Source organism: Cydia fagiglandana, chromosome 1, assembly GCF_963556715.1.
Source record: "Cydia fagiglandana chromosome 1, ilCydFagi1.1, whole genome shotgun sequence".
NCBI classification, from domain to species: Eukaryota; Metazoa; Arthropoda; class Insecta; order Lepidoptera; family Tortricidae; genus Cydia; species Cydia fagiglandana.
Genome location: NC_085932.1, coordinates 8555884 through 8682717, shown reverse-complemented (window position 1 = coordinate 8682717; position 126834 = coordinate 8555884). Strand labels below are relative to the sequence as shown.

General features: G+C 36.2%; 1 protein-coding gene across 1 annotated transcript; it reads left to right on the top strand.

Moving 5' to 3' along the window:
* The first annotated feature begins 25353 nt into the window (after window positions 1-25353).
* Window positions 25354-100366, top strand: LOC134663301 (uncharacterized). The gene is made up of 8 exons (XM_063519703.1): window positions 25354-25608; window positions 53631-53771; window positions 74291-74502; window positions 88793-88928; window positions 90213-90346; window positions 91325-91555; window positions 95254-95425; window positions 95661-100366. The coding sequence occupies exons 2-8, from the start codon at window positions 53708-53710 to the stop codon at window positions 95822-95824; spliced, it is 1113 nt and encodes a 370-aa protein (XP_063375773.1). The 5' UTR covers window positions 25354-25608; window positions 53631-53707; the 3' UTR covers window positions 95825-100366.
* Window positions 100367-126834: the final 26468 nt, after the last annotated feature.

The window sequence follows — 126834 nt, the reverse complement described above, 5'->3', positions numbered from 1 at the left end:
TATTTTAATAAAGTAACCATACTCTTCCTAATGACAAGGAAAATTAATACCCAATCGACTAAATAATGAGTATATAAACATTAAGTGTTAGTTATAGAATTAGGTACCATGAAGATTGCGATTGGAATGACAACGCCGCCTCCAGTCTGCCGCGGTGAGCGTAGTATCTAATACAACTTGACGGCTCAATTCGGGAAATGAATTAGATCTCTACTAGACCTCAACAAGTTACGATATGGATAATTTAAAGATATCTGTAAGATAGATATGTAAAATATGACGTTTCCGCGATTCTGGAGGTCCTCTTGAACGATTTCGACAAGTTATGACTTAGATATCCAAGTCACATCTAGTCGATATCTAATGTAAATCTAGTTGATCTCTATATCGTCTCTAGATCTTGTGATTATCTCGTTTCCCGAATACGCGTGTTAAGCAGTCTGAAGTTTATGTTACTACTTAAGGTAACAAAAACAAACATTCTTAACAATTACGAATAGAGTACCTACTAACTTAACTTCCTTACTGGTTTGATTATTTAGGCATTTCTTTATGACAGAAAGTTTCTTCATCCATCATTTATTAGTAACGTAATAAGGATATTTCTGTATCCAGTATCTATTTGCTTAGCAACTAGACGAACCAATCCAGTCGAATATATACTCGTTAGATTGGGCAGATATGTGGAAATAAGAAGAAATCTCATCTAGGCCCCGCCCGTCCCAAAATTCCGAGCACCTTTACAGCTTTTGTCAGAGTTAAGGCATTTTTTATGTTACATCGGCCGTGTCCTGAATCTTTATGGGATATTGCAAAAAGTTTTAGAGGTTTTGCACTTTTATTAAGCCTCTCAGTAACGATAACCGATAATGTTCCCTTATCAAGAGGACATCCAAAACAATATCCGGAGAAAAAGGTCGCAGTGAGGTACTACGTAGGGATCGGGGCAAAATGTGATTTGAATGAAGGTTAATTTCTTTAGTGGGTGTTTTTACGTAGTGATAACCTTTTTTGATTTTTTCATTGGCACTTACAGCGGCCATATTAAGGCAAATGATTACATAACATAACTATAACGTAAATACATATCTAAATATGTATACCTATATGATGATGTTCTCTCATGTCTCCGTCGATAGCGACATCCTGAGATCTAGATAAATAAAAATTACCTACTTAAACCGACAGTCGAAATTTATTAGTATTGTAAATAGAGTTTCTTTTTACTAGAGAACCTGAATTTACACATTATTTGAGAAAAAAACATTATTATGTAGGTAAGTTGGAAAAGGTGCGTATAAACCTTTAACTGCAGAAATCTGAAAAGAAATTAACATCATCCGATCATCACACACAATAAAAGGCTTGTCATGCTTCGCCGACACACAAGTGTCAACCATTAAATGCCTAAACTCGTCCATGCATGGTCATGAGTCAGTTTAATATCCTAAAAGCGATTCACGACAGTGCCCTGTCCCGGCGGCGGTCCCCAAACCGCGCCGCCCATCAAATCTATTCGACGTGTCATCGTCACGCCGCCTACGCACCAAACTGATATAGCATTCAGAAATAGAAAGTACCTCGTAGTTCACTCAGACTTAGGTACACACACAGTGTAGATGTACCTACTCGTATACACACGCAATGTACCGACGACTAAATGGAATCACTATTTTCTAGGTAGCTTCGTTCATGGTCACTAAGCTAAGCCGCGGACAGATAGATGGACGCCGAAACTAAAAGGGTTCCTTGTTCCGCAGAACCCTGTAACCTTGTAATAGTAAATATATTCTACTCGATATTCAAGTTCCTGATTGCGATGAGGATTTTATCCAGAAAATGAGTCGACATCAAAGCTACCACAGGTGGTTTTTCCATCGTCTGTGTTTGACGTTCGTATTTTACCTTCGTTGATAAAAAGTTAAATATAGTAGTGGACCCAGTAATGGACGTGGAACCAGTAATGGGACAAAAAAACATAATTCCTCTAAAATAAGTATCTAAAAGTAGTTTATAAACACGGGCTGTATATTATCATAAATTAGAGTCCTAGAGCTGTTTCAGTTTGAAGTTTTATTAAATTTAGTTGTTTTTTAAGAAATTGGCGTCAGCCTAAATGTTATCGTGTCACTGAAAAAAAATACCACTACGAATTCTTAACAACTTCGCTAAGAGAGGTGAGTTAATTTATTAAATTTTAATTAATTAATACTTGATGAAAACTAGAATGTGTTTTGTTAATTGCATTTACCATGAGATAAGGTATACAACACACTATGTTGTGACTCCACAGATGTAAAATAATAGTGGTATTTGGCCCAATCCCATTATAGGAGCTGTAAAACTGCGTACCTCCTATGATGGGACAAATGTCAGAATGATGCTTGCTATGCCATAATTTCATGTTTAAACAATACAGAAATAAAATGTAGTTAAGAAATATGTCAATCAGGAGGTATTCTCGGACTTCGGATAAATTAATATCGTTTTTCCAAACTTTTATTTAACTTGCCCTGTTAGTTAGTGTGGGTCCAATCTTGGTAGCTGAATTTGAGCCACTTTTCGATTTCCGATTCAGTTGAAATTTTGTGTAAGTACGTAATTAAGTATGCAAATCGGATGATAATGCAATATTATTGATAACATGGACCTGATCTGATGATGGAGACAGGAGGTGGCCATGGGAACTTTATCGCATTAAACCCTAACTAATTGTGTTAGGGTATATTAGAATTGTCTCGATGGATCTAATACAATAATAATTGGCTGTGGAAAGAAAAATACATTCAGCGATAAAAGCTTATACGAAAAATTGTTTTATTTTGCCGTAATTTATTCCCCATTTCAATATTTTATACTCATAGAGCAATGTCCATTATAGGGGGCCCATTACTGGATCCACGTCCATTACCGGGGGCCCATTACTGGAACTTTGGTGTCCATGACTGGAGAAAAAAAGCATAGTTTTAATTTGTTAAATATGTGGAAACTAATTGCAGTATCTTTGATACAACACGCCTAAAACATGAAAGACGGATAGGACTTTCATCTTTAAACACGCTAAGCGGTAGACCATTTACATGTATAAGGGAAATATCATAAATACTCCAAATTTCCTCTTAAATGTCCCATGACTGGTGCTGTTACTATATAGAGTTTTACTTTGATACTACTCTAACCACTTTAGCGTTCTGTTTTGTATTTTGCTAGGCGACCTCTTACGTCATGGAACAGTAACTACTACGAGTAGGTAGTACGTACAAAACAATAAATTAAGAGATCAGTTTATAAACATGGAATTTGCATAGGTACTTGTTTTAACTTCCCACCGAAAGTCTGTGAAAATGTCGAGAATAGTCATCGTGTATTTAAACCAGCCACCGTACTTCAAATTAATTATTGTCATAACTTCAACAAACCACTCCAAACATCCGGCCACAGGTCCAAATATATCCTTAGCAGCCACTTCTGAATCGCTAGTCCCCAATTCGGCGATAAACTAAACCCATCTACGGCCTGGCCACGACATTGGTCTAAGGCGATCGGCGGGGCGGCGGGCGGGGCGGAAAACGCGAGCGATCGCCAGGCATGCCACGTACTTTCAGTAGCGGCGGCAGCGACTAGGAGCGGCTGGGACGTAGACGTAATTAAAAGCATGTTTTTTTTTCAAAAGTGCCTAGAATATATTTCATTGTTTGTCAATGGGTGCATGGGCTAAATACAGGACGACAAATTTATTTACATCTAGTTTAGTATTTTATATATCGTATACATAAAGCACCCAAAAAACGAGTACTTACACAAGAATAAGTGTGGAGACGTCACAACATACTTAAATACGCGAAAGTACATTTAAAATTTCAATAATAAACCCTTCCGTCTCCATGTCGCTCGAAAAAAAAACAAAATGTTTTGTTCCGCATCGCCCCGCTCGATCCGTCGCGCCGCCTAGGCCGGTCGCGCCGCTCTAAAGTCGTGGCATCGCCCGCGCTGCTCGATACAAATGTTCGAGTCGCGCCCCTCCCCGCTCGCCGCCGCCGCCGGTCGCCCGGTGCACGCCGCGCGCGTTGCCGCTCGGCGACAAGGCTCGTGGCATGCATTATGCGTCGCCGGGTTATTGTTTTTGCGACTTACCGCCGGTCGCCGCCGCCGATCGCCTTAGACCAATGTCGTGGCCAGGCCGTTAGACTTTAATAATGTACTTATGCTTAAAATGAAGAATAAATTAATATAAAACAGTAAGTAGTCATGAAAATGTTAAGGTTTTTAGCTAGAAAAATGCAAAATCAGAGCTAACTTTGTGATTTTGTTTATCGGGGCTAATTAATTAAAAGTACCTAAATTGTTTGAGAGTCTCATAAAGTCTTATGTCTTCAAATAACATAAAAAGAACAAACAATAGGTACCTTATTTTTTGTAGTTTCGTGAATTGAAGGTGATAATATATTCTGTATTTCGTAGCTACCCTTAACCTATTTCACCTTAACAACATCCGTGTCGATATTAACTTTACGTCAGTATGATCGCTAACATCATAAGTATAATATCTTTAATTCACTTTTTAAAATATAATAAATAACAAATTAATTAATTAATTTGCGGAATTTCATTTCTATGTCGCAATGAAAATGCTGAAGTTTCCATAAATGTTGCAGTCTGCCAGTCCCACAGTTCAGACTATCGGTGTCAGTGAACGTACACAGTTCATCTGTGCATGCCCTAACATTTATTTGGCGTTTCGATTGCTAGTGTCAATCATTCCCAAAGTTCGGGTCTACTCGAGCACAGTGCTAGTGTCTATTAACTACTTCAGGGTCCCGACGACTCGTAAATACAGCCATTTCCGAGTGATGTGGAGCTTGGGGAAAAACCGTATGTTTTACTTAGTTTTCCGCACGAAATCATTGCTCAAGGATTTACCTTTCCCATTTCGAGGTTTAGTACGTGTATTTACACGAGTTCGAAAATTAGGTACCTATTCGTAATTGGGATCTTTCGAAGATTTGTTAGGTATCAACAGATTGTTAGGTTAGGAATAGTTATTAGGTACTTACATCGACAAAAGTTTCTACCATTACGTAAATTATATTTAGGCATTCTGATATTATAATCCTTGCGTCATTTCAGTGTAAGCAAGTTTCTGGCATATTTAAAGCAGTTGGGTTTTAGGCAAGTCATAGAAACTAGCAAAGTCGGGTTTTAGAGGGAAATTGCTGGAACGAACGAACCTTTCTGTTGGAATGAACAGAGGCCCACGTTCTCCAAACAATACCTAGGGGCTCAATACATTTACCTATATCTTGCATTTTGCCCTTTCGTGATACCGTCAGCAGCACGTCAAGACCTTAATTATAATGAGTTTAGACAATGTCCCGGTGATTGATATGACACAAGTGACAGTGATTTAAACACACTAGGCGCATGATTCCATTACCCTCATGAGATAAAATCTCACCCACTCCATCGTAAATCATGTACGTTAAGGGAAAGAGCGCGTATGTAGGTAAAGTTGGGAGCAACGGAGTAATAAAATGTAGGTAGGTCGTTAAAAATATTTGCATTTTACTTGAAAATGGTAATTTGGTAAGTAAAATAATATAAATTTCTCTCTAATAGAATAGATTAGATATTCTATTTATTTTTTCTTTGCTTACTTTATATTTCAAGAGACTTGTCCTCATTAAACTCGATAAAAACTAGTGATGTAACGAATACGACTAATCGTATTCACAGAATATTTAAAAACGCTTTCGTTCTTTATCAGTGCTTGTTTCAACTCATACCTATTATTAGATTAGTAGTAGGTAATGTATAATAAAGTATTACACATCAAAAGCCGCTGAAGAATAGCGTTGCGAGTTTTCCAGGTTTAAAATTTAGCCTAAGGGTAATCTGTTGAGTTAATGTAGGTACGTTAGGTACCTAATGATTAAACGAAAATTATGTACACCCATCAGCTGCAGGGAGAGGTGACCCCCTCTATTAACACATTTCTGAAGTTATGTTTGCAGTTGGTATCCATGTTTGTGTATTAGGAAAATTGAGGAGGTTACGGCGCTTAGTACACTGGATCCGATTCGCACGTCGCTCCGAAGTTTGAGTAAAACAACGCTATGCGCGTAATTATAGCGACAGCGACATCCCGCCCGCACATCGGTGCGAAGTGCGAATCGGATTCGGTGTGCTAAGCGCCCAAGTTTGTATGAACCTGCCTACCTACCTACCTCATTCATAGCTGCTATTCGTATTCGTAAAATTCTGTAAATGTTATTCGTATAGTTCGTTGCATCACTAATAGAAATATAACCTTGTTTCTAAAATAAATTATATTGAATTGCAAATTATGTTTTCCTACCCAAATTATTTTATAATGAAAACTCAAAACGATTCTTTCGACATTCAATCTTACTCTCGAACAATTCCAATGTTTTCTGTTTCCGTTCAATTTCTTCGAAACGACAATTCCTAGTGGCCTTAATGGGTTGAGTTTCACTTTGCTAAGCAATACGACACAGGTTAGCGGCTATAGCCTAGCCCTTTTAAATGAGATTGCTTTTAAGAATTTATTGTCGATAGATATTTCTTGACGTAAGACAGAAACTTGTTAAAACGTTTTCAAAGCACCCCTCTTTGATGCTTAAAATTAGTGAGAAAAGTACCTTGGCATTTCAAAGTTGCGTAGTTTAACTAATACCAATTTGAGTATTCATGACCTTAATCCGATTGGGACTGGCATTGTGTTAGAACCCTTAAGTCATCTTTAGTATATAAGTAAACACGTTAATTACTTTAAATAAAATTAGACGTATTTTTTAATTTATTTTATTTACACTATACGTAACGTATGCTCCGCCGTTAGATGCACAGCACGTAGGTACACCTAATCCTAAATTACTAAGCCGAATTTGATTAATGTTAGTCGATTCATAACGGAATCGGTTCGAATGACTTGTGTCTCGAGTAATATGGCCTACAAAAATCTTAGTTCGGATAAAGTTCACTTTCTACTTTTGCTATTATTATTTTTTATCGCAACACTCATATGCTATAGTTCCCAGTGTTCATATCGATGGATACAATAGGCACATGCTCCTTTCCCTATACGTTTGACGTAGGTAAAATATCCGGCAAAATATACGGATACGCTCGCTTACCTGCAGTTCAAGAAAACGTTGGTCAATAAAAGTACGGCCGCTCCGCTCGAGCGTCTTGATGGCTTGACAGCTAAATGGTGAAAGCGAATATTACACCTAAGCAGTTTTCTGATATGTAATCGTAAATTTAACATCTTTTTTCGATTGATTACCTCACGCGGACTAAAAGCTTGCAATAGAGAATTACTCCTGGATTTAGTACCATGTATAAATTTAAAATCGATTTACTGTTATGAACTAAATGTCAGTTTTAGTTATCCAAAACCCTGCTGAACAACTGAGAATAATTTGTGGCAGTTATACACGTATTTAACAGTTTGTCATAGTAGTTATGTTGTATTTAATTGTTTATATGTTGTAATAAATAACATATTTTTTCTGTTTCTGTATCATCGCTTCAGATGCTTTTTAAGTAGCGTTATTTTGGAGACGATGTTTGTAGACGAACCCTTTTCACGTATAAAATCGCCTCAGGGAGCATGCGTCGAAGGTACGTGCTTAGCGAAATCTTTATGGCTCGTATCTCGAAGCTTTTTACGAGGTAGGTGCCTACTCATGCCTTCATTTGCCGGCGTTGCCTATGTTCGAAGACTTCGTGCAAGAGCTATATATATAAAAGTACTCATTAACTTTTTCAGATTCCTTATTATATAATAGGACTAAGGATGACATTTCTATTTAGAACACTCGTTACTTCATGAGATTGATAGTATAACTAGGTACTTATAGAAATAATATTTTAAGAAATAGAATGAATAAATGTTCTGTATTCAGAAGAAATTCGCTTTTATTATTTAATTTATGCACTAGGTATATAGAAATATCATCTAGGACTTCTAGGACGACATTATCGCTAAGGAGGTAATATTTTTCACAACGAAGTACTTCAGACCATCTCCGGAAAAAACCACCTTCTAAAGTGAAATCTTTTTATTTTTACCCTTCCAAGAATGATTACTTGAATCATTCAACCTTTACATTATTGCAGTCTAAGTAACTGACCGGATTTCTAATATACCTACAATATGTAAATACTAGCTTTTGCCCGCGACTTCGTCTGCGTGGAATTGTTACCAGCAGCACAGAATAAATAATAGTACTAGGTACAGAAGACTCACTCTCTAACAAAACGCGTCTGTCACGATCAGCACAGATATGACCGCTGGTAGGTGGCGACAGCGCCACGCGCGGCTTATGGCAAACCCCAAAATTGGGGTCGAACGGATGTAATTTTAGCTACCTGTAGCAAAACGACGAAATCGCGGAGTGAGCCACGCCTGCCAGCAGCTAGAGTACCTAAGTACAGCCCCTGGATAAAATCGAATAGCAATTCAAGCATAATATGCTTAATTGTTTGCACCAATTAACAGGTACTTCATTAATTTTCGCATTCCCCCCCCCCTTTTCATCCTCTTTAGGGATGGCTTCTGACATAAAAACTATCCTGTGTCCTTCCCGGGACTTAAACTAATCTCTATGGCAAATTTAAACTAAATCCGTTCAGCTGTTTAAGCGTGAAGAGGTAACAGACAGACAGACAGACAGACAGACACACTTTCGCATTTATAATAATTAATTAATTAATATATTAAAGTATTAAAGTATGGATTTTGTGCCTGCAAACATATTGTACATGTTAACCTGTGTGACGCCTATAATCCGTTAAAGGTATTACACGGGTCAAAATAAAGGTATTCGTAATAGCTGAATGTATTCCTCATCTTTGTCAGCTCATCACTCATTCATTCAACGCGCAACCATGCGAGGAAACTTCATCTCAGCGAACACAACTTGAAGCTTATGGTAGTTTCGTGAAATTTCCGACGCTACTGTATTCAGTCAGTGTACATACGAGTATTCCTGATATTGTTCAGTCATGAACATTAACATTAACTTGCCGACGTATATTTCGAAAACAGTAAATGTAGTATAGTAAATTTGCAAAATAATAAATTAAGTATTTGTAATAGGAGAGAAGTGGCAAGAATAACGCCAGTAGAATTATTCGGCAAGTTTATAAAATAATTCAGAAGGGGTTTGTACATTTTGCGGTCTATATCGATTTTGGGCGTAAAATTTCCAGAAAAATACAATAGAATATAACGGTTTCGCATGACCTGGTGTATTTATTAACTACTACCGTACTAGCTGAATTTAAAGCTGATTTTTAGGGTTCCGTACCCAAAGGGTAAAACGGGACCCTATTACTAAGACTTCGCTGTCCGTCCGTCCGTCCGTCTGTCACCAGGCTGTATCTCACGAACCGTGATAGCTAGACAGTTGAAATTTTCACAGATGATGTATTTCTGTTGCCGCTATAACAACAAATACTAAAAACAGAATAAAATAAAGATTTAAATGGGGCTCCCATACAACAAACGTGATTTTTGACCAAAGTTAAGCAACGTCGGGAGTGGTCAGTATTTGGATGGGTGACCGTTTTTTTTTTGCATTTTTTTTGTTTTTTTTTGCATTATGGTACGGAACCCTTCGTGCGCGAGTCCGACTCGCACTTGCCCGGTTTTTTATTTTTAACCCTATGACCGACACAGACACAGGCTTGCCGAGGGCACTAACGACGGCTACAGTCGTCAGCTTCATCAATGTAATTAGGACTTACACTGGACTGCTTAAAATTCCATTTCGCTTAAAATAATCGCGAATATCGCGATCGCCTGGCGTCCGGGGCGAGGCATATTCCTTCGCCGTCTGGCGTAACGGCGTTCAAAGTGTTAAATCATTTAAGTTAAAGAACTCTAAACCTATTCATTTTAAAATTATTTTATATACCAAGACGTGGGCAAACAAGAGCAACCCACATGATGCTAACCAACAATAACAACTTATGGACGCTTGAGAGTTAATTTAATAGGTTTACATGTCAGGCATAAGTTGGTAGTTTATACTTGAATACTTTAATAGGAAGATACTTATAAAAAATAAGATCCTTTTACGAAGGCAACTTCATAGGTATCAGACGTGTAATCAATAAAACGTTATATGACGCTCCCATAAAAACCAGATGCTGCTTACAATACCCATCTTGGCCGGTCGCAGAATGGAAAGTGTCATTACAAAGATCTGTCAACCTAAAGTCTATTCCAATAGAACTTGCAAACTATGTAAACAAACAACGCAATTTTGATTTATCACTATTTCTCTTTGAATTTTCACACCACCTCATCAAATACCATTGAAACCATACACATATACACTATTGAAACGATCCGTTCCGTAAAATACATAAATATGTAACTGTATCTTGGATATTTAATTAAAAGTTTAAAATGGTTTCATAAGTTAGGTTATTAGGACCTGATGGAATGGCGGTTTTGTTTCTTTTAAATTCTACAATTGTCTATGATGGGTAGTGTTGTGACTAAAGTAATATAAACCCGCTACACACTACCCAACCCACGCTCTGTACCTACCGCCACGGTTATAAAATACATCAATACATGATTCTTAAGTTCTAATTTGTCTCCTGATCGTGATTATACAAATTAAAAATAAGTAACTACTTGTTTTTTACTTTTGGTATTTTATTATTCGATATGGTTTGACATTAGTAAAGTAGTATGTAGGAGTCTTGCCCATCACTAGTAAATTGATCATTCAGAGACAATTTCAATATGGCGGTTTGTTTACATAGTTAGCAAGTTCTATTGAAATAGACTTTACGTTTCATTCGGCTGAATTTGTAAAGATTTTTTTGCGAACCTTCTGAACTTGATAGTGATTGATTACAGCTTTTATTGAAAGGCATCCTTCAATGCGTGACGTTTTCATACCTACTAAGGAATACTTGCGTAGATAGGCGGTCTTCACATTGGATCTGAATTCGCACGCCGCGCCGCTCCGGTGTAACAGCGGGACATTGATATATACTCGCATAGCGCTGTCACGCTCTTACATCAGAGCGACGTGCGAATTCGCATCAGTGTGACAACCACGATTCTTATTATATCTGCTTGGTTTTGTCAAGTTCCTAATTATATGTCCTCTTTAACAATTTGGATGGGTAGGTACTTACTTAAGAATTTAGTACGTACTTATAAAATTTTGGAGAAAGAAAACATTGCGTTATAGAAAAATGGAACAATATTCCTAGGAAATTACAGTAAAATTAACATATTTATGCAAAATTATTCTCTTGAAAGTAATTAAACATAGTTTTGCAACTTCAATGCACTGGCGCAGCTCACTTAGTAACGTAATTTAAAGTGGAAAAAGCGTATAAAAGTTGACGAAGCCGTAGAAATATTATTTAAATTACTCGCAGTTTAATAACAATTTAGGCCCGAGAAAGCACAGCTTGAATAGTTCATTGTGGAAAGTTTCCGCGAGTTGTCCGCGGAGATGCTTACATTTGAATTAATTTATGGTCTCTGTATTTTGATTTCACTTCTTTTTTTCTCGGATAAAGTTTCTTCATAGCAGTTGGTAAACATACCTACTCCGAATGCCAGCCTTACGTAAATAATATGGCAGGAAATTATACCAATATTTTCTATATATATTTGTCTTAAACGAGTTTCCCTCAGGCATAAAGCCCGTTACAGTCATTATTTGTGGCAAACAACTATCGGTTGCAAGGAAGCCATTGTATTTAAATCATTTAATCACCAGCAAAAACTTGGTCCTCAAAGTAACTGGCTCGCAGTCCATAAAACCGTTTTCTTATAGACATTAATTAAAATTATTACGTAGGTACCTATATTAAATTTCTTTCCAAGTACTTGTCAAGGAAAACGATTAACCTTTTAGAGAAACGCATCATTTGACTGATAATTTATAATGCGCATCCTATATTATACTATGCGATTTTTGTTTATTAAATTCATTTGTTTTTTATTAAATAAGTTATTGGCGTCGGGGCACATAAAACAGGAGACAGTAGTGCATCCGTCGCTTGTGCTGCGGAACGCGACCCGACTGCAATATACGCTGAAATTGGAAGTTGTCGCATGGCCAGCTGGTGTTATTAAACTGGGATACATAACAACTCATTAGTGAGTATAGCCTATAGTAATAATATAGCCTGCCACCTAGCGTAGGTAAGCGCATAGGTAGATACATTTTGCCTATGATTAACAGTCAGTGAATATAGGCAGACTGGCAAACAGGATTCTGTATTAGCCATGATAGAGATTGTTTTTAACTTTTTGATATCACCATTAAATATTCGCACAGAACACAGATTTATCATTGTACAAGAGGATTAGTTAACTAAATTATTCCTATTGACACGTACCTAACCTCGGTTATTTTTTTTTCTGTGTACGGAGGGTTCTTTGAAGTATATCTGAGGAAACTGCAAGCGCTTTTGTCGCATACCCATACCCGAATCACGGTACGCGTGGCAAATAAAAAGCAGGCTATAAAATTACCTATAATATGTTCCCATCAAATAATGTGAATATACAATACGGTCTTCTTATTTATGCTGGAAAAAGGTTGGAAATATGTCGTACCTACACAAAAGATCTGGGCATGGTATCGAATTCTTAAAATGATTTATTATCTCCGTGCGAACAGATAATAATGGCAGGTTTGACTGGTTTGGTTACCTAGGCGCCTCAATTTAAATGGAAACAAGTAACATTTAAATAAAAGTATGTTATGTACTACCTGATGTACCTAGTATCTATTTTTGGGGGTTTTTCATTTGGGTTTTTATTTATATAAATTCAGTAAAAACGCCTCCTATATAACTAATATGGGAAACGTGAACCTATTACGAAATTATTATATTTATTTTTGGCACTCATGTATCATGCTCGAATAGGTAGGTTTAAATAATTTCGGAGTGCGGATATAAATTAATGTTTAGATGTTGGCACTTTTACAAATAAAATTCTACAAGTCTTCCGCCTGGGCAAGTCTCCCGAGCTCCCCCCTAACCAGGATATATAATATAAGTACCTACTTAACATACTTGATTCCGATTGTAAAATATCGTGGTTTTGTAAAATATACCCACAATATACCTAAATACAATTTCGTCCGATTACGCCCGAACTACTCGTGCAGGGACACACGTAACATTTAGTTTTTGTCTTTTCTTTAACTTAATGAATCGATTTAAAAACATATTTGTAGCAATTGTAACCCTAACATCTAAATGCGTACTCGCATGTCTATACTTAATTAAGTATAGGTACTTCGTAAGTTATGCCTTTATACGTATTTGATGGACAAACATAATGGTAGGTACATTTCTTACCTTAAACAATGTAACTTACAACAATTTCGTAAACGTGTTAGTTAATATGGGATCCTTTAAACCGATCACAAACGTTTGAATGTATCTAAATCTTATTCAGTTGTTCTTGAATCTTATTCAAAGATCTTACATAGAACATCATAAAGGTAAGTCTTGTGAAGCGAGTCGGATTTAAGTTTATAAATGCATTACAAAAAAGTGCTCATAACTTACGTAATAATTCAGCTTATCTAAAATTACGTATGCAAATCGGCTTAGTGCCTTCATTAAATTATTCGTCCTAATGTCTCATTTACATATGAATTGTGGCTACGTAAACCTTTTAAATTCCTATGCTGGATATGTTTTTTTATATTTCATACCGTTTTTCCTATTCGACGAGGTTAGACAGCCGAGTGACTTTTGTATTCGGAATTATGCAAGTTAATTTAGGTTGAAAGATCAGTAGTAATGGATTTCAACGTCAAATGATAGCTTGAGCCCTTAATCCACCGCCGTCGGCGCTGGTTTTTGCTTTACTGAACTCGTTTAATGGAATTGGGTTCGAAGTAGATATTTTTGCATTGTGGCTAATAAATGAATGTTACTGAAAAAAAATATAATAAGCTAAATTTGTTTTGTAAACACTTTTGGGCATCATGCGTATAGTAACTATGTTGCCTGCAGTTATTTTATAACTGCAGGTTAAAATTAAAGTGCATAGTTACTTTTACGGATTTTTTTACATAAAAAATAGTTTATACCTAGTAAGTAATTTTTGAATTTCATACTTTAAGTACGTAGATGATCGTTGTTTAAATAAATATAATATGTAAATAATAGGTATTAAATACGAAATTCGTCTAACCTTCATGATTAATGTCAATTCTCGTTGTCTAGTGAACAGCGGGGAGTAAGGAATTAATTAACTAAGAAATTAAATACTAATCTTCGAATTCCTTATTAGTTAGCTCCTTTCGGTGTAACATGACATGACCCACTTTACACGTGGCTCCACTGTATTTATAGAACGCATGCACGTTTTGGAAAATATATGTACCTATAGCATAGTTTTTCTACATACATATATATTATTTTATGTATATATATTATATTGTAAACCTTCTATAACGCGTTCAGAAACCACAAATTACGTCCAGCGTACAGTAGTATTATAGGATCCAGTTAGCGACATCTTATTTATTAATTAAATCGCATTTATAGAAAGAGAACATGTGATACAAAAATTTTAACATTACGTTTTATATCAGAAAACGTATTAGGTAAGTACCTAAAAAAACAATAATATTTGAAGGAAAATTCAATAACTAACTGGGTCTTATGCAGACCATATGTAAATATTTATTTTGAGAGCAACATCTCGGCGCACCCAGTTCGTTTCCCTAATTTACCTTCGCGAGAATACGTGCACGGAGCTTATTTTTATGACTGTTTGAGGAGGTAAACTTTAACGAGTTTCTCCTTAATATTGTTACAGCTTTGCTCGCAAATTTTGGGATATAATTGCTCTCAATAATGTTGGCTTATTCTCGTGAACAATATGTAGTTAAATTTTCGGGTGTTCCAACCCGCTGTTGTGCATTTAATGCTAAATAAGATTATTGAAGTAACAGTTACAAAACCTAATAATTAAATAAAATAATGTTTTAACGGAGTGTATGGCATCAAATGAATTCAACATAAATCGCTACAATAAACTTTAAAATAGTTTTATTGCATGAGTAACTGACGCGGAAATCAAAGACAATATTAATTTATTATAGTGAATATTATTTAAGTAACCACAAATAAGCTGTCATCGTTAGGTATTCTGGATACTATCAGCCATATAACATTAGTTACCCTTGGTCTATAATCGCAAGATCTGGCGCAGAGCACCAGTTATGACAAAGAAAACTGCTGCTATCCGTCTGTCCCATATGTGCCTGTGATTATTTAAATTTTACCAAATTCGTTAAACTATTTATTATTTAGCTATAAAATGAAATTCATTGTTCAGTTCCAACTTCCAAGTAACTCATTTGTCCAAGTCATGGTTCAAACCCACAATCTCCTGTTTGGAAGCAGCACGCCTTTTCCTTCTTCTTCGCGTTGTCCCGGCAGTTTTGCCACGGCTCATGGGAGCAGCACGCCTTACCGCTCGGTAATGGGTGCTTCTAAATAACCCTTTGAGATACCCAACTCATCATAACGTCTGTGTCAGACATACAGATGTCAAAAAACTTAGCTAAACTAATTAACTGTGCCTTCAAAATGTACTGATCCAGTAATAGTTTAATTTAATCATTGACAGCATAATCGAAAACTTGGTGCCGTCTTTGATGGCTTAAGGCTTCAATTAACAGCTTACTTGTGAGAGAGGTTGCTTAATGGGGCTTATTAATTTTCGATGGTGTCAGCAATCGATCACAGCCTCCCCAGCAGCCGGCGTCTGTCACCCTGGCGGCATTATTTAAATTAAACTTCAAATCTCATTTAAGTATTTACATTCTTATCTCCCGGCTGGAATAAATCCAATGGAAAATTTTTGGTATTCTGCAAGATTTGCGATTTGATTTTGGTATTAGCTAGTATTTTGACTAGGATTCGGTTTGGATGGATTACTCAATATAATTATTAGTATTTAAGTCGGTAATTTGTATTATTTATGCTATAGTTCGTTTTTTTTTTGCATTAGTAAGAACTTGGAAGAAGGTAAGCGATCTTGACATGTTTTTAATTGATAAACGCTTTTTAAAAATCAATAACTATTACTTATGAAAGCAGAAGAATCTTAATGATCGTATTAGATTCATAATTGTTACATATTTGCCGTAACTTATTTTTAAAATGTGTTTTTCAATTAAAAGACACATCAAGATTGTTTACCTTATTTCTAATGCTAAAAAAAACGAACTATAGGTACATAGGTACAATACCAATGTAATATAACGGCCTCCTAGCCTACTTAGTCGGTAGTGACCCTGCCTATGAAGCAGAAGGTCCCAGGTTCGAATCCTGGTATGGGCATTTATTTGTGTGTTCATCACAAATATTTGTTTCTGAGTTATGGATGTTTTCTATGTATATAAGTATTATATATACCTATGTATTATATATATCGTCGTCTAGTGACCACAACACAAGCCTTATTGAGCTTACTGTAGTCGATCTGTGTAAAATTGTCCTATAAATTAAATTAAATTAAATAATTATTTATTTCAGAAATTAACTTTCCATAATTTAATTAGTAGCTTATTATTACTCTTAACCTATGTTAGTGACTGACTATTTATGTTATGTACTTTATTTAGCTTTTATAAACATATGTAGGCTACTCCAGTACTCTCAGAAAGCGCCATCAATCCTATAATATTTATTTATTTATTTATTTAATAGAAATTGCTCTACAAATAATTATCTAAATTGAATAACTACTCTGAACTGTTTGTACCTATTTACCTACCAATTATTCCTTGGTACCAAACTTATTAGTTAGGTACATAAGTAGATATTACTGTTGTGTTGAAACAGTCCTGTCTAGACTGTGTGTTTGAGAATTTAAACGTTTTAAATTGAATTAATATTTACCTTTCTTTGCTTTCCTATAATTGGAAATTATCTTTAATATGCCACGTAGAGCAAATTAAAGTTTAGGTCTTGTGTAGGTAGAATATTTGTTCAATTATCTGCCTGCCTTTTTTGATTGCTTTTCATTACGTAAATTGCTCTCTAACCGACCTTAGTAAAAATAATTGTTTTTTTTTCTGAAACTGGCAGTCTGCCTGAATATTTAAGACATAGGTACAGTTAAGATCTAAAATGTCGGTGCCCCTACTTTACACAAAAGTTGACAGTTACACCAAAGTACTTAAAAAATTATGTGGTATCATATATACTTAAATATTAAAAATAAAAATTAAAAAAAAAAACAGCAAACCAAATGTAAGCTGTAAGTACTTATTAGTCTAATTTTTGTATTATTTAAGTAAATAAAAGGTACTTTACAAAAAAGTCTATCAATTAAAAAAAATCGTGTTCCGTCCGCATTCCTGACAAAAAGCCAAAATTCCTGATATGTCTGGAAAATTCCTGTCATATGGTAGGTAACCCTATTCGTGGCATTCCCAATCCCGCGGTATGTCTATTGTCTACGCTATAAACAAACGAATTTTCGACTCTCAGTCTTATCAGTTTTCTAGGTTAACGCGTGCCCCTGTCTGAGGGGCCTGGAAAATGCGATAAATTAGAAAATTTATTAAAACCTCCCATTTCCTTTGTCCCCGAGTGAAATGACAAATCGCTCGGTTAATTTATATCCTTATACCTATATCACACCTGCACAAAGTGATACGTCTGAATGGTTCATTTAACTAAAAAAAATGGAAAAGTGCAAATCGGGTTACTCATCCCATTCAGCTCTAATCACGACACGTTGTCGTTTTGCCTCTTACGAAGCATTTTCGCTACATGCCGGGAAACCCAAGTTATCGGCTACGACGTAGCGCTACGACCGTACCTCAGCGGTGAATGTGTCATTAGAGAACTTTTTTACCGGTATTTTTGAGTCACCTGAAAATAACAAATACTTAAGTCACGATTTTTTCTTTTGCAGTGTTTTTGTACTTAATAAAATACATATTTTTCGGAAAAAATCTCCTGACTGCTTAAGTACGACGGCTCTTGCCGTTTTGTTTTAGAAGGTTCACGATGGTGAAATTTAATTAAAATTACGGAACACTGTAGATTACATTGTTTTTTACCCAGAGTAGGAAACCGAGAAAAGAGTGACTAATTACTTCTCATTATTAAACCCCAAAAAGATTTTATAATGGATACTCGAGATTGTAATTGTAAGTAATGCTCTGCTCCATTTTATTCTTAGTGTTTGTGAAGCAGTAATTTCAGGTACGTAAGGTAAGGTAGATAGTGTTATATCCGCAACGCAGGCTTCTTCAGGTGAACACAAATTTACAACCAGCTAGTCAGTTACATACAGGCATCGTCACAAAAAAACTACAGCGATAAAATTCGCAACAGGCTTCGTCAACTCACTTACTCTAAAAATTTACATTAACCCCACAATTATATAAATAGTTACTTATTTAAAAAAGGGGCAAAGTTGTTATGTAAGCCCTCGTGCTAATATCGATAGGTACCGCGAGCAAGCGAAAGATTCCAGAATGGAACCTCGTGGCGTAATTATTCGCGAGGTTCGAATTTTTGAATCTTGAGCGTTGCTAGGGTTTCAAGACAGGAGAGTTCAACAAACTTTGCTGCCCAAATTTTTCTGCACATCAACGCGAGGAAAATAACACTAAAAATGTAAAACGTTATAAATCAAATTCAAATGAATGTGGATTATTGCCTACCATGAAGGTGGTGTATTTATCAAACAAAATCATTATTTAAAAGTGAATGCTACCACCCAACTTGCGGAAATAACTTAAAATTTGCATAATATTACTTCGCAACTTTTGCAAGTATTATAGCTAAAATGCAACTTTCTCGTCAGTTTTCAAAGAATAAATAAAGCCTTCAAGAGCTGGTGTGATGATGTGTGAAATATTTTACTCGTGGTGCTTAATGACTTGTGGAGAAGTACGGCTGCAAAAGGGTGTTAGAATAAGGTAAAGAGATTAATGTATGTGATATCGCGGAGCCTCTTATGGCAAATTCCCGCCGTTTGGCCCGCTGCCCGTCGGCGGCCGGAAGCATCTTTCGCTTTAAGTTTCAGTATTGGTAAAAATGTATCAATTTCACTCTAGGGAAAGGCTTGGTGAGAATAGAATTGGTTGTATCGGGTAACGTAGGTTTCAGTTATATTATATTATTTATATTGCAGAAAATGTGTTGAATATAACATGAGGACTTGAAAAAAATTACGTACTTTAAGCCGGGTACTCATTAGCGAGCTGTAACTGTAACCGTTGCATGTACTGTAACCAAAAAACATAGTGTGTACGTGGTTCGCAAACCTGCTGCGAGCGGTACGCGAGCCGCTTGCAGCGAGCCGACATCTACAACGTACTCATTTCTGAACCCGTAACGTTGCACGTAACTGTAACAGTTACTGTTGCCAAAAACATAGTGTGTACGTAGCTCGCGAGCCTGCAACGAACGCTACACGAGCGGCTCGCAGCGAGCCGACGTTTACAACGTACTCATTTCTGAACCCGTAACGTTGCACGTAACTGTAACTGTTACTGTTGCCAAAAACATAGTGTGTACGTGGCTCACGAGCCTGCAACGAACGCTACACGAGCGGCTCGCAGCGAGCCGACGTTTACAACGTACTCATTTCTGAACCCGTAACGTTGCACGTAACTGTAACTGTTACTGTTGCCAAAAACATAGTGTGTACGTGCTCGCGAGCCTGCAACGAACGCTACACGAGCGGCTCGCAGCGATCCGACGGTTGTCGGTTTTTGCCGCGAACCAAAGGACGCTTGCACTGTGCTCGTGGACGTCAAGATTAGTTGTTGCTAGCCGCTGCGAACCAGCTATATATAGCCGGGTACTCACTAGCGAGCTGTAACCGAACATGCGTGATACAGTAACGAGGTTCTAGTGTGTACGCGTGTTACAGTTTCGGCTCGCGACGTCGCCGGAACGCTTTCACCGAGCGTACTCATTTTGCGAGCTGTAACTGTAACTGAACAGATACAGTACGAGGTTCTAGTGTGTACGCATGTTACAGTTTCGGCTCGCTACGTCGCCGGAACGCTTTCACCGAGCGTACTGATTTTGCCAGCTGTAACTGTAACCGAATAGATACAGTACGAGGTTCTAGTGTGTACGCATGTTACAGTTTCGGCTCGCTACGTCGGCGGAACGCTTTCACCGAGCGTACTCATTTTGCGAGCTGTAACTGTAACCGAACAGATACAGTAACGAGGTTCTAGTGTGTACGAGAAGGCCAAGCCGCTGGAAGCCGAATCTATCCTCAGTTTTGGTTTGTAACTCCACGATGTCGGACGAGTATTTTTCGCATGTGCAGAATACATACTAGATGCCTACTCGATGATCATAAACGGCCACGAAGATGTGGGATTCATAGAATTTATCGGGAAAGTAGTTCCATAGAATATACTACATAGTACACTATTTTCCCTGTAGGCGTCTATCAGCAATAGTAGTTTGTGTTACAAGGGATCAAAATGATATATTTCCGTCAAGGGCGTATATTGAATCCTGAATGAAGCGATGGATTCTACAATAGAATCCCGAACGTAGTGAGGGATTCTAAAGTAGAATCCTGAGCGTAATGAGGGATTCAAGTGTTAACGCCCAAGACGAAATAATTTTGATACCGTGTGACACATACTGCTTTTCACATCAACTATGAGGAAAATAAAAAAAATCTTAGTGTTGACACAATCCAATGCTTAATTTAAGCTAAAAAAATAATGTGCCAAAAAATTTAAAAATAGTGTGCTTGAACAGAAAAGTGCCACTTTGATCCCTCCTAGCAGGGAAGAAAAGTGCCACTTTGATCCCTCCTAGCAGGGAAGCAAAAGCCGTTTTCCGAATATGTGATGTGAAAAATACATTTATCCTCTGACCATTCACTCATGACGAATAAATACTCGATATATAGCTGGTTCGCAGCGGCTAGCAACAACTAATCTTGACGTCCACGAGCACAGTGCAAGCGTCCTTTGGTTCGCGGCAAAAACCGACAACCGTCGGATCGCTGCGAGCCGCTCGTGTAGCGTTCGTTGCAGGCTCGCGAGCACGTACACACTATGTTTTTGGCAACAGTAACAGTTACAGTTACGTGCAACGTTACGGGTTCAGAAATGAGTACGTTGTAAACGTCGGCTCGCTGCGAGCCGCTCGTGTAGCGTTCGTTGCAGGCTCGTGAGCCACGTACACACTATGTTTTTGGCAACAGGAACAGTTACAGTTACGTGCAACGTTACGGGTTCAGTAATGAGTACGTTGTAAACGTCGGCTCGCTGCGAGCCGCTCGTGTAGCGTTCGTTGCAGGCTCGCGAGCTACGTACACACTATGTTTTTGGCAACAGTAACTGTTACAGTTACGTGCAACGTTACGGGTTCAGAAATGAGTACGTTGTAGATGTCGGCTCGCTGCGAGCGGCTCGCGTACCGCTCGCAGCAGGTTTGCGAACCACGTACACACTATGTTTTTTGGTTACAGTACATGCAACGGTTACAGTTACAGCTCGCTAATGAGTACCCGGCTTATCGAGTATTTATTCGTCATGAGTGAATGGTCAGAAGATAAATGTATTTTTCACATCACATATTCGGAAAACGGCTTTTGCTTCCCTGCTAGGAGGGATCAAAGTGGCACTTTTCTTCCCTGCTAGGAGGGATCAAAGTGGCACTTTTCTGTTCAAGCACACTATTTTTAAATTTTTTGGCACATTATTTTTTTAGCTTAAATTAAGCATCGGATTGTGTCAACACTAAGATTTTTTTTATTTTCCTCATAGTTGATGTGAAAAGCAGTATGTGTCACACGGTATCAAAATTATTTCGTCTTGGGCGTTAACACTTGAATCCCTCATTACGCTCAGGATTCTACTTTAGAATCCCTCACTACGTTCGGGATTCTATTGTAGAATCCATCGCTTCATTCAGGATTCAATATACGCCCTTGACGGAAATATATCATTTTGATCCCTTGTAACACAAACTACTATTGCTGATAGACGCCTACAGGGAAAATAGTGTACTATGTAGTGTATTCTATGGAACTACTTTCCCGATAAATTCTATGAATCCCACATCTTCGTGGCCGTTTATGATCATCGAGTAGGCATCTAGTATGTATTCTGCACATGCGAAAAATACTCGTCCGACATCGTGGAGTTACAAACCAAAACTGAGGATAGATTCGGCTTCCAGCGGCTTGGCCTTCTCGTACACACTAGAACCTCGTTACTGTATCTGTTCGGTTACAGTTACAGCTCGCAAAATGAGTACGCTCGGTGAAAGCGTTCCGCCGACGTAGCGAGCCGAAACTGTAACATGCGTACACACTAGAACCTCGTACTGTATCTATTCGGTTACAGTTACAGCTGGCAAAATCAGTACGCTCGGTGAAAGCGTTCCGGCGACGTAGCGAGCCGAAACTGTAACATGCGTACACACTAGAACCTCGTACTGTATCTGTTCAGTTACAGTTACAGCTCGCAAAATGAGTACGCTCGGTGAAAGCGTTCCGGCGACGTCGCGAGCCGAAACTGTAACACGCGTACACACTAGAACCTCGTTACTGTATCACGCATGTTCGGTTACAGCTCGCTAGTGAGTACCCGGCTCTATGAATTAAACCTACGTACGTACGTTACGTACTTTTTAAATTAGGTACTTTATGTCGGTCTACGAGTAGGAGGAGGTGATCTAAAGTTATATACAGTAAATACCTACGCCTTAATAAAAAGTCTTAGAATCCTACTTTTGTTGTTATGATAATGACACAAAAAATAATATTTTTACGCATAACTAAACAAATATTATTTTATTACTAGACTAAAAGAACAGAGCGATAGTCAGACACATAATGTACTAAAATAATAAGGGCTTTCAGCAATTTATCCAGTTGTCATGGAATATGTAATTGTTTGTATTATATGTAATTAGAAAAATGATATAATGAAGATCTGAAATAATTCGAGTCTGTTTAGAAGTTCAGATGAACAGCTTACGGCGCGATTCGGGAAATGAATTAGAGATTCACTAGATATGAATTAGTAAAGATATGTGACGTTCCACGGTAAAAGGTACCTTATGGCGACTGGCGCTAACGCTATTATTAACGCCGCTCCAATATTCAGCCGGGGCAATGGTACCTTTTGCCATGGAATGTCACATATCTTTACTATTTCATATCTAGTGAATCTCTAATTCATTTCCCGAATCGCGCCGTTACGCAAGAATAGGTAAACGATACAATATGAGATATTCTATTATATGAAACGTGTAGTAAAAGGAATAGGGCGGTCCGTTGATATGGGAAAGGTACTTATTTGTTGCTGACACCTCAACCACGTGTAACAAAAGAAAGGCGAACAGATAGTTACGTAGGTACCTACAATAGGTATGTATTGATTATATTTTATAGTTTGGACGGTCTCTGATGATATATAATTGGTTCATATTTGTAGACATAGATTCAAGGCTTTAGAACGACTTAAACACTACCAAGCATAGTCTCTATTACCCAAAATATATGTGGATGTTATAATTTTTACGATTACATATTTTAACTTAAATTCCTTTGCTTGGTGTATTGATTGTTAATTCATACACAGTTATAACTATTAGGTACTTAGATAGTTACCTACTCTTTAAGGTAGTACTAAAGAGCATAACGAAGATTGCTTTATTTTTAGAGAGTATTTCTGACTATTTTTCGATTTAATAAAAGTACCAACTTAGTACCTATCGTATCGTATTGATAAAATTTCAACAAATACGGCACCTAAGTTAATACTAACAAGCGGTTAAAAACGGTAGACAAAGATTTGCAAGATAAATAAAAGCGTATGAAAATAAAATGTATGGAAGGAAAAAATCTCCAAGTATTCTGAAGTTGGCAGCAAATTACTCACTTACATCCTGCTAAAGCGTTTAGCGCAAGAATTTGCACCTGCGATTTGCCTCCAGCTAAATGAGAACATGCCAAACGGCGCCCTGTCGGAAATGACGTCTGCGTAGACGCGCAGTTTCGCCATATCTCATTCCAATTCCACCTATCTTACCAAGGGATTTTTACGTTCCTGCCAGGCGAGTCAGGTATTTTTGAGAGATGAATTGAGGTATAGTACCTACCTATACTATACCTACATATGTATGTTTAGTAAAGTCTGCTTAAACTTTCGTTCTTTGTCACTTTAATTTGTTCCATATTTTCAAATCGGTAAATACCTACGTAATTTCTAAGAAAAAATAATATGCAAATGCAGTTATACACTCTATAAGTATCCATATTAAGTACGTGTATAAAAACTCTATACTCGTAAGTTTTTTCGTAACAAAATATGTATAGGTATCAATTTTAACCTGGCCGGCACTGATCACTAGTACCCAATCAAAAGTAGGTACCTACTCAATACTGTGTCACCCAGGTTAAAGTGTTTTCAATTCCACCTTTGTTACACTATTTGAAAAGTTTTAAAGAGAAAATGGCAAAGTTTGTTTTATAAAATATTGCCTTAATACATCTGGCTTCGTAGTATTTAGGCGGATGGCACGGCGCACTTGCTCAAAAAGCAGATGCCTTTTCAAGGTAAAATATTCCCGGGAAAACCGAATTTAATTTCGCTTTGAGGTTGAGATTCGTATTTAATTGTTCGTGGTACCGTTTTTGTGATTATTAAACCAATTTGCCGTGGGCGGATTCAGTAAACTATTTGCTGAGGTCTCCCCTAGAGGTTGAGGTTATTAAACCTCAAACACCTGTTCGTAATCAAATTCATTTAGTCTTGATGCGATTATAAATGAGTAACTAAAGTAAAAAAAAAAACTATATACTTTAACTAAGTATATAATTTATTCAAGACCCATTCACCATGCTCGCACTAGTCTACACTAGTAGATATGTACCTACTTATTTAAATTTCTGGTAACTATACTAAAGTTTAGAAAAAAATGCAATATAACAATTAGCTCTCTCATAAAATAAGCACCTAATATTATTCAAGTTTGCGAATACATGCTTTCGCTTCACTTAATGTTTACAGTACATTACGAGTATACCTATTAATACTCTTATTCGTCTCATAACTCTCGTGTACTCCGTCTATTGTATGTTTTCCCTTTGAAATTAAGTAGATACCTACTTATTTAGTGAAATTTAACTTTACAAGAAGTTAGAAACGAACAATGTAAATAAACAAGTAGATACACAAAATTGAAGCTGTTTTCCTGCAACAAAGTCACTTAACCAAACTCGGCAAACAAAATTTCGTTGATCGTGTATTTTTTTGTACACAAAGTTCACCATGCAATTGGAAAAGGTTCGATGCTATTAATTGTCCCGCGAGTAACAAGGGGTTTTTGTGGAGTCGCACTTGTAGGACCGAGAGGCGGTCGATGCCGGGCGGGGTTGTGCCATACGGCCTCAGTGTGCCTCGCGTCCGCCCCCACGACGCTCGCCCGCGCCCGGTGCACTCGCCGCGACTCGCTGCGACTCCCCGCGACTCGCTCCGTCTCGCCCGACGCGCCCAGCATCGCTCAGCCCGCCCGTCGCGGCATGTAGGAAAAACGCTACAGGTGCCCGCTTTCCTTACTCGCCACATAAAAAATGAGTGTATTTTCATAAGTAAATGGACCCAAAAAAGTTTGTTCCGTTACGTAACGTGTGTATTATGTGGTCGTTAGTTGTTTAAGTTGGAAAATTCTGAAAAGTTTCGTAAAGAAGTTAGAAATATAATTATGTTTCACGTAACTTTAAAAAACCACCTAACTCAGCTATGAGCCAAATTTTCACAAGTTTTTCTTACAGTAGGTATCTCAAAACACTTAATTAAGATTCAGACATATAAATAAGTACATTAAAGTTATACGATGTTTTTGGACGAAGGATATAATGAGCTATAGATTTTCGGTTACGTTTAAGCTTATAAAAGTTATCAAGGTCGACTTTTGCTTAGCAGCCCAGTGCGCATGATCTGCGCAAGAGGAGTCAAAAGTTTGTACATAGGTACCCATACTACGGGGATGTACCTGTAATAGGGTTAGGGCAAATTTCCTGTGACCTGGATTTTATTCATCGAAGCCGGTGCGCTTCCGCGGGCAACTTGCCGTCTCGAAGGAAACTTAACGGGCCCGGATCTAACGAGATTATTATTTATTACAGTCTCGAGACACTTGTAAATACACTGAGGGCCCGATCCGGATTTTGAAATAGACATATCTATTAGATATCTTTTAGACATCACCAAGATACCTAGGATAACGATTTAAGTTCTAACCTGTCAAATTTGACATTTGCGCGATTCTGGAGATACTCTTAAACGATTTCATCAGGATATGACTTAGAGATCCAAGTCACATCTAATAGATATCTTACGCTATCTAACGTGAAAGTGACACTGATGGTTGCCCGAATTGCGCTGCAAAAGAGAACTAGTTGATATCTAAACTATAACGTATCTAGAATGGATCTAGTACGTGTCGTCTCGTGTGAATATCTTGAAGTTCGAATACGGCAGTTAGTTTTTCCTGAGATTTATTTCAAATCCGTCCTTCGATTTATGTCTTGAAGGTTTTATATTCACTTAACTTGAATTAATGTGTTCTTTTATATTGTAATATGCAATATCCGCATGCCGAACGACTTGTGGGCCAAGTTAACCACAGAGTGGGTGCCCCACGAGTCAAACCGGGGATCCGGCAGACCTCGTCGGCGATGGCGGGATAACTTGGACTCCTTTTTAAAAGACTGGCCAGATATAGCTCAAAACCGGGACGAGTGGAAGAAGAGGGGGGAGGCCTTTGCCCAGCAGTGGGACACAACAGGCTCATAATAATAATAATATGCGGGAAGATTTTACTGTAACTAAACGGACCTGAAAATTTTAGGATCTCATTGTCGCTTAATCGGTAAGTATCAGCACTTACCTACAGTTTTGTTTTCAAAGCGGAAATAAACGTATTTATTTATAGTACATACACACGTATATATACTATAGGTATATAGATACGTTGAGAGAAGGAAACTAAGTACCTACTAGATACAACTGACGTACGGCGCTATTCGGGAAATGAATTAGACATTCACTAGATATGAAATAGTAACGATATGTGGGCGTTTTCGGAAAAAAATATTTGGGTAAAATATCACTGTCCTACGACTTTGGTATACTTTTTTACCGTCAAATACTGTTTTAAAGTGTACTACATGTATACAAAAATTGTAACGTGATTTATTATCTGAGTATTTATGGTAAAAAAACTGATTAAATGGTACTTTAAAGTAAAGAAAATGTACAAAAACTGAAGAAAGGGAGATGATTTTTGAGTGTCCCATGCACACTTTGCATACTTTGGATCCAAATATTATATATCTGCCTCCTTCTAGGCCCGAACCTGGTTGTTGTGTGATAAGATCGTACCAGCCAAAATCTATTAAAAACCTTATTTTTTAGCACCTAAAGTAAAAATATGCATTAAAGTTTAATTTATTGTTGTCCTTCAATATCGACGTTGTGGAAATTTCCACCAACGTCACGGAGTTTTTACCAACTTAGTAGCAAAAATCTACTAATATCATACGGATTTTTACATGATCGTAACATTATGTTCCTATAATTACCCGGTGTTTAGGTTTTACAAGGCAATTGAGCTCGAAAAAAGCTAGTGTAGGTTGTGCGTCACGATGTGCAGAAATTTGTTTTCCACAACGAACTGAATTAAACTGAAGATAAGGAGTCAATTGTTGACTAAATATTTATGAATTACGTTAGATTATTGTGTGTTGTATGATATCAAATAATTATAATTAAGAAAATTCAAACGATCAGACCGCTATTTCGCTTTATTAACCAACCGGCATGCCTACGTCACATCCAAAACGTTACGTGATGTATTAGTGGAACAAAAAAACGTGACGTATGGAATGAAAATGCACGGTTTACATGCCGTCAGTTTAAGTTGCCAAAATATAGTAGAAGGTAGAGTGATATTAAAAACACACAAATAATTTTATTCTAGCTATATTCTTCTAACTACTCGACCTACTAGTAATTACTTAGCACCAGTGGCGGCTCGACCTAAGAAACGCTGGCAGGCGCAGGTAATGCTTTCGACTGCAGCAGTATTGCAGTACGCCAATACTGCTAACTGCAAATGTCAAAAAACTGGGCAGCAACATCTATTTTGATTTTGTAGCAGTAATGCAGTCGGCAGTATTATCGTGCTGCAATACTGCTGCAGTCGAAAGCATAATTACTGCAGGAAATTTCAAAATCTGTTAAGTTAAACTATAATAATAGGTATTAATTACTAAATAATTTAATTTAGTACAACATTAAGTAGGTATTAAAGTAAGTAGCTATTTTCCGCACATGTAAACCCTTCATGTAGTTCCTAAACGCGATATTATGGTCCATAACGTCACTTTGTCCTACTGTTGCTGTGATTGATTTTATTACAATTTATATTAATTTTTAGGATAATTGATACTGATTTCGATCTCATTTGCAAGAATAATATATGATAATTATTAAAAACAACTTTTTATAATACCTTTACCTTACGTTTTTTATAACAAAATGATTGCAAAGCAACAATTAAAACGAAAAATGTGACGTATTGGAAAGACTTCTTTAAATAACTTTAATGTAATACTTAGTACTGCAGTTGTTATTCGTTTTTAGAAAATTAATATTGTTTTGTATTTCAATAAATAAAAACTGGTTCACTTAAAACACTCCGATCTTCACTTAAAACCTGCCTAAAACTTGTAACGTAATGGATCGTCACATTCGCTGTCATTCAGTTTAAAGTGATTTATTAGGAATATAAATAATTTATATAGAAAGAAAGTAACATTTTCATAAAATATATAAATAGGAGATTTAATTCAACCCATTTTTAGTCAAAAAAAATTTTTTTTTGGTGTGTGGAATTCCATTACGTGACGGACTCTAATTCTAAAAACGCCCATGTGACGTTCCACGGCAAAAAGTACCTTATGGCCGCAATAATATTGGAGCGGCTTTAATAATAGCGTTTAAGCGCCGACCGTCATAGGGTACCTTTTTCTTGGAACGTCACATATCGTTACTATTTCATATCTAGTGAATGTCTAGTCCATTTCCCGAATCGCGCCGCTACTATACGTATACATATTGTAGATAGATGCCTACTATTTTCTTTTACCTCATTCTTGAGAATTTATACGCTTTTAGTGAACTCTCCTATTTTTTTGAGTTCCGTACCCAAACGGGACTCGACTCTACGACCGAATGGTCGGACAGACAGACAGACGCACGAGTGATCCGGTGCCGTTTCTTCCTTTTGAGGTACGGAACCCTAAAAACAAAATAAAATTAATATTTAAGGCTCCCATTCAACAAACGTGATTTTTTTGCCGTTTTTAGGGTTCCGTAACTCAAAAGGAAAAACGGAACCCTTATAGGATCACTCGTGCGTCTGTCTGTCTGTCTGTCCGTCTGTCACACCCGATTTTCTCCGGAACTACTAGACCGATTAAGTTGAAATTTGGTACACATATGTAAGTTTGTGACCCAAATACGGAAATGTAACGTAAACAAATGAATTTTAAACTTGGGGGCCGCTTTTGGGGGCTAAATGAGAAAATTAAAAAATAAAGTTTTTCAAACTATATCATGTTACATATCAAATGAAAGAGATTATTGTAAGGATCTCAAATATATATTTTTTATAATTTTCGAATAAACAGTTTAGAAGTAATTCAAGAGAATAGGCAAAAAATGACCATCCCCCCCCCCTTATCTCCGAAACTACTGGGTCTAAAATTTTGAAAAAAATACATCAAATAGGTCTATACCTATAGATGACAGGAAAACCTATTAGAAATGTACAGTCAAGCGTGAGTCGGACTTAATTACTTAGTTTTTGATCCAACCCCTACGGATTTTTAAAGAGATTTCACTCACGTTTCACATAAAAAATTGTTATTTGTTATACAAGAGTGCAAAGTCGTATTTTAACCGCGAGTGTGGAATTGAAACACGAGATAGCGAATGGATTCTAAGGTTGAACTACGAGCTAGCGAATGGATTCTATGGTTCATAAATAGAATTCTGAGCGAAGCGAGTGGTTCAAAAATAGAATCCTGAGCGTAGAGAGTGTTGCAACACACGAGACCTAAAATAACTTTGCGCCCGTGTGTAACACAAATCTTTTCACCTCACTAATGCGAGGAAAAAGAGAAATATCTGAAATCAGATTATATCAGATTTTATTAACTAGTACACAAATCGGCAGGAAATCTTATAGGTACAGTCAGCAAAACCATTAGCTAACTATTAACAGATATGTATAGTTTGACCAAGATAAGTCTGCAACGATTTTGAAAGCACACGTAATGCAAATGTTATTATAAGTACGTCATAATTTCATAGAAGTTTGACGTTTAAAATAACACTTTCACTGCGTGGGGTATCAAAATAGTTGCAGACTTATCTTGGTCTAACTATATACAGGGACGCCCCCTTTGTATGCCTCCATTCATTGTATATATCGAAACTTTGATGTATTTCTCTCGCGATTTTTCGGGTAATAAATGTAACTCTGCAGTTTGTACGGCTTCCCGCAATTCTGCTGGCGTCAACTGTAATTCCTCTTCCTCACTTGTGTCACTCATATTTACACAGTAAAATTGAGAATTTGCGTATACTTAATTTGCACGAAAGACCTAGTCACCGACGACTACAGAAAAGTTTTAAATGAAAAATCAAGAAAAAAATCCATTCGGGTGCGTTCCGTTTCATGCGTTTTGAGTTTGCACTGTTACTTGTGGTGCGTCCAGAATAACTAAAATGGATGGATCAAAATAAAATTTCTTGTAAGATTTTAAATGTTTTAATGTTAAATCATGTAATAAAATTATTTGCACTATGTTTTAAATTGAATACAATGCAATATAAAATTATTTTCCGTCCACGCCACCTGATTTGATCAGACAATTTAATCAGATAGGGGAAAGTTGTGCTGTCTGGACTGGCCTATTCATGTTTATATTGTTTTAAAAAGTATCTAATAACACGTTCGGATTTCAAATATTCTTTGCACTCTTGTGGATAAAATGCAGTTTTGCTATCTGTTTTTAAATAATAAAAAAGGGCTTTCCGAGCTAGTGAGGTGAAAATACATGTTTAAAAATTGTATAATGTCGGAACGCGAGTCCGACTCGCACTTGTTTGCGTAGGTAATGCTACTATTTTCATGCGCGAGTCCGACTCGCACTTGGCCGGTTTTTTTCTTAGATAGTTATTTAAGTCTGGATAGAACGAAACATAAGTCGAGAATTCTGTTCTGACATAATGTAGCCATTGCAATAGCTAAGGTACTTATTATCATTGATGAAGTTCAATCTCGGCTTATATGAGGCCACGAACGTTATATGTGACTGAAGATCGGGGTTCTTGAAACTTTCAAATATCATATTTATTAAAAGACTCGTTTTTTGCACTAAATGTAGCATTTTTGTATCAAGTGATTCCAATAATATGAGAAGTCTGGGCATAGTGAACAGTTGAACGCCATACCTTTTGGACTAGACTTCGTTTAACTAGTAACAAATGAAATTTTACACATTACAAAAATATGTAAATAAATAGAACCAAATAACCAATATGAAACTACAGGAACGTTTGGAATAAATAATTTATGAACAATCGAAACTAAAGTCTTCGCATAGCCTAATTTTTTTTGTCCTGTAGTCACTTTAACCGTTTTGTCCTAATGGATAATAGCCCTAAATAAGATCAGTCAGATCAGACAAAAAAAATAGGCGATACGATGTTAGGGATGATAAGCGTAGATCACCATTACATATTAGGACATATGAGCGTCAGCACAAACAATTAGTATGGAAGAAAGTATTAAGGAATGCAAAATTAAGAGAAAAAACATTCAACAACATAGGCATCCCGATATAGATCCCTTCATTAGATCCACCTTACTGCGGCTTCAGAATTCATTAAAACCCGTAGAAGTAACTTTAGATTAAGCGTAACTTTTAACAGAGTGAGCATTTTCAACTTTTAATGGATATCGAGAGTGCGGCACATGTGAATCGCCGCGCGGGAATGAAAAATAAAAGTAATATTGCTACCAGCGGTAATTGCGGCTCTGCACTGTAACAATATTGTGGTACATATTGTTCTCCAATCTTTAATATTATTTTGACTTTACCACGACCTATTCGATGAAAAAGGTTCGCGAAAAGCTTAATTTATATAATTTTCGTCAGACATTTTGGTCGCAAATGGTATTTATTACAATTAAAATTTAAAACAATTTTTTTTTCTGAAACAACAATTAAAGTTTAAAAAGACAGAAAATTATTGTTATTACTAATTGACTTAAGAAGAATCGGACAGACATGGAAGAAGTACTGGGCCATGAAGGATATATTTAAGAAGAAACTACCAATAAAACTAAAAAAACTAGCCTTCGACTCATGCATTCTGCCCTGTCTTACATCCATATGTAGTCAAACATGGTCACTCACAGGAGATATCATCAAACGAATTCAAGTATGTCAACGGTCAATAGAAAAAAGTGTCCTTAACATAAAGTTATCAAACAGAGTTAGAAACACAGAGATAAGAAGAAGAACAAGATTTATAGATGCAGCAATACATATATTGAAACAAAAATACAATTGGGCAGGGCACATAGCCAGGATGAAAAACAACAGATGGACAAAAATAGCAACAAATTGGAATCCAAAAATTGGTAAAAGAAAAAAGGGCAAACCAAAAACAAGATGGGAAAAAGACCTAATAGAAACAATAGGAAAGGACTGGAAAGAAATGGCAATAGATAGACAAGAATGGAAGAAAATGTTGGACAAATACTTAAATATATTAGAAAAAGGCGATTTGGAAGAGGCCTAGGTCAAAAAGACCTTACGAACATGCATATAGAAATATACATACATAAAATTATAATTGTTAAATGAAATGTTAACAGTTTTTACTATGCTTTTACTACAAGAAAGGAAGGCGAGGTCTTACTAAAGGTAGATGTACGTAATGCATTTAACTCGGTCGACCGTGGCGCCTTGTTGACACAAGTCAAAGAGAAAATCCCTGAACTTTATAATTTTATTTGGCAATGCTACTGCAACCCCTCCAAATTACTTTTCAAAAATAACCTCTTATTCTCTTCCGTCGGATGTCAGCAAGGCGACCCCCTGGGTCCTGCTCTTTTTAGTCTGGCTATCCAACCAATTATTGAGCGCCTAAATTCAAAATTTAATGTTTGGTATCTTGACGATGGTACCCTGGGTGGCAAAGTCGACGAAGTTGTCAAAGACCTAGAAAGTCTCACCACAGAATTCTCAAAAATAGGTTTGACTTTAAATTTTTCCAAATGTGAGCTATATTTTTTAGACAATTTCCAAAAAGACACAGCAATTCCCAAATTCCAAAATTTCGCCCCAGACATCAAAATTTTAGATTCTAGCTCACTTTTTCTATTAGGCTCACCCATCTTAGACGAAGCCTTCCCAGGGTATATCAACGACAAACACCAAAATTTTAGTTTTTTTTCGGATCGCTTACTCCAAATTAACCCCCACATGGCTTACACGATCATTAAATTCTGCTTGTTTGTCCCCAAATTTACGTATGCCCTTCGATGCAGTCACTTTTGGAAATATCCCCAACTTTTGGCCAAACTAGACGAACTTATAAAAAATACCGTTTTTTCAATCATGAACATTCATTTAGACAACCGTCAATGGACCCAAGCCACCTTGCCCATCAGACATGGTGGTATTGGGATCCGTCCAATTTCGAGTATCGCTTTACCTGCCTTCCTTTCTTCGGTTCATAGCATACAAAATTTATTTTTCAAAATTCTAAAAATCAACACAGTTAACAGTTCGGACTTACCTTTTTTGTCAGAAGCCGTGGATAGCTGGAAGGCTGCCTGCCCCAACAAGGACCTGCCCGAGATGCGCCATTCGCAACATCAATGGGACGAGCCGCTCTGCGTGCTGGTACGTGATAATCTATATGAAACGGCCACCAGCCCTGCAGAGCGAGCTCGTCTTCTTGCTGGAACGAAATGGGAATCCGGCGCGTGGCTGCAGGCACTCCCTTCCAGTAACCTCGGCACTCTGCTAACCAGCAGTACTTTTAGACTCGCGGTATCCCTGCGCTTGGGGGCGGCATGCGTGGCCCCACACCGTTGCCACTGCGGCACTGACGTGTCGAAATTTGGAACCCACGGCCTCTCCTGCACCAAGAGCGCCGGCCGCATGGCACGCCACGCCAGTCTTAATGACATACTGCGCCGGGCCCTCGTCACCGCCGGAGCGCCGTCGGTTCTAGAACCGACGGGTCTAGCGCGTGACGATGGGAAGAGGCCAGATGGCATGACACTGGTTCCCTGGAAGCTGGGTCGACCCCTCGTCTGGGACGCCACGTGCGTGGACACGCTCGCGCCGTCCCATCTTCCAGGGACCTCTTCCAGGGCTGGCGCCGCTGCCGATGCGGCCGAGCATCTCAAGCGGCGCAAATATGCAGCCATAGACACCGGCTGCATGTTTGAACCGTTTGGTGTGGAGACGCTTGGGCCGTGGGGTCAAGGCGCGCACAGCATTTACAAAGAATTAGCCAAGCGCCTTATAGACGCAACGGGTGACCGGAAGGCTGGAGCCTACCTCGCCCAACGCATTGGCGTTGCCGTTCAGCGCGGTAACGCCGCCAGCCTTCTGGGCACCCTACCGGAGGGCACAGACCTGGGGCCAATTTTTTATTTGTAGGTTTTTTATTTTTTAGGTAGTTTTAGTTTAGTATTTTTAGTTATTAGTTTAATTAATTTTTGTTCGTCATTATTATTAAGTTTATATTTATATTTAAATTTATGAATGCCTACTTTAAAGTGATATTTTCCAGAATAAACACAGTTCGTAAAAGAAAGGCTTTAGTAATAATAATAATAATTGACTTTTTATTATAATGTCCTGAAACTTGAGAGGCGCAGAGCAGAGTCTCTATCAACAAAATAGGTAATGAAATGTCAGGGATAAACCGACCGTACGCTGCCCTTGCCTGTGCCATGATGCGTACGCAGAGGCGTTATTAAAAAATTTATTAAGTTAACAATAGGTTTATTCTACTGGAAGAGAAACCGGACGGACTTATGAAACGGTATCCAATTAAACGACCAGGTAACTTATGACTGGCCCTACTCAAGATGGGAGATCATAAAAAGCGACTTCAAAGCTGAATCAAGGCCTAAATTGGAGCAGTAAATATAAAATCTTCTCGCCACTTGTGTTTCCACATGAACCCTCGAGAACGCCGCTTTCGCGACTCCACTCCACTCTTGGCGAATGACTAAAGGCCGATACACACAGACTGCAACCCGAATGCAACTTACATACCGGGTGTGGCCTGTAACATGAGCAAGTAATTAAAACATAGATTGTACTCCTCAAACGGTGACACTTTTGTTCAACAACTTTTAAAAATTATGAAGTATTTAGTAGACTTCCTATTTTTCATACTAAATAAATATTATCATCAATGGACGCCATCGCCATGCCATATCATTTCTGATTGACGTTGCTTGTCATGCCTTAAACATAACAAAATTCGCAATACATTGCTTCTTAGAATAAACTTTCAAGTGTATTAAAAATCAAACCACAAGTTATTTTTAAAAGTTGCTGAACAAATGTTGGTCAGTATGAGGAGTACAGCCTACAGTTAATTTTTTTGCTCGTATTACAGGCCACACACGGTATACGATGTCGAGTACCATGTTTCATTCAAATGTTCAACCTATTGTCTGACGTGTTAAGTCAAACGAGCGTTAATTACGAAATGTTCATACGTGACATCTGATAGCACAGAGGGACTCAATTAGTTAATGTCGATCTGGCGATAGGGCGTGACCACACGTGCGCAAGTATCGGAATGAAAACAAAAACACCGGCATAATACCCAATCGTTTGTTCCACCTAATGGATTCACAGGGGCTTATTGGACGTGAAATAATCGAGGTAACGTAGGGATTAGGTCGAAACAATAACTTCCCTTAATTACAATGGCCATTTTAGAAGTCAGAGCATTGAGCAGTGGACATTGATATGCACTTGACAAACGACAAGAGCTCGTAGCTGTATCAAATATGAGGCCGAATGAATTTGAATGTATAACCTATCACATCCAGAACCCTAAAGTATCAGTTTCTCCTAACTGCCTCATAAAAACGATGCCTCGCGTACCTACTCGTACTTGAATATACCTTTGTGTATTTGACAATAAAGTTTGTTCATTTGAGACCAAAATTAGAACTTTTCCTGAAACTCCATGAATCATTAAACATAACGTGAACTTGAGTTTGTGAGAAACTCCTAAGAGAGCTACCTAATCTTTTAACTCCCAAGACATAGGCTACATCAGACTTGGAATAATCCCCTATTGAATGGAGCCAGATGCTTTTGCGTGTCTCGAAAATTTATTACACCAGATTAAGTACGGTTTCGGTGTAGAAGTATACCTATATTTTGTCTAAGGTGCCTTTTCTAGAAAGGGGAGCCTTGTGGTGAAAACACGTAGTAAGAACGAGATATCTGAAAATTATTCCTGCCATTAAATTGAATTATGTTTCGCTGGTTACCTATATACCTACTTAAAAAAGGTGACGTGTGCGAGTTCCTGAAGAGTAGCACACCTAACAGTAAGGTACTTGCAGTTTTATAGTTAATAAATATATTTTATGTACTCTTGTGATATGTAGTAGGTACTATGTACCTACTAAAAAACACTAATATGTATTATGTAGTCTGCATTGTCTACTACTCCCAATAACTTTGAATTAGAAATCAAAACATTTAAATTTCATTTACTCAGGAAGCAGAATTGTTAGTGGAAAGTCTAGACTTGAGTTAATTGTTTCACTTTATGCCCTTTCTAAAATACATGGAGTGTTTATTAGCAGTGGAAGAGAAGCGATCGTTGCAGTGCAGCAGCTTTAGAATATTCAACTGATCCGCGCTGCTCGACTAAGCTGGGACGGGCCGGGCGTAGTATATAGTATTACGGAGGTTGCAGTTCCCTTTCTCGATTACTGCCGAAGTAGTTCTCGAGTGTACATATAACCTATTATACTTACATACCTATATGTAAGTTTTGAATATGGCGTTACCAAATAAACAAAACTGGAAACAAGAAAGAAAAAATATTTTTGTATTATTTTATTATATCGTATAGGGTTAGATAGATAACACTCCGTCTTAAGAGATTAAAAAAACCTTTATGCGTATTAGGATAGGTAATTCTATGAATTATATTAGGAATAGGCACAAGATAAACTGTAGCAATAGCATGCCAATTGTTATGAAATAATTGAGTTACTACCAAAATCTGATACAAAAAATGATTTTATACATACGTAATAATAATATACAGTGAATATTGTTCGTCAGCAGTTTTTAGAACCAATATGGCTGCATTTCCAAAAACTTGTCTAGGTAATATTTCTGGAATTGCCTAGTGGAGGCCCCGTAGATAATATTCGGAATTTAAATTTATTTTGAAATGAGCTAAAATTTTGCATAGGGAATTTTCAACTTGTTTCAGAGAATATGGTCAATATTTCAAGAAACTACGGGCACGTCACTACGGACGGCATTAGTTGCGTCATTGAACTCCAATACTCACTGTTCTATTAGGTAGGTAGCTAATATTATTTGTTCCGTCCCAAACCACTGAAATACACGACTGTGCCCAATCTGCCTTAGGCACTTGTCCCACCGCCGACGATGAGCGATAATCGAGTATAACGACAAACTAGAAACGAGTGGGCGAGCGGCGAGAAGCGAGTGTTAGCTCCAATAGTTTTGTCGCTCGGGGTTAATACGTAAGTAGGGTACTTACGTATTAATGTTTACTCACGAAATTTAGTTAATAGTTGTTTACTCTGGTTTTGTCCTTTGTAATGAGTCCGTCATTGCTTCCAAAAATAGAATTGTACGTGTTTATACTTTTAGCCTAATGATAATGTAATAGTTACGCTATAAACATTTGTTTACAGACATAACATAACGATACTTATAGACATCTTTAACATCAACAGAACATTGAGCTGCAAAATTGCATGGAGAAATCGTCAAGTCGCCAATGCACTGTTACGGCTGATGGTACCTTTTATGTTGTTGTTTCCCCTGAATTGTTTATTACCAGAGTTCAAATCAGTAGTTTGTTCTTTCAGATTGGATCGATTAAAGCAATTAAAAAAGGAAAAGTGAGTAAACACAATTACAGCGTAGGTACATTAGAGGCTCGTGTTTTATAAAATAGGTACCTAATCTATTAGAGCAGCAAAATTTAGCGTTTTAGGCGCGTAGGTGGCTATTAAATCGGTCGGGCATAACGTGGGCGACCAACGTGACCTTTGTAATATTTTCCTGGTTTCCTTAGAGTAGGTATAGTTACTTCGATTTGGGAACTTGCTAACGTATTGTTGTTAGAACAAAATTGTATAAGTTAGCACGTCCACCAGTGCGCGTTTTCATTTGCAGGCATGCCATATTGATTGCCTCGACATAATTACGTACATACAGCACTTCCTAGAATGATGCGCGGTATGCTATAAAAAATCTAGAATAGGATTTAAAAGCCCCGTGGCATGGATACTAAAGTTTGATACACGTGTCTCGTCTTTGGACGCGCAATTTATCCAGAGAGTGTCACGCAGTTTATGCGAGGGTTTGTGTTTTTTACTTTGCCTCTTTTCAGGAGTGAATTCCCAAAAATAAAGTAACTGAAGTTTAATTTAACCTAACCTTTGTGACAATGTAAAAATGCTGTTCCCTAGACCTTTAGACAGTATTTATAAACGTTAGCGCTATTTTTAACGCGCTGAGATGAAAGCGGATCGCAAGAGCAAGCGCTTCTCTCATTTAATATTAAACAAGCTTTGGCTTTGTTGTACAATATTTATAATTGATAGCCCTGAACGCTCGTCACGCTATCGAATGAAATTTACACTAGGGGTTCAGGCCGCCTAGCCAAGGTTACAATCGCTATCGCTTCGACAACGAAAAGCATTATGTATCTCTATCACTCTTCCATATGAGTGTGACAGTGACAATTGCGTTTCGATCGCTACGGAGCGATAGCGATTAGCATCTTGGCTACGCGGCCTGGTCGCGTGAGCAGGCCTAGCTTGCCCGTCATCCCGTCGTCACAGGCAGCGCTTTGTGCTCGGCCGCGCACAGAACACGTGCTCAGTAAGTACCTGCTTGTTTTGGAGCTCATCTCTTTATGTTATTTGGCAGCTATGATAAATGGTTACTCACAGGTATTGGAGGCTAACGAGACAACTGAATTAAAAGGGCAACATTAAACTAAACTTCTTTAATAATTTTCATAGCTTTTCCAGCCGTTAGAATAAAACAATAAAGTTTACGTTAGGAATGTAACCGCAGTAGCATTACTGTTGCAACGTTACTGCTGCAGCGTTTCAGCAACAGTATTTTCACTTCGAAGTAAAATAATAACATATTAATGTACCTAGTCTACTTGTAATAAAATAACTAAGTGGAATATATGTAAACTTCAGATATTAAGTGTCGAAGAACTTTACCATTACCTACCTACGTTAAAACCCTCCAAACATAAGAGTATGATGTGACGTCAAATTTACCTTTACAATATATTTCACACCTACATACTTACCTGCAGGTGATAGATTCTGCATTTTTATTCACATTCGAGATAAAATTGGGTCGCGTGAGCCCTATCCTGGCACACGTCGCGCCTTCGCTTTGTGCAAACCGCTCCCGAGCTCGTGCTCAACTCGAGTGCTAAGTGCATCACCTTTTTGTTTCTGCCTGTTTTATTCACTTATGTGCAGCCCTTTTGCTAATTCTCGCATCACAAAAGGTAAGCTATTAAATGTTTTAAACAAATCACTAAATTTTATGCGTTAATTCGAGGCCAACGTCCATTATAACATCATTTATTTATGTATCTTCGTGAATCGAGCCTTAAAAAGTAAATAAACACCTTAAAAACCAAGGGCTTTATGACCTGCCGTCGTAAAACGAATGCATTATGTATTTTAATATTTAATAACAGGAAATACTTGCCTTATTTCTTACGCCCCCTGAGCAAGCGAATTCCACTTTATACTCTGTTGATAGACAACCTTTTTCGTGAATAGTTAAATTGTCCGCCGAATTTACATTTAGGTCGATGCTGACAAAGGGTAAGGCACTCCAGATTGTCCCCCATATAAGATAGGGGGTGATATAAATGAGAGGGTAAGGTTTTAGTTGGAAGGCAACTCCCCTGCAATTGATCTTGGGTAACCTGGCATTTTTCAGCTCGTGCTCGTAGTGCTTAGCGATATCGTAGATCGTGGGTGTATATTGATAGTACTTGATGTATCTTGTGAGCGCCACTTTACATTTTATACACGATGCAGTGAGAGTTTATCGCCAGTGCCAGACTGTTTATGACGTGTAAAAATTGCAGTCTTCTTTGCAAAATTATGCCACCTCAGTCTCGGTGATTTAACACTCTTAGACACTCAAACTTGTTTTACAAATATCTTTGCAAAAATACCAGCACAGATCATCATCGGACTGTCCGCGCGATTCGGGAAATGAATTAGAGTTTAACTAGATAGGATATAGTAAAGACAATACGGCGGATAAATTTTTACTATTTCATATATAGTGAGTATCTAATTCATTTCCCGAATCGAGCCGTGTACTTATATGATAAATTCTTAAACATATAAATTTCAGATCAAATTCCAGTATTCTCACTCAAAAGCTCTCAAAACGCTTCCGTTTTTTCCGTAAATATTGCCTGAAACAAATAAATGAAAAATGAGGGACTTTTCAGTCGGAGGAAGGTATCACGGCAGGTGATTTTTCGTACTTAGCGGGGGATATCCGGCGAATGGTAGAGAAATTATTAACCGGCTGCCCGCTGAAAAGGGAAGAACCCAATTCCTGAAAAATATACGAGGCCTTTATACGTGATGTTTATGTAGCTGTAGTATCAAATTTTATGTAAGTAATTATTTATTTTCAAACGATTACGAGTGTTTTTTTACAATGAAGCGATATACGAGCATAGCAATTAATAAAAGGTCAGAATAATTAAACCGGGCTTTAAATTTTAACATAAGAAGAGATAAAATCTGTTGAGATATAACAGTTATGTACCTATAGATGGTCAAGCAAATCTTGTCAGTAGAAAAAAGCGCGAAAACCAAATTTTCTATGACACGATATCCCTTCGCGCCTACATTTTTTCAAATTTGCCGCCTTTTTCTACTGAAAAGATCTGCTTGACCAAGTAACTTCCATTTTAATATGTATACTTATTGTAATTTTGATTAAATAAGTTCTCTAAAAATGGCAAATAGGTATTATCTTCCACTCACTCCCATTCATCTTCCGCTCAGTTAAAAAATACTTTTTATTTAAATTTTTCCTGGGCCATTGGTTTCTTAAACCAAGTTTATAAAATGTATAATTGCCACGTTGTTAAGTGATTTAGCTAAAAAATATAGGTAGGTGCGCATGTATGTAGCGGCTTACAAAGACATCTATGTTCTTATGTTTTAACTAATACATACTTTCAGGCAGGTACTTTACGTTTTTCATCACAATTTCGGACTAAAACGTGATATAAGCAGGTAAGGACCGATAGACAGATGAACGGACATGACGAAACTATGAAGCTTTCAGTTAAGCCGTTTTGGCTAATAGAACCTTAATAACCGTAAATATAGACATGAAATATTTTAACAAGGCGCAAAGATGCCTAACAATGCCTACATGATTTTTAGGTAGGTACCTGTGAAGTACGGATTAATCTAAAACGAGTGTATTTGCGTGTGTCTGCAGGTCTAACAAGATTTGCACGGCTTTCGTGAAAGGGAATGCAAAATACCCTCTAACATTAAAACATCATAAATTCAAGAGTGCGAGTATCTTTTGTTTGGTACAAATATTTATTTAATTTGGTTATGAACGCGCGCCTCGTTTTTAACTGTTGTTCTGAGAATGAATAAATTTTAACAACATTTTATACAAATGATGTTTCTGCAAAATAATTTGAGGAACAAAATGGATCGGGGGTAAAACTGAGTAAAACGAAGGTAAAAATCGACGCTTCTGTTTATTGTTGTAGCAGAAACATGTTATAAAATCGTATTGTAGTAATATACATACTCCTAAATATACGGTTACAGAGTTGTCAAAGGATTATGATTGCTTACGACTAAAAAGATTGCGCCTTTATTAACTTACTGTTTTAAACTAGACATCCGCTTCTTTCATATTTGTCGTGATCGTAACGTGACTGACAGTATGTATCACCTAAGTGATAAAATCACAATCAACATTACCTGAATGCCTGAATTATATGTAGCAAGGGATGATCTCACTGCGTTGGGGCTATTCATAAATTACGTCATTTCAAATTAGGGGGGGGGGGTCTGGACATCGGATGACGGTAGCATGAAGTAGGAGGAAATGGGGTCATTTGAAGCATGATTTTTGGATGATTAATGGGGGGGGGGGGGTCAAAAATCGTCAAAAATCGATGACGTAATTTATGGACAGCCCCGTTCGAGCGCCAAACTACCTCGACTTCACCCGAGTTAAACACTCTACTTTTCATTTCGAATACGAGGAATGTAAAAAACGTGCATTTAAATAACACGGATAAAATAAGGTAAACTTCGGTAGTATTTCTTGCCTACTCTGTTAATTGAAAGTACTCCAATTAACAAACTAGGCAAAAATATCGTTATTTATGGCATTCCATAAATGATAAGGCATGGCAGTTAATTATCAGAATGGAAATTGTACATGCAACAAATCCATTTAAAATAGAAACTTTTAATTTCTTGTCGTAATCAAGAGAAAAAAACATACCTACCTACTTAGAAAGTACAGTGCTCTACAGCAGAAACTTATTAATTTCTGCATACTTTTTAGAACAACAACTACCCACTTTCAGAGCAAATGAAAAATAACTTCTTAGTTTGTATTGCTGTTACTAACAGACAACTAAAAGTTGCGCGGACAGGCGGTGACAAAGCGTTCTTGGTAGTCTGATGTCCGAGGAGCTTGTGGAATATAAAATGGAACGCCCTCCACTGTCACCAGGAATGATTGTATTTTTATTTCAGTATCCGATATGAAATGCATATGAGTATAGTTATAGCTGTGATATATTTATTTCTTTTTTAAAATTGGTAACTCGCGATGATCATGACCCCGCCATACAGGCAGTGTTGCCAACTCGGATTTTGAAAAGATGCTAGACTAATGTCTAGATTATGCAAAAATTATGCCAAAGCTTGTTGAAATATGCTAAAAAAAATGCTAAAATGTCACTTGAAAATACACACTTAAAACATTTAAAATAATGTGATGTCTAAAAATATTCATTAAAAACACCGTACTTTGTCATATAGATAAAGGCGAAAAATTCAAATTTTCTATGAGATGATAAATTGGTAATCCTTCGCACCTACTTTTTTTTTTTGCCGCGTTTGTTCACTAACGGAAATGGCTTAACAGACTATAGTGACGAGTCTGCTGTTGTTTGGCAATTATTAAAAAAAAATACATTTATATATAGATGGGCAAGCAAATCTTGTCAGTAGAAAAAGGCGCGTAATTGAAATTTTCTATGAGACGATATCCCTTCGCGCCTACATTTTTGAAAATTTGCTGCCTTTTTCTACTGACAAGATCTGCTTGACCAAGTATAGTCCGTCGACGTCCATCTGCCCACAAAAGTCAATATTCATATGAAAATATGAACCACATAAGGCGATGGTGCATATTGTTTTTGCCAAGTTGGTAAAATTTGGTTTAGACTAAATTATGCAAAAAATTATGCCAGATGCTAAATGGAAAATTTTGGTGCCAAAGCGAGTGAAAATATGCCAGATCTGGCATCAATTATGCCAAGTTGGCAACACTGCATACAGGCCATGCCTAGTGCGGGGTTCACTGTAACGTGCCTGTTAAACTTTTATTGTGAATAAAAATATTGTTATTGTTATTTAGTTCAGTATGAGTACGTATTTATAGATAGTTAAGATATTTTATTTAAATTATTGAAATGTTATTACTGACTTAAGTTCTTTGTGCTGGTCGTAACACGCGGTTCCTCAATACTTCATAGAGAACTTATAATAGGTAGGTATGCGTGTAGATAAAACAGTGCATACATGCACTGTACATAATTAGGCATAACCTATATAGCAGTCTAGCAGTCACATAAAGAACTATTATTGTATAGGAAGCCAACATTAAAAATATGATTTTATGCCTCTGCATAAAAAAAAAACTCTAGACTTAAGAGTTAAACAGTACAATAGATTTTAACGTGACCGGATTATTTATTTCCATTTAATCTGGCTGACGAAGCATAAATTATCGAAATTGGATTTCTTAGCCAAAACCCTACCTAAGCATTCCGCAAAGTTCCAGTAAATCTGGTGTCAACGGTGTAAATTCCTTTTTGATCCCACTGAGCTCATTTACGAGGGATGATGCTATAAAGACCCTGAACATTTCCTAAACAGAAAACACATTAATAAAATTCTTCTCTTTCTACGAGATCGGTTAAATATGTATTGTAAAATTAATATTTTTGGCTAGGAATCCGTAAAGCGGCCGTTACTAGTCACCAAGCAATTCATGGCATACCAATGCGGGCAGCGAAGAATTCCCAATATTCCGGGTCCCATCATATAGCTGCCACGTCCCCGCGTCAACATATCAATTGTAATAATAAACTCATTTGTTATGTTATGTTGAAAAAACGATACAATGAAAAAACGTTTTTTTATACTTAAGATTCGTAAACATTATTTTACTTAACTGCTACGGTACGTTCGTTTGTTCCTTTGAGATTTATACTGATTACCTAAGCAAAAATCTGTGATAATAGTGTACGTTTTAGATGGATTTATGTATAGGAATAAGTTACATTGAGTAGGTAAGGTAAGGTAGGCACCTGCCTACCTTATTACCTAGGCAGGCCGATGCTCTAATAGTAGGTATGTAAAAGTAGATAATTAAAAACGGAAAAGAGGTAGGTAATTTAAAAATTAAAAGTATAGGGTCCATAGTTATAAGATCACTGATTTTTTAGACGACTTATTTTCCAACATATATGTGTACTTATATTATCATACCTAACGCTTAATATTGTACAATGATTAAATAGTAGCCTTAATTACTTTTTCGAGCAAATGGAAAATATTGAAAAAATATGTAGTTTAAAAATAAATTTAGATTAGAAAATCATCAAAGTACTTACTACTATACTAATAATACACCCGCATGAACAATGAAATGGTGTTTCATAATATGTATAAAAAGTTTTTACTTTCTATAATCTAAAGTAAAATAACAACAAAAATATAAGTAAGCCAAATTAAAGAATTTCAATTACGAACTCTTAAGCACCGGCGGCTTTGTTAATTTGCTATTCCAATGTGAAACATGTGTCTATCTTTTACCAGAATGTACGTGGGCTTAGATCTAAAACCCAACTGTTTTTTAATAATTTATTATTGTGTCCGTGTGACTTCATCGCGCTTACGGAAACTTTCCTGAATAGCTCAGTACAGGATGCTGAACTGTTTCCTTCAGAGTATACAGTGATTCGCAAGGACCGTGCTGGTGATGTGGGCTGGGGAGGGGTACTTATCGCAGTGCGCAGCTCCTATTCTATACGCTTAGTTACGGACATTGATGGCATCACTGATGATATGGAATTGTTAGTATGTATTATTACCTGGAAAAATGTAAAATATCTGTTTTGCGTGGTGTACCTACCACCTAACTACAAGGATGATCAATACCTTAGAGTCCTAACGTGTCTTGAGAATGTACTTTGCAACCACTCCGAATTGAACATCTGTATTGTAGGTGATTTCAATTTAAATTCCTGCTCGAATAATGTAAGAGTGCAATTCGAATTGTTTCTGGAGTTTGGTAGGCTACGTCAATACAATAATGTTATTAACCGGCATGGAGGCCTCCTTGATTTTGTGTTGTTCGATCGTGACTCCGATAGCATTCGTGTATCTGGTGACGTGGAGCCTTTGGTCCCGATGGACGCCTATCACCCGCCGCTTGAGGTCGATCTTACCTTGGTGCGAACATCTCGTCTACATGCACACTCGCCCTCCTCTGAGCATCAGTCTAAAGGGAAGTTATCCTCGCCTGCGTGGGATTTTCGTAAGGCAGATCTTCGTGCGCTATATGCCGCAATCACTAATATAGATTGGGTAGAAGTACATGACTGCCAGGAGGCTGAACAGGCTACAGAGGTTTTTTACACTAAGTTAACTGAGTGTATGTTAAAGTTTGTTCCGTACAAAAACCAACAAAAAAATCGTGTAGGTAAATACAGTTACCCGGATTGGTACACGCCACAAATCATCTTAAACATACAGCTCAAGTATTACCATCTGAAAAAATTCAAAGAGACTGGTGCTGTATGCAATAAAGAACTGTACAGGTACTACAGGGGGCACGTTAAAACCTTGACTGACCAATCGTATCAACTATACCTTAAAAATATAGAAGACAATATCATGAATGAGCCGACTAAATTCTGGCAATTCGTGAAAAAAAAGCGTAAGGGGAAATTATCGTGTAAAGAATTCTTCTATAAAGATAATCTCGTAACTGGCCAAGATGCAGCTGAAGCCTTTGCCGAATACTTCAGTTCTGTTTTCCAACCAGATATACCGCGACTGGACGCGGACGATGCAGCACAGAGCGTGAAGGGGGTGGGCGGAGTTAGAAGAATCGCTGTCGATGGGGTGGAGGAGTGGGAGCTGCTTCGTGCAACTAAGAGACTAAAACCTCGATCTGCAGCCGGCCCCGATGCCGTTCCCCCATTTCTGGCCATTGACTGCATGTCAGTCCTGAAGGCACCTCTCTTACACATTTTTAACCTGTCTTTGAAACAAGCCTCCTTTCCTAGACGTTGGAAAGTGTCAAGAGTTACACCTGTGCCCAAGGGAGGTTCTGCTTCTTGTTTGGGTCCGGATGTAACAAGTTTCAGGCCAATTGCTGTTTTACCTGTTTTCGGCAAGTTATTCGAGTCGATACTTGATTACCAAATAAGTCGGCAAATAGCTGGACTGCTCGATGACTCGCAGCATGGCTTCCGTACAGGCAGATCTACTACGACTAATCACGTAGCCTTTGTGGAATACGTGCTGGGGGCCATTGATGCGCGTAGGCAAGTCGACGCAGCCTATTTTGACTTTAAAAAGGCTTTTGATTTAGTCGACAACGACATTCTATTGCAAAAGCTTGCCCAACTGGGATTTGTGCCCCAGCTTCTGCGTTTTTTTGCGAATTACCTTGGCAGTCGATCACAGTATGTAGGACTTGCAGGTCACGAATCCCAGCCATTCTATACGCGTTCTGGAGTGAGCCAAGGGAGTACTCTTGGCCCAACGTTGTTCCTCATAATGATCAACGACTTACCAAGAGTCACAAAGTATGCGAGGTGTCTCATGTTTGCCGATGACCTTAAAATATTTTTAAAGGTCGAAAATGTTAGCGACTGTGACAAATTACAGCTAGACATAAACGCTGTTGCTGAGTGGAGTAAGGCTAATCGTCTGCTTTTCAACGAAAGCAAATGTAAAGTCATTACATTCACAAGAGCCAAATCGCCGATTCACTCTTCCTACCATCTAAGTGGCGTCGAGATAGCAAGAGAGCAGGAAATACGTGACCTAGGCATAAATATGGACAGGGAGCTTAATTTCCGTTCGCATATAACTGCCATCTGTAAGCGTGCAACCAAAACTTTGGGTTTTATAATGAGAGTCAGCTCCCAGTTTAAAAGTAGACTCATACCCAAAGTTTTGTACAATGCTTACGTACGTAGCCTATTGGAATTCGGGTCCACGGTATGGGATCCAAGTGAGAAAAAGTACACTCTGATGTTAGAGATGATCCAAAGGAAATTTGCGAGATTTCTCTACAAGAGGCAGTACGGGTACTATCCCTTTCTGTTTCCTTCTCTTTTCGTGACAGGGATGGTGGGCTTAGATACGCTCGAGTTACGGCGCAAACTCCTACTTGCGGTGCACTACTACCAACTGCTCAATAATAAGGTCGACAATCCAACTGTCTTAGAGCGTATCGGTTTGTTTGTACCGCAGGCGCGACTGATCGCGGAAGACACTGGTGAGGGTGGGGTGCGCAGACGAAGGCCTCTGTTCGCGCGCGGTGCGATTCGTACTCGTCGGGCCCAGAACGCTCCCACTGCTAGAGCTCTGGCACTTTTGAATGACTTTTTTAACATCAAACAAGATGCTGACGTATACTACGATAGTGTCGGTGTCTTCACAAGAAAATTCTTAAATTATATTAATGTGTATTTGACGAATGAATAATGGTATTTTTGTATATATTATGTATATATGTGTGTAAGTTTAAGTTTGACATCCTATCCTCTGTTGCATTTAATTTAATTTAATTTATGTGTAACTAATGTAATGTTTGTGATTTAACCTGACCGTATTTCATTGTTTATGTTTTGTTGTAATGTTTTAATCTCTAGACTGTGTTTGAATCTAATTGTATGTATTGTCCCTACCGCATAAGCGTTTTGGCATCCTTAGCTGTAAGTTTATGCATGTGATTTAAATAAAGAAATAAAAAAGAAATATAGTACTTAAAGAGTGACGCGAAATAAAATCCGACACTTTTCCATTTAAACTTTTGGTATCGATCGGCAATGGCGGCGTCCCTGACGCACTCGCCTGCCAGTTTTATTTTAAAGTTGCCCGATGAATTCAGCTACAAAATTGGGGTTGAATTAATATTATTTTATTGTTAAGTTCTATTTAGAATGATGAAAAGCTTAAATTAAGGAGATATTAGCTTTATAAGAAGTTAAAAGACTAACCTTAAATATCCTTAGTTTAATTACCTATCTAAACCCCGGCTTTTGTTATTTATTTCATGTATAATTTACAATAATCTATCGATACTGAAGTATATGTTCTAACTATTAGTACCTACATTTAATTTTAATTGCCTTCGTTGGGTTGCCACGATAACGAGTTTTATTGCACCCAAGCGGTTCAGAAACAAAGATTTATTTAGAGCCAACAGTCCTGAAAAGGACAAAAACTTGCGGAAATCATTAAAATGGGGAACTCACTTTTTTATAACGGTAAATTAATTGCTTCCATTCGACAGTTTAATGCGCTTTACACACTAAAATATTTATTTAAGATTCGTTTATGAAAAATGAAGTGTTTCCTCAAATTTTTATAGTATGTATATATGTACTTCCAAAATGAACATTTTTGATTGATGAATTAAAATTTTAACTATGTCTGCGAGCCTGGTGAGAATATACCTAATATTTACAAAGACAGAACAAATTTTAATTTTGGAAGTATTTGAAGCAATTTTAGTAGAAAACTAGTTTATAATTGAGTTTACCTTAAGACTCGACCATCCAGTTGAGAAAATAATTACACAGCAGTCTCAGTATTTAGCTTCACAGAAGTTAATTAGCTGAACTTGCTACTGCAGCTGCGACGGAATGTAACCCGAAGAATGTTTACTACCTAAGTAAACAGACATATAAGTGCAGCTAGTCTATTAAGGAAACAACATAAAACAAAACAATTTAAATAAAATCGACTTGATGACTTCAAATCAATGATGGAAAATTTTGTTACATGTTAACTGCATTAAATAGGCCCGTAACAAACTTTAAGATAAGTCAATTAATAGAGCTAGAAACGATATGGATTACATATATCAGTGTCAAATGTGACGTTTCTTCAAACAAAGACGTAGCTTAAAGTTCGAATCGGCAATTTTGGCGATGTTGGTACTTGATTAAGCATACTTTACTGTCCATAGTCGCATCACCAATAGAACAATTTATTTAAATGACGTAACAAACATATCTTTGACGTCGATTGTACGGTATGTGAAATCTAGCATTCGCCAAATTAATTGATTACCAAATAGGAGGACTCCGAAAAATTGCCTTGCATATGATTAAATTTTATTATACACAGCATGAGCATGGGATGTAGCATATACTTTATTATATCATTGCTAAAACGTACCTATCTAATAAAAATTACCAAGCATTAGTTGGAATGTACTAAAATAACTTTCAACCGAAACCCTTGCCCTGCCCTAGTATGAAAGTGAAATGTTTTGTAAAGCGTTAGATCAAATTGTTCCCATTTATCACATAGACGATTAGATGTACCTAAGCGTAACGTTGATGGATGACTGGTTAAGAAACGGTTTCGTGCAACCAAGGCTCAAGACACAATAGTCAAGTGCCTTAAACTTTATATTAAAAGTGTGCGTTAGACTAATTGCTGTAGTATCAGACAGTTGAACAGGTAAACGTTGCAGCTATAAACCGGTTTACTTAGTCGAAAATTAACAAATAAACAATTTGACATTTATGAAGATTAGATAATCAACCATTAATGGAATTTTATGTAAATAATAATAATAATAAGAGAGGAGTCGCTAGAGCTATATACTCCAGGGGTGGAAATGTTAAAGGGCATAACGCCGCGAGTAACTTCGGAGAAAGCGCAGCACCACCTCTCGACACCCCAGAGCCGCTCACGCCGGTGTTGCGCCTGGCCGTCTTTACGATGGCGCATCAGGTGCCCATCTAACGAGTGGCGAGTCACCGCCTGCCTCGATAACATTGTGTAATGTTATAGCAGGTGTCCGAAACTTAGCAATAGCCCAGACTTATTTTCCACCCAAATTTAAACCATAGACCAGGACTCTTTCCATTTTTCTATAATAGCTCCCAATGCCTGCTGAAACCGGTTTACGGGTATCTATTTATGCACCCGTGAATGGGTTCCAGCAGGCGTTCTACATGACATCAAAGCTCTCCAAACGGCCTCTACGTGTTGGATCTATATCCCCACGCCCGCCTTATAAATGACCGGGCTTAAAAACCCGAGAGTTTGTAACGGAGATAATAATAACAATGTGTGTTTTTTATACTGTGTCTATATGTATTTTTTATTGTTTTGTAAGTGTTTTTATATTTTACTTTTATATTCATATTATAAAAACCCTAGCCTAAGAGAAATGATGAATAAAGAATAATAATAAAATTCTTTATTTTAGGCCAATTTGCCCATAAATTGTTAGTTATGTACAGACTTACATTACTAGTGTTAGTAGATCTTAATCTAGGTCTCACATATATTAAAATAGACCATAGGCGTACGCACGGTGGGGCAAGTGGGGCAACTTGCCCCACCCTGGTCTGTGGTTTGACGAGAAGTTAAAAATTATTAGGAACAATTAAGGCACGTAACCCTACTTCTGCCCCACCCTTTAAAAATTGCTGGGTACGCCTATGAAATAGACTCATTTGGGGTCCTGGTACACCTGGTGATGAGCAGACGCCCAGTGACTAAGAAACGGACAGTCCCATCTCTCCGCTGCTGTTGGTGCTACCCCGCAGGCGATACATTTGAGAGGCGATCCTTTTCCTCATTATGGCATGAAAATCGTCCATTCGTGCTTGCGCAAACATGCCTGACGCACTGCAAAAGCGTGGTAGCCCCAACAGCATCCTGAAGCCGTTATTGAACTGGACATATAAATGAAAATCCCCATTTATCTAAAGCCTGACCAGGAATCACGCGCCATGTTGCGGAATTTCACTGGAACTATTTATTTCATACTTTACTTAATTGTCACCCTATCTATACAATGAGAATAACAGCGCCCTCTTGACAATGATCATATTTATATTACTGATTAGGCTTTAAGTGAAGTGGTCTATCAGTGTAGTGTGATTCTGGTAAATATGGTAGCTACAACACAACCTGACAACGAATATAGGTCCCTAGTAAATAAACGTAGGTACCTACATAGTTACTCAGATCCTGGCTTCAGTTTTGGTTCAAACAAAAACACTATACATATTTGAGAAGCCCGAAATGAACAAGATAAAAAATTCGGGTCTGTGACGTACCCAGGGAGATATATATTGAGGGTTCATTGAATAAAATTTCATGCGGACGGCTCATCCCTATATTATCATGTGTGACTGATGTCCAATGATAACACTGTCCTTCAAAATACAAGGCCTGCCTTAGGTATACTTATACTTCTCCTCGGGATGAGAATCCCCATTACTCCTTTCAAGTAAGTAGTTTCTTACGTACCGCAAGCATTTTTGTAATGAGAATTCTTATATCTTTTAGTTTCTTTATAAAACCGTTGACTTTCCTTCAGAGCATATATTTAATTAAAAATACAACTTTTGAATGGTTTTAGACATTTACTAACATTGAGCTCATTAAATTCAGATCTTAATTACGGGTAGGTACGGGTATTACTTATCCGTAAAATGTGCTTTGCTCCCACGTGTGTCATTGTGCTCCAACAGTTTCAGTTTCTATAGGTACATGAAAACTATATTACAACCTCATTTAAGTATTTTATTGATAGTGGTGATGATCAAATTTAAGCCGGAATAGGAACCTATACCTATATCAACATACCCACCATAAAAGTAATATTAAAATTCAATTTCGGATTTTGGAGCAAATAGGCACACTTTTCGGTAATATGTTTTAAATATACTTATATATTTGTCCCAATTTAATTAATAATTAGTTCGAATTCTAGGGTTGTGGTTGTTTTTTAAATCAATTAATTCAAATAGGCAGGATGTTACGTGGATGGTTGAAATGTTTGTAAATGGTTAAATCGATACAGGTAAAAGTCGATAACAGTTTCCATTAACATGATTACGTCTACAGAAATTAAAGCGGCTGCCAGGCTGCTAGTTTTTAATTTTGCGTTAAAGTAGGTAGGTAGTATATATAGCAATATGAAATGGACGTATCTCGTAGAATTATTATAAATAAAAAAAATAAAAAAAGCCTTTATTTTGAAAATTGTTTACATCTAAATACAAATGATCTTCGCCAAACCACAGAGTGGTTCGTTAGCAGACGATTACACGACGACTAAAACGATTAGACGATAATTAATACATTTCCTTACAGTAGTAGTGAAAAGCACTTTGTAATGACTCGGCCGACAGTGTAATATATGGACTCGTAAATTCGAGAGCCTTCCCTAACAGCCCTCAAACTAACTCGTCTATCTATTCAACACTTTCTGGCCTCTTCACCAATGTACTATTTAACTATTACAAATCAGTAATTGGTAGGCATGTTTGGTTGAAATGATTTCAATTATTAACAAATATCTAACTCATATTATGTCGATATTACTTGTCCATCATATAGAGTTACACAAACAACAAAGAATCTTATTCCATAATTAATGTGCAAAATAAATGTACCTACCTAAAGTGTCATTCTATAATAGAACTTGCTAAGTATGTAAATAAACAAACCACCATATTGAAACTGTCACTAAATGACGATTTCAGTATGGCGGTCTGTTTACATAGTTAGGAAGTTCCATAGAATGACACTTTATATAGCTTTACTTATATTCATTTTTGTATTTTTGTTTGTTTCAGATCAGGTGGCGATGACAAAACGGGGCAACTGAAAACACGATGCTAAGCACAGGCTATTAATCAGACATTGGGTGGTGATGGTGCTACCACCATGGGTATGGCATTTCTGGATGACACTGCTCGTCTGTTCCACAAGAGAAGGTCAGTATTATTTTAATCTTTTTTTATCACGTTTACATAACAATACCATACAATACAAGTACTCTTTATTGCACACCTCATTACAGAAAACAATACAAATAATACAGGAAGAAGAGGTAACAATATAGTCAATATAAAAGATGAAATGTTTTCTTCTGCCTGCACAAAGTATAATCGTATTAACAATAGCCGATGCGTATCGGTTTCATATACCTACCCATGTATTGTTCTGTGTTTTAAGCACATTAAGTCTCTTAGCTAGGTATACCATCCACAGATTATATTTTAAATCGCATCATATGTAATGTTGCGTATTTAGCGTATGTTTATTTCTGCTTGCACCTCTTTAAATGCACAAGCTTACTAACTTTTAGGCAAATGTTATTTATTATGTTTGACAAATTAAATAGTTAACATCACTTCTGTGTTCCCTATTGCTAGGAATAACAAAAAGTATTGTAACACTAGATATCAAGCACATTTTTCATTGCAAGCTACAGTGGTGTATATTTTAAGCATTATAATAATGGGCAAGTAAAATATAAAAATGTACATTCTCCTTATAAGTTATTAGTAATATATTATGTTTATAAACTAAAAATAAAACTGATATATGTACATGTAAAAATATCGGCCCTTTTGGCAATTTTCCGCTGTATTTCGATGCTTATACGTTGTGCGAAAGCTAAATAGCGTTTGTACCCCACGAGCCAAAAGTCTCAGCCCAAATGTCAAAGATTTTGGGCCGCTTTAGCCGACGCACCTACTTAATTAAGTCCTTTATAAGCCATTTTTAAGGCCTCATTTGTAGTGCATTACTTAGGTAGTTTAGTAGACCAGGTAAGCAGTGGATAAAACATTTTATACCTTTTTTATTCTAAAAATATGCTAAGGACGCAGGTGGCGTGCTCACTGCATTGAACGATCAGAACTATTTCAGTATTTTACGTATAAATATAAAGCCCTGTCTAGGATTTTATACCTCTGTGGAGAGGTCGACACCCTGTATGTACATTTGTATGCAGCGGAGGTGACGACCGTCGCCGGGGGTGCAAGGGTGCCAATACCCAAATACAATTACAGTTTGCGTAACGTTATTCGGTTACGGTCTCCGTCGGGTTATGACGTGACACAAATTACGTAGGTACCTTCTTTGGTATGTATATGACGTAAATTGAGTAATGACTAAAGTATATGAACACACATACACTACATAACACACACTTGTTACTCGACTATGCCTTAAAACCAACAGTCGTGTCTCGTGTCGTATTATCAAATATAACAATACTCTCTCTTACAATCAATTTTGAGTTCGAACTTATTTTCTAAAGTCAATTAGGAATAAATTAAGAAAGTCGAAAGACCCTAATTATGAAAGTATAAAAGCTTTAGATAAATAACTAAAACTTACATTATGCCATAGTATATGTAAGAGAGAGATTATTCTTTATGGTACTATGTTTTTAGAACATAAGAAAAAAAAATACCTGTTTTTGAAACACAAAGAGCGATTTAGTAAGTATTTTTCTTTTTATAAAACAAAAGAAAATTTGACAATCGCCTTCAATCACTATTATTGACAATCGCTTCATTTAGGGTTATAAACGGTAGCCTAAACCTCGTTCTTCTGATTTTAATAATAATCTTAAAGTGACAATAAAGTAATGATATAGTAGATAAAAAATAATGTCTTTATAAACCATTAATTTAAGGTCTGCAAAAACTTAAAATATATTTGTATGTAGGTACCTACGATAGGTAAGTACTCAATACTCATACAACAGTTGAATATGGCATGCTTATAATAAATGGGCACAGCCTAGTCAAACATCGATTATCCTTCATTTCTGTATTAGTTCACTTCAAGGGTAGTTCATAATGTCAGTCGTGGTGTATTTTCTCACGGTACGGTACGATTTGAAAATTAGCCATTCGATTTTAAAATGATATCTCGCACTTATTTAATAATTATAGCTATAGTAACTTCTACTGTTTACGATACCTTTCGGTTTTTTGCTAAGTAATAATCTTTAGGTTGCAGTCATACCTACTTAACGCTTTAAACAATATTTCTAAAAAAGTATGTGGTAAAATTAAACTATCATAAATCACTCAACTTCATGATTCCAATGAAAGTAATCTCAGTAATCTGTGTAAAAATCAAGGAGTAGGTATTTTATTTTGTTTGGAAAATAAATTTCGTTACGTCTGATCAACACTTCATTCAAAGGGAAATCTCAAGGCTAAATTGCCTGGTTTGAATAAATTTGGCTCCTTCAATAAAGAACTCGTGCTTAAGGATTTTTTATAATATTTTTTATTCAAATTGCACAGCCAGATGCATATTTAAATTTTGAGAAAAACTTAGTTATTTACGGGTACGAATAATTTTCAATCAAATGTATATCTTACAAGATTGACATTATTTCCTTCGCTGCTACTGTGGTAGGCTCTAATATTTTGTAGCGAGAAAAAAAAAAACGATTTGCGAGCCAATCAGAACTAGATAGAACTTTACTCATGAACGACAATACCGATTCCGCCTTCATTATTACGAGAGAACTATTCAAAAGCCTATTAGAAGACCTAACTCAATAATTGCATTCACTTATCAAACGGGACAGGCATAGTGACGTGCGTGGGCAGGAACGGGAAATAGATAGCAAGTGCCGTCGACGTTGGGACAGACATCCGCTTTTCATCTTTCGAAAACTATAATTTTAAGTAGTTCTAAAAGAAAAACATTTTTAATACACTGAACTTTTTAAATATGATAAAACGTCTTTAAATATTGATTTTCGCATAGGAACATGGGATGGAGGTGGGACTATAGTCAAGGTTGTTGCGGTAGCCTAGAGGTTCGCCTTGAATGCATAGAAAACATACATTAGATACAATAACAAATATATGTGTTTATTATAAGGCCTTTACCGGATTTTTTATATCCAGACGAATCTTCTGATATTATTCATTAAAGTTGCTCAAATTGTCGCTATTAACATTTTTTTTTATTAATGAGATTTTTACTATAGACCGATCGCTTAAATGAGTCCTCGCCTGTCGCGGTCGGTCTATAACCATAACGACGAATGAACGACGAAATGAGGTGTGTTTCCGATACAATAAAATCTACTCCGACTCACTGATTACCATGTGCTTAGCAACATAGCCCCGCTTCGATTACGCAGGAAACACGCGCTCTTTAGGGAAGCCGTAAAAACAATATTTTATGCGCGTTGCGATCTACCTGCGTACAAATAATTCATGAATCCACCGCCGCACGGATGCAATAATCACGTCCTACGACCGAAGCTGGAAGAAAACCGAGGGCTGACGGTTTTCAACAGGAGCAGGCGCGGAGAAAGAAAGTGTCCACAAAAGTTGCCCCAAACCCTACTCAAAATCCGAAGGGCTGACAGCACAGGAAATACTGGTGCTGCCACAACAGAATCCGTACAGGCCATATGGCAGGCTATTACATCATATATGATTTTTAACGGGATTTTGCCAATAAAATTAAAGATATAGTTTTATGGTACCGAGAAAAAATGTAATAACACACACCAACTTCCAATAGATTCCATTATTTAGTAAATTGCTCCATATATGACTATCCTTAGTTCCTTCCTTGTTAAGTTGTACGGGAGGTATGGTAGTACTTATTGTCTATGGTAATGTCAGATTCCCGTGAAAGGCACATCACTATTGGCACGCGTCGGGGACAAAGCTTGCAATATACGGACGTGTCAGTTGCACGGCGGCGACCGCGGGCCATTGCGCGCGACCCCAATGCCGTGTGCGGAAGAAATGTATTACACTCTGTGTAATAGGGATGTGATTCAACAATCTTTATAGTTATTGGAGGCAACAGTCTTTAGCAATGAAACCTTGTCTAATGTAACTTGTCTTACTTGAATTAATTGTTATGCTCGCAAACGAACCCACTGCAGTTTTAAGTAAGTAAGTAAGAAAACACTTTATTGTACTAAATAGAGGAATAAAGGTACATCAGATAGAATAAAATTTTATTGCAATTAGTGATATATACAATGTGGGTAAGTACCTACGATAAGATGTTACCTAATCTGTCTAAGCAATTTTTAATATTATACTGGACATCCCTTTTAATAAAAATAATCCATTATACATGCTCATACATATTTTTATGTTGGGGCAGGTTAAGTTAAATTTGCACACCTTTACAAATACAATATACAGGGTGCTTCCTGTAACAGGAGCAATAAATTAAACCAAAGGCTGTACTCCTCAAACTGAACAACATTTGTTCAGCAATTTTTAAAAATTATGAATCCTTTAGACATCCACTTTTTCATACAAAATAAATATTGCCTTCAATGTACGCTGACATCAGTGTGTTTGACGTTACTTGTCACGCTTTTAACATAACAAAATTTGCAATACATTGCTTCTTAGAATAAACTTTAAAGTGTAACTAATAAAAATCAAAACATGAGTTATTTTCAAAAGTTGCTGAACAAATGTTGGTTACAGTTTAATTTATTGCTCCTGTTACAGAAAACACACTGTATGTACTAAAAATACCCCGCCTCCCCCTACGTGATAAATCTGAAAACTTTTTGGCACCCTATCGTAAAATAGGAAAATGATTTCTTTAGCCTAACCTTTTGATGTATTACTTAGTCGCCTTAAGAACAAACCTATTGAGGCGGAAAATGTGATTGCATAGTTGAAAGCCTTTGAATTGAGTAGCTCATAGGTACAGGGTGAAATCTAGAACGTGATCAATGATTATACATGACATTATCAAGACATTATGAAATCCAAAAGGGAAACATGGTGGTATTTGGATTCATAATTTTGAAAAAAAGTAAGTACCTATTAAAATTATTTAAATGTAAAGGATGGTACGTTTCCCTATGTTGCCTACTCCCAAGAATACTTACAAGGTCAATATTTCACGCTATATACCTAACAAAGTGACATCTAAATTATTTTCTGATACAGAATATGTCAAAAGTTAAAGGGTGCCCAAACATACTTAACAAGTTTTTTTAAAAGGTGTCAAATTTTCGATTAATTTATCGATCGAGTGAACTTTATAATTACCACGTAGTAAGTAATTAGTTAGAAATTGAGCCTGTTCGAAACTTTAATCCACCTCATCTTAAGAAAACTATGACGATGCAACCCTCTGATACAGGGGGAGGTTAATGCCCAGCAGTAGAACATATAAATGCAACATTGCGATGGCTATTACAATACGACTCAATCAATCAATCATACAGTAGATCAGGGGGCCGATTTTCGCATTTCGAGAGCTCGATTTCGTCACTCCTAAATCGGTGGAAAACAGCGAAATGCTAATTTTTGAAATACGAGCAATAGAAATTGGGAATCGAGTGGTATTGACCACTCGTTTTCGATTCTATTAGTAGTATTTAAATGCGGGGTACTGAAGATATATTATTATTGAACGAATTACACGATATCGAATGGTCGAAATTCAAAAATCGGCGCCCTGGCGGATCCATCCTGTATTGAGATTCACAAAATATGTGACAGCCGGAAAAGGCTCTAGCTCTTCTCGGATCAACAAGTGAGCTTTCACTACGTTTCCTTTTTGGTCAGTCTGGCGCAATGAAATAAAAGGGGTATTAGCTGCACTGTGCTTGACGTTTCTCACAAGTTTTAGTGTCCCGTACAAAACTTTGTTCACGGGACACTTATGGGACGGGACACTTCGGCTGCAAAAACGGTTAAATGCGTTTTTTTTCACTGAAGTCGTTTTAATTTGATTCCCGGGTGCTGTTTCTAGCTATACCTAAGCATAGTTTTATTGCACTCTGAACTCCTTTCTGGCAAATAACTACACTATTACAATTGGTCTGTTTAAAAAAAAACTTGTTAATTCCTACTTGTATTTACAGATCTAAATACATATTCCACTGTTTTAAAAATGCATAACGGATGGTGTAAATGACTGAAAAAATAGGGGTGGCGTTCTTCACTATTCCATCCAGAAATAATAAATGATGGCACATTGGTAATATAAAATTCTATTAACGCACAAAATGAAGCTTAGCAAATACAAGAAGTCTTTAACTTGCACGCAAGTACAAGAAAAAACAGTGAAGTACATATGAGCGGCCTTGTTTGTTTTCTAAACATCGTCATTGGCAACCCTACGGATTGCGGTGGCTTGATCTTTGTCTGATAATTTATTAAGCGCACAATCTGGGGAAACGACTTTGGTATCAACGATTTACTATGTCACTCGGCTTTAGTAGATAAAATCGTTACGAAGTAGGACGTTAGTTTAAGTACAATAATTTACTTATGGCGGCTAATGAGAAAATCCGAAAAAGCTTTGTTATGTCCTCGGTCCACCATGCTTGCTTATCCGAATTTTAAAGTCTGTAGCTTATCAACTTTTGGTAGAATTTTGACGTTGATACATGTAGTCACAATTAATATATAGATAGTTACGGCTATATCAGCCAAATACATAATATTATACAGTGTGGAAGTCTAATACAGGCGAATTTCTTAACCGTGGTTAGTATAGGACAAAGTAAAGGTAATTAAATAACATTTACTTAAAGTTGCAACAGTAATTTTGTCCATACAAAATAATTCAGCCCGCAATGTAATGCAAACACACTCACGTTAAACGCTCGTTGACAGTTACTTTCAAAAACTCCTATTGCGTATGTAATGTCATTAACTGTCATGAGTGGGTAAATAATAAATAAGTATGATGTTTTTTATCTGACGAAATTACTACCTAGTTTAAAATCAAATTACATCAAAAAATCTTATTAAAGCAATCATTTAATAACGACCCATTGAAATTACAACTGAAATGTACTGAAGTTGCTGAAATACTTACCTAAAGAAAACCAACTAAAAGAGAAAACTAAAAAACACAATTTACAACAATACAAATTCTGAGAAACCTGAGTTTAGTTTTGCCCCCGCCACCCTTCCAGTTACGGGCAATCCTTCGCGAGCTCGCTGTATCGCGTTTACAATAATTACTCGAGCGTTTCTTGGTACAACCCGATGAGGGAATCGCTCTCTGTACACAACTAGCGCTGGATGACCATTTTGTAGTGTTTCACCGTAAATTAAAATCATACAATTACTTTTGAATTGAAAGACTGACATTGTCAAATCAGAGTTGAGATAAAATAAGAAACTTGCAATTCCACCAAAGAGTTTGCCACGTTTTCACACTATGTGCCAAGTTTTGTGGTGTTTAAACGTTTTAGTTAATTCTCGAAATAATTTTGGTAATAACTGTACAACTATTAGGCGGGCCGTATGCTCATTTTCCGCCATCCTGGTATAAAAAATCAGGCAAATTAAATACGAAATGAATACACAATAATCACTTATGAGATACTGATATTAAATGAATTTTCAAAAGAGGTGTGCTATCAAAGGTGCTTGTCTATTGCTCAGATTAGAAATAATCACGTCAAGTGCTGTCATCGTGACTGATTAAAATGAAGTCAGTTTCTTGTTGATAAACATGATAAATAAATAAGATTTAATATCTTTTAACACGCCTAGTAGTACTTTTATCTACCAAAATAACTACAAAACATTAAACGCAGTGTAATGCTAACATGTATTGTGAATATTCCTCCAGATAGGTAAGTTTATAAATGCTATTGTTGTATTGCTAATGAACATTTGACTTTTCGGTACCGCAACCATGTTTACAGTACATTGCTGTTGAGAAATTTAAAAAAAAATAATTATGGGGTCGTAATGAACTGCAACTTAAAAAAACCTTTTACTTCATGATTACACTAATGAATACTATGTCCGATTTAATTTATCGCCCGTATAAGACTTCCACACTGTATATGTATATCATAACCCACTTTTCATATCATAGAAATAAGGTTACGTACCTACTGAATTACCCGATGTAATTATCCACTTTGTCTATAACTATTTTTATGTTTACTCTTCTAATTACTAATTACCTCTATAAATTCTTAGGTTGTTATAACATTAAAGAAGTATATAACTCACAAATGAATAGTTATAAAATATTTTTTTTAATGTGTAACGACACGGAACGCTCTGTGCGTGGTTCCGACTATTATAGACTTTTTTTTTAATATACGTTTTGTCAAGAATTATTTTAAAACGCTTTTACGCGTACAAAGTTTTATGTGAAACATAGACAGGGCAATGGGATTCCGGTGTCGGATTTACAAAAGCGGCGGATATAGGTACACTCCACTCCTTGCGCAAATAACGAATAAAAACATAGTGTACTCCTAATAGTTCCCCGATACTTCATAGAAAACTTGACATGAGTCAAATTCATAAAAATACAGGAACAATTTCCATTTCAATTTCCAAAAGTGAAAAGTGCAACGAATTAAAAATAACAAGTAAAGTTGACATCTCAGCTGTGCTAGTTTAAAATAAAATAATCGGTTAAATGCGCTATACCCGAATTTTTTATTTTATTTTTACCTATAATACGTAAGTGCCAAATACTGTTAAATATATTTCGAAATTCCGAATGTGTCTCCTCGCCACACGTAAGGATGCGGATGGATCCGGTGTCCTGCGTACAAAGGCCGGACACACTCATCCCCGAGCGCAAATACTGGGACCATAGAGTAACTAGAAACCGTGCCGACTTCGGGGTCCCCATTATTCTTAAATTTTCTGCTGTTTTTAGGGTACCGTACCCAAAGGGTAAAACGGGACCCTATTACTAAGACTTCGCTGTCCGTCCATCCGTCCGTCCGTCCGTCCGTCTGTCTGTCACCAGGCTGTATCTCACGAACCGTGATAGCTAGACAGTTGAAATTTTCACAGATGATGTATTTCTGTTGCCGCTATAACAACAAATACTAAAAACAGAATAAAATAAAGATTTAAGTGGGGCTCCCATACAGCAAACGTGATTTTTGACCAAAGTTAAGCAACGTCGGGCGTGGTCAGTACTTGGATGGGTGACCGTTTTCTTTTTGCATTTTTTCCGTTTATTTTTTGCTTAATGGACCCTTCGTGCGCGAGTCCGACTCGCACTTGCCCGGTTTTTTTAATATTTTACAAGTTTCGTAGGTAAGTACTTCACAATTTCGTTAAAACCTATTGTCTTGTACGTAAATTATGCCGAAAGCAAAAATATTTAAAATAATCTAAATAGATAACAGACCTTATGCATATTTATCATGACTTTGTAGCACTTGGCGTAGGTACCCTTGAACTCAAGCTTCAAGTTTTCAGCTGGAAGCGATAGATACCCATACCCATAGGCATAACCATAATGTATGATTTATAAGTTTTTCATTTTACCTTCGCTTGTTGTTTTACCTCTGGCTGTTTATTGTCGCCAACAAACTGTCTACAGTTTGGCAAAACTTTTGTATACCTAGACATAAGTATATTTTTTGAAAAAAAAAGAAAAAAAATATATATATATGATTCTATTTTTTTTTATTAGCCCATTGGAGTGTCCCACTGCTGGGCAAAGACTCCCCTCTTTCCCGCCATTCGGTCCTATCCATAATTCTATATATCAATTTTTTTAACCTTATCCATTTATAAAAAGTAAATACATTGTTACCAAAATTATTTTAGGGGGAGAGAAAAGAAAATGCAACCACTATAATTACAACGTTTATTCTATTAAAGAACCAAGGAAAGTATTACCCGGGCCTTATGGGCCTTGCAAACACTGCAGTTATCTTAGACTAGCTCTTAATTTTATCTATTTTGAGACTACACTAGGGACGAGAGAGCGAATGTGGGTTAGCGGCTAAACTATTATGGTTGAACACTTTTAGTCGAAAATTTACAATTTAACTAGAATATTGTTGGGCGCCGTAGAGGTAAATTAAAGATTGGAAGGAGCTGACCTGATCCGCAGGGTTTAGGGTACCAACAACACCGCCACGTCGTCACCCTCTCGGTACAGGCCAAGGCAGCACCCGCCGATCTCCAGTCAACGCGGTTCACCGAGCACACACGTAGGTAGAACCCGCGCCAGGCGGATTTACAGGTAAAATTGTAGACCCTGGAAAGGTTTTCAAATAATAAGACAAGAGTACACAACGCTTAGTAACGCTGGAACCTAAATAACTTTGCAACAAAATGGAGTCCAGACATACATAATTTCGAATTTGGAACGGCACGCGTCAGGTCAAGGTTAACATTTGACCAGCGCGGCTAAAGGTTAACTCTTAAAAAAAACAAATAATACTTACTCGCTGTGGAAAAATGGCCCGCAAAGGGTGCTCTGCAACATATGTCGACACAAGCGAGGTCTATAAAACACGGCCACAAAGGCCCTTAAATTTGGGGCTGCATGTGCCCCACTTTTTCGCCTGGGCTGAAAATAAAAATCACCACACTATTAAACTGAATCTTACACACAAAACTCGTCGCAAAAATCACTAAAATACTCACTCAAAAGGGAGATTTCTCCCGATTGGTTTAGAAATCGCCTGAAAAGGCTTCTTTTTAGCGGAACGACAGGAAAGAAAATGTCCGACCTTCATTTTGGCAGGAAATGACAGACCAAATGACAGAGTTGCCATAGCCCGAACTGGATTCGTGCGATCCTAGGTGATTTTGAAAAGAAAACATTACCTTTCTTCTTTACTTTATTTGAACTAATATTAAATAGAAAGGAAAAACAATATTTGAAGACAATTTTAATTTACAAACCCCTTTCGATTAAAAAAAAACCAAAGATGTAAGAAGACACCGAAATTATTTTTAATCTAGCAACCCGGACCATGTTGTTATCGACTGAGCTCGCTAGATGGCGGTAAAGGTATCAAACGAAGACGGGTCACGTACTAAACAGTATTGAAAAAATGCAGAGTTAAAATTTTATTGTTACAGTGCTCCCCTACCCGAAGAAAATTTTGACTACGGCAAAATTTTGAGCTGGCCCCCAGCTCGCAAAACCACCCTCTTATTTTCTAGACGAAGTCCCGTAAAAAAAATCGACGCCAAAGGCATAAAGGAAAGCAACGACCACCCAATTCGAACCCACGCATTAAACTATAATAAAAAAATAAGCACAGCCGAGCTGTGCACAAGTTACCACCTACAAACTATAATATTACTGTACTGTAATATACACTATGATACCCTAAGCGTATATTAACCTAAACGAAACTAAACGCTAATAAGCGAAGCTGCAAAGCTCCCTACCTACGCACTGCATCGCTGTATATCTTGGCGGCGCAGCGAGCGACCTGGGTCGCGGGCTGCACGTCCAAGCTATATGGCGGAATGTGCGTAAGGTAACAGATTATTCAATAATCTGCGGTAATGACTGAGTACAGTCAATTACCCAAGTGAGTCAAGGACAGTGTCCGATAGCTCGGCTAAAGAGCCACTGAGCTACCAGTCGACACTCTTCACAGGAACACTGGCCCTGCAGTGCGAAATCAGGGATTTCGCCCTGCACTGCCAACGCTCACTGTGGATAGACGGCTTATAGCCAATGAAATTGATCACGGATCAAACCTTTTAAGATTCCGGGCATGCCAGGACCCTAAATTCTTACCCGTATAAAAATCTTCCAACTCGTATACTAAATTCGAGAGTTTACGAACTATGCGGCACTTCACGTATTTAGGAGCAAGCTTAGCCATAAAGAATTTACTGGCGTCACTCAAAGGAAAAGTCTTTTTCATAACAACCTCGCCCTCACTAAACTCAACCGACTGTCGGCCCCTATTATAATAACGCGCCCCTCTATCGTGAGCTTTTATTAATGATAACTTAACCCTATCGAAAACTTCCTTTAAGCCGCCTAAAGATTCCGCGTACCGATCTGGAGAGTCAATTGATAGGTCTAGTTTCGAAGTCTGGCAATCTCCATAGACTTTACCGCAAGCAACAGCCTCCCTACCATGAACCAGAAAGAATGGAGAATAACGAACCGTTTCGCTGGTGGTGGAATTCATGGCGAACTGTACCTTCGGCAAAGCTACGTCCCAAGCTCGATGATCGTTCTGGACCATGATAGAGACGGACGTCATCAGGGTCTTATGATAGCGTTCTACGGTGTTAACCTGAGGGCAATAACGCGGGGTGTAATGAATTTGAGGAATGAAGTATTTCTGAAACAAACCTCTAAGCTCGCTACCAGTGAATTGCGTAGCATTATCCGCAATCACTGTGCGCGGCACGCCGTGCTTAAGAAACACCTCATCCTCCAGACGCTGAGCGATAGTCTTCCCTACGGCTCGCCTAAGTGGGAAAAACAACACGTACTTAGAAAAGCAACATAATACTGACAGAATATAAGTATAACCTGCCCTGGAACGTGGTAGTGGGCCCACTAAATCGATACTGAGCGTGTCGAATGGACGCGAACAGTTCTTAGGGTGTCCCATGATACCTATAGGGGGCTGCTGTGAATTTTTATACGCAGCGCAAACCTCACATCCTCGAATAAAATTAGCTACATCCTGGTACATTGAAGGCCAGTAATAATGTAACGATAATCTTTTATAAGTTTTAAAAACTCCTAAATGGGAAAGCTCCTCGTTATGACAAGTTTTAATTAATTCTTGTCGTTGACTCGATGGTATCACGACCTTCCAATCAAATTCCCCTGAAAGCTTGAATTTACTTTTACAGTAACGCATAAGTTTATTATTTTGAATCGCGTAATTCGGACACGAGCCTGGGGATACCCGGCAACGTTCAAAAAGCTTATCATACCACTCACAAGTATGAATTTCCAACACGGGTACACTACGAGATAAAGCGTCCGGAACTACATGTTCTTTACCTTTACGATGTACGATTTCGAAGTCATAAGGGGATAACCTACAACCCCAACGTGCTAACCGGCCCGTCGGATTGGTTAAATTAAAAAACCACTTTAAACTGGAGTGATCGGTAATTACCTTAAATCGTGGGCCACCCTCTAAGTATGGCCGAAAATGCGATACTGAAAACAACGGCAAGTGCCTCGCGCTCGGTCGCGGAATAATTGCGTTCGGCGCGGTTTAACGAGCGGCTCGCGTACGCTATCGGATGCTCCAGCCCGTCCTGCATTATTTGGGTCAAAGTTCCGGCCACGCCATACCCGGACGCATCACAATGTAGAAGGAACGGCTTCGAGAAATCTGGGCACGATAATATCGGTGCCGAAACTAAAGCCGACTTAAGTTTTTGAAAGGACTCCTGAGCTTCCCTCGACCACGCGAAAGGAGGAGCATTCTTCCGAGTACTCGTCAAAGCATTTAAGGGGGCTGCGAGGTCACTGAAATTTTTAATGAATCTACGGTAATAAGATGCGGTACTTACAAACATTTTAACTTCCTTACGGTTGTTAGGAACGGGGTAATCTACAATAGCTTGAATTTTGGAAGGGTCGGTATGCAGTCCACGCTCGTCTACTACATAACCAAGGTATTTAAGTTCCTTTCGAAAGAACTGTGACTTCGCAAAATTAATAGTTAAGTTAGCAGCCGACAAACGGTCTAATACCCTATTTAATAACGCAATATGTTCTTCAAACGTCTGACTAACTATTATTATATCATCTAAGTACACAAAAAGCCTGTCATTAAATTCGGGTCCAAACAACTTATCCATTAGACGCTGCTGGGTACCAGGTGCTCCGGTCAACCCGAAACACATGACCTTAAATTGAAATAAGCCACGTTTAGGCACCGTAAAGGCCGTTCGTTCGCGCGACGCCTCATCTAACGGAATCTGCCAAAACGCGCTTTTTAAGTCAATTGAGGACAGGAATTTCGCGTCCCTCAACTGGTCCAGAATACGTGATATATACGGTAACGGATATGCATCGCGTTTACTAACCGAATTCAATTTGCGACTATCCAAGCAAAAACGTAGCTCCCCATTAGACTTAGCTGTAAAAAGGGTAGGATTATTCCAAGCACTAGTACTAGGTTCAACTACGTCCTGCTCTAGCATCTCATCTAATTGACGGTTAAGCTCTACCAGACGGTGTGGCGAGATCGGATAATAACGTTGTTTAATCGGAGGACTATCACCGGTATCTATGGTATGGGTGAGCAAGTGCGTACGCCCCAAACCTTTCTTCTCAAACGAAATGTCCTTGAAATTACGAATAATCCCGTCCGCTATGGCACGTTGATCAGGTGTCAACTCTTGTAAGGAGCACAGGTGTTTTTCGGGCACGACCTCATTCACGGTAGTGTCCGGTTCCTGGTTCCCATACTGACTAAACAATTCCGGTGCGATATTGAACGCCTTAAAAAAATTAACACCGAAGATCATACGTGTACCCACGTCCGGTATTACATAAAATTTAATTTCGCGTGTTAAATTTTTAGCTTTAACAACCAAGTACATACACCCGATTATTCTCGAACGAGTTTTATTAGCCGCTATAATATGAGTATTATCCGTGGCAGAAACCAACTGAGCTCCTAATGACAAAAATTCCCTATGCGAGTTCGAACCTATAATACTGATCCCTGCCCCAGTATCCAAAAGACCACGAAAAGAACGACCTAAAATTCCCACCGACATGTGAGGTCGCTCGTCTTTATTCAAAATGAACCGACTCCGAACCACCGAAACGGGAAGAGACATTAAAGTACTAACTATAAGTGGGTAATCAGGACAGTCTGGATTAACCCCAATGTCCCCCATAATATCTTCACCAAAATCGACCAAATTACATGAGTTCCCACGCTCCAAATCGTGGGGACTCGACATTCGGCGGTCCGGAATAATTAGTTTTTTGAAACACCAGGCACAGCACCTGCATCTGGCGAAGTAGAAGTAGAAGCTCTAGGAAAACAATTGGGACAATCTGGGTAAGACACTCCCGCCCTACCACATTTGAAACAAACTACCCGTTTAGACTTACACTCCCTCAGACTGTGCGTATCTACACGACAACGAACACAGAACGGCTTCTCCAGCGGATTGGCTGCCTCAACTTTAGGACGCGAAGAGGTTTTACAACTCAAGTCTGCGGCCAAGGTAGACGATGAAGGTCTGGGAGGCTCCACAAAAGCATTAGCCCGCTGCCAGCTGTCCTCAAGCACGCGACACACCCTCTTCAAATCCTTTAAGGTAGTAACCGACTGAATGGCCAAAGGTACCGTATACTCCGGGCGAACATTAATTGAAACTATGTCAAATTTCTCCTGATCCGACAATTCCGTATTCAAACGACTGAAATAATTCTGCATAATGCTAATGTATGTAGAAATGTTCTCATTAGAACCCTGAGTACGATTTCTAATTTCTTTCAATAAGCGCCTGTCATAATCGAATGGCAAAAATTCATCTATTAAGACAGCCTTCAATTGGTCCCAAGTGGACACCTCAGTGCGTATACTGCGATACCACATTAGCGCGTCCCCATCAAATAATTCTACGGCTGAAGCTAAAAGCCTGGCTTCCGTAATACGACGCGAAGCTGCCAACTCCTCAACCCGCTGTAAAAAGGCCTTAACACACGTCCGACCATTAAATTTAAGATTTAAAGAACTAACTGTTTGATATTTATTAAAGCACGAGGTAGCAGGAGCTGTCGATGAAGTTTCAGGTTGGGCAGGGCTCCCCGAACCTTCCATCGCATCATCGAACCCAGCATTGGAACGAGTCGACACAAACACCGATAGCATATTATCTAACTTTGAATGGATTCGCATGAGTCGATCCGTTAACCCCGAGTGCAAGGTGACATCAGCGGACTCCTCCGGGTTAATCCGTGTTAAACGATGATACAAGTGATGCCCTAAAGCCTGTACCCGGTTAAGAGACTTTAAAGTTATTGGAGTCTTGGCGGCCGTGGTCAAGTTTTCCAACTCAGTCAATTTATTTTGAATTATAGCAAGCTCCGGCGAAATGTGCCCAACATACTCTTCGATATCATCTGATGGTAAGTCCCTCGCTAACTTCCTAATTTGCTCCCTCAATCCCTTTACATCGTCTGCCGGAGTGGCATCTCGTACCTTCACTTCATACTCTAGTTCATCTTTATGCAATAAATTAAAGTTAATGGGGCGGTCCTCCATTTTAAAAAATTTAAACTTATTGTACAATTACAATTAAGTTAACACAAAAGATTTTTTTTTATGTTGACGCTAATAACCCTATGACAATACCCCTATTCGGGACACAGTAATGCATGCAAAAACAATGTAAATAAAGATTTGAAACAATAAAATTGACCTTGTGTGCTCGGCCCAATACACTTCTACTAAATAAAATTATTAACTTTACTATTGTACACAATAGTACCCAAAAAATAAACCTAAGAGGTAAGTTATTTATTTTTAATATATCTGGAATTTAAATACCAGCAAGAATGTATATTTAAAGTTTAGACTATTAATATTAACTCTTATCACTAACACTATTCAATTTGTATAATAAGTATTCAATTGACACATGTGCTGTTATCACTAAAGGTTATGACAGTAAGTAGAATTAATGCTACAACAAGTAGGTACACTAAGAAAAAAAAATGTTCAACCATAAATTCCTTTAGCTAACTTCTATGTGACTAAAGGTAGCTCGCTATGAAGGCCCCGCGATGGGTGACACTGTTACCAAAATTATTTTAGGGGGAGAGAAAAGAAAATGCAACCACTATAATTACAACGTTTATTCTATTAAAGAACCAAGGAAAGTATTACCCGGGCCTTATGGGCCTTGCAAACACTGCAGTTATCTTAGACTAGCTCTTAATTTTATCTATTTTGAGACTACACTAGGGACGAGAGAGCGAATGTGGGTTAGCGGCTAAACTATTATGGTTGAACACTTTTAGTCGAAAATTTACAATTTAACTAGAATATTGTTGGGCGCCGTAGAGGTAAATTAAAGATTGGAAGGAGCTGACCTGATCCGCAGGGTTTAGGGTACCAACAACACCGCCACGTCGTCACCCTCTCGGTACAGGCCAAGGCAGCACCCGCCGATCACCAGTCAACGCGGTTCACCGAGCACACACGTAGGTAGAACCCGCGCCAGGCGGATTTACAGGTAAAATTGTAGACCCTGGAAAGGTTTTCAAATAATAAGACAAGAGTACACAACGCTTAGTAACGCTGGAACCTAAATAACTTTGCAACAAAATGGAGTCCAGACATACATAATTTCGAATTTGGAACGGCACGCGTCAGGTCAAGGTTAACATTTGACCAGCGCGGCTAAAGGTTAACTCTTAAAAAAAACAAATAATACTTACTCGCTGTGGAAAAATGGCCCGCAAAGGGTGCTCTGCAACATATGTCGACACAAGCGAGGTCTATAAAACACGGCCACAAAGGCCCTTAAATTTGGGGCTGCATGTGCCCCACTTTTTCGCCTGGGCTGAAAATAAAAATCACCACACTATTAAACTGAATCTTACACACAAAACTCGTCGCAAAAATCACTAAAATACTCACTCAAAAGGGAGATTTCTCCCGATTGGTTTAGAAATCGCCTGAAAAGGCTTCTTTTTAGCGGAACGACAGGAAAGAAAATGTCCGACCTTCATTTTGGCAGGAAATGACAGACCAAATGACAGAGTTGCCATAGCCCGAACTGGATTCGTGCGATCCTAGGTGATTTTGAAAAGAAAACATTACCTTTCTTCTTTACTTTATTTGAACTAATATTAAATAGAAAGGAAAAACAATATTTGAAGACAATTTTAATTTACAAACCCCTTTCGATTAAAAAAAAACCAAAGATGTAAGAAGACACCGAAATTATTTTTAATCTAGCAACCCGGACCATGTTGTTATCGACTGAGCTCGCTAGATGGCGGTAAAGGTATCAAACGAAGACGGGTCACGTACTAAACAGTATTGAAAAAATGCAGAGTTAAAATTTTATTGTTACAACATATTATGTTTTGACTGCATACTTAAGCGTCCCAAGATAGCGTCGACCGGACAAACACATTCAGATCGCGTAAACATTGAGATAGAGGAACTTGACGCCAGACCAGAGTCCTTTAATTATTGTGTTTACTCCCACAGAACTAGATTAGGCTAAATATTGGCTTAGCTGGGAAGATTAGTTTAACTTTATTTAGAAACGTTATATAAGGCTGTGATTAAAGTTTTCTTAATATATATGTAGAAAAATACAGTGAAGAATATTTACGCATAAAATGTGGCTTATTTATCGGGTTTAGAAAATTAGGAAAGCTTTCTCAGAGTGAAATTAATTTCATCAAATGTCGCCTTTAGACCGCAGTTTTGATGAAACCGCTAAAGTGTAATGAGAAGCGACATTACCCGTTTTACGGCCCGTCGACATTTTTATTGAGGTAATTTGCGATGCGGAGTAACGATCATGATTGATTTTTAAATCTCAATTTCATAATATTGTATGATTATTTTTATGACTACCCATGAATTTTAATTGAGCTCGTTTAACTCATCTATAGCTGATGAGACATCGCTTAATACAACACTTAATAATAATAGATTAATTTACATAATCGACAACAAACCGATAAGTCTGTAGGTAAGTATTTTTTGTGAAGGTCGCAAATGGAATGAGTGTGATGGGCACTCTCAGCCAATAGCTCAATTAAGTGTTTAAATGACAGTATTTTTACTACCTAAAGGAATTATTTTATGCAAGACAATTTGGGTACTGATTAGAATTAACTTATTGTAGGTTGGTGGTTCTTTATATTATTTTGATTAAATTACCTACTATAAATATACCTTTCGGTTAAATTACGTGATATTTCGGTAACTTACAACATAACGACATCGTGTTTTACGGTACCTACAGTGTCAAACAGTTTCTGAAACACGATGTTTTCTCTATACCTCTATACAAATAAATATGTATGTGTAATAAATTGAAGCATAAAATAATGGAGTAGACTATATTTCATAAGACGTTAAGAAAGGTGCCATACCTTGTTATGTGTGTATGTTTATTACGTCGAGCTCTCGCAAAATTCTTGTTACCATTCTAGTTTTATCCGATAAATCGCTAACAGACGTATTGAGATAAGGTTGGAATCGTAACGCCGGTTCGTGCTTTTTTTGGTTTTTGTATATCCTAAAACAAATATGACCGGCTACTTTTTTATGTTGTAGAAATAGGCCGTTAACCAATCTATTTATTGAAAGTTTCTTCAAACCTAAAAATTAAATGGAAAGATAAGCTTTACTATAAAACAAATACTTAAGGATAAACCTCTGACCTCTGAGTATTTGTTCTGGAATTTATGTTAACACGTATTCCGGTATTACAATCAAAAAGTTGAACGGCATCCCATTTGTTAGCAGCAACCCTAGTTGTGAGCAAACACCGGCCGACACGTTCAGCTCGTATGTTAGAGGGACTATGTACACAGCACAATGGGCTCCCTTCGGTCAAATTGAATACACACCCCACTAATCCACACTAACAGAAACAAATAGTACCTAAATACTTACATACAAAACACATATATTTTCATAAACATTACTGAAACGAAATATGTCCCCAGCATAGACATTACCTACCTACATACTTAGGCAACACTGAAAGCTCTTAGAAAAGGCCACTTACAGCAGCATAATATATCCTTAAAGAGACACATAGTTTATGAAATATAATTCTTTATACACTGTTGAGGTAGGTATGTCATTCGGTTTTCATTTGGATTTCATATAAAACCTCTGACGACCTGAAATCGCCATACAAAAAGGATTTTGGGAGATGAGTCATGTTAATCCTTGTTAAAATTTGTACACGTCATCAAAAAGAGTTAAAGCAGGGGAGACCTAATTAATCCAGTTTTCTTCATTCCAAAAACTTTTAGTTTACCCCTCGTAATTTTTTTATTTGAATTACATTTTTTAACGAAAATCGAGTCTTTTTTTACTGAATAGGCAGTGTAGCAGCATCCGTTACTCGTATTCATTCCTGTCCCAAAATTCATCAATCAATGGCTTCAACAATGAAAGCACAAAAAGAAATAAAAAATATATTGTTGGTCTTGTAAATGCTACAGCCTTAACGAGGAAGTCTACAAAGAACATGGCTTGTAAAAAATTTCGTTTACGTCTCGAGGCTACGTAACCATTCAGTAATGGCGTAGCAGATACAATCAAAATACCTACAATAAGGCACATGTTAAATAAATTGCCTGGTATATCAAAAAGCTGTAAAATTCTTAGGTACTTATTGCAATTTACATGGGCATTAGAATTTTTTTTAATATTTTTTAGGGATTTGATAGGATATTCTAGGTTTTCCACTGACATCCTCAGTGCAGCGGCTATCAGGCCAGTTCGAACATACACTGATATCAGAATAACATTTAACTGATTTCATTTATTTATCTTGCGTTTCGCTCGTATTTACCTACTTGTACGTACCTCCCGCCTACGTACCTACTTTGGGAGAGACGCACGATAACTAAATAACATGATTCAATGTCGTATTGGCCTATATTAGTAGGTAGGAAGGAACTTCTAACAAAGAAAAAGCGAAGTTTAGTAGCGGTATGGATCAACCTGTTACATTGAACTATTTAAAAGTAACCCAATATTTGTCATGTCCAGGAAGCGGTCAGGCCACGGACGTGGAGGTGAAGCTGACGGCACCGAAATGGGTGGCGCGCGGCGGGTCGGCCACGCTCCGCTGTCTCCACCAGGTCCCGCCGCAGCTCCTCTACAAGGTGGAGTTCCTGCGCTCCGAGTCCAAGCTGCTCCAGTACGTCCGAGAGCGAGTGCCTCCATTCACTAACTACACATTCCCTGGGGGCCGGTTGAATGTAAGTCATGTATGCTTTTCAACTTGAAAGATCCTTGACAGATTCAGTGTAGTGGACATTAGAAGCGCTGTAAGGAAAACTAAACTAATGAAAGCTAAAGTAATGATGAAAAATTAAGAAGCATTCAATATTTTTTATTATATTAAATGAACTGCAAACTTTTAAACTTCTACATTTACAGACTTTACAGTAGTTTCTTTTTGTACAAAACGTGTAACTTTTAGCCTAGGTGTCGAGATTTAGCACATTTAAAAGACCGGTTTCGAAAATGTTCACACAGCCAGCTCCGTAGGAAAATTTCCCATTTTTTAATGAAAAGCGTCGACGTAAAAACAACTTTTTGCTACAAAGCGCCTTTGCCTAGTCTGGCAACGAAGCCGAGCGAGCAGACACCGTGGATACATTTCTAGCTATATTCGAGTATATAGCTATCTATCCAATTTAATGAAAACTATGAACAAGTGCCAAATTGACAAGAGTGTCTTATCTGAAAAACCCTCAATTCCGGGCATGTATAGTTGTATGTTTCTTTGGATTCTAGGGCCTATTTAAGAATAAACGAATACAATTGAATCTAGGGCGGCTAGTGGCAACACCTGCGCTGCAAAATTACTGATGCTTGAAACTCTCATTCCCGACGCTGAATATAGTTTCGCACTGCAAAATTCTAATGTGCTTAAGTAAGATCAATTAAGGCAGTTAATTAATATCTACAAATTACCTGAGATATAACGTCGTACAAATTCGAACGTAATTTTACGAGTTATTTTGCTGTTACGTCAACGGTAAAAATACGGATGTAGACAACTTAATCAAAAATATGTCCCATAGTTCTTAATTCACTGACATAAGAGTTATGGGACATATTTTTGAAATGATTAGTACCCCCATATTTTTACCGTTGACTGTACAATGATATTGGGTCTGTTATAACGATTACGCGCTTGTTCCTTCAGGATATAGACACCCAGATGTGACCTCACATTTTTCTTAGTAACAAAAAAAGTTTTAAGTAAGTAGAATGTTTTTGCGAGCACCTACTTAACTAATAAAAGTAATTTGACAAAGTTTGTTCCCACAAAGTGCTGGAACTTGACCCAAATAACAGCTCAAACGTAGGAGAAGTAATGGAACTAAGGCTATAGATTTATTTTAGCTTTGTTCGTGAAGTAAAGTTAATGGGTCGGTATTGATTACACCAACGAAGTACTTACTATTGGATAACTACAATAGAAACGAATTACTAAGACAGCACAGGCCACAACAATGATCCTGCTTTTAAAGATGTTATTATTTTGGGTTTGAATCATGGTAGAGGAATTTTAGAAAAGAAAGAAAGAAAGAAAATACATTTATTTACGTCAAACCAACAACTTAAATTACAAATTTAATATAGAGACATAGACGTTAAATAGGACCCCCACTCAGCGTAATGCTACGACGGTAAGCCGCAGCGCTGATTTTCAGTGGGGACCTAACTTATCACTAACTTAAAACTAATAAGAAGAAAATCAGAATTGATAACACAAACAGGAGGAAATAAATATAACTGAACTAAAAGATAACAAATGTGTTGAGGCCTACCGCCATAAAATAAAACAAATCCCTTTTATCTATATGACTACATATATTTATGTTAACTTAAAAATAATTACTATTTAGCCAAAACGATTGTTCAGTGTTTTATATATTTTACAGGGCCCACTGTATTATGTAAGAGATAAGTGAGAGAGTTTATAATATAAGTAAGAGTTTCGTTGTCTAGTAAGTACCAAAGTTAAGATTTTATTAACTTGCTAAATTATGCATACTTACCTATTACATTAACTATAAATAACACAATAAATAGTAATAAAACAATATTTAACAGTATTTACCTATATTAGAGACTATAATTTTGCGACATTCTTGCTAATTGTTGTTTAAAATCAGTCAACAGTTAAGTCGCTAATCACTTCCAGAGTTGCCAACTTTGCAACTTATTTTAGCTACATGTGCGTCCTCTATACGATAATGTCGTACCTATTATGTATATTTTATTCATTTTATCTCTTACATTATTTATCTTCTTCCACAGTACGCACTTTATTAGCTTGTTTACTCTTATTAAGTTAGAGAACTTCTTGTCTTGAGAACATGTTGTTTGTTACTTAATAAATATAATTACAAAGTTAAGCATAATTATCCCGGCTGTGAAATTAATTAGAATATTAGTTTAAGTAAATAGCTTTTTGTTTGTTTTACTTGGAGTGTTTAGATGGAGTGAATTAATGCTAAACCTAATTTAAGAAAGAGGACAAAAGAGCTGGCAGCTTCCTCTCTCAACGCATAAGCGTTGCGATCCAGCGAGGAAATGCTGCCAGCATTTTTGGCACTATGCATATCTAGATATAGATTTTTAGGTATTTTTTTTTAGGTTTAGTTTTAGTTTTGTAGGTAGTTTTAATTTTAGGTTACTTTTTGTTGTAAGTTTGGTGAAGTCAATGTACTTATATTTTAATAAAATATTACATAAAAAAAAGATATTTAGGAATATTTGAAATGCTCCTCATAGCGCTTTCTAGGTTTGTAAAACCAATCTAATCCATAATCCGTAGACTTACATACAACGAATGCATCAGACTTAACCATAAAGACAGAAAACTAGGCCTTAATGGGATTAAACAATTAAGCCGGTTTGGTAACTGTTAAATATCAAATGATATTTTGTACGTAAATTCAAAAACTTATTGGTATAATCCAACCTGCGACTTTCTTCATACATTTGTTGTGTTTCAACTGAGCTTAATATACTCGTATTAGTGGATATTGTAACATATGGATACTTAATTACTTACACAAAAACGTTATCCAGTTATTAGATTTCTTTTCTAAATCCTTTTTATTACTACTTACTCCGTTGGCTCAGCGACCCAAAATGAGACTTGGCCTCCGACACAAATCCTCTTATTAGTAACCAATATTTCTTTTTACATTATTTAATATGGAAAGGACATTATAATAATAACATACAATTTTTATTTACTACAGAGCTTGTATTGTGGTATCTCGCTTTTTTATTTAAGGTGGTTCTCCTTGCTCGATTTTCATACAACTTTCTTGGCACCCTAGCTCCTATTATATAGGGTTTCTTCACTTGTATATGTAATGTTTGGGTAGTATATATATTTCTGTCTTCGCTTAACGTAAAAAAATACTAGATTTTGATTAAAATTATTAAGAAAAAAGCCTTTGAATATTGGTAAAATTTTGCCTCATTGCTTGTTTGTGAGAGTGATGCTTATAGTATCGGTGTAATTCTAACATGGCGACTTCATTTGACAAGTAATCATTTTTAATTTGTCAAAGGTGTAACAGATGGCAATTTAAAACCGCAACACAGATTACCTGTGTATTTTGTTTTATTTTCACTCAATAGAGGGAGGTATATTTAATGCACAAAGCATGTTACGAGTATACCTACTCATTTAAGAATCTCCTTTCTGATATAATTTCATTCCCAGATTTAATATAACTTAATAATTATTATGATTATTACACAATAAAATACATTTTCTCAAACATGCAATGAAATATTGATGTTATGTTCCTTATAATAGGCTGCGAAGTATGACGTTTCAGGTGCGGCTAGGACAAAAGGTATTTAATGGAATTTCATACAAATCTTGCAGGCCTAGGCCGGCAAAGTCCTCTTTTTTAATTTTCATTTCACAGATATTTGTGACACAGCATCGTGGCATTCATCCATTAAAAAAAAAACTAGAGGCAGTATTGGCTTTATGGTTCGTAATGACACTGCCACTACGCATATATAAAAAAAAAAACAAAAAACAATGTTTGCTATAAATTGCAGTTTTATTTGTATAAAATCAACATGAACTTAATAAATAATACATTATTAACCAAATTTAATAGTTTTATATTATAAATTTAACTACACAAATAAAAACATTTAAAATATTTCATCTAAACCTTAGCGGTAAAAAGGTCTACTCAAACACGCGTAGTTATTTTTTTTAAATTGTTATGGAGGTAAAGTTGAAAAATTTTCATTCTGTTTTATTGGATTTATGGTGCGTTGTTGATTTTTTTACTTTAATATGAGTTCCGACGAAATAATTAAATTGATTGTAATCGTAGGTGTTGGAATTGGCAGCGTAAGCAGAATTGATTATAAATAACTTGCTGCCTCTGCCGCCAAGTTAAAGACGAAGTATGTATATGGTTGCTTAATGCTTATGGCAATTTTATTATTTGAGAAACTAAGAAAAATGGCTTACAGTTTATTAGAAACAGTTTTGTGGCATATTTTAAATTAATGTAACTACAAATTCGTCAACACTGTGGAAATTATACTTATTTACTCCATGTATAAAGCAACGATGTATGTGAAACATGATATCAACATGAAAGGCTATGTAAACTTATGTGACGAAAACGATAGTCAGACGGATACAAGGCGAAAAAATCAAAGATACATGAAAATATACGGGTAGTAAAAACACACGACTCGTGTAAAACATACGCGTGATAATGATATAGGTACGTGTTGGTTATATTTTGGGTGTAGTTTACTTTTAGTTTTTTCTATAAATAAAACTTGGGTTTCGTGGATTTTTTATTTTATTTATTTCATTGCATGTTTGAGAAAAGCACTATACATACCTCGGCGGGAAATGGGGTTGCCCGCGCTCAGACCTATCCGGCCTCGCTTCGCTCGGCCGTCTATATGTCTTCGGCCGGCAACCCCTTTCGTCCCGGCCTCTGTAGTAATGTACTATTATATATTTATAGAAAGGTCAGTCCAAACAATCATTCGCGTTACGGTCGTCCACCGAAAACCCTTGTGAATTCTGCTTTCGTTTCGGTAAATGTTCTCTGGAAAAGCCTATATTTATTGTAACAATGATTTTTAAACTAAAATACCTAGCTATATTTTTCTCAAAAATATATAGGTATGTGGAGAAAAATGTCATCTTCTTGTAAATAAACAAGATTCTATAATATCTTCTGCTTGTGCATAACAATAACATTAGTAGATGATATTTTTAGGGTTCCGTACCCAAAGGGTAAAACGGGACCCTATTACTAAGACTTCGCTGTCCGTCCGTCTGTCCGTCTGTCTGTCACCAGGCTGTATCTCACGAACCGTGATAGCTAGACAGTTGAAATTTTCACAGATGATGTATTTCTGTTGCCGCTATAACAACAAATACTAAAAACAGAATAAAATAAAGATTTAAATGGGGCTCCCATACAACAAACGTGATTTTTGACCAAAGTTAAGCAACGTCGGGAGTGGTTGGATGGGTGACCGTTTTTTTTTGCTTTTTTTTTGTTTTTTTTTTTGCATTATGGTACGGAACCCTTCGTGCGCGAGTCCGACTCGCACTTGCCTGGTTTTTTTTCAAAAATGCTGCCTTTCACCCGAGTTAAAACACTCTACTTTTCATTTCGCATACGAGGAAAGTAAAATGCATGTGTTTTTTTAAATACATTTTTATAGTAGGTGTTTTTGAGAGTAGGTATTTTTAAAAGTAGGTATTTTCAATTAACAATTTGGCCAAAAGTAATTTATGGAATGGGGAGTCAAATATCAGAATGGAAATTGTATAACAAATCCATTTATACCCAAATTTCAATTGCTTATTGTAAAAAGAATAATAAAATCGTACTTGGAATTGGAACCTAAACTGCTCTAGTGCAGAAACGTATCATTTCCTGCACACCTTTTACAACAACAATGACCCTCTTTCATTTATTCGGTCAAATTGTGCTTTTTGAAAAACTAATTATAGCCAGCCTTTTATAAATGTAGTATGATACCTTAGGGTATGGTGCTTTACGCACACTAGCGTCCCTTCCCCTCCCCCTGACGCAACCCACCCTTTTTGCATGAAATATGTCCCGGTTCACAGTTTTTTACATTTTTTGAGGAAAGTATACATTTTAGGAAAAAAGTGTCAATGAAAGAAATAATCCTTAATAAATTCTTAATAAAAAAGGTCATATTCATTTTTTTTATATGATGCACCTAATTCATGTATTAGCTTGTCAAAATTCGAAATAACATAGTTTTTACTTAGGGTTCAAAACTCATTTATTATACACGGTGTAACATGAGGAAACCGAATAATTTTAACAGCGTATTCCTGATCACATTTAGAGACAAAAATGTCCTATAAACTTTTTTGAAATTCGCCTAGTTTCAGAGTTAATACCAATAAAAAAAAACAAGTTTCTATTGTTACATAGTTCAAAACGCCTTTTTGATGGCGATGTAGCTACTATGGGATTTAGTCTAAATATCCTTATTGATATGTCAAAAAGTGACAAGTAACACTTTGCAAAAACTAAGTTTTACGAAAAAAAAACCATTTTAAGTGACAAGTTTACCAATAGCATTTAATTTTTATATACAAATTCATTCATAAAATTAAAAAAAAAACCAAACAAATTTTATTTTTTGGCGAAATTGACCTAAACACATATTACATCTTTTCCTTTTTTTTGACCTCATGTATACATTTTAGGATAAAAGTGTCAATGAAAGAAATAGTTCCTTATTAAATTCTTAGTAAAAAAGGTTATATTCATTTTATATAAGAAATGCGAAAGATTTTATTTCTGAGGTCAAATTAAAAGGAGGAAAAAATGTTTGTATGAGTTTAGGTCAATTTCGCCGAAAACAATTTTTTTTATTTTTTTTTAGGGTTCCGTACCTCAAAAGGAAAAAGCGGAACCCTTATAGGATCACTCATGCGTCTGTCTGTCTGTCCGTCTGTCACAGCCGATTTTCTCCGGAACTACTTGACCAATCAAGTTGAAATCTGGTACACATATGTAAGTTTGTAAACAAATGAATTTTAATTTGTATATTATATACTTACATGTGTGGCCTATGAAACGGTTAGTTTACGTTAAATATATAATTAGTTAAATAGGTTAAGTGTATAAAAACTGAGCGCATCTCGCCATCAAACGTAACAGTTTGGCGAGAATATAAATGTTTAGTTTGTAAGTTGTAAATTTAAATATATAAATAAATTAATTAATTAATTAAAAAACATGGGGGCCACTTTTGGGGGGTAAATGAAAAAATTAAAAAATAAAAAATTTCAAACTATATCATGTTACATATCAAATGAAAGAGCTTATTGTAAGGATCTCAAATATATATATTATAATTTTCGAATAAACAGTTTAGAAGTTATTCAAGAAAATAGGCAAAAAATGACTATTCCCCCCTCCCCCTTTATCTCCGAAACTACTAGGTTTAAAATTTTGAAAAAATACATAAAATAGGTCTATACCTATAGATGACAGGAAAACCTATTAGAAATGTACAGTCAAGCGTGAGTCGGACTTAATTACAGTTTTTGATCCGACTCCTACGGATTTTTTAAAGATTTCACTCACGTTTCGCATAAATAATGTTTAGTTTTAAGTTTATAAAATACATATGTATGTTAGTCTGTAAGGTATTTGTAATATGGGCCTTGTTCCCTGAATTAAATATCTAAATAAATAAATAAATAAAATAAAAAATACATTGTTAAAAATTGTGTAATATACGGAATCCTTGGAACGCGAGTCCGACTCGCACTTGGCCGCCATTTTTTAATTTTTTGAATATATATGTATGTACATAAAAAGTAAATGTTATTGGTAAACTTGTCAGTTAACATGGATTTTTACTTTTTTTTCGTAAAACATAGTTTTTGCAACGTGTTACTTAATTGTCACTTTTTTACATATCAATAAGGATATTTAGACTAAATCCCATTGTAACAACATCGCCATCAAAAAGGCGTTTTGAACTATGTAACAATAAAAACTTGTTTTATTTTTTTAAATTGGTATGAACTCTGAAACTAGCCGCATTTCAAAAAAGTTTATAGGACATTTTTGTCTCTAAATATGATCAGGAATACACTGTCAAAATTATTCGGTTTCCTCGTGTTACACCGTGTATAATAAATGAGTTTCGAATCCTAAGTAAAAACTATGTTATTTCGAATTTTAACAAGCTAATTATGAATGTGCATCATGTAAAAAAATCAATATGACCTTTTTTATTAAGAATTTATTAAGGATTATTTCTTTCATTGACACTTTTTTTCCTAAAATATATTCTTTCCTCAAAAAATTTAAAAAACTGTGAACCGAGACATATTTCATGCAAAAAGGGGGGGGGGGGGGTTGCGTCAGGGGGAGGGGAAGGGACGCTAGTGTGCGTAAAGCACCATACCCTATGGTATCATACTACATTCATAAAAGGCTGGCTATAATTAGTTTGTCTTCCCCATACATTAGAACACAATTTAACCGAATCAATAGCATGAGAAATGAAACGGATATGTCTTGTTTTCTTTGCATTAGCATTTTTCTCTCGATAATTTAATCAATTTGCAACATAAGTAGAAGAATCCTCATATATCCATAAATATCAAAATATAAAAGGACATACATTTTCAGAAGAATTCCCCGTGCGACGTTGCCAAATGGTTTAAAGTACAACATGCTCGCAACGTTTGGATGTCAATAAGTCGACAATGAAAAATTATATTTCAAATCAATTCAAACTTGATATTTTTGACAGTAATGGGTTACTTAAATAAGAAGGCATTTTTCGCCCGAGTCTACTATGGTCAAATGGTCTAGTGGCTTTTAGCTACTGAGTATAAGTCTAACAAGTTGAATAGCATGACAGGGTTCAAACCACGAACAAAGACTCATTTCTTTTTGTATTTATTTATTTAATTTGTTTCATCTTTTTGGTAATTTTATATGCCTTATTTTAAAATTTATTTTAAGAGGGCGTAGAGGAGGGTAAATTTTCAGATTCTGTCAAATTACCCTATTTCACACACAAACGCAGCTCACGCACACTACCTCAATTTACTGGGACAGGTCAGTGACCCCTAATGTTTTTTTAAAGGTGCTGTTTCGAGTTTGGTGTTAACTACTGACCTCCTTTGAGGAATTAAAACTGTCAAACTTTCCTTTGTGAGAAGACAGAGAAAAAACACTTTTTATATATAGCTTTCCTTGTTTGTTCATGTCATGTCATAGGTATGTGACGTATTAGGTAATTATTTATTTTCGTTGTTGACTTTTTTATTAAGATAGGTACAAACGGCGACGCTCTTAACTGTCCATCGGTAGACCTTATGCCTTTTGTAATAAGGTTTACGAACTGTCAGTTAACAGTGTGGTGGTGTGCGATGGTAGGTATGCGGTTTGTAGACATAGACCAAATTAAAACTAGGAGTTTTATTATTAAAGATATAAGAAATCGTCTATTTTACCTACTCGAAGTGAACTACTTATATCTAAAATTATCCCTTCATTAGTTATATATAGGTCTTGTAACATATTTTTTACAAGTAAACACGCTTATTATATTTTACTTATAACTTAATTTTTAAAGCTCTATTGATAATAAGGCTTTAAAAACATCTAATAGAATGCAGGTATACTACGCTTATACTTTTGTAAGTCAGTAAGTGATGCTTACTTAAAACTTATCGGGAAATCAAAAAACTCATAATTACCTATATTAAAATATTTAAATTTATTATTCCATCTCATACGTTCAATAAGGCCCGGGACCGGGCCTTGTCACCTGCACTGACAGAGGGCCTTTTTAGCCCCACATAATATTAAAGAACTGTGTCCCGGATAGTATGGGTTCTGGGCCATGACCATGACGCGTCCCGAAGTAACTTATACAGGGCGTAATCGTTAAGTGTAGCCAGGCTATAATTTCGTAAATATAACAGATATCAGAAAACTTCAAATTGTTATCGAAAGTGCGTTACCCAATGAGTAAAATTACATTAAGGGGTCATCCATTAATTACGTCACACGTTTGGGGGGGAGGGGGTCAAGAAAATGTGACATGTTGTGACATGGGGAGGGGGAGTCACAAACACTGTGACGTCACTTTAACTTCATCACTATTCATCAGTAACCGAAAATTAATTTATATTTTTTTATTCGCAGTACATTTAAATAATGACGTTTTGGAAGTATGTAGGTAATTTTCGTTCCTAATTGGTTTTGTGTTATAAAATTATATATATTTATTTTACCAAAAATAATTTTTTTTTTAATAATTCCGAGTTAGTACTGCCCATTTCGTTGAAAACAAAATTACCTAAAATGTGACGTCACACCAGGTGGGGGTTGCAAAATGTGACCAAGTGTGACAAGGAGGGGGGGAGGGGTCAAAAAACCTAGAAATTAATGTGACGTAATTAATGGATGATTCCTAATAACTTTTTTAAATAAAAGCAGAAATATCCCAAACATTAACGTCAAACCCTCCCATACATTTAGTACGACGACTCACCCCTCACTGTAATAAAATAATAAAACTACCGTTTATGAAATAATAGATTTATTATCACAGTTTTTATTACAGTTTATCACCGCAAATAATGAATCTCAAGCAGTTTTATCTCTTACGACACCAACGTTCTTTGAAGGGTGAGTCGTCGTACTAAATGTATGGGAGGGTTTGTGAGTTAATGTCTTAGAGTAGAGTTAATGTCTGGGATATTTCTGTTTTTATTTAAAAAAAGTTATTAATGGAATTTTACTCATTGGGTAACGCACTTTTGATATCAATTTGAAGTTTTCTGATATCTGTTATATTTACGGAATTATAGCCTGGCTACACTTAACGATTACACCCTGTATATCATTAGATAGTTCATAGCCTATATCTATCGAATATATCGTTCTTATGAGCGTATTTGGTGGGCATACCTTATAAGTTTCAGTACAGGAAAAAGTACATATGAGCTGTACTTTTAATTGTTAGTACAATCGGTATCAAATAAATAGTGACGGCCAAAGTGACCAAATATGAGGCATATAAGGCCCACCTTTATTTTAACTGAAATAGTTTTATAAATAATCAGGATATTATTACCAATTCAATTTAGATTTCTCATTTGTTCATGTTTCTTCATATACCAAAATAGTTATAATAATATTCCGGCGCTTTTGAAAAATACACGTTTTATAAAAAAACCATACCATGTTGGTTCGGAGCCGGGCCTTGTTACTTGCACTGTCAGTGTCAGTGTCTGAGTCATAGTACAAGTTCAAGAATAACAGAGAATATTACCGGGCCTTATTACCTTTTATCATTAATTAATTTCATCTTTAATTTAAATGGTCTAGTAAAATAAGGCCTACATGAGTCATGGAAAAACAAATTGTATTTTATTTAGAAAGTACCTATATGTTGTTCATAATCTTCAGTAAGCTGACCTCTAAGAGTCTATCTATTATAATAATTAATGTAGATTGACAGTTTACTTAGCAAATTGTACTTTTACCTTTAGGTTTTATGTCGGAAATATCTCACCCAATTTGTAATTAATGATGTTTACTGATTGTTAATCTTAAATATACCTACTTAATATTATGAAGGGCACTTATATTATTTTAGCGGACCGAACGGATGTATATTATTGTGGACCACTTTTTTATTTAAATAATTAAATTGTAATTCATTTCAAAAAAGGTTATTACAATTAGGGATATAAGTAGATACCTCACCTATCTTATTACAAAGTATTACAAAAATGTCCAAAGGCCAAAGCCACGCTGATAAGACATAAGACCTTACCTATAAACGACCTCATAAACATAAACGTTCACTGAAATAAACCAAAGGCATTTCTCATAATTTTATTTCGTTACTGAGTTATAGTTTTGCACCGAATATCAATGAAATAAAAGCACGTTGTTGTTTGATAGATACATTTATATAAACATCGTCACATGAAACCAATATAGGTACTCGTAAAACAGACCACTGCTGGTATTGGCTTTAAATATCGTTCTTTGAACTGATAATATAGCCACAAAAACTCGCTGAGACTGCAGGTCGAGTCTTGATTTCAATTTCTTGATGATATATCATTGAATTAACTTTCAGAGCTCGTGATAGCTCTTAGAATAGCAACAGAACTAGTTGAAACTAAGAATTTTATTGCTGAAATTATGTGAACAACATTGCTCCGTCTTCATAAATAAAAGTTTAATAATTTATATTGCTTAGGCTAAAATGTGAAGAATTTTGTTGATAAATTGTTTATCTAGTATATTGACATTATGTCATATATGTTTTTAAAATGACGTAACATGAATACCAGCACAATGAAAATTTATTCCAATAAGAAATTACAAATCTTCAAACTTTTTTCATTTTAAGTGAATTAGGAAGAAGCTAATTACACTGATTTGGTTGTATTCATATATTTTATTAAATAATTTGTTATATTTTTTAAGTATTATGACTTGTGAATAAAAAGATGTCGAAATTTTTATGACTCTAGATCTCCGTGTGACGTTATTTATTTACCCTATTTATTTTGAACACAGTTTTTCACTGGTATCATCATTCGTATACGGATATAAATTTCAAACTGTCAAACTGGGAGATCCTGGTACGCGTCCGCTTTGAACCAAGCCCAGCGGGCATCTGATTGAAAGGAGAATTTGACAGATATGGCGGATGTATGGAAATTTTACGAAAGTTTACGTTTACGATTGAATTTCTCTGTAGCCTTTAAGAGGAAAAATAGGAAAAGCCTGATTCGTTGTAGTCCAGTTATCTGGCTTTCGAAATCACTCGATTTTATAGCATGAGCATCGATTTTTTTATACAAATTTTACTAAACGCTGACACTCGTTCATCTCGTTTTAGGTACAACTTTGCATAAGTGTATTTATTATATTGTAAAATATTTCAGATTTTCAAGGGTGATTCGTTGTAAACACACTCTTTGGGATAATAATGACATTTATTATAATTTTTTTTATCAAGAGATGTGAACGCTAGCGACTAAACGGTGACTGCCTTTTTCGCTGATTTTGCTCGATGCAGTCTTAAGTAAATGTGTTGTATTTGATTATTTCATGTAGGTATATCATTTCAATAAAATTTTGGAAACTTTTATTTTATACCTGGTCAAGCAAATCTTGTCAGTAAAAAAACCGGGCAAGTGCGAGTCGGACTCGCGCACGAAGGGTTCCGTACCATAATGCAAAAAAAAAACGGTCACCCATCCAAGTACTGACCACTCCCGACGTTGCTTAACTTTGGTCAAAAATCACGTTTGTTGTATGGGAGCCCCATTTAAATCTTTATTTTATTCTGTTTTTAGTATTTGTTGTTATAGCGGCAACAGAAATACATCATCTGTGAAAATTTCAACTGTCTAGCTATCACGGTTCGTGAGATACAGCCTGGTGACAGACGGACGGACGGACGGACGGACGGACAGCGAAGTCTTAGTAATAGGGTCCCGTTTTACCCTTTGGATACGGAACCCTAAAAAGGCGCGAAATCCAAATGTTCTATGAACGATATCCCTTCGCGCCTACATTTTTCAAATTTGCCGCCTTTTTCTACTGACAAGATCTGCTTGACCAGCTATACTTCGTCGATAGTTGACTTCTTATGTACCTATTCCGCGATCCTAATTAGCCTCATGCATGACTTTTTTTTAATTATTTTAATCATTATTTATATCCTTTGAAAACCGGAAAATAAAAATACTTTTATAAATCTTCCCATAATATTATTAAAAAATAATTAAAATACTGAAAATATTTTACTCACGTAAGTTTAGTTTCGAAGAATAACATACGCTTAAAATAATTCAAAAGAGAATGCTAAAATTATAAAATAAAATAAAACTGGCATTGTCGGGGTTTGAACCATGTATCTTAGCTACAATCTGATTTTTTTCAAAATAGAGGCTACGGGTGCCACGAGCACATGACAGTTGATGGTCGAAAACATTAGTTGCTTCTGAATGCCTTGTAATTCTTAATCGTTGCTCAAACAAGAATTTATTATTTAATTTCCAATCTTTTTTCAACAATAAACATTTCATCCGCTGCGCCCTCTAGGATACTTTACTGTAACATTACGAATCTGCTGACATTTGACACTGACTTTAAGGTGACTTTAAGTACGTAAGTGTGCGTGAATGCAAGAAATTGCAATATTTTGCAGTTGGATTCCGGTAATAACGAAATGAGACAATGTTGAGTTGAACATGTCTCGATTTGGATGTAGTATTTTTTATAGTTTTCGCACATATCAACACATCTTATGAAACTTTGTATTTTGGGAGAAATAGTGAAAATCCACAATTCGTGCACAGTGACGCCATCTTTTGGCTGATAATCGGCATCCCATCCCTAGACATCCACCTTAAAAGGCGAATGGACCAATTGTTTTTGTCATTGTCAACAGATGTCTCTATCGACGGAGGACTCAATCACCATCGACAACTTGGACCCGTCCGCCTCCGGCCTGTACTGGTGCGAGGTATCCCTCGAGACGCCGATCTTCACGGCCGCGTCACCGCCCCACGAGCTGACTGTCGTCTGTGAGTGAAATATTATCAGGCTCGCTCAAAGTGCAGACACTGAATACGAAATGAGCTCATTTGAATAAATACGAATGTGCTGTGTAACTAGACTGGCATGTCGCGACTCCTGATATGGGCTTGTCGATTTATTTACAATAGTTTGGCAATAGACATAATCTTTGGCCTTTTTCAGCCATGATTTATCCTAGCTGTCGCAATACAGAATTTCATGAAATTTCTTTCTTTATAGAGTAAGTTCCCAGTTAAGCACTTGCCACAATTGCTCACACCTATCTATATCATTTAACTAAGTTTTTATTTTATTTCGTACTATAGTTCGTTTTTTTTTAGCATTAGAAATAAGGTAAACAATCTTGATGTGTCTTTTAATTGAAAAACACATTTAAAAAATAGGTTACGGGAAATATGTAACAATTATGAATTTAATACGATCATTTATATTCTTTTGCTTTCATAAGTAATCGTTTTTGATTATTAAAATGCGTTTTTCAATTAAAAGACATGTTACGAATGCTTCTTGCAAGTTCTTTCTAATGCTAAAAAAAACGAACTATAGCTTGTAAGAAGTGCGATATGACACAGGCTCTCGTAATAAAATAAAACCCTAATCTTTTAATCTTACCCCTAATAATACGAATATTTAATTGACCATACATTCCTATGCTTAATTAGTGTCAATCAGTTTACATCAAATACATTAGTGATATTTACCTACAATAAATCTCTAGACAAACTTATCTTTATCAATCGAATGACATAGGTACACCGTTTCTATCAGTTATTATTACCATAGCCTGAATTACAAAAAGTACGGAATGAAGTAAAATTGTATTTTTGTTTTGTTTCGGGTTCATTGCGCCTACCTTGTATATAATAATTGTGTGAAACACAAAACCTAGGTTTACCACAATATCTGCTTATCACATTCGCGTATTTTCTCAACGAAAAAGTAAAACTGCCTTAATTAATTTTGGAAAGGCTGCATGATACCTACTCTCGCGCTCATTAACCACGTATAATGAACTCCGCTTAACTTATTATAAACGAGCGCGGTGTACAGTTCATCTTATATTAAGTATGCGCGAGTTTATATTTTTTACAGGCTCCAAGTTAGACCTAGTGGGTACTAAAAAAACTCGCTGAACATAAATCTAGCTTAACATTGGACTCATAAATTAATTACATTTAAATTGTTACATCGTGTAAGTAACTAGCGGTAACTAAATACAATATTAGATTACTAAACGTAATATATATTTTAATAAAGACCATTGTTAACAGATGCGCAGAAGCATCCGCCGATCATAACGTTCGGGAAACCGGACGCGGTTGTGGGTGGACTGTTGCGGGCAAACTGCACCAGCGCGCCGGCGGCGCCCGCGCCCCGGCTCACTTGGTACATTGATAATGAGAAGGTAAATATACTTCTATAATGAATCGGGTAACCTAGACATGGTAGGCGGGGACTGCTGCGAGCAAACAGCACCAGACGCCGGCTGCGAGTATTCCCCGGTACAGACATTGAAAAAGGTAAGTAGCCACTGGTACTGGTATTCTTTATAGCGATATACTTAGTCGCGACTGTAGCTTGAAACTGTTACGAATTTAGCGATACAGTAATTGAAATACTACCTACTGGTGTTGCGGTGCAAGTGCGCGACTGTCAAACAAGTGTTTGTATCGCTGGGAGTCAAATACAATTTGATTTTGCCATTTTGCAACTTGTTACTGTAACAATCAATAGGAAAGCTGCTATAAATCACGTGTTACTGTCGCTATGAGGTGTCCAGGTACAAAGACAAAGTATTATAAATATCAATATTAGGTATCTATACGAAATTCATATGTTTTTTTTCTCTATCTGCTTGTAATTCAAGCAACTTAAAGTATATTTTACCTTTATAAACATTTGCAAAACTTTTATTTTGGCATACTTATCTTTTCATTTTAGTTATCAGCCGGAAAGTATGTAGTCAATAAATATATAAATATACTTACATTTTTTTTTTCAATTTCAGTCAGCGTATATCTTGGTGCTTGAATTTCTTTGAAGAGACTTGTCCCTTTTATTCTATTTGCATTATGGAGTAGGGAATAATGTATGCCGCGGGCGCTGGGCGTGAGTCGGAAATTGACTATGTCACCTAGATTTTGCGACGAATATGGTATTAAAGTGGTTTCACTAAGAATAAAAGTCTAAACTGTGAGCAAATGTTTAAGCAGGTAGGCACGCTATTGATGTAAAGATCCTAACCACCTTAGGAATAATAGTGTTGTTTTAGAATTCGAAAAATTCTAAAATACTACCACGGGTTTAATCTATTTGTTACGTAGTCACTTTGCGATTAAGGGGAAAATTCGCAAACATTTCTGTAAGGTACCATTTGTTCTAGGTGGACGAAGAATCTGTGCGTTATTTCTCCTACCGGGTATCCAGTTCCACTCGTACGAAAGGAGGAGGGGGCTACCGGCACAGAAAGCACCAGCACCGCTACATCGCCCCGGAATTCAACTACACCGCCAAGTACTGGGCGCTCGTGAGTGAGACCACCGCCGCGCCGGTGATCAACCACACCAAGCACACCAAGTGCACGCTCAACGAACACAGCGAGGATGCTGCCAAGGTGAGCATTTTACTGTACGGTACACGAAGAATTCATGGATTTCTTGCTTTTATGCCACAATATTGGCAAATTAAAACGGCAGATAGGTTGAGTAAATTGCTATCTTCTCATGCCTAGAAAAACAAAATTGGCCATGGTTTTTTTACTACTACGCAAGTAAAAATTTTAAATTTACGACAAAATTGCCATAGAAGTGAAAAAAAATGTGCGCCAAATTAAAAATTTTTAGGCCTGAGAAGATAGCAAATGACTCAACCTATGTGCCATTTTAAATTGGCAAACGATGTATCAAACTCTGTATAACACTCTGTATAAACTCGTTTTTTTTAAATAATAATAAAATTTTGTAGGTAGGTATATAGTCCGTTTCGTTAAAGTACGAGTACTTGTAAAAGTTAGAAAATGAACACTTTGAAACTTCAGGGGTTTTATTTCACACGCTCGGTATCATTCCGATTGTAAGCGGACATTTTGCTTTAAAAAGAGTCACATTTTTCTTACCAACCGTTGAATATGCGGATTCACTGTCTTACAGGTTAAAATACATAATCTTCATATTTAAACAACTGCTAAAAAGTCCTCTATGGTACTTTTTTCTTCTGGTACGGTACATTAAAAATACACAACAGTTGTTCTGTATTTCGTAATACGATTTTGTTAATAGTTATGTATGATTTAATAAAAAAATCTATTTGAGGTAGTGCCTCGTTGGTAGGTCTCGTATAAAAAAAAGATACAATTTCTTTATCACGATATTCAATCTAGGACTATCCTATCCGATCACTTTAAATGTTACTTATATTACCTACACGCCTTCTGTTTCAATGAGATGCCGTTTATTTGATAGCCATAGTCTATCTTTCCCTCGCAAAGGAACATCTTGACAAATTGCATAAGTTACTCGTTTGTTTGGAGAGCCAGTAACATGTTAATCTTTCAGTTTTGGAGTAAGTAGGTAGCAATATGGATGACACACAACTACGGTACATACGTCTGAGTGCTTGTCGCAATATTTACACTTATATGACATTAGCAATAGAGGTGACTGCGTTAAAGTCTGTTTCAATAGAACTTGCTAACTATGTAAACAAACCGCCATATTGAAATTGTCTCTGAATGATCAACTTACTAGTGATGGGCAAGACTCATACTTACTACTTTACTAATGTCAAACCATATCGAATAATAAAATACCAAAAGTAAAAAACAAGTACGAGGGGCGGCTGAATAGTAATCTACCTAAGTATGAAATAAAAGACTGTAGTGTCCAGTTTTATTTTATTTTTCTATGTAGTCCCCTTCGAGGGAAATGCACTTATTACATTTGTCAAATAATGACATTAACCCATGAAAAAAAAAATCTTTTGGTTTGTCGTCAAAAAAGTCCGTTACAGCAGCCTTCATCTCATCATCAGTAGAAAATTTTCTGCCTCGGAGGTCTTTCTTCAGATTTCGGAAGAGAAAATAGTCGCAGGGGGCTAGGTCTGGACTATACGGTGGGTGGTCAATGGTACCGAAGCCTAATTCTTTCATAACCAGCTGCGTTGTGCGGGCAGTATGGACAGGTGCGTTATCGTGTAACATCAAAATTCCTTTGCTTAATTTGCCTCTCCTTTTTTCTTTTATTGCATCCCTTAACTGGCGTAGCAGGTTAGAATAATATTCGGCATTCATGGTAGTTCTTTTTGGTAAATAATCAATCATTAATATTCCTTCTATATCCCAGAACACCGTAGCCATAAGTTTGCCAGCTGACGGTCGAACTTTAAACTTCCTAGGAGGCTTCTCGTCTTTGAACTTCCATTGTAAAGACTCTTGCTTACTTTCTGGGTCCCACTGTCTGATCCAGGTCTCATCAGACGTCACTACTTTTGACATAATTTCTTCTTCTTTCCCCCGACTCATGTTCAAAAAGTCCTTACAACATTTCACCCGTCTGTCCATGTCAAAAGGCGTTAACATTCTGGGGACCCAGCGCGCACTCACCTTAGACATGTTCAAATGTGTATGAATTATTTCATTAACTCTCTCTTTACTTATGCCCACATCTCGGGCTATCTCCCACTGCTTCACCCGTCGGTCTTCTAGAATTATTTTTTTTACTTTGGCTACATTTTCCTCCGTAACCGCAAAAATCGGCCTTCCACTACGGGGGTCATCCTCCAAGCTTTCACGACCTATTTTAAATTGCTTGGACCAAAATTTTATAGTGAATTCTGAAGGGCACGAATCACCAAACACACGCAACATACGCTCTCGGATATGCGAGGGCTTATTTCCTTCTTTTGTTAAGAATTTGATCACTGCACGGTGCTCAATTTTAACTATTTTGATTTTTTCACCCGACATCTTGCATAAATTCGAAAAATGTACACAAATGGCATTTACGGAAACAAATGAATGTCACAAAATTTGAAAAAAGAATAAATAACGAATAAAATTGCATTGCAACCAGTAACATATTTTAATATTTTTTTGACCAAGGAGATTACTATTCAGCCGCCCCTCGTAGTTACTTATTTTTAATTTGTTTAATCACGATCAGAAGACAAATTAGTACTTAAGAATGATGTATTGATGTATTTTATAACCGTGGCGGTAGGTACAGAGCGTGAGTGAGTAGTGTGTAGCGGGTTTATATTACAAACTTTAGTCACAACACTACCCATCATAGACAATTGTAGAATTTAAAAGAAACAAAACCGCCATTCCATCAGGTCCTAATAACCTAACTTATGAAACCATTTTAAACTTTTAATTAAATATTCAAGATACAGTTACATATTTATGTATTTTACGGAACGGGCCGTTTCAATAGTGTATATGTGTATGGTTTCAATGGTATTTGATGAGGTGGTATGAAAATTCAAAGAGAAACAGTGATAAAACAAAATTACATTGTTTGTTTACATAGTTAGCAAGTTCTATTGGAATAGACTTTAGGCATTAGCATGTCGAACACGGGGTCACGGGGTTTAGATTATTTCTACTTTGTGGCAAAAAATGGGTTAGAACTTTCAGCTACTTCTCCTCTCAGCTCCGCATTAAGAGACACGTAAACTGATTATAATTTATATGTCGCGTGCAAGCTTTTACACAATAAGTACGTTCAAATCAGATTTGTCAAGTAGGTTAGTTGGTGGTTAAGTTAAATATCCTCCGTGCACCACATTAGTTACCTACCACGACTAACCGCACACGACCCGGGTTAGTTTGAATCACTTTAATCAATCTTACCTTTGTGCAATTCATGTTCAAGTTGCGAATACTTCCTTTCCCATACATGTTGTTTATTTCCCATATTTAAAGATGTTTCATAAAGTTAAGAATGTCTCAGGTTGAGATGGTTACATAGGTAAGACCGTAAGATGGACAAGACGTGAACACGACCCATGTTTTGTTGTGTTTTGCTAATGTGATAATCATGACGTGTCTTTTATAATTTGATGTATATATTGTCTTACCTGTTGTCTTATTGTCATGGCCCCGACGGAAGACCAGCGCTAGCCTAGCTAGGCCAGCACCATACTGAGCAGCAGGGACCATTTCGTGGCTTATGTTGCCAGTTGTGTTACGTGTTGTTTTCTTCTTTTATTTTGCATCGAATAAACTCTCTCTCTATTCTATTCTAAATGTAGCACCCGACAACTCTTTCCACAAAATGTACCACACTGATTTTATTTTGTGGTATTTGTTAGATCCGCGAGCGTCCTCGCGTACCTCCGGTGACGCCGATCTCTCTGTGGGTGTCGGTGGCGGAGCTGCGCGCGCCGGCGCACGGCCGGCTGCAGCTCACGTGCACGGCCACTATCCCGGACAAGATCGGCCCGGACGAGCGTTACGCTGACATCAAGAAACAAACCGTTACTGGTGAGTATTCTGTGCTAGTTGACAGAATTACTAGCGACCCCAATCTCTATCAGCGCCGATATTTATTGGTACCTTACGTTCCGGATTAGGTCGATCCGAGGGATGTAGTAATTTGTTTACTAAACCAACTCGAGAAAATTAACACTTTTTCGACATTTTGCCCGCCATCATCTATATTATTTAAAATTGCATGTTATCCAAACCAAAACAGCTAACATGTTCTTACTTTTCGCAGTTGCTGTAAATGAGTTAAGTATAAAGAGGCCACATTCAGATTCAAGCCAAGGTAATTCAACGTCTACCTGCCTGCAGTATTATGGACCTCTTTGGTTCCTCAGCTGGAGTCTGCTAGTCAACCAATATTTCTCACCGTCAGCCCTAGGAACTATTGAGCTTTAAAATCGCAAACATGTGTACCAATTTATCATAATTTGTTTTAATCAAAGCGCAAGCGTTCATCTGCTCCGCGGTAGCGCGTAGCAACTTAATCTAAAGAAAACACTTATCAACGAGCCGTGTACTTAATTCATCTCTTTTTGTATTAGTTGTGTAAAATGTGTGTAATCTATTTTTCGGTTTATTTTATGTTTCTTTACAAATTTTTTTTGTCTGTTACCTTCCGTGATTATTTCTCACTTGATGGTCTAATCGGAAGATCAGCGCTGGAAGTCGCCAGCAACATGCTGAGATGGGACCATTTCGTGACACTTTATTTTTCACTATGTTTTTTCTATGTATGTCTGTTGTCTGTGTGTTTACGAATAAAAAACTATTCTATTCTATTCTATTCTATTCTAAATTCTCTGCCAGCGCGGGCTACGCGCTACGAGCATGACCGGTAACATGGAAAAGCGCCTACGAACCAACATACTTAGCGGGTGGCTGGTAGTGAATGTGCTCCGCGCACGACATGAATTAAATGGGTAACTCGGCTATGTGACTTGATATTGTTTTTTTTTTTCGGTATATTAGTTATTTTTCCCATGACAATACGAGTATTAACTTTTAAACTATAATTAATTTATATTTGCCCTCGTCTCACGTTCAAGGTAAATGGTTGTCCTGTTATTTTTTAAGTTCGTATTCTGACTCAACAGTTGCCTACATAGTTCACACGTTTTGCTTCTTTAATAATTGTTATCAAAACATTATAAGATTGAATTGTTGTTGTTTTTTAATACTTTTACGCCATTAAGTACTTAAAAGTGTCTAGAGCTAAACTAGAGCTCATATTTTTATTAGATATAAAGACGTCTACATATATAATTAAATACATACTAGTCAATTATTATTTTACCTGAGCTTCTTACAATGTAAGTCAATTATACGACTTTATACTTGATCTTATTCTTCTCCGACAGGGTTACATAAAACACAACTTTAATAATACTTATAGATGCAGTCTATCCCCTAGATAAAAAGCATTTTATGCCTTAGCATGTTAGCATCATTCGTGTGTATTTCGCAACTGGGTAACATCAAAACTATAAAGGTTTTACCTACCAAATACGAGTATATAGCATTCTATTGGTATCATTGAAACTTCTGAAATTAATAGCTCAGTTAAAAAAAATACCGTTACATAAAATTAAACACATGGTTCTACCTACTAACTATCACGCCAGTGTTATTTTAATCTATTAATAGAATAATACTACATATCATTTCATAATTTAAATGATATTGTGGAAACAATAATAATGTCACCTATTGAATTATTATCTGATTGAACACTTGAAATAATACATTGAATTCACAGTGATATTTTATAATCAAGTTAGTACTGGATGCTCATTGCTCATATGCATAATCTAGTTAAATTCATGAAAATTAAGTGGTACGCAAGCGTGGTACGATGCTAATAATAATGCGACGGTACAAACCCATCATAATACATAATAAATTCATGTGAATACTTTTGGCTTGTAAGTAGATAAAACCCATTTATTTTTCTAGACGGTTTATAGCTTTATTTTGATCTGAATGTAAATGTACCTTAGTATTTATTTAGTACCTAGTTCTTTTAAATTACTGAAAATTAATGTTTTTCTAAAATACGTTTCTTTTCATACCTTACGGTAAATTGTAGGCTTTGATCAGTTTGTATTTAAAAATATAGTTATTGAGAACCAGCAAACCCAAACCTTGCGTTGTTAAAATAAGACAATAAGGACAGAAAATGTAATGTTTGTCGCCATTTAAACTGCCTCTCGGATTAAAAGTATTTATGTATAAAGTTAAAGCCAAAGTATTGTACTTAATAACATAGGTAATACAATAGTTGCATACATTTATGAGTAGGTACCTAGTAAAACCCTCATTATTATATCTAAATGGTTGTTTTGTCCTGCACTATTTAATTAAATGTAAACAAAACGGAAAAAGAAACATCTACTTACACTTTACTGCAAATTAATCTCTTGAACCAATTTTAAAATTATCAATACATTTATGATCACAGAAACAGAAAATAAAGCATCTCGATCTCTATTACATAATAATCTATTACATAATCCTGCCACACACACACACACACGCACACACACACAGAAGAGAACACTGAACAGATTGCTTCTATAGGGTTGTAAAGCTCTTAGATTTATCGAATCGAAACTGTGTCCGATACTGTTGCCCAATAATTTATTTTATGTAATAATTTAACGTTGTGAAATGATACTAACTGTATAACTATAAAAGTTTTATAATAAACTACGTTAGATATATAAAATAAAACTGCTTTAAAATAAATTGTTACGGATGTAGCGCACAAAACTTGGGAACGTTCGTATTTGTCATGCTAGTTCAGTCAATGTCAGTACTTTTACCGAGACTGACTGAAATAGCAAGACACGTTCGTAAGTTTCCGTGAAAATTCGATGGAAAATAATTATGCAATACATCTGTACTGCTTTAAATGTTGTCCGATTTCGTTGATAAAAATAAATCGATTCCCACTGTCGTTAAAGACAATTCATTGTACCTAACTATTTCTTTGAGTGATATGTTTTTTTTATTACAAAGTGATAATTTTTACCATTTTATGGTACAATTAAGGACATACATACCTATGTTTCAATAGACCACCGTAAGTAAAGTTATGCGTTAAACCGGAGGCACGCTAATTATAATAAATTTATATTCAAAAGATTTTAGATTACTTACATTATAATTTTCATACTTGGTAAAATATGATATGAAATACCTAAGTAATACTGTCAATGTTTCAAAGTTTGAGTTTATTCTTGCCAAGCAACTTGAAAAACATAGGACTTCTTCCGAGTCTCGAGGACGAGAGTCTCGTAATTAATTTTGGATGCCACGTATCATTAATCAAATCGTTGTCTGTAGAAATCAGTATAATATACATCTCTTTGATTCTTTACCTTTTTTAAGTACCTACCTAACGTTCTTACATTTAGGTTGAAGTAACTAATATAAAGTGTTTCTATAATCCATTTCATTTTGTATAAAAAATAAATCTGCTGGTATCCACTATCCAACGATTCGTATTTCTTAAATATTTCACTTCATGGCTTTTTGTAAATATTTACTTAGGTACTTATTCTCGCCATCAGTCATTAACAACTCCAGAATATTACGTGTTGGTAGGCAAATTTAAAAGTGAGACAGTATTTTAAGAGTTCAATTATTATGTATAGTCTGTGTAATTCAGCAGAATATTTTCGATATGATTAGAATAAAACTGTGAAAACAGATTTATGTATGTTAAAGTAATCATATGATATTGCCAAAGAAGGGTTTGACTTTAAACATGGCATATTCAGAGCTTTAGATATTTTGTTGCGGTCACTTGAGATAAACCGTGTCAGATTGAAATCAAATATAAAACTAAGGCATGATTATAATATTCGATACTTTTATTGTGACCCTATATTAAAACAATTAAGGTGAAAGTAGAGGACCCGCGAGAAATCGCATTTTCATACAAACGTAATCTTCATATTCCTCTCTGGATATTAACATTATTGAAAATATTTTGACACAATTTGTTATACATCAACCATAGTTAGCTTTCCCCTTAACATTATTTATCACTTATTTCAAGTAAGAAAATGCTTTGAGTTTAAATTGAATGCCCTGTGAAAAGTCATTCTCGTCGATTGGTGTTCAAAGTCTTCCTGCAGCTCTTTACACTGACTATTGTAGAAATTTATTTGTTAGGCTAAAAGATGTGATATGTTAGGAAAATGTGTATATTTAACGCAAATCGACATATTTATTTTGAAAACATTGAGCTATTGTATAGATAAATTATATTCAAATTATATCATAATGTATGTAGATTAGACGTACTATTTAGAAACTACGTCAACAGGTAGTACCTGTTATCCATTTTTGGGTCCCGTTAAGTTAAAAAATGGTTAGGTACTATACATGTTCTAATAATTAATTTATAAAAATACTGTACGTAATTTTAAGTCATTTGACAGAGCAGATTAGTCATTTAATAGATTATTTTCAAAATATATTATAAATGTTGAGATGCTTGAGTCATATTTTAAAATTGCTTACTATCTGTACCTAAATTTCTTCATTAAGTACTTAAATAATGTAAAATAATAAATATGTTGTCTTGATGTTGCCACACAGATTCGTTGCAGTTATGAAAATGGGACCCTAAGTATTTTGCGTAATACATTGAGATTTAGAAACTTAAATTATATATTAAGGGCAAGATATTGAGATTAAATAATGGCTGCCGAAGTCGATGTTACATTCCACAACTACATCTAGTTATTCTCAATACTTGTCCTTAATAAAAAATAAAATAAATATTGTACCTAGCCCCAGCCAACAGTAGGTAATTTCCATTTTGCCATAATATTTGTTTTGGCGAGTCCTTAAAGTGCTACTGTATACATATTATTTACGAGATGGATGGACGTACAATGTAATTAAAATAAAAAGCTTATTATGGCATGACGTTATTTTTTTTCTCGTACCTATACCATGTTATCATAATCAAAGTAAGAACGGCAAGCACGAAGAAATTTGTACATTGAGCCACCCGTTCCTAACAATCCTAACTCTATCGCACGTGCGTATATTGCTGTCCCGCCCATGATGCCGGTGGTCAATGCCACTATGCGAGCGGGACAGTAATGTCATTAATGCGCGTGCAATAGAGATAGGAACAGGTGGGTCAGTGTACCAAACTTCGTGCTTACGCTTCCTAATTTTTAAAAACCTTCAAAAAAGGAGGAGGTTATAAAACTGAAGTTACAAAGCTTGTACCTCGGAGTAATTAACAATGGAGCCGCCATTAACAGGCGTTCCCCTCTGTCGAAAATAGGCGGCCAATGGTCAACCATATGTATGGACTGACGTTTATCTGACATGACGTACCTATACATTTGATGTGCCCCTCCCCCGCAAAAAACGGCAGACTATTTTGTACCGAAAATTTTAGACATGGCGTCTCCATTGTTAATTACTCCGAGGCTTGTACAGATGGTTTAAAGACACTGATCCTATGACCGATGCACAATCATCACTCAAAGCTTACTTACTGGGTACTGGGTGTATTAACAACTGACGTGCAGCCTTTGGGAGCCTGAGGACCTATCGCGAACCACGTTCAACGTGTTGCCTCCCTGTCACACTTTACGTGCCCCACGTACGAATTTACAAGTGCGACAGAAATGCAACACGTCGAAAGTGGTTCGCGGCAGGCCCTCTGATAACATCTGAGTTGACACGGTTACGAGTACATGTGAATGTCTCGCAGCACCTCACATCGACCGTTCTACTTATGAATAATTCAAATGCTTCTCAACTCGGTTATCGTTCATAATTCAGCTCAATAATGTTTCGCCTCATTCGGAAGGCAATAAATTTTCTTCCAGATCAGGTGGTAATCGTATTTGTGAGTGATATTAAGTATTATTTTCCCCCTGATGCCTGTTTTGCTTTGTACCGGAGGCAACGATACAAAGTATCTTTTATGTTTTGAATGCCTAACAATTTATATCACTGTCCAGTCGGCTAGGAAGCTATAGCCAATGATTAGGCCCTATAACTAGTAAGCTTACGAGTAAACTGGGTATAAAGTGTATAAAATAATAGATGGATAAAATTTTTGCATAATTAACATGTATGAAGAAGAAAGAGAAGAGTCGTGGAATATATGGGAGCCTATGCATTTCACGTGTCCTTTCTTTCCGCACATAACCAACCATTGGAATAGAACTGAATAAAAATCGATATTTATAGAGTCATCATCGGTTCTATCTACTGCTACTGTAGGTAAATACTACACTACTACTACTATTGTAAGTACTGTAGGCAATGTCCAGGGACCGTAGACAAAACGTCAATCATTGATGGACAAACGCCAGTTGAAAAGTAGAGTCCACGCAGTGCAACTCCGTTTATACGTCATAATTTTTTAGAAGATTGACGTTTAAAATAGCACTTGGCTGCGTGGGCTATCAAAATCGCTGCAGACTTTTCTTGGTTTAACTTTAATAAACGTAACGTGATGTCTGATGCAAGTGAAAAGTCACGAGAACATTTACCTATTATTTATTATTTCAGTTATATAATAAAAACTATGACCTTTGATCACGCTAGGTTTTCATGCCAAGTGATACGTCAAATATGAGCTTATACCTTTTATGCATTCTTAAAGTCCACTCATAAACCTATGCATTCTTAAAGACAACTCCAAGTTTGTGCAAAATTAGCGTGGTCAGTCAGTAGCACGATAAGGTCAGTGTTAGTATATTTTTTCCTATTTTTAATGTCTTTTTTTTTCATAAATATAGAGGGAGCAAAACAAACTCTCGGCCGTGCTAAGTGAAATGCTTAAATTCAAAGTTGAGCAAGCGACCCTGACGAGGTAGATATACCTAAACACTCACCAACAACAACTTTGCACCGCCGCATAACGAATAACTATTGTGCCTTTTGTGCTTTCAGTTCACTCAGTGGTAAGGATCGCTAAAACATTCGACAAAACTCCATTCACGTTCAAATGTATTTTCATTCTAATTTAAAAACAAAATTTGAGAATATTCTGAAACTACCTATTTTAAATTTGATGGGAACCTACCTACGTATTATTGAAATAAAATGAGCCTTAAATGTTATGTATTACATGCAAGGTATTTAAGCATCAATAAATAAGAAAACAAGTTTGACGACCGGTCTGGCCTAGTGGGTATGTGACCCTGCCTATGAAGCCGATGGTCCCGGGTTCGAATCCTGGTAAGGGCATTTATTTGTATGATGATACAGATATTTGTTCCTGAGTCATGGTTGTTTTCTATGTATTTAAGTATTTATATATTACATATATCGTTGTCTGAATACCCACAACACAAGCCTTCTTGAGCTTACCGTGGGGCTTAGTCAATTTGTGTAAAAATGTCCTAAAATAAAAAAATAAAAGAAGTTTTATGATGCTACGTTATAAACAAAGATAAAAAGTATTTAAGGGGTTAAAAATGAAATTACTTTTCGTTAGAAGATTTTAAGAGCCTCCTTTTAATTTCCTCTAATAAGCTTTAACACACAATTAGGCCATACGTGTTTTTATTTATTAAATCAATCCAACTATGTAAATCAGCATGCAAGTAAATTAATGGTATAATAAAAAAACACATGAATTAAATAAATCAAAAAACAATACTAAATTAATTAACCCAAAATTAATTCTGTAAATGCCCCCTGAACCGCAGATGCTGGTCTGTTATTTTAAATTTTAGTTCAATATCCATTAGCGTAGGCAGCACGTGGGCTGCATGTTGCACGTTGCCTTTTATAATTCTATTAAAATCTACCCACAATCCTGTATTACCCCCACGCTAACAATGCTATTGTTAGCAGAAACGCCTACAAACTCATTACCTATCGACATGAACTTGGAGTTTTAAAAGCTAATCTTACTTTGGTATTAAATAACTGAGTGCATCTCGTTCGCACGTCACACATCAATGAGTATAATTATATCATAAAAATGCGGCAGAAAATTATTTGAGGTACTACTAAATTGTACCTACATTTGAGTGGAACCTAACAAGCTTGAAACAAATCGAATCCGGACTAACAATATTAACTTTCTACTAGCCAAACTAAAGGTAAATCTTACTTTATTTGTGTGTTCATGTTATTCGCCAATTGCTTTATAGATTGATAGTATGTAGTAGGTAAAACCCATTTTAATCTCGTAAAAGTAGTACGTATTTACTTAACTCTATTACATTTTAATTGTACAGAATAGACTAAGTGCTGCAGATCAATCCATTGGCAAATTACATGTTTAAACGATTTCTGATCAACAAAAGTAAAGTCTGTAGTCTATATTTGAACAATACTCGAAATCTATTTTTCCTCTATTTATGTACTTAAGTCTAATAGGCAATGCTATTATTCGGGTTAAGAGGAAAAAAGAGTCCGGACTACCTGTTATCTTACGATCAGTTCCTAAAGAAATAAGTAAAGAAAAACACCACGTAAATAATAAATGTATATAATTATTTTCAGAACTTATATTATATTCAACTTCTATGAAATAGTAAAATGCTCCGAGAAGAGAATCCTAGCCGACATTTGGCAATGTAACGATGAGTGTTTAACGACAGTCGACGTGTAAGAGATAGCGGCACGACGATGTAAAACGAGCAGAGATATCGTAGTCAGCGTTCTATATTTACTAGATGTGGCCACTAGTTTTTTTTTACAAGTAAACTTTTTATAAGTAATACAATTGTAAGTACCTTAGGCCCACTTGCACCATTTCATTAACCCGGGGTAAACCGGTTAAACCTGGCGTTACTATGGTTACCAGTACAATTTGACACTAGGTTAACGGTTTAACCGCTTAATCCCAGATTAGTGAAATGGCGCAAGTGGACCAGCCGGCCTAGCCAAGGTTACAATCGCTATCGCTTCGACAACGAAAACCATTATGTCTCTCTATCACTCTTCCGTATTAGCGCGACAGTGACAGTTGCGTTTCGATCGCTACGGAGCGTAAGCGATTGGCATCTTGGCTACGCGGCCTGTTTCGGCGAACTGTGAGACAGTTTGTTAGCGGGGTGCGCTCTAAAATAATCTTAAGCTAAGTACACTAATAATCAAGCACCTAACAAATGAACTAAGCATTAGAAAGATAGAAAATTAAATATACTTATACGTATCTTAAATCCATCTTGCGAGTGTTGCTATTAACGATCATTTAGTTTGCGTTTTGATGTTTTGTGCCACAACGTTTCATCTCGTGTTTTTTGCTAGATTTCCATATTTTGAAACACATTCCCGTAACGGATAAATTATTCGCCTTGTTACAATGATCATCTGACCGCCGGCGAACAATTCTTCATCTGATAGTCATGTAGTTGAAAATAACGTACGTTTGATTCTTGACATCACCACGACTCACATCAGTAACACGGTAAGTATTCACGTTTATGAAACAATCTGACCCATAAAGCTTTGAGGACCATACATTATTTAAATTTCAGTCGGAGTTTTCTAACAATGGTTGTCATTTTGGCTATACCACTTGAAATTAATATTGCATACGGTCGGTGACAGCGTTCGTTCTCACGAAGTAATTTCGGTTAGTAAAAAAGTACGGCAAATTAAGACCGAGCTTACGATAAGATTAGAAACAAAATTCTGACGTCCATTAGACGAATGTTACAAAGGATACCAAGTTATGGGTAAACATCGGTATCAACGTTCAAATTTCGTGGCAATGTACGGTTGGCAGAAAAATAAATACAAACAAATCACTTAGTATTTTTAACCTTTATTTTGTATATGTAAATAAAAAAGCCCCTAAATAGTACATTTCCTAATTAGGGTGGTAAAACAAAGAAAGGCCGCGCAATCGCAATTGTTGCGGCCCAAGCTGCAAGCGAGGGACGTAATTATGCGATCGAGGGCTTTCTTTATTACCTCCCGTGTTGGAAAAATATGTGCACATTTGGCCAGAAAGCGGCTCTATCCGTACGCGTAGCGTGCGGAAAAAGCCACTTTATGTCCAGGTGTGGCATACAATATTTTACGAGTTAGAATAGATCACTAAAATTTGTTCCATAGATTTTGCTGTCAATCTTTGACGTCTGTAAGAATATATCCATTTTAAATGACTAAAAGATCTTTCCACGCTGACTGAGGTAATAGGAAGGTATGTCAAGCATTGAAAATTTTGCACACAGTTTTTATTTACACTTTCTGGTATTTCAGCCTCGTTGTTTTTAGATAGTTGGTTAATTATTTGTACAGTCTTATAACCAGGATTTTTCTTTAATACACTTTTTAATTTAAAATAAACTTTTCTGGCATTTTGATGTAACCTTAACGTTGATATTTTTTTTTGCAAACCATGAACAATGTTTAATGATTCTGCTAGACTCAGTTTTGGATCCTCCAATAATTTTATTGACTTAGCAATTATACTAAAGTGTGTATCGACGAATAGTAACTCAGTTTTTAAATTCCGGTTACGGAAAATTTTTTTTGCTTTAGAAATTGCACTCGCTTCACGCGGATTTAAGGCATCGATGACAGATTTGATTTTATCATAATGCATGTGATAATATGAGGCAGCATTTAACCATGTTCCCCATCTTGTTATCACGGGTCGGGGTGGTAGAGGAATATTTACACACATTTGATGAAATAATTTTGTCCTTGAAGGAGCGTTACGAAATATTTTTTTGATAAGGTCAATCAAACTGTTTATGGTCGGGTAAAGACTTCTAATTATCTCTGCGACTCGATTACATCCATGTGCTATGCATGTTACATGAGTCATATTTTTATATTTCTGAACAAGGTTTTTAGCTGCTTTTACCATGTAGGAACCGGCATCCGTTATAAAAAATAATAATTTATCCATGTTTTTTTTGTATTCATCGCCCCAAAGATCTTCAAGGGTTTCCTCAACGAGTTTGGTTATTGTCGAATGGTTAGTCGCCTCCAATACCTTAGAAGCAAATAAATGTGGCTGGGTACTAGTTCCATCTAGAGCTCCGATCAAAATATTTGCCACTTTTTTTCCCACGGAATCTGATGTTTCATCAACACTGAGGTAAATCATTTTATTTTGTAATTTCTCTTTCAATTCATTTTTTTTCTTTTCATACAATTCAGGTAAGCATTTTACTCGTATTTTTGTTTCACTCGGCACAGTAATATCGTTTCCATATTTATGATTTAAAAGGTTTTCTACAAAATTTCTAAATTTAGGATTGTCTAATTTTGACCACGGTATATTCGAACAAATCATAAACTCTGTTAAATCTTTATTAAATTTTTCTTGTGCATTATTTTTATGAATTTTGTTGTGTAAAGCTGTTTTTAAATGGCGGTCGATACTAGATTTAGAGGGAAATAATTTCGAATTACACAATTTGCAATATACGATATCGTCTTTAATTTCGAAATCAGCATTATCTCGTATTATATCCTGTAAATGGCAGCGTGAATCAGATAATTTATCTTAATGAGATTTTGATTTCAAATGTTTCTCTATATTGTACCTTTTCTTTTTTATATTCATTTCGCAAATAGTACAGCAAGCACCTTCGTTAGTGAATATAAAATCAGTATACTGCGTCAAATCCATTTTCTCAAGTCTGATAGGGAGTTGGGTAAAGATTTATCAATGCTAAATTGTAGTTGTAAGTGTTTTTAAGAACTATTATCGTTGAAGATTTTACCACATATCATTTTGCATGACAATTAAATTGACATTTGTTGCCTATTTGGCATTTAGAATTTTTTTTACAAATGGATAATGAAATGAGTATTGAGGTTCTATGACGTATTAAGAATATAAACCTCTTTAAATATATGTACAGTTTACCAAAGTACGATTAAGAATAAAAATAAATTAAATGTTATTTATTACTAATAAATAAAACAATGATACCTATGTATTTCTTTTTTTGCGACCCTTACCAAGTGCCACGAAATTTGAACGTTGATACCGATGTTTAGTTATGGGCAAACTATGTAATACTCCCTATGTTTAATAAATTTAATAATGTTTGCGATGAAACGCACGAGAATAGGGCAAATAAAGTCGGCGCACGATTACAAAGTTAAATGCTGCACTGAAAATAGTCAGAACTTTTAGTATTTTAATAAGTATTCAAAAAGTACTTCTAGTTGTGGTGACCTTTATATCTACGGTATCCTAAAGACCGAGGAGAATACTTATATACGTTTATATATAATGCAAGCTACGCCGTCGCCATGTCAATGTAAAATCAATTTTTAGTAGGAGAGTGTAAAGGTTAAAGAATAACTTTACTGCATGTTAGAAATTTGCTTGCGGCTGCTTTTCTTGCCAAATGGAAGTTTGTAGAAAAATTTGGTGTCCAAATTTATTTAGCCTTGACCTTTTTAATTCTTTAGAATATTCAGATACATTTTATATCGAGTTTTATAAAGTCTATTTCAGTTATTTTGTTACGTCGTATTTTTCGTGAATTACAATAGCGAGTAGAGTACCTGCACACACAGCGATTAGGTTCTTCTGATTGTTTAATCGGATCAAATACAATTCTAATTCGCATGCAAGGGTACTCATCCTCTACCAACCTGTGTAGTAAAATCATTACTACGCTGATTGATAACCCGCTAAGCAACTATTGTTCACAAGAGTGACATATTTTGGTTTCAAATCTATGTTTGAGCCACTCTACAATTTATAATAACACTGTAAAGTACTTAACAAAATTGAGTGATTGGCAACGGCCGGTAAAATTAAAGAGGTCAAGTGTTAATCAAACCATCGTGCCGTTCGTAGGTAGGTACTGCTGGCGCGCATTTGCGATGATCGACATACTTACATTAGGCCTTTGACAACTTTGGTGTGGTATAATATCTTCGTCAGCTTAGCATCCTAATGAGCCGGGTATTTTTTCATCAGATAATCTATAGACTTTTGTGCCTGGGTAATCATAGTTTTTAGCAATCATGTTTAATCCTTTTAAGGTTCTTGTCATTCATCATTTATTTACAAACAAGATATATACAGTGGTATTACTAAAAGAAATTAATAACTTACTTAAATAAGGTTTAGGTATATCACGTTTTTCTTTTTAAATCTGTCTGAAAGAACATTTCAACTTGTCACGCATTTTATTTATCATGATTCATGAGATGATACTGCCTGGTGACAGACAGACAGACCAAACGTATGAAATATCACTCCAAGTGCACATTTAAAAAGCTTTATGGTAGTAATTAAAGTTTTAGCTTTAGTGTAGTTTCTGCATAATATATTTGGAGACTTAATGGCCGTAATGGTTGGAATTCGATTCAGCATGGGTTAGCCTGACAGTGAGGAATGACCCTCTATTTTCAGTTGAAAATTGAATTTCCAGTTTTCCGAATTCCTCCCCTCAGTGTTACCATGATAATTTAAGCACATCGCGAATTTTGATTAAATTCATATCGTTGTGTATGTTGTTTAATGCAATATTATGTTTGCTATTATGTAAATAACCTTGTTTTTGTTCGGGATAAAATAAGAAATAAAAGCGTTGTTAATATAAGTGTTTCTTTTCAATTTGATTAATTTGATTGTTATGTTATATGATTGGGACAAAGTTCGAGGTCCCGTTTTCATGTTCACGGCCCGGGCACGGTCCGGACTAGCGTGAGTCATCCATAAAAGAGTTGTGGGCTTAAAATGAATATCTCGCAATTAGAACAATATATAATATTAGCTTGGTTAATCAGTTACGTATTTTATCCATGCGTTGAATGAACGAGCACATTGACCTAGAATTCTATCAAAAGTTTTACAACTATCAGAATATAAATTCCACATAAAACTTGCTTGATTATAAAGTTGGCTAGATATTCGGCGTGACCTGACTAGGTATACCGTGCACTGAGCGGACTGAGCCACGTCCCCTGGGCGCGCAGTCAAAGCACTTTGAGACGGAGCACCGCGCTGTCTCACAACCTTTCCAGCGTATGTAAGCGGAATAATTACGCGGAGATTGCTTCACTGAAACCATATATTATCAGTGGGTTCTTTTAAGTAATTTCGAGGAAGTTTACATACTTATATTACTAACATTATTTTATTCTTGCTCTCTTTCAATTATTAGTACACGATGACATGATAAAAAGTACCTATAAGTAGGTACTTACTTACCTACTTGTTTATTACCTACTCTCTATTATGGCCCTTACTTATTAAACTTATCATTACCTCTGTTAAATTTTGTTTCTGTCAAACAAATTAATTTATTACCTGTATCAAAACGACAGATAGGAACTAATGAGTAGCTATACGTAGTAAATTAGTATATTTATACCGTAGTTTAATTTGACGGACTTTAAAAAAATATTGTAATTTAATTAATAATAAAATTGCACGTGGAAGCTTGATGCATACGAATGCACAGTTTAATTTACAAAAGAGTTTTAATGACAGAGGCTACATTTTATGTTAACCTTTATTACCATTCGGTTATTATTAGGTACCCTAACTTACAGCATTATTACACTATGTATCAAAAACCTTTAAAAAAAGTAAAGCTATCCATTTATAACTTTTAAGTTCCCTACCAAAACAACGTCAAAAGTGGCTTATCGTTTTGTGGCGCAATATTACACCGGTGTGCTATTCATCCAAACTTTGGTCATTATGATATAAATACTCGGTAGGTAGTACCTGGCTTTTCTTGAACATTAGACAATTTGTCAGGATTCATCAATAAGTAATCTCCGCTTATCGCGAGCTAAGCCATGTGACCATGGAAAAAGTTAATTGGTCAATAACCTCCTTAGAGGGAATAATTTATTAAATAGAAATCAAGCTGTCAATACGTCATGTTATTTACGTTAAAGGGCATGTGAAGGCAATGCTTGTATCCTTCGAGCAACACCGGCTTCCGACACGTCCGAAGGGAGGGGCCCAAGCGATATCTCACCGTACAAATCATTCTGCCATTTTTCGCGGGGGGAAGGTGCACACAGTCGCACTTCTCACACACTTACATACAAAATCCAATCAAATGCCCTACCGCGAACCACGTTCGACGTGTTGCCTCTCTATGGCACTTGTAAATTCATACGTAAGTGTGACAGGGAGGCAACACGTCGAACGTGGTTTGCGGTAGGCCCTCTGTAATGACGTCACAAATACATAGAAAATGACACACGTCAAAGACAAATCTTGCAAACCTCGATCTCTTTTTGTGTACGGACGAGTGACTAGTGTCACAACACGCACACTAACACATTTTCGTTGAAGTATGTCATTGTATTCTGAGAGATGAGAAGTCGGATTTGTCGCTCGACCGATCCGCAATTTGTACTGAGCGAGCAAAATCGATAAATCCAACAATTACTTGAGACTAAAATATAATAATTGTATTAAATGTAATTAAACGTATGATATGTAAAAAAAAATATTACATGTGAAATGTAACACTTTCTTTTTGTAAATTTGATGTCCCCGACCTCTTTTTATAACAAAAAACTGAGCAAACAGGCATTTTTGTGCAGCAGTGTTCACGCGCGCGTCTGGACTCGGTCTAGTGAAAAATCCAAGTGCAACTAGTTTTATTACCCGCGCTAGATTATATTGACGCGCTAATCTTGTACCTCGGCAGAGGGGAAATAGTGCGAATGCCGCCTCCCTTCCGTGTTGCTCGAAGCTTGTATCTATCCTTAAGACTTATGAATAGAGTATTATTTTCATATTTTAATATATAATTGTTTTATCTTCTCTTAATAAGTACAAACTAAAATTGAAATGCAGTTTAGAATTTATATTGTGCACTGACCCATTTACCAACCGCTGATAAATACCTAGCGTTTGATGTAAAACAGTACTGATGTTTGGAATACATAAGCTGAAATTGTTATGCGAAGTCACGGGACGGCTACACTCTAACGTGGCCTAGATGTTGACGTCACTCCTACCATTGAACAAATTCTCAAATTAAGAAAATTAAAATAAATGTACCTACTCCCTATCTTACTTTAACAATTTACATTTTGAGTTTTTATCAAAATTCGAGATGCGTTTCACGATAAAGCAATCGCATAAGCAATCAATTATATTTATGTCTACCTATATTCAAGAACTTATTACGTCAATTTAGAAACGTTAATTAGAGAATTATTTATTTAAAAATATAAAAAAAACGATTACTTTCCAAATATTAGTACCTAGTTAATTATTTAAAAAACATACATTTTTATGCACAGAAAATTATCGCCTGCGCATGTAATTTTGAATGAAAGTTAAATTAGTATCTAAAATAAACGACCTAACTTGTATGCAAATTTGCCATACTACTTGTTAATCTTATGGTAAAGTTTAGCCCCGTTCTTGTACCAATTATCCGCACGCCAGGCAACATGCTCGAGCAGCAACGCCCAACAAATAGGATAAACTTTATAGGAAAACCTACCAAAAGGGTCAAATAATCAAGGTGCCTAACTATGATATTCTGCACAATCATTTGCAGCCCGGAATTTTTTGGAAAAAAAAGTTATTTTCATTTGGTTGTACATAATATAAATTATACCTAGGTAAGTACTTGCGTCAAAACGTTACCTATCAAATCTCTACACAGGCTAATGCACCGCAGAAAAAAGATATTAGCGGTAGACCCAATAAAATTTTATGTGTTTAGTTTTAAAAGTTATAAATGTTAATATTATCTATTCATTCCTTTATCCTACAATAATTTAAAAGCTTGTTCTCGGAGATGCACACTGCTTCGTAGTTCGTAGTAAGCCCCGTATGATGAGAGTAGAGCAAACCTTTACGTAATGAACAAAGGGGCTTGTAAATATGGGAAGATATTTGCGAGTACGGCTCAACTATGAATGGACATGTAAACCTTTTGTTATTTCATTTAACTTTCAAGGTAGCTTAACTACCGGTTTTGTTACAAAATAGAACCAAAAGGATACGTCTACTACATATATCGTTTCAGTATGCCTTTTTTTAATATTGTCACTTCCAACTCAGCCTTCGCCGGTGATTATTTACGTACTTTATACAATACAGATGAGATTATATACCAGGAAAGCAATCCTAATGTTTCATAATGTTAATTAAAAATGTTTCATGAACTATAAGTGGAGTACTTTAAGTGTAGTTTCAGTAAGTTAATATTTTTTTAACGAGCCTATAAGGTGTCCCACTGCTGGGCAAAGGCCCGATTAAGTGCAGCATCTGTCCAGTTGCTGAGAAATGTGTCCAGGTCGTCCCGCCATCTTCTCTTAGGCCGACCTTGCCGGCGTTTACATTGTGGCACCCACTCCGTGGCTAGTTTATATTATAAATAAATATTGTAAAGTATTATATAAATATTGTAAAATAAATGTTATAAAGTTAATATTGTAAGTAAATATTGTAAATAACAATTACACCTACTTAGGTACTTACATTAAAACTAATAAAAAGTTTAGTTTCTGATTAACAGATTGTTTATAAAGTATTTGAAAATTTGAAATAGGGTGACCGCTATAATTATAGGCCACTATACCGGGTGTGGCCTGTAATATGAGCAATAAATTGAACTGTAGGCTGTACTCCTCATACTGACCAACATTTATTTTGTTCAGCCACTTTTAAAAATAACTTGTAGTTTGATTTTTAATACACTTTAAAGTTTATTCTAAGACGCAATGTATTGCGAATTTTGTTATGTTTAAGGCGTGACAAGCAACGTCAATCACAATATGGCGTGGCGATGGCGTCCATTGAAGATAATGTTTATTTTGTATGAAAAATAGCGAGTCTAAATACTTCATAATTTTTAAAAGTTGTTGAACAAAAGTGTCACCGTTTGAGGAGTCCAATCTATGTTTTAATAAAATTATTTGCTCGTGTTACAGGCCACACCCGGTGTAGCAATTTGGCCACTCTTAATAATAAGGTTACAATCGGCTTGTTTCTTTCAATTACTATGTAGTATAACTACATAAGTATAGAAATTCATCTGTTAACGCGCAACTTCTAGCATAGGTACTATGAAAGCTCATAAGTAATTAAAACCAAACATCAGCGATCATCAATCCCTTTTGTTTTAATATGTGCCATTAAAACAATATCTTGGACACGATCTAGGTCGGGCTTGCAATACTAGCTTGTTACTTTGACATACTCGTATCACTCTCAATTTTGTACTGGAAATTGCAACGTCAGCCTCTGCATTTAAAGTTGGAACTCCAGTAGAATAAGTTACTGATACAATATTGCGGAAAAAACAGGAAATATGTATGTGATATGCGACACGCGCCGGGGTTCCTCCCATAGGCAATTCTGCGATTCTATTATATGGGTAATGAAATTTACATTTGTAACCATAAAAAAGAAAAAAATAGAGTTTGCTTTTCTATGGCAGTTAAAATGCGGTTTCCGGATACTGTGCAAGTATGATTACCACCTATTTGGCTGGTGTTTGTTTTTCAATAGTTGCATTAAGCTGTTCTATACTAATAAAAAGACCAATATTTGCATGTTTTCAAAATAGAGGGCTCGCGAAGTCGAAACATATTTTGATTGACGTGCTAGTTTTAGGACTATCTTTAAGTAATACTCAATATAGAGTATAAGACAAACGACCATTTTAATTTCATTAGCAATTCTATTTTTTAGTACGATGAATAAATATACCGTGTTAGAGTCTGTGCGGAAGAGTCGAGAAATGTTACATTCCAAGACTCTTCTCTTACCGCCACAGACTTTACCGAGTTTATCATAAGCATAACTAATGGAAATAGCGTGTATAGTAATCCAGATTAATGTGCCGGCTTATGTAGGTGACATTAATGAAGTATAATTTTAAACTGATTACGCTAATTGAAAGTCCATTATAATTTTTACTTTATCATCAAGCAACAAAAAAGCATGAAGCAAACATGAAGTCTGTTAGATAAAAACACCGCTTGAAAAATTTGAAGATTTTTAAATTATCATAAATATTTTTAAGTACCTACACGCAAGCAAAAATCTATATACCATAGTAGACTAGGTACCTACCTACTTATATTTTTGTCTTGTTCTTCATTTTACGTATTTGAGAATGAATGTATTCCAAAGTTTTCGCAACGTACCAAAATCCAGAAAAGAATACAAAAGGGCGGTGTAAAATCAACTGAAAAGAGAATTAAAAACCGACTTTATTTTTATTTTCCCATTGGCTTGTGGCTATTATAAGAGAATGAGCAGGAAATAAAATCTAATGGAAGGTACGTAGTAATTAAATTAGGGACAAAAATTTGTTGTGCCCGTAATGGTGTAGGTACCTAAAGGAAGGGAAAGGGTTTGCAATTTAAGTAGAAAGTAAGCTTGTCGGTGTTAAGAGATTTTTGGAAGTTCAAAGTTTGCTTAAACGTCGGTTACTAGAATGCCTGTGGTCAAATCAAAAGGGACAGAAAATATAATTTAATAAGCATATAAAAGTTATTTAGGTATTATCTCGTCGTGTATGTTGTTTATCCGGGCGTGCTCCTGTCTCGGACTATAAAAATCGTAAGCAACTATTAGACGACTATTTTTATTGTCTTGGTGCTATACAAGACGTAGACCCATAATAATAACTTTCACTTTAACTACCCAATATACAACAGTTTTTACTACTCTGAATCTCTTTTAATTAATAATATTACTTATCTTTGATTACTGCGATAGGTATAGTTACGCATGAAATACGCGATATAATCCGTGAAAATAGCTCTTAATTCATTCAAAAACATCGTAGAATCCTAACTAAGTATTAGGTTAGGTACTTATGGACTATAATTGCCAACAATATTTGATTCCAGATTCCCTTTTAAGTTCTCTTTCAGTAAGAAACTAAGTACCTATCAAAGTTGAGTAAGCAGTTGAGAATGATCAAGACGGGCGGAGCGTTATTGCGAACACAACTTTGAGGCGTCATCGTCAGAGATCCGACGAGCGAGATAAGCGATCCATTCAGCGCGTTCTAAAGAACAGCATTTACAGAATCACTTTTTTCTTTCGCTGAAACTTCGCTCGCTGCAGTTGATGCAAATATTCTCAATGTCTTTAGGGTTCAGTTCATCATCAAATTGATAGTGACGGTCAATGTGGCAATAGTGTAGAGGCACCATTAGTTATTTTATTAAGTACTTGTCAATAATTTCTGCCCAAAATTAGCTAGTAGCGCAATAAAATTGCAGTCAACGAACATATAAGCAAACTTTTTCCTTAAGAAAAATTTTAGAGTAGGTTCTTACCTGTTATATTTTACTCCAGTAGCGGCAAGCAACGCAAAGAGTAAATTTTAACAGAATTATTGTGCATAGAACCCAACTTTTGTGATAAGTGGTGCAAACTTTTCACCACTTTTCCGTAACTTTGAGTCGGTTCTTATTTTACTATTAAACTGTTACTGCGCTCGAAACGAAACAGCATTGCAGCTACTTCAAAAATAGAAACTAATTTTTGTAATATTTCACTAAGTATAAATTCAATCGGTGTTAAGAATGGGCATAACATACGTTATTTGTATAAATAATTACCTAAAGGGCAGAATAATGACCTCGTGGCTTCCTGTTCGAGTGGGGTTGGCACGAGTACTGTCAGCAAATGAACACGTCCATTCCGATTTCAGTCCCAAACCCGTCGGTCGACCAAAGTGCCTAATAATATAAGCTAAAGTTTCGTATAAGGATTACATTAATATCCATAAGCCAAAGATATCGCAAATCAATACCATATCTATATAATCAATTCCCAATAACAACTCCAAGTTACATAGTGTCCAAGTTTGGGGAGGGTGAGCGGGTAATCTCAGCGCGGGCACTGCGAGCACGGCCAACCCTCGTCCTGTCGATTCCCGTCTAATTCAATTATATCCGGATTGATAAGCCGGCCGTATTGTGTAATGTTTCCGTTGTTTGGGTGACACTGAGGGTCTTGACTGCGCGGGCTTTGCTAGATAAAATGTAGTCTGTAAAAATGAGGGTCAAAGATTTTGACAAGTTCCTTGGCACTTAATGTAACTATTGGTAAAACATGATATTTGTTCACTGTAGAACGGTTTTGAAACGGTAATAAAGCTCATCAAAACCAGTGAAAATATAATTAGGTAATTTGTTACATAATTTTAATTCGATTATAACTTTACTTGCATTATAACTTTTTTGTTTTACATAATCGATATGATATAAAACCTTAATTAGATAAAGGCGGGTGTATTGAATACATTGCTGTGTAACAAAACTCATTAAACACACCAATCTAAATCTTGCCATACTGGTTCCATAAACAAAAGAGTTTAACGATTGTAATATAAAAGGAAAGTTATTACGCATTTATGTTATAAGTACGTCCCATTAATACGCCCTGTTATTTAAGGGCACGCGCTAAATATTTCCTTGAACTCATCGCTGTCTTGTACCACAACCTTAAATTAACATTACACTAAGTATAGAAGTAAGTGGTTTTCCCCGTGACTTACGCAGTGATATCCACACGATTACACTAAGAAATGAACATGGAAGCGATTTATTTAACGAGCTCCCACCTAAGGGTCTCGGGTTATAAATACAACATTGAGCTTTAAGGCCCCTGTGGTAATACTCCGTATGGTGGGACGGGTACGGATAAGTACGGTTGGCCACTGAGAGCGAGTTTGGTAGTGTATGGAAAACGTTAAATTATGTAATAAATTCTACCCGTAAATAAAGATATGACCAGGGCAGGAATGATGCAAATAAATTCCAAATCTATAAATTTAAATGATCTAAATTTACACAAACCTACTTATTATTACTTATATCAAAATAGTTTTAACTATACGGGGACAGCTTTCTTCGTTTTACTGCAAATAATATTTTTTAAACATTCTCATCCTCGTTATATAACAAAAACAGTTTCTTCGAAATAATCGAGGTTATTACTGAGATCGAAAATTCAAAGTTGTTGTCCCATTTCAAGCTTAACGTCACTTGTAAACCCCTGAGTACCTACGTAACGTCGGCAACTACCCATGTCAGAGACGAATATTGACGTCTAATGACGTCACTAAGCCATACCAAGCTCATAACAATTTTCTCACTAATTAATTTATAGTTCAAAGGACCATTAGCAGAAAAGAGGTGTGGAACTCCAGCTAGCTAGTTTCCGTATCCCTCATAACTAGTCATAACCCTGTTCATTACAACAGTTGTAACAGCAAAGTCTTCCTTTTGAGGTAAGTACTTAATAAATAACAAGGCGCATTATCACTATTTTCTACTCTGGTCGTCATCGAAAACGCGTCAGCGGCACCGGTGTCCGCCAGCAGTGAGCAGCCTCTTAACTTCCGGCTAAATCCCCATTGCGAGCCGAGCTTTATTCGGCCTAATTTAATTACGCCCTCTGATGACCTCATCATTGCCCTCCTCGCTCATCGGACCTTTGTTCCATTACCAGACCTTGAGGTTATTCAGAGCCTTGACAATGAAAAATGTACGTTGATTGCTCAAATTGTTTTATTTGTCGGTCCGATGAATTTCTATTTGGGTTTAGTGTTGCATGCTCGGAATGAATGGAATGGAGAATTCTAAATATTTTGGTTATTTACCAACACTGAAATGAAGAATGTTTTCATTTAATTCACGATGAATTAATACTGACTGAAGAATTTAATTGGGTTGCTAAATTTGCCGGACTACAGCTGCGATTAGAACGTTTAATTCGTCGGACAAGGGCAATCAACCTAACGGAAAATAAAATGTCTTGAAACGATAATTAGCTCAACGAGTCTAATGGAATAAATTGTCCATTCACAACATACAAGCTATTCATAAATGTGTTAGTTGAAGCCGAATGCGACTGCAACAACTCGACAACACGGAAATTGGACGTCACGTGTTACTTGTGCGGCATCACAGTAAAACTATTGTCGGCTATCTCACAGATTTAAATTCGCACATTGACATTTATTTTCATAAAATCAATCAACGCAATTTCATTAATGTAATGTCTAATGTTTTGTAATTCCTTTAAAGTAGGTATTCATGTAATAAATGGGACGTAAACCGATATAACCGTGTTACTCCAATAGTGTCTTCTAATCTAGGGCTACCTAAATATGTACTTCATAGATAACACTTCAGTTCAGGAGGGTTCGTATAATCCTATCATTATTTACAAGATTCATATTTTTTAAGTGAGGTACATACGACCAAAAAAAAATTGTTTGAAACGGGAAATATGACAGTTAAAGTGAGATTTCAGTAAATGTACATACGTGTACCTAAAATAATTTCATTCATAATGTGCCCATGCAATTTTGCAGCTCAGCTGTACACTAATACGGCAATCTCAATTAATCAATGTATGTATATTAAGCTATGAAAAAACAGTAACAACAACAACATATGATATCGGTTGCGTATTTTTCAGGATATTGTTGTTTTTGTGAAAATGAAAATTTTACCTACGTAGTCGTAATAATCGTATTGTTATACCTATAGTACTGCTACATATACCGTGTGTGGCCTATAATACGAGCAAATAATTAAACTGTAGGCTGTAGGTACTCCTCAAACTAACCAACATTTGTTCAGCGACTTTTAAAAATTATGAAGTCTTCAGATTTCCTATTTTTCATACAAATTAAATATTAGGTACATTACGAAACTCGCAATACATTGCGTCTTAGAATAAACTTTAAAGTGTTTGGAGTGTTTTAAGTGTATAAATCATAATACAACCTATTTTTACAAGTTACTGAGCAAAATTTTCGTTAGAGTGATGAGTACAATTTACAACCTACGAGTACATTTTAAATTTTTGCTCATGTTACAGGCCACACCCGGTATAAGTATGTATTTAGCAGTAGTGCCTACCTATTTTTGGCTTTGCCAGAGTCGGATTAAAAGCCCTACTGTCCGACTGGCGCGCGTTTACTGCGACCCATTGAACGGCGATAGCTGCAGGAATAGCAGCAGTGACAACTCGCCGACCCGCTTTCCGATACACCAACTTTTAGCGCCCGCTATTTTTAAACTGCCTCCAAGTTTTCTCACTCATGGTAAAAACTGAAGCTTTAAGACAAATGACTGTTTCGGAAGTCGAAACATTTAAATTTATTATTTGAATAAGTTTTAAGTGTTCAAGAGGTTAACATTTTAGAAGTGTATAGTGAGGTATCTTTATAATAATTACAAGCAATATCGAGTCCGAAACTTCTTCTTCCTCGCGTTACCTATCCCGGCATTTTGCCATGGCTGATGGGAGCCTGGGGTCCTCTTGACAACTACGACGCTTTTGCCCAAACCCCCATCGTCTCCGTGACAATTATTATCCATGTCCGTGAAATACGTCTCCGCCCGCCCAAGGCCTATTTCAGTGTCGCAACCCGTCGGCCAATGCTTTGGTCCGTAGCCGGATTTCCTCGTTTAAGATGGGTTGCAATTAGGGTTGCCAACCGTACTATATTATATAGTATTGTACTTTATTTTGGCTCTCAGTACTATTATACTTTTGGAAAAATATACAGTACGCTAAAATACTATATTTCCGATTAAACGTATATCACACTCATGTTTAGTATTTTATTTAAAAGTACTATAGTTATTTGAAATGTACTATATTTTTGATGTCTTATTCTGGAAAATACTAAAAAAAAAGTTGCCAACCCTAGTTGCAATATGGGTTGCGAAGAGATATCTAGCGACCTAGCGAGCAAGCTACGTTTCATCGCTCTTTAAGCGACTTTAAGCTTGTTTATTAGACTGCATATATCATTGATTGGACAGTTGTAATGAATAAAAACCATCAAAATTTTGATTTATAACTTAGAACACGACATTTTTTCCATTTTGTATGCCAAAAATGTGACTCGTTAAATCGAACTACGAATAAAATAACGAAATAGTTAAATCGAGCCATCCATTTTAGTTTGAGTTGACGTCAATTACATTGATAGCGTCTACCTGACAGGCGTATGATATTGTGTCCGACCAAACCGATATCAATCCCGACACGGAACGACGTAGGTAATTACGAGCGACCGGCCGAGTCCGGCGATATCGCCGGATGCGATCGATCTCGCCTATGCACTGAAAGCCAACTGAATTTTTATGCTTTACATTTCTCAATGCCTTTCATCTGCCGTGACTATTTGTTTTGGCTATGCCGGTGACAAACACGCTTGACAAGTAAAACTTTTACACTCCTTAAAGAACCTTATATGTACGTTGCTCTTCTACTCCAAAACACTTTTCACCTTTTGTTTAAGAACTTCTGATACACAGTTTTCCCATATTTGCTAGTAGGCAACGAACGACTGAATTGGGGAACTCTTTACCATTTAGATTCACTTACATGAAGATAACATTCGGCTCGATTCGGGAAATGAATTAGAGATTAACTAGATACGATATAGTAAAGATATTTGACGTTCCACGGCAAAAGGTACCTTATGTCGGCTGGCGCTTAATACGTCGCATAGCGCCGCAATAATATTGAAGCGGCGTTAATAAAGCGAATGCGCCAACCGCCATAAGGTACATTTTCCCGTGGGACGTCACATATCTTTACTATATCGTATCTATTTAATATCTAATTCATTTCCCGAATCGAGCCGATTGTTTATATTAATATTAAGTAGTTGTAAGTATTTTCATACTACATGCAGATGAGTATTTTGATGCCTGTTTAAATAATTTTAATGTTTATACGAGTATTATACCGTGAGTACGTTGCAAAGAAAAACTGAGTATAAAAAATAGCCAAACTTTCAGCATTATCTGAAAGGAGATTTCCTGCCCGCAGTACCCGCATTGTCTGAATGCAAGCCTATTTGCGATCTGAATGACAAACGTTGCACTTTACTAGTTAATGATGAAACGTTTTAGCCAGCGTATTAGATCTTTAGACTTGAAGAAACATTGGCTGAATACTAGAATATACAACAAAGTAATACCTATAATTCGTTTTTTTTAGCATTAGAAAGAACTTGCAAGAAGGTAAGCGATCTTGACATGTCTTTTAATTAAAAACGTTTTTTAAAATCAAAAACTATTACTTATGAAAGCAGAAGATTATAAATGATCGTATTAAATTCATAATTGTTACATATTTGCCGTAACTTATTTTTAAAATGTCTTTTTCAATTAAGAGACACGTCAAGATTGTTTACCTTATTTCTAATGCAAAAAAAAAAACGAACTATAAGAGTTGTAGGCCACCCGTACTGAAAGCGAGGACCTATAACTTAAAATAGACAAAAAAATACTAACATAAGACAGATGCTATTGAGATCAATATTTAGAAAGTTACAGTTAGAAAGTACCAAGTATTTAGGCACCTATTATAGCGGCTCAGGCAGGTAGCGTTCATCATTTAGGTGCACAGAATTGGCGTCATTCACACCATGCCACGGTCAGGTGTAATTCCGCGAGGCCGCATCGGGCGCATCCGCCGGACGCGATCGATCCATACCATCCACTCGCGCTGAATGCAATTCGGTTAGCGGGTTTAATTTTACCCGCTATTGCTTTTCATTACCACCGGAAAAGTTTCTACGCCATATTCAATTAACTTAACTATAAGTGATAACACTACCTACCAAGTAGAGTAGGGTTGATGTAGGGTCATAATAAGACTAAATACATGTATGTACTTGTAAATACATACAATGCCTCAGTGACCTATTTTAGATTTAAGCTAGTTATTAATTTCGTTTAGTAGTACCACTGTATATATATTGTATGTAAATAAATGGTTTTTAAAGTATGTATTTACAAGGTTTGCCCCATAATCCCATGTTAAGAGAGGGTCTCTCAGAATCTAAACGCATTTATAAATCATAAGCACCGCATAAGCAGATATCAGGAATCAACAGGTTTTTTTTAAATGTATTGTATGCTTGTTTGCTACCGTAGCTAATCGTAATGGCCAAGGTAGATTTAAATAAAACGTCAAAATAACGAATTATATCTAAGGTGTGTGATTTGACAAAATGCAGCTAAGTTTTGTACCTCATAAGTTTATTGATTAAAGTTATTATCGATGTTTAATTCTACGCGGACGCTAAAACCAGTTCAGAAATGAAAAATGATATACATTTGACTCAGCAGGTAGGAACTATCGTTAGTGACCTGTTGCGCGCAGCATTATGGCTGGCGGACGTCCAAACGGCCTTCTGCGGCTCTTTTACATAATCCCCAGCCACCGATAGCCCACGTTCTAAAGTTATTACGATATCGATGATTTTTCTATCAGTGTTCTTTTGATACCTACTTAACATATTAAATTAAAAATCAAAATGAGATTTAATCTAAAATTACTCCGCAGTAGAGAGTAATTTTATTAGGGTATATAGTGCGAAATTGGTACATATAGGTTTTTAGATGAGTTTTAGGCAATTTTCTTATTATCAACGAGAGTATCAACACAAAAAAAGTAACTTCTCGCATTAAACTACCTATTTCAGGGGCGTCTTATGGTAAATTCAAAGTGTTCACAGTATCAAAACTGAATTTCTACAACAACGATTAATAAACGAAGTTACAGATGTAGTGCATAATTGTTTTCTTTCGTAATTTCTCGGAAAGGTTCGTATTTGTCATGCTACTTCAGTCAACCTGAGTACTTATTGTACCGAGACTGACTAAAATAGCAAGACACGTTCATACGTTTCCGTGAAAATACGAAGGAAAATAATTATGCGCTACATCTGTACTAGCTGCATAAAGGTGACAGTCCATTTCCAACGACAGCTGCAATACTGTTCATTTTACTATGGAAATTGACCATGACAGCGACGCGTTCAGTACCGGTAGTGCAGCTGCGGTTACACTGAGAGAAAAATCATCACCAGGAATTAAAAAACAGTTCTGTACTGGGGGAAAAATTTATTTATTTATTAATTTATTTTTGTAATTCTAAGTGTATTTTTGTTGTACTAGTTTTTTCTCTCAGTGTAGAAATGGAATGTTACCATAAATCAATATAGTGATGTCATCAATTAAACAACCAGCAAAACACAAAGCGTCAAGTTCTAATAAGTATAGTTAGAACGGTGACAGCATTAGATTGTCACAGATATATTGAGCACGTAAGTAATAGCCGCGTATTTCTGTAAAACAACGGATTCGGGCGGCATGTGCAATAAGCGCAAGAATGTGCTCCGCTTCCACGCTTAGATCTAGCTTCGCAACGTATTTTGAGGGCACAGGATCAGTAAAAACAGTGTTACATTACAGCCAATAGATTCAAGTCGTTTATGTTTCAATATCAGATTAATTTGTAAGTACCTTATTATGTCTTCTTTTATACAGGGTGATTCATGAGACGTGAGCAGGACTAATCCTGCACACTCAGTAACTGATAATTGATCGATCACCGTCGTATTTAGGTGAAACAATCACACTTTTTCCTATTTTTTAACTTTTTGGCGAGGGCAAATTTAATTCTCTACAATCATGGTCACCCTACAAGACCTAATTAATAAACATAAAACCTCTTTAACCGTAATGACAGCATTATGATTACGAAGAAAATAAACTGTCAAACTTGAGTGAGATACGAGTTTTCAAAAGTAACCAGTCCGTGATGACATTCAATTTGACACAGCATATCGGTAGTTTAGTATTCTAACTGTAGGGTGACCATGCATGTCGTAAATAAATTAATAACTTTTTTTTTCAACACGACTAGAAAATTAACGTTAACCTCACTAATACTGATACGAAACAGTTGCTTATAATTTACGAAATGCGCAGTGTTAGTCCTGCTCACGTCTCCTGAATCACCCTGTATAAGGTGCTAACAAATTATAGTTCGTTTTTTTTAGTATTAGAAAGAACTTCAAAGAAGGTAAGCGATCTTGACATGTCTTTTAATTGAAAACCGCTTTTTAAAAATCAGTAACTATTACTTATGAAAGCAGAAGAATATAAATGATCGTATTAGATTCATAATTGTTACATATTAGCCATAACTTATTTTTAAAATGTATTTTTCAATTAAAAGACACATAAAGATTGTTTACCTTGTTTCTAATGCTCAAAAAAACGAACTATAGTCACGGATATTTTTACAGCTGATAGTACTCGGTTCTCGGAGTACATTTAAGTATGAAACATCATTGGTTTTGTTATGTATTTTTGGAGAAAACTAGGAAACAAATTTGCTACGTTAAAACACCCTGTTAATAAGATAATAAAATGAGACCTCTTAGGCATTCTAGAACCTAAACTTGACGTGACGTGACATGACAGACAGTATTAAACAGTATCTTGACAAGTAGATAATAAGGGATATTATTAAAAAAAAATTTTTTTTCGGTAAATGAAAACAAAAAAAATATATACAAAGGTTCCTTAATTACAGTTAAAAGTTAATTGTTTTAATGTAATGTATTATCTCTTAAAATATCCGTGCCTATTTGTTAGCACCTTACCTATATATATCATCTATGGTGGCCATTAAGTCTTTGTATCAGGAGTCATTATCTTTTCCATTTACTTTGTTATCTGCAGAAATATGAAGACGTATAATTATTCATTAAACTTGCTTATTTGTGTCGCTTCCAAGCAAAAAGTTCCACTTTACCGCTTGGCGTAAGGATGCTTTGACAGGTTATTCGTATAAAAATTGAAGCAATTCTCATCCTTACGGTTTCGACACATATTGTTTATTCCACACGTGTATATAAATTTCACCGTTTGGGTGTCTGTATAGTGTAAAGTTCGATTTTTTCGTGATATTATTACGCGGAATACTGTCCACTTGTGAGACCGTCTTTCAGTGATTATCAGGTCTTTAGTTTAGAGATCCAGTAATAGTACCTACTGAATAAGCATGGGCACAACAAAAATCTGTAAAATAAAGTATTTTTATTTATTCTTCAGTTATTATGATAATATGGGTTTACCGAGTTTACTATAGTTCGTTTTTTTTAGCATTAGAAAGAACTTGCAAGAAGGTAAGCGATCTTGACATGTCTTTTAATTGAAAAACGCTTTTTAAAAATCAAAAACTATTACTTATGAACGCAGAAGAATATAAATGATCGTATTAGATTCATAATTGTTACATATTTGCAGTGACTTATTTTTAAAACGTGTTTTTCAATTAAAAGACACATCAAGATTGTTTACCTTTTTTCTAATGCTAAAAAAACGAACTATGAAGTAATAGGTATTGGCTATATAAATACACGCGGGTAATTGGTAGCTGGAAACAATAACTTGTTGCTTATTTTTATTTGTACTGTGGTCCGGTCGTAAACACATCACACATTCGTGGAAACGAGTAATGAGAAGCCCACAAACCGCAAAATAGTTTTACCGACGGCGGCAACCCGACAATACATTGTATGTGAATACTCTATATGTATAATGTATAATACATACCTACGTATTACCTATCTATATATTACGGGTTATACCTACTACTACCGGCTATTATTTATAACTTTCATAAAGTACGTAGTGAACGGTTAACCTTAATACTTACGTTATTTTATCACTCTAATAACATACGAGGTTAAAGATAATAATAAACAATATAAATAAACAATATTTATTTGGTAGCATACAATGTTTAGGTAATGGGCTAGTATCTCTTTTTAAGTATTGTAAATACTTGTATTAAGCGAATACCGCTCTTCCACTATAGGTAATTTACAGTTTCTTTTAATGCTATTAACATTAGTTAGGTTAGGGTAGAAATTTACAATTACTATTACAATTTAACATTAAACTTAAAATTACAATATCATGCAATATAAATATTAGACTAAAAAGTAATGTTAGAAGAAAATTTTATACAAGCAATACCAGTTTATTTTCTGAACAGTAGTCCAGCGACTAGTGTACCTATTTTCTATTTGCTTAAACTTACATAGACTAGTTTTATTTCGACATCAATTTAAGTTTTCCACTAGATTTTGCCACGCTCGGCGATGTTTGACGACCTGAATGAATAACTAATGCTCTGGCAAACTTATCCCGTACGTGTATAAGTACCTACTCGCTCGGCCGAGCTAGTGTAGACTGTCGGACAAACCAGAAAGCCTAGCCTCATCATTTAGAGTCAGACCAAACTAACTCTACGTACTACTTTTGCAGTGTGTAAATGTGGAAATATGACGATACGAATGTGATATTTTAACTATTCACATATTAACACTTTGTTCTGTCAACTCAAAGTCGGTGCAGTGACAGCTTAGACAGATTCTAATTTATCAATTCGAGATATTTATTTGTCGATGTTGTACCTTACCACGTTTACATTAAATACCCACTTATTGAAAAATGTCTGATGTAGGTATGTTATAAAATTGCGACTAAGCTGTAATATCTGGTTAAAACGAGTTGAGTCTGTAAATCAAACAGTACTGGTGACAGTTATATTGCTTTCGAAAATACAAACTAACGTGGTTAAACTGACTGGAAATAGCTAATTTAAT

What these genes read in the sequence shown, in the direction of transcription:
- LOC134663301 (XM_063519703.1), top strand. Translation starts at nt 53,708, where the DNA reads ATGGTGCTACCACCATGGGTATGGCATTTCTGGATGACACTGCTCGTC. An exon ending in TCCCTGGGGGCCGGTTGAAT is followed by an intron (nt 74,503 to 88,792) that starts GTAAGTCATGTA and finishes CATTGTCAACAG; the next exon opens with ATGTCTCTATCGACGGAGGA. An exon ending in CAAGAAACAAACCGTTACTG is followed by an intron (nt 95,426 to 95,660) that starts GTGAGTATTCTG and finishes TACTTTTCGCAG; the next exon opens with TTGCTGTAAATGAGTTAAGT.